This window comes from Sciurus carolinensis, chromosome 10 (assembly GCF_902686445.1).
Source record: "Sciurus carolinensis chromosome 10, mSciCar1.2, whole genome shotgun sequence".
NCBI classification, from domain to species: Eukaryota; Metazoa; Chordata; class Mammalia; order Rodentia; family Sciuridae; genus Sciurus; species Sciurus carolinensis.
This window is the reverse complement of record NC_062222.1, coordinates 53,780,836-53,925,014: the sequence shown is the minus strand read 5'-3', so window position 1 is coordinate 53,925,014 and position 144,179 is coordinate 53,780,836. Positions and strand designations below refer to the sequence as shown.

Sequence of the window (144,179 nt, the reverse complement as noted above, 5' to 3'; positions counted from 1 at the left end):
AGCAATAAGTTTTCTTCTGTGATCTCAGGCAAAATCTGCAGAAAGTACAGACAGCTCTCATTGTTGGCATTTGGCTCCACCTTTTGAGAATGAAGATTCCAGTTTTAAAAGCGGATGATGACACATAATGGGGGGTGGGAGGGTAGTGTTAGGGTTAGGGTTAGGGTCAGGATTAGGGTTAGGGAGGGGAGCAAGAATGGAGGAAGGAAGGACTGTATAGGAAAAGAGGGGTGGGAGGGGTGGGGGGAAGGGAAAAAAATAACAGAATGAATCAAACAACATTACCCTATGTAAATTTATGATTACACAAATGGTATGCCTTTACTCCATGTACAAACAGAGAAACAACATGTATCCCATTTGTTTACAATAAAAAAAATTATGAAAGGATGGCAGTTAACAGAATGATGGTCCCCTTTGGTCTGAATCAGTGATGCTGAAGTATTTTTAACATATGAATCAATCTAAATTTGGTACCACCAAGAAAAGCAAATCTTTATTTTTTTGTACTAGGAATTGAACCCTGGGGCACTTAGCCACTAAGCCACGTCCCCAACCCAGACTTTTTTTTTTTTTTTTTTTTTTTTTATTTTGAGACAGGGTCTCAAATTTGCTTAGGGTCTCCCTACGATGCTGAAATTAGCTTTGAACTTGGAATCCTCCTGCCTCAGCCTCCTGAGTCACTGGAATTATAGGAGTGTGCTACACCTGGTGAAAATCAACTCTTCACATTGCCTCCTCCCTTTCATTTTCAAAGTGACTATGATCATGTTTCTACTTAAATGAGGGGCGGGAGATTTACACATCCTCATGGTTTAAGGAAGATTCCAGGTCATGTGACACTATAAGGTAGTTACCAACCATCCAGGACACTCCGTTCCATGAAAGCAAAGAGTGGCCAGGTCCGTTCAGCTCTGTCTTCATTGCCTAAGAGCTCAGCAAATATTATTTTTATATAATAATAATAATATTAAGGATGCAAGGGAAAAGGTACACTCATACATTAAAGCTACACTAAGATATCATTTCACTTCAGTCAGAATGGCAATTATCAAGAATAGAAGCAACAATAAATGTTGGCGAGGATGTGGGAAAAATGGTACACTCATACATTGCTGGTGGGACTGCAAATTGGTGCAATCATCATGGAAAGCAGTTGGAGATTCCTCAAAAAACTTGAAACCACCATTTAACTCAGTTATCCCATTCCTCAGCATATACCCAAAGGACTTAAAATGAGCATACTATAGTAATGCCACCACATCAAAATTTATAGCAGCTTGATTCACAATAGCTAAGCTAAGGAACCAACCTAGATACCCTTCAACAGATGAATGGATAAAGAAATTGTGGTATATATTTAAAAAGGAATATTACTCAGCCTTAAAGAAGAATGAAATTATGGCATTTGCTGGTAAATGGATGGAACTAGAGAATATCATGCTAAGTTAAATAAGCCAATCCCAAAAAATCAAATGCCAAATTTTCTCTCTGATACATGATAAGGCTGGGTGGTTGGGAGAATAGAAGTTCATTGGATTAGACCAAGGAGAATGAAGGGAAGGGAGGGATGATGGGAATAGGAAAGACAGAATGAATAAGACATAAGTTTCCTATGTTTATATATGAATACATGACCAGTGTAACTCCACAGTATGTACAACCACAAGAATGGGAAGTTATACTATATGTATGTATAATATGTCAAACTACACTCTACTGTCATGTACATCTAAAAAGAACAAATTTTTAAAACTTCTTAAATATAATAATAATATTATTATTATTATTATTAAACGAATGAGAACTAACAAGAAATAAAAGCAGTCATTACATAAATATCCTTTTCCCGACCCCACCCCAATTACTACATTTTACTATTTATTATCCTTCACTGAACAATATGATTTTTGCCTACTCCAAAATAGTCACTCAATAGTGGTCATTAAATTCCCAGTTCAATATCTAGATTGATCTTTGTAATCATTTTTAACTTACCATTGTTTTGAGATTTTTCCCATTTCCTGTAATAGCTTCTGGTGACCTTACCTGTTTGTCTGTGATCTGGTATCATTTCGAACAGATCATTTTAACTATATTCAATAAATAAAACTAGGATTCTTCACAACTCCTAAGAAAGATGAATTTATCCACTTTCTGTTTTCAACAAGCTGGACACCAAAAATGTGACAAAGCAGGTCAGAAAAAAAATAATAATCATGTTGACTGAACTGTAACCCAGTAATCACACAAACCAAAGTGGCAAGATGATCACAGACCTTTGGTGACAGGACTCATTATCGTAAAGAGCAATTTAGCAGGAGAGAACAGTTCATCTTGTTTACTGAATAGAAAATGTTGGAGTTTAATAGCCATCATTTTTATAGCATCTGTAGCCCAGCATCTAGGAAAAAAAAATATATCATGAAGTTTAAATCCAGGTGACAGTTTATTTGGGGTAGGCACATTATTGTGTGAGTAAACACTTAAGACTTAAAATTGAATACGTTAGTATTCTCCTCCTGGACCGCTACCATCCCTCTTTACTTTTTGGGGAATGTGGTAAGGAGCAGCAAGGGAAGAGGCAGTTTTTTGATCACAAATTAACAACCTTGTCCTCTTCCTGCACTGATTCTAAAAAGCTCTCAGAGTCATATTGTCTCTTGAAGCCAAGGAATTTACCTTAAGAATATACACAATTATTCTTCATCTTGGTGAAAACAAGTTTAGGAGAACTAGGCTCTAAAGTAAATGAAATATCCACTCCTTGCAGCAGCCTGGAGCTATATTCCTGTCCTCCCAAATCTTCATGGAACCCCCTTAGATCAGTGAAAGACAGGTAGGTGGAAGTCCCTAGAAATAAGAGCAGAAAATCAAGAATGGTTAGATCTACATGGCAATTCAGTGTTGTTAATGTACTGACACTCAATGTTCTCATTTTCAACTAAAAAAAAACAACACTAATACTTTAGAGCAAGAATAAATAAATTAGCATGAAGAAATTAAGGGAATCCATATGGCATGAAAGAAAGCAGTACAAATTCTGGAATCACACACATCTGAGTTCAAACCCACACTACCCACCCTGTTTCTAACTCTGACAACTGAGGAAACAACTTAACTTTTCCAAGCCCATTATTACAGGTGATATGCATATCTACCTCACAACCTAAATTTAAAGATTACGTGAGATTATTTGTGTCTTCTCCAGAGTGCCTGCAATTACTAAGTGCTTGAGAAATATTATTATTTTGCTAATAAAAATAATGATCTATATTCCCATCTCACAAATAAGCAACATTAATGTTTTAGCCTGCACTGTATCATTTTGGTTTCTATATGGATTATGCAATAATGGTATCACACTATGCATAATCTCTGGCATGCTTTCTTAAATAATTAATAGTATATTGTGACCATCTTTCCATGCCATTCACTAAACCTCATTTTATAATTCACAATGGTGACATGATAGTCTCTTTCATATCTCTACAATAACTTATTTTACTGATTCCCCAATTATTGAGCATTTAAAATGTGCCCATATTTTCTCTACAAAAATAATAAATAAATAACCCTGCACATAAATACTTTGATATAATCCTCATGGAGTTACATTCCTAGAAGTGAAATCACTGGGTCAAACAAAGTATGTGTACACATTTTCAGTTTTCTTGACACATTTTGACAAATCCCCTTCCAGAAAAGATAGAATTTTTAAGATTCTCTGTTACTTTATCCACACTGAGAACTGTAATTTCACCTTTAAAGAGAAAAAATATTGCCAATATACTTGCAGTGAGAAGGTGTTTCATTGCTGTCTCTATAAAACAAAAGCACCTTAAAGCAAATTGAAATTTTCTAATTGCTGTTTCCCAACTAAAGTTTATTCTACAGCAAGGATTCACAAACCATGATCTGTTAAATTAAATTTGTAGAAGGTCATTTATTTGAACTAGGCTCCTGTACTGGGCCCATCACACTAAACCAATATGGCAAATAAAACTAAAACATTTAGAAGTATGTCCATGCTTCAAATGGCTGAGTTTCTGTTATTTACAGCAGCTGAGCTTTAGTCAACTGTGGGCAGACAGTAGATTCAAATAAGGTGAACCAATTAAGCACTATTCCTCGCTTCTGTTTCTTTACCTCACTTCCATTTTCTGTTTGTAACTACTGGCTGACATTGTTCTGATTCTGAGGGTTGCCTGATCTGGATCTTTAAATTAAATTTGTAAGATTAAAAGAAAAACTGAGAGTGGTTGAATTTATCAAGGTTGACTTGAGAAAGAAGAAAAGGTGCTGGAACAGAGCAGCAGTCTAGATCAAAGATAGTTCAGAATGCCCCCATCACCACTTCATGTAAAGGTTGTACGTATAGCCAGAGAAGAGAGAGTGACACACAGAAGCAACCTGATTGACTGCATTTTTTTGCCAACAGATATCCACACTTCAACCATTTTTATGGTTGCTTTCTTCAACCTGATTGACTGTAGAAAATGTGTACACATACTTTGTTTGCCCTGTATGTATGTGGTCTGATCAGTTGACCACCTGTGACTGGCTGAAGCTTGACCTCTATGATCCACTGAGATTCAGTTGCTTGGTTACTTTTAGGGCAAATTTTAGGTTAAGTTTGTTTATTCATCGAACTGAGTATTTGGAGGCTTCTGTGGGCCAAACTTTATCATCCAAGAACATACAGGTTTGGACTATCTTATTTCAGTTAAGTAGTAATTTTGTCTTTTGACAGGCCCATGAATCAAATCCCACCCACCATGTGTTTTTCTACATTTCACAAGCATTGTTTGTACAGATGAACATCTGCAATCAATTTGGTGATGAGGAATACTAACTTGAACCCCAATTAAGCAAAAATGTTATTTTTCAAAAATAGAATTTGATTCTTCTTATTAGCCAAGATGTAAAACTTTTACACAGCGATGATTATTATTATCATACCTTGCATTGTGTTAGAAGATGCTATGGGGATTTGGTGTCTCTCTTATTATATAATATCTATATCCTATTCTCAATTTTGTGTCTTGGCTCACAAAACCTAGAACATTTCCTACCTGAACTATTTACAGAAAAGTTGGCCAACCCTTTTTCAAAGGTATCCATTAAAATGTGAAAATTTAAACATCTTTTTAAGTGTTTCACCTAATATATTAAAGTGACAAATTTAACAAGGATATTCCTGGATTCTGTTTATCAGTGATTCTTAAACATGGAGTTCTCAAAGTTTCCCAGAGAGAATCTTGTGAGAAAAATGAGAATAAGTAAAAGCCAACAGATATCCACACTTCAACCATTTTTATGGTTGCTTTCTTCAAGTTTGGGCTCCAAAAAAGTTTTATGTAGATAAATTAGTCCTACTGTTTAAAAGAGAGGGGGAGGGAGAGAGAGAGAGAGAGAGAGACAGAGACAGAGACAGAGACAGAGAGACATAAACTGAGACTGTACAGGGCATCCCTTCAGTCAGAGGTCTCTTTTACATGTCTTCATCCAGTGGCTATTGACAATCAACAGGCCCCCAGCCCACCTGCTTTCAAATAAAACTGGCCCACTTTTTAAGAGATTACACTTCCAATTGAAAAAGCACAGCTAATGACCATTCCATATAAATGTAAATTGGTATCTGTAATTTTTCTCCTTTGGGTAGTACCTGGAATTTTTCTCCTTTCAGAAGGAAACTAACCTTGATTCATATGAACTATCTCAACATTTAAAACTGTTGAGCAAGTATTCCTGCAGTAAGGGCAGAACAATTTAAGAACAAATACACACAGAACAGAAAATGTAGGCCAAACTTTCCTTGGTTTTTTGGAGCCATTTCTTGAGGTTGTGATAGCAAACTTACACCGAAGCTAATCTTTCACTCATGGCAAGATGGAATGAAATGGTTCAGAGCAAAAATATAAAATAAAATACAGGAATAAGGACTGGGTTGTTTTGCCATTAACTGTGGCTTCCTTAATGATTGTGCATTTCCAGAAGGTTTAACATAATTGCCTCTTCTCCCTTCCTGAAGCTCGTTTAGCTACATCCTGACACATTCCCACACGCACAGCTCTTCTACCCTCAGGTTCAGTTTGGCACGGAAATTCAAATAAGCAAGAAAGAAAATAGTCTGTTCTTTATTGCGTATATGCTACTAAAAATCAACCCAAAACAATTATCAATTTCACGACAGGAACCTTAGGCACTACAATTAAAATTTCTATAAATGGTTTATATCAAAGTGATCCTCTCGTGACCATTAAGTCAAGACAATGAGACTATAACCAATAAAATTATCGAAAGAGTAACAGTGATACTAATAATAGATAATGTTTAGGTGCTTAGTGTGTAGCAGGGCCAGTAAATTCAGTTGACTCGTAACAGTAGAAGCAAACACTCACTTCTGAGCCAGGCCCTGTTCTAAATCCATGGTGTATATGCATTGCTTCAAGTCAGCAGCACCTGGGAGGCAGGCACCATTTATATTAACATTTTATGGATGCAGTTTGGTAAATTGCCTTGCTCACAGAGTTAGTTCACTATGGATCTGGGATTTGAGCCTAAGTCTCTTGGCCTGAGAATAACAAGCTTATCCACAGCTTTTTCCTTCTGCTCAAACCTGCCTGATAAAGTAAAGTGGAATGATTTTAGCAGGATAAGCTTTAGTGTCAACCATTACTAAAAGAGTGAACGAAAAGTTTTTAAAGGCAAAAATAAAAATAAAAAATAAGAGTAGAAACTGCTTAGAGGGAAAAGACAGTAATGGCTATAACAGGTGCATTTGATCCCTGTCTATTATCTTCAAACACTATTAAATTAATAAGTAGAAAAATGAACTCCATATCAATCCCAGTGCACAGACCAGTAGATAGAACAAAGGAACAGTCCTCAAATGGTGGCCAACAGGAAGTGATAACCACAGGAAGAGGAAGCTGCTAAAAACCCAGCAGTCTTAGACTCCCCAAATGGTGGCACACCTACCACCACATCAGGACGTGGTGGACGTGGTAAGAACCACATAAAATGATTTAAAGTAGTTCTCATTGTTTTAGGTGATTCTAACAACAACTTTTCATATAGGTGGGAGGATAAAAGTCTATGTGGTTTGATAAACTAAGGAGAGGTGGGTCAAAAAGAGTTACACAGGTTGCTTTCTTGCAGGACTTCTGGAGCTTTTGACATGCTACAGTGGATCTCCTTGAGAAGAATGTAATATGTGACATTTCCTAAATGTATCTGAACACAGTATTCTTTTTTCTTGGATAAAGATGTTAACATTTTGTAGATTATGCATTTCCCATGCAATACCATTTAAATGAATAGGTTAATCTTTATCATTCCTCTGTGGTGAAAACAATCAGAGTACTTTGCTGGGAGAAGAGTTTGTACTATGTGTCTTGGATGTTCACATCCAGATACACTCAACAGGCAAAGTATCATAAGCCAGAAAAACCATCCTGTACAAGTGGACTGCAAGGTGATCCATAAGAAGGATCACTAAGCTAAATTTCACTTAACTCGGTGAATTGGTCAAAGAAGAACTATAGACAAATGGATACACATTTTTTCCTGCTGTGATATAATGAGAGACAGTATTGTGTTCGTTAGAGTCAAAGAATTCCAAGACCCAAAAAAGTTTAAGAACCAACTTTATTTTATGCAGTAAAAATAATCTTGCAAACGTGGTATTAACACTGAATTCTAGAAATTCCCAGCCTTTCTGGAGTTCAGTTTCCTCACCTAAATTATAAAGACAATATTCTTAGTTGTATGTACCATACAGAGTTATTATGATTATAAAATTGTGTAATAAAGTTTTGATGAGCATAAATTTCTTTGCAAATACTAGAACTATTATTATGTAACATTAGATTATATTTCTTCCAACAAAGGCAATATAAGAAAGGAAAAAAATTGTAACATTTGGACTTTAGTAATGTGTATCTGAAAACCACTACAAAAAAATTGGAAGTCATCAAAAAAGAACTAAAGCCAAGGCAAATCTCTCTGTCAGGCAAGCTCAGGATAAGTCACTCAAGGAATCTATCTGCATCCAGGCAGAAATCCCACTGTTCATACATACCGGTGGATTAACACCAACATTTAATGTGAAAATGGCATTTAGGTATATTAGTAACATTCTTGCAATACACATATATTTGCATTAAAAGGAAGTAAATCTAGGGCAATAAAAACAGCACCATTATAAATTGTAGTTGACAAGAATCCTGTAGCCTTGTAACTACAAAATATAAATCACTCACTGTTCCTAAGTGCCAGTCACAGGATATGGGAGCTAGAGTTATAAAACAATATAAATCAAGTGCCTACCACTTACCAGGTACGCTCCATGTATGGTCACATTTAACTGTGTAAGATGGGAATTATTATTCTCATTTTACTTATAAGGAAATTGAGGTCCAGAGAGATATAATCTAGTTCACACAGCAAGTAGTCATCAGAGGTAGAATTAAAAGTCTGATCTCTGATTTCAAAATATTTTCTCCTTGAACACATCTATGGTTGTTCTAGTTTAAAGTAAACAAAACTAAAAATAAATGTAAAACATGTTTTGGGTGATATAAGATCAAATCTATAACTTTAAATATCTGAAAAGAAACTTATGGTAAAATTTTAACATGAAAATATTTCTAAAATTATCCCAGAGATTTGTTTTTATAATTACATACCTGAAAGAAATTTCAAAAGGAAGATTATTTTCAACAGATGTAATGCTTGTTTAGTGTTATTTAAAAATGATAGATGAAAGAAATATTATAACTTATAGTTTGAAATTCCAAAAGCACTTCATGGTTAATACTTATTGACTGATTGACAATAGACAGCACTAAAAAAAATACAAGTGTTACATTTAAGAAAATGTTCTCTGTTCAATATTACCTATTTTTACACTGATCTTGAAATAGCAATAGCAAGATCTGTATTTTAAAACCAGGTTGAAGGATGATCTAGTTTCTTTGTACCTTCTGAGTCCTTTTAAGAAAGTTTTTACCTCCATAAGTTCTGTAAGGATGTGTCACAAATCATTAACTTCAGCTCTGATAAAGCATTCAGGGAAGACACTTCCCATTCTTAATTCATCAGCAGAAAAGCACCATCTTCAAAAAATACATTTTTATGATTATCAATCCACCACTTCTTCAATAAACAAATAAATAAAATGAGAGCCCAGACCAGCATCCCTGGGTAAAAACTCCAAATTTTTTTCAGGAAATCCCTACACCAGTGACCCACAATACAAACAGAAGCAGGATAGACAGTTAAGAATTCTGTCTAGAAATCAGAGCTACACAGTTTATGTGAGTATAAAGAAAAATTATCTTCCTCAAAATCCTCTGCGGAAGTGTGAGTTAGTTTAGCAGGTTCAAAGACAAGGGAAGCACATGCAGAAGAGAAAGTCATAGGAATCTGAACTGTTGTATCAGCAAAAGGAAAAAGGTCTTAAGTGGACTAGTCTAAGCAAGTTCAGGAGCAACCAGCATCAGCAGCTGGGTGTTCAACAACAGAGCTCCAAAGGGTCAGGTTCAGATGCAGGACCTGGGAAATCAAAGTAGATCAGTAGATTTGATGATAGCCTAAGTGTATCTCCTTCCTCTCACTCTCTCATTCTCACTCTCTCTTCCCTTTTCTTATGCAGAAGAAATAAAACCCACTCATTCTCTTAGGGTCCTGGCTAGATCTGAGAATTCCACCAACATGAGAGATTAACAGGAGAAACGCACACATATTCATTCAATACAAGTTTTATATGGCACAGGAAACTTGTAAGAAAATTAAAAACCCCAGGAAGCAGCTAAAGTGAGTCACTTATATACTGAACTGGATAAAGAGTAGTAAGTTGTGAAAAAGGAACTAAATTATCTGGACAAACTTAAAGGATAAGAGTTCTTTAAATGGGGTCTGTACGGAACTCTCTTGATTTTAACTCTGCATCCTTGATGACAAGAACGTGTTTCCTTCTGTTATAGGGCAGACATCTCTCACATGGGAATTCAACTCCTGTTTTTATGGAGTGGAATTAAAGTCTGATTGATCTCCTTGTATCTGCTGTTGTTTTAAGTGCCTTCAATTCAAAATAGTCAACATGCCAGACCAATGAGTTTTTTTGGGGGGGGCCTGTTCTGAATTCCTTTATTCTCCTCCTTTTGGGGACTGTAGCCAACCTCCAACCTCACTGCCCCTTTTCTCCACCACAGTCTGAGTATGAAATGGCTCTCTTTCCTCAGAACTCCAGGCCCAAAAGTTAACTCCAAAATGTGAATAGCACAAGCTTGGAATGCTTCTTTCCCATTTACCCAGCAATAATTAGGTACTCCCTTAACAGCCATTAAGGGAAGGATGCATAACAGTGAAGGAACTGATGGACAGGTCTGTCTGTTTGGACTTTTCTCATAAAATGTAGCATCTAAATGCCATTCAGGAGTCATAACTGGGCGTGATTCCCACAGGTCAAGAATGAGATAACATTCTTCTGATTTTCATGAAAGTAGGGAAAGGTCTTGAGTAAAAAAAGGTCTATTCCTCTTTTCCTTTGAATTTTGACATAGAGTTTCTGGGGGTCAGTGGGGAGGGAAGTGTCCAGGGGCCAGAGCTGGGCATCAGAATTTGGATTGCAAAAGGAAACTCTGGGAAGGGCTGAACTGGTTAGCTTGCTTTAATTGCTAGTATTTGGAAAGCAACCCAAAATGGTTTTCCCAACCAGGGAAAGTGATTATTACACATACCAAAAAGTCCCAAGGTACGGAAACTCCACCAAAGAGGCTTTAAATTCACCTGCTGAAATGATCATGGACCAGCTTTCCACTTTCTTCTCTTGCATCCTCAGCACATCACTTCGTCCTCATACCATGTCCTCTTAAGGGAGCTGCACTGGTTTGCTAGGCTCCCAAAACAAAGCACCACAACCTGGGCAGCTTAAACAACAGAAACTGATTGTCTCAGATTTGGAGGCTAGACTTCCAAAATCAAGATATGCACAGGATAGGTTCCTTCCTAGGGCTAAGAGGAAGAAGATCTCATGGTATGATGACAATTGTTGCAATTTATTGACTTGTATACACTTCACCATGATATCTGCCTTCCTCTTACATAGTATTCTCCCTGTATCCAAATTTTTATTAGGAACCCACCCTACTGCAGCATGACCTCATCTTATCTAATTATATCTGCAATGACTCAATTTCCAAATAAAATTTGGGGCTTAATTTTGTCCTTCCAAAAAGATATGGTGGAGTCCTTCTAAATTGTAGTCCTAACACTCCCATATTATTTTTTTTATTCCTGGGGGACAGGGAAAATCGATTTCAAACAGTAGTAAAACAGCTATTCCTAAATCACATCCATATACAATGTACAGAGGAAGGAGAGGATATATTTTCCTTGCTCCATGTAGGTAACTCCCCAGTACATACTTAGTCATGTCTCACACGGCCTCACATGCTTCCCTAAAACTAATCACTGGGGAGAGGTTGGAATTGCAGACATTTGGAGATAGAATGTTGTAAACAATGAAGTTGCTAACTTGACTGATAAAGGGAAGGATCACAGTAAGATTTTAAGCATGGCAGTTACTGTGTTTCCCTGAATCTTTCAGACCTCCAAATAGTTAACTTTATCCTTTCCCCATTCCCTAATCATGTCTATAACCTTTTTAGAACTCATGCTCATTGGAAAATTGGAAATTATTAAAATGAGCAAATTTGGAATAATGACTGATTCAATATCCCACCAACTGAGATTTCTTCTAATTCACTGACAGGATATGTTTATTGAAAAAAAATGATAAAATGCAAAAATTTTTTAAATAATCAACTTAAAATGATTTGTAATCCCACAGAAATTTCCCCTGATAATGTATTAGAAAAGTTCTTTTTCATCTGTATATTTTATACATGTATAGCAAAAATTACCATTCTAGTGTGCATGCTGCTGAGCAGCCTGCTTTTTTTCTTTAATATTAATTTTTAATTTATTTTGTATTGGTACATTATAATTTTCCATCATAGTAGGATTCATTATGCCATATTGGTACATGAGAATTTGGATTGCAAAAGGAAACTCTGGGAAGGGCTGAATTGGTTAGTTTGCTTTACTTGCTAGTATTTGGAAAGCAACCCAAGATGATTTTTCCCAACCAGGAAAAGTGATTGTTACACATACCAAAAAATCCCAAGGAAAGGAACTTTCTTAACATTAGTAAGCGTTAATTTAATTGTTTTTACTTTCATTCTGTTTGTAGTTGCACTAGTCATCATAGAATCAGAAACAACTTATTCCCACCACATACTTATATTCTACAGTTTTCTCTTAGTATCTTTAATTGCAAGAGTTTCCCCTTGAGTTAAGTCACAAGGTAAGATTCTCTGTTCCATTGAAGAAAAGGAAAGAAGAGGGGTGATCAGAGAAGAATTAGCTATTATTCACTAAAACCAAGGTCAGAAGTGCTTCACCTCCTCTGGGAGGGTTTTTTTTGTTTTTGTTTTTTTTGTTTGTTTGTTTGTTTGTTTTTTTTGACTACCCCTCACTCCAACCTAAGGAGAATTATCCTGCTTCCTGCTTGTGCTCAGTTACAGTTTTTCTGTCTGTCTCTGTTCTCTGTTCTCTATGGTAATACCTATGAGCACCATATAGTTGGTGTTTTACATGACATAGTATCCCTGAGAATAGAGATGAGCTCTGATTCATTTTTGTACCCTCTAGGTTTAGTCTCAGTAGACCCTAAATGTACATTTTATTGAACAAATGAATTCATTCATTCATTCACATGTGACCAAGCTCAAAATTCTTTATCTCACTCCCTGCAGTTTTTTCCTGCAATGTTTTATCTTATTTTTTTAAAAGACATTTGGATGACAAATCTTTAAAATATTATTTGCAAGAAAGTGAGAATAATTATTCCAACACTAACCTGAATACTATGCTTAAATATCAGTAAGGCAGGGGCCTTAAAAACCAATCGTCTATAAAAAAAACAAGTAATAACTTAAAAATCAGGTGATTGCTGCTAAGAAACTACATTTTTCTCTGCACACAGGTGTATAAAGTGTGGCCTAGATTCATATCCTACATTACACATCTTCCTTGGATTTATCTAAAAAGTCTGATTTTGCACAGCCTGTCAAAATATATAAGTGAGTCCCTTAGTTATTCTGCACCTGCTATTAAAAACCATATGGTTCTATACATAGAATATTATTTCAACACCATTATCTGTTCTGAACCCCAGGATGTTTAGATGACAGACTGAAGCCTCCTTTAGCTCAAAAACATTTCAGTGGCATCAAGTGTGACTCCCTCCCATAGGAACCATAGAGGAACAATATCACTTCTACTTTTTATTTTTGGGGATTGAACCCAAGGGCATTAAACCACTGAATCACATTCCCAGTCCTTTTTATTTTTATTTTGAGACAGGGTCTCCCTAAGTTGCTTAGGGCCTCATTACGTTGCTGAGGCTGGCCTCAAACTTGCAATCCTCCTTCATCAGTCTCCCAAGTCTCTGGAATTAAGACTTGTGCCACCATGCCCAACTCAACCATCATAGTTCTCATGTGTCAACTATGCTAAATGCAAAAAAAAACAAAAATGTCTGCAATGTTGCTATGTACTCCAAAGTGAAATAAAAATGAATTGGAAATTCTCTGGAAATGTTGCTCACCATTTCTGGAACACAGTGACAATTTTTCTAGACTCTGTCTCAAATAGGATGTTAATTCCAGACCTTGACGGTGGGGAACTAGAAAGTGCTGAAGGACTGTTAAATTCAGGGACTAGGAATTGTGTTTGAAATAAATCTCTCAATATTTAACTGCTGCATTAGTTAGAAAATTCTTTTACTGTAAGCAAGACACCCAAATTGAATTAGCATAAAAAGAAAAAAGACTGATGAGCCATTACAATAACTTGGATAACTCACAATATTGAAGGAACTGCTGAAAAAAACCCAAAAGCACTGGGGATGTCAGGGACTAGAACCAAGGACAACTCATTCTCTCCACCCAAGTCCCCACTAACATCATCGTCTTTTCTGTGAGCATCTGTCTCAATTCCTCAAGTTTCTTCTTGTGCTGGGGATACAACCACCAGCACTCTGCCGTCAGGCATGAAAGACAAAAACGTTGGCTCTTTCCCTCCTTGAACAGTTCTGTGGACAGGCTGTGACTGGGTCTGCTTGAGGGACTTTCCTAGCTTATGGCACAGTGAAGGATTAGGTGCAGAGGTTGACCAGCCCTCCTGAGCCAACAAGTGTGGGAGCAACCAGTTACCAAGAGGAAGAGCAAAGCTGTTACAAGAAGTGGTGAAGAAGTAAAGATAAGCAAGGAAAATCCACAGAGATCAACCACTCCATGATGGACCATGATTTAATAGGACTTTCACTGGCTTTGTCACCACAAACTTATAGGACTACCCAACTCCTACCTTATACAACATCATCCCTAATACTCACTATTCTAAAATACTTTGCCATTTTTTTGTCTTAAACCAGTAAAGGATCACGAGGACAGAAGAATTGTTAGTTCTCACATGCTTCCTTTTCTAGGATACTCATACAATGAAATTCTGAGGTTTATTTTTCCCAAATTAAAATAAGACTCTTTTTTTAAAAAAAATCAAAACACAAAACATAAAAATGGAGAAAGGAGAAAGATTCCTATGAACTACCTTCCCCCATGGTTCCTAAGATTTCAAAAAGTAATGTTTTCCAATTCATTAACAAGCTCTTACCTAATTATAAGAGTAACAACATTAGGGTTAACAAATATAATGGCTCCCAAGGGGAGAACATCTATTTACAAGCTTGGGCTGTGAAAAACTGGAGCCTCTCAGTTCCATGACATAAGCTGCAGTCTCTTGCTTTCTCACTCAGCTGTGCCTCTTATCAATTCATAGTACATTTAGAGTGAGGAAATGTGACCTGCAGACACACCCACATGGGGAAATGTGCATAAGCCTCCAATCGTTTATTCAGAAAGCACTTGCAGAAATCAGTTCACTCGTCCCCTCCTAGAAATTGGTCTTTATTTTAAAATAAGTGATGCTGGTGTTTAAGGAAATGCTGATAGATAGTTGGAATCTTTTATGTCTTCAAAAGATTTTTACCTGCTAGAAGTATAAGCCCAATTTTGGCTAGCCTATCAAAAGATTCTGGCTATTCTTCTCTGTTTGAAGTTTACTCACACAAAATGTTTTTCCTTTTATTTTTTTAATTTAAATTTTTTTATTCTTTTTTAGTTCTAATTAGTTGTACATGACAGTAGAATGCATTTATACATTTTGATAGACCATACATAAAGGGAGTGTGATATCTCTTTTTTCTGATTATGCATATTGCAGGATCACATCAGTCGTGCAGTCATATATGTACATGAGGTAATAATGTCTGTTTCACTCTACTATCCTTCCTACCTCCATGCCCCTTCCCCTCTCTTCACTCTCCTGTACCTAATCTAAAGTAACTTTGTTCTTCCCTATCCCCCCACTTTGAACCTAATTCCATCTCATTAATCTAAGAAGATCTAAAGCAAGATTTCTAATCATCTTTCACTCCTATACGTTTTCATTTTGCTGTCATATGGTACCAACTCCACGCCCATGAATCCACTCTGGTGTCTTACTTTTTTCCCACCAAATTCATAGGCACCTCCTCTTTCAGGATAAGAAGACATTTACTGCTGATCAGTCATAGTCACCATGGGAAACAAATGACAACCTCAACTTAGGAGAGGAGGTTTGTTTATTCACCAAAGGGCATATTACAAATATCTAAGTGAAATGTAGGGAAACTGCAAGTGTTGCTGTATGAATGTTGGCAAAGACAGCAGAGCTTGACTATACCTAGGGCAAAGGGACAGAGACAGCCTGATCACCAGAAGCAAAGGAGAATCATCCATGAATGGGAACTAGTTCAGTTAACTGTTAGGTGTGCTAGGTTCAGAAGCTATGACCCAGGTATGAAAATTAAAAGTAACCATTTATAAATTTCAATAGCAATTTGACATAAATTATGTCTAGTGTAGCTAATAATGGAAATGGAGTTCAAATATTCTATGTCTTCATTTTTAATTTTACTACATTTTCTCTAGTAATTCCTATGCATTCTATTCACAAAGATACCAACCTGTAACAAATTGGAAATAAGAAACCCAAGCTAGGCCTTCACCACAGTAATATAAGAAGCTCTACTCTGGAAAAGGACTTATTATTTTTTTAATTGACACATAATGACATATGTACATATTTATGGGGAACAGGGTGACATTTCAATATACCTATTCAGTGCATAATAATCAGGTCAGGGTTTTTGTTACGTACATCACCTCAAACATGATCATTTCTTTGTGTTGAGAACATTCATAGCTATGTTGGTATATTCAATTAATTGTTATTCAACCATAGTTACCCTTTCCTGCTATAGAATATTATGTCTAACCCTGTCCTGTGCCCATTAACCATCCTGTCTCCATTCTCTCACCTCCGCATCCTTCCCACGTTGTGGTGATCCTTACTTTTTAATCAGCCTTTTAGCTTCCACATGTGAATGAGAATGTGCAATATTTGTCTTTCCATGCCTAACTTATTTTACTTAGCATAATATCCTCTGGTTCCATCTATGTTCCAACAATTGACAGGATTTCATTCTTTTTTATAGTGGAATAATATTCCTTTGTGTATATATGTCACATTTTCTTTATCTATTCATGCACCAATAGACATCTTGATTGAATCCATATCTTGGTTATTGTTCATAGTGCTGCAACATACATGCAAGTGCGAATTTTCTTCAACCTAGTGACTTCATTTCCTTAGTATATATACTCAGTAGTGAGTGTGCTAGATCCTATGGAGGAAAAGTCATTCTCTCTTTTTTTTTTCCCCACATTTTCTTATTGGTGTATTATAGTTGTACATAATGCTGGGATTTGTTTTTACATATTCTTACATGTGTAACAGTGATCCACTTCACCTTTTGAATATAGCTCTGAGGCTTATTTTTAAAAGGGGCAAGTTTTCCTTTTCCTTTTCTCCCTCTCCCCCTCCCTAACCTGGGGGCAGGGAACAAGATTACCTTGAGTTACCTGTGCTCCACAGGAAGGAGAGGATCTAGGAAGTGAATATCTCCCAAATTAACAAGTGAATGTTAACACACCATCAAGGTGCCCTGGGAACACACACACACACACACACACCCCTCAGGCACATCTGGAATGGAAGCTTTGAAGAGCTCCATCAAAATCCCCCTGTTCCTCCTGATGAGCAGAATCACAGTCTCTAGGACAAGAGTCCCCTGTGCTTCTCCTTTGCTAGCAAAGCAAAAAAACTTGTTTTTCCTTTTTCTCAAAACCATGTCCTCCATATTGAATTGGCATCAGGAACCAGATTTCGGTTACACATGCACACAATATAACAATATCATTTGGCCAATATCACTCCCCAGCACTTCCCCGCTCCCTCCCCACTTCCCACCCCTTGGTCCCTTTTCTCTACTGATCTGCCCCCCCCACACCTTTCTTTTCCTCTTTTCTCTCAAATCTCCTCACATGAGAGAAAACATATGCCCTTTGACCTTCTAAGTTTGACTTATTTTGCTTAACGTAATGATCTCTAGTTCCATCCATTGTTCTACAAATGACATAATTTATTTTTCTTTGTGGCTGAATAAAATAAGGAGAAGGCATTCTTAAGCAACATAGGCAGCCCAAAGAGACCTGTAGGAAGACAGTCAAAGAAACTGACCACCTGTTTTCATTCTCCATTCTTCCTCCAGTCTCCTGTTGAAGTTCCCCATTTGACTAAACCCATCGATTTTCAGGTAAATCAGCCTTGTCAGGCAAAAAACAAGATACAGAACGATAGAGAATGGAACTCTACTTAGTACAGTTGAAAAGTCTATGCCCTCCTTGTAGAAAACACACAGTCCCATCACCATAAAGTAAGATTGTTTGGGTCACACTTCCTATACCATTATTAATTCACCGCCTCTCAACTTCAGCTCAGTCGTTCCATGCAAGCTCTACCATGATGGACAGAATTCCTTTAAGCATCCATCCTTTATGGTGAGGAAGCACCATGTTGGACTTTTTTAGCCCCAGGCATTTGAGGCATATTGCTGGAGGAAGGGACCCTCCTGCTATGTGCAGCTGCTGCAAGGGGCCAGCAACATAGGTGGTAGAACTCTGAGCATGGTCTTCCCCAGCCACACACGCAGAGCATATGGTCTCTCTGTCACTTCTCAGCTCCCGTCTGGCCTAGCATTAAAAATAGAACCCCATTTCATAGGGTTATTATGAATACTAATTTTTAAAGTGCATGTATAATCAGTATATTAACATGAAGCTTTCACAGTGTGAATAAAAACAACTTTGATTTTACTCCTTGCTGTTCTTTTAAGCCTGCTTGGGGATAGGGACTAACTATCCCATACTTGGATGGAACTTGAAATGGCATAAGGAAGGACTGTTCTGACACAGGACTCTGGGGGAAGATAAAATCCTTCCATCACTTTAAGTCAATAAAAACAGTCTCAAGTCAATTATTCAAAGTGTCCATGGCATCCATCAGTACTGCAATCTTTATTCAAAAGTAAGACTTCTGTATTCCCTATTTGCTAACTGTGGCTTCTGGCCCCTCCAGGGTTACGTGTTTAGATGGAAGAGAAAAAGTTGGGGTAAGTTCTTACTTAACAGTCTCAAAATATGGCTCTAAGCTGTCACACTGATTAGCCTTCCTGTTATTGGCACTTCCAGGTTCTTCAGAGGGGCTCCTTTCCAGTGATGTATTCTAGTTTTTCAATTCTTCCATTTGACTTAGTCCTTGATTTTTTGGAAGTCACTGAACAATGCACTCTGACTTCAAGATGTTGCCCTCTTACACATGATTTTACACTGTTCCAAGTCAGATCTCTCACCCTCTGCTTGACTCATACTAGACCAAGGGAATACTTATCTGTCATTGGTCCCAACATACTGCAGGACAAGGTCCAGCCAAAAGCAACAGCAACTGAACAACTGTCCTCACTTCATCTCCATAGCCCCTGGTCAGCCCTACCCTATGCCTCTATCTCCTGGAACTGCAGGGAGCACCCATGAAGCGTCCTGTGGGGCCCACTGAAGGAGTTTGCCACAAAATAGAGGACAAGACATCTAATTAGCCTTCTCTGCTTTTTGAGAGAAGGAAGGATTTCCTATTTGAATTCTATTTTTTTAAATACATTTCAAGATATTGATAGACCTTTATTTTATTCATTTATATGTGGTGCCGAGAATAGAACCAAGTGCTTCACACATGCTAGGCAAGTGCTCCACCACCGAGCCACAACCCCAGCCCTTGAATTCTTAACTAAGAGATTTTCTTCTGTAATTCATCAATTTTCATCTTTATCCACATATTTTTCGTTTTTGTCACAATTTTACCCATCTTCTTCTTTCCCGTAAGCCATGATAAAACATTCCCTTTGGGATATAATCATGGTCACAAATCCTCCTTGTGGCCTTCCTCAGGTTTTACCACAACTTGGACTGTACAGTGTGAGGATGACACACACACTCACAATGACAGACACTATAGATCAAGACACTCGAACACTACCTATTTAAATTGTTCCTTGGTGTTCTTAGTAGGCATACGCAAAGTAAATGAACTTGAGACTTGCTGAATAGCTCAGTTAATTATCTACAAAACTATTTTTGCTTATCCAAAAAAAAATTGATCTAAAGCAAAAAAGTTATCTACAAAAATCAGATAACAAAGAACACTTCAGACCCAACCTTTCTTATACTAAATATCTGTAATAACCCACCAAGAGAAAGGGAGAGAAAATAAATAAATTTGAATATTTGTTTTTGCCAATTTCTGCAGATAGTACTTAACTTCGTAGTTCTGGATGGGAATCCAGTAATCAGAAGAGTTTTAAACACAAAGATCAAAGTCCACAGAAAAGGAGTTTTGTTTCAGTTTTCTTAGAATTTAGATCATCCTGTTAAAAACAGAATCTCCTCAAGGCAAATAAAAAAACAGGCTAAGACCAAGAAACTATAAAGACAAGTCTCTAGTCTTGTAGAAACTAGTCATCAGGTAAGACTGGTCAGATTGGCCAGTATAATTAAAACAGTCAGAGTGACAAGGGATTGCTATGAAAAAATCCAGGAGAATCCCCAAAGGCAGCAGCTCCCTGAACAGGCTATAACAGAACCATCTTGAGTAATGAGCTTCCCACGTGAAACATGCAAACTTGTCTAGACCTGAGAGACGGCCAACCACCCAAAACTCATTTTTTGCTTCCTCTTAGTAACAGAATCCTGATTTTACTGGGGAAATGTATCCAGCCAAAAGCAACAGTTCCCAGCTTCTCTTGCAGGTTGGTACATCCCTGTGACTGATTCTGGTCAGTGGATGTAAGTAGAGGTCATTGGATCCGACGTCTGTAAAAGTTCCTCACGAGGAAAAAGGAATAGATGTGAACTTTTAGCCTTTCTATCCATTCCTCCTTCCACTCTGCTGAACTTACACTTGAAGACTGGATTCCTAGCAACCATCTTAGAGTCCAAGGCAATCTTGAAAGTGGAATCACAATCTTAAGGCAACACAGCTGACGAACAGAAGGAAAGCCTGGGTTCCTGATACCACACATCTGTCATGCCAGCCCTGCACCGTCCTTCCACACTTCTTTTATAGGAAAGAAAGAAAGCTTTATATGTTGAGACACCTGTTTTTATACTCCATCAAATCCTAAACAGTGGTACTGACATTTTCCTCGCCTTAACCAGATTTCAATAAATGGTTCTCACTTTCATGCAGGTGTTAACGGCTTTCACAGTGCCACCTATCTGTCAGTGATTATAGCATGCCATTTGGAAATGTTAAAATATGAGGGAGAAGGGAAATGTGTGTCTTAGAATTAATGGAGCGGTATTTGGAATTTTCCATTTGTCCAATTGCTTAGCTTACTTCAAATTCTACCAGTAAAGTCACTGATTCTGGAGTCATACCGAAGTTAGAGGCTTCCATACAGGGACTCAAATGACCTTGACCAATGCGTGGTGCAGAAAGGAAGCAAAGAAAAAAGCAAACTAACACAAGTATTGCAACCCAAGCTGTGTGGAATGCTAAGTAAAAGTGAGAGAACAGCTGTAGTAACATCAAGGTTAGAGTAGCGACAGGGGTTAAGAATCTCTTGGTGTATAATGGAGCTTAAACAAACTCAAAGGAGTCTAGAAATCATGGCAGGCTTCTAATTTAAAAAAAAAAAAAAAAAAGACCGAAAGGAGGAGGATGCCAAGCAGAGCAAGGAGAACATGCCCCTGGCATCAGCCATCAGTAATGAGCTCTGTGGATGCACCCAGGCACCCATGCTAATTATCTCATAAACCCACAATATTGTTTGGGCTTATTTCCACTGGTTCATTTTTTTATACATTTAAGTTCCTAGCTAAAGAAGTCTTTTTTTTTTTTTTTTAATGTGGTAAATCAGAAATGCTCCATTCAATCATGCTAAGTGAAATAAGTCATTTCCAAATAGCCAAAGGTCGAATGCTTTCACTGATATGAGGAAGCTAACCCACAATAAGGGGGAGAGGGGCAGAACAGATATTCAGTAAATTAGACAAAAGGCAATGAAGGAAAATAAGAGAGGATAAGAAAAAGAAAGAGAGTGGAATAAATCCAAAATAATATTCCTATATACTTTTATGAATACACCATAGTGAATCCCACCATCATGTATGGCCATAAGAACAGGGTACTAATTAGAATAAAATATATTCCATGCTTGTATAATTATAACAAAATGGATCCTACTGTCATGTATAACTAAGAAGAACCAATAACAATTTTTAAGAAAGAAATGCTTCATTCAGTAGGGCCCTTACTAAGCACCTAGAGAACATTATAATCAAACTATTCAGAGGCTTTTCTAACACTTATCTTCAGTAAGAGTGAACCAGTGTTACATCCACGTTGTAATCTATATGGGTAAATGAACTAAAATACCAAGTCCATAAAAAGAAATTAGAGATAAGTAATAGAAAAGGGAGATGCACTAGAAGCATTCACTATATTATTATTCTTAGATATGTTCTACTATATGAAACAAAGCAGCAGACAGTTCATAGAGACTGAGACAGGTTGAACCAGTTTGTACTTCTCCACTCTCTGGAATTATGTACTTCTGCCCTTTGCCCCATGACTTTACAGCACCAGCAGTAACAGTGACCAAGCAGAGTCAGACCACAGCCCAAGGCCAAGTAGTACAGCACCCCAGATCAGCTGACCCTCTATCAGCAGACCTATAGCTTGAGTAAACTGCTGTGTGAACCTGAGATTCTCCAGGTGGTTTGCCACATTATTATGGTAACACAGGGTCTAATAAGATACTCAATAGATGCTAGCTATTGGGCATTTCTAAAAGTTTAACAATGAAAAATAAAAGTATATAACCCTGTATATGATACATTGAAACATTTCTGGTTAGTCCTGGTAGCATCTTTAAAGTCTAAAAATTATAGACTATTCAACTGGTGTATATAATGAATGCTTCAGTATAAGATATGTTGACTGACAGGTTTATGCTTGTTGAAATAAAGTTATCCAGAATAATATAAATGTAACCATGGTTTTCCATCTCTGATCTTCTCTGATAAGTAGCAATTTTGGGGGGTGGGGTAGGTCCCAGGGATTGAACTCAGGGGTACTCAACCACTGAACCACATTCCCAGCCCTATTATGTATTTTATTTAGAGATTGGGTCTCACTGAGTTGCTTAACACCTTGATTTTGTTGAGGTTGGTTTTGAACTTGAGATCTCCCTGCCTCAGCCTCCAGAGCTGCTGGGATTACAGTTGTGCGCCACCAAGCCCAGCAGCAATTTTCTTTTTGTCTTTTGAGTCTTCACTGCCCTGTTGCCTCTGTTCTCATGGTTGAGGAAAATGGCCAGGGGTTAATTAAACACATGGGAAGAATAGAAAAGCCCAAGCCAGGCATGGTGGCACATGCGTTTAATGCCAGTGTCTCAGGAGGATGAGGCAGGAGGATCGCAAGTTCAATGACAACTTCAGCAACTTAGTGAGATCCTGTCTCAAAATTTTAAAAAGGGTGTCAGTCTGGGGATGTGGCTCAGTGATAAGCATTCCTGGATTCAATCCCTAATATCAAAAAAAAAAAAAAAAAGAGCCCAGACAATCCATATACACAATCAAAGGTCATTAAAAAAATCTTGTTTTAATATAATTTTGTATATAGTTTATTAAATAATATACAACCTGTTTTAAAATGCCAAAAACCATTTATTAAGATAGAAAGTAAAATGCTGAAATGATAACAATAGATTCTGTTTCTTGAAATGGACAATGATAAATCCTTATAGTGTTTATTTGCTAAATTTTTTTTTTAAATCACCAGTTTCCTAGTTCTTTCTCCCCCCATAACCAGATACATGGTGGTCACTCAAAAAAAAGAAAGGTATTAAATGAATAATGTAAGACACAGTACATGGTTTCAAAGATGTTTACTGTTTGGTCAAACAATAATTTTTTTAAGATGTCAATCATAAAGTAAAATATACATTGGCATAACATTAAAACATTCACCAAATTTGCATTATTGCTATGTAAAAACATGTTATGATCTGTAGAAACATGCAATTCCTGAGATTATTATTGGCTTTTATCAATCATATTCCTGACAACTTGTCTTTCTTTAAGTGACTTGGGAGTGTGAATTGTGGTTGGGATGTTCAATTTTAGACCAAATTTTTATTATCTGCTAAATGAGCAAACAGACTCTGTTTTTTTATAAATGACAGAGAAAAGACCCATGATGTGCTACCTTTTTCCCCAATGTATACCATATGGAAAAACGCAGGCCGAACATAAAAGAAGTCTTTTCTAAATGATTCTCGATCGCCCATGTGGAATGTATATTTTCTAGTTAATCAGTCCTTGATGTACAGCAGTCCAGCTGTTGTTCTGCATTTATTAAAATATTCTCTGCTAAATAATTATGTTCATCTTTTAAAGTAAATTGTTTAAAATTACATTCAATTTCTTTCTCCAGACCCGCTGTCTTCACTGTCACAATGCACAGGCATGACACACTGACAGAGCCGTCACCAGCTTTACATACTCTTCTGTTGTTTCTAAGAGGTGCAACCATAACATAAGTCATAAAAAAATCTGTTCTGGTCTTTGATGGAGTCGGGTAGAGTTTACACTTAAAGATAAACTTCTAAGACCAAACATGGTAGGGCTAGCAAGCCACTGTTGAGTTCCTGATTTTTGTTTTGAAATGGTTTTCAAAACAATCCTACAAGTTTCTAACTGAAGCATAACACAGAACAAATGCTGTAAGCAATCTTTTTTTCTTGGGTTCATTAAGAAAACACTTGGAATCATGTGTTTTATGTGTTTTGATTCTCTTCCACGTTTCAAGGTACCTGCTCTTGAAAGCACTAGAACAAACTAATTGAAAGGAAACCACTCTGAAACTTTGATCCTACCAAGTCTTAAAGCCTTACATGACCTATCTTGTAAATTTATCTCTGGGCTTAATGTGTCTAAATGATTACAGAATGTATGAGTCTTGCTTCATGATGATTTTCTAATATGCACAAAACATTGAAAAATAGGTATTTACCAAAATCCCCATATACCAAACCTTTCAGACTGGAACCCAAAACCTTTTGAAGTCTTTTAACAACAAACAATGGCCTATTTCGCATACCTGAAAGCAATAATTAGTATTCTTGACCTACAGTTGAAAACAAAATTATCTTTTTAACTAAACAGGATAAACATAAAAATCCCTTTGGAGATGTTTTTTTTATTTATGCAATGCCTTCATTAACGACATCATCTTCCATTTCTTATTACTCCAATTCGATTTCTCCTGCATACAAGGTAATTAGCAGAATAGCCGTGAATCCAGTTAACATTCCAGCATTCTGAATCATGAAAAAGGTGAAATCAGTTTTTCTTCCAGTTACCTTTTCTCTCAGCATATCATTCATCTCTGGAAACTAGAAGGAAGATGTTTTGTTAGACAACGGTTGCCATCTAGTGGTCGAACATAAAACAATCACTTCCAGATTTCTATGGGGAGGAAGATGATTTATTTCAGATGATTACATGTTTTAGTATAGAGTGTATAATTGGAATATCTAGGTATTAAGAGTAAAAATGTTCAGTGGTGTCGTTCCCCAGTTGAGTCAATCAGAAGGATGGGACCTACTCATTTTATGCATTCTCTCTCTCCTCCTCCTCTCTCCCCTGTTTCCTGTGCTGCATCCACACACATCATTCTCTCAGGATCTCAGAGGCATCCTCCCTCAAAATCTGTGTACTTGCTATAACCCTGACCTGAACACTTCTCTCTCCAATTTTTCAATGGACTAGACACTTCTGATTTCACCTTAATTCATATCTTCCTGAAACACTTCCCTTAGCCATTCCTAATTTATACTAGATTCCCTCTTACCTTCTCGTCATATATACTGCTTTTCCTTTTATTTCACAGCATTTTAAAATTATCTGTGATTTATTTGTTTGCTCAATTTCTGCTTTCCCTCCTTCTAGATAAAAAAACCCCACAGATGCAGCTATTGTGCCTGTTTTGCTCACTCCAGGGTCCCCAATGCCTGACAGATTTCCAGACTTGACCTTAGAACATATCGACAGTAGTCAAATAAATAAATTTTTAGAAATAACTATAAATTTAACTTCTTATTTCTTCAATTTGTCTACTTTAGCTTGCTCTAACCTCACAAAATTATAAGGGTTTTAAATAAATTTTCCATTATTCTAGGATTGAAGACTAAAACAATCTTGTTGAAGTATAAAAACAATTAAAACCCTGAGTATTTCACTTAAAAATCTACTTTCTCCGCAATAATGTCTGCAGAAAAGTCTATATAAGGAGATGTGTAAATGTCAACTTTTCAAAACACATTTCCAAAATGATTTGCTACATATGCTGTGGTGAATTGTACCAAAGCATCTGAGAGGTCTCCAAATTCTACAGTTAATCTGTGGGCTTGACTTAAGAAAGTTCTTGCTAGGAAAAAAATGACAGTAAGATGTGAAACCACCAGGGAAAAGGCAAAAATAATGGAAGTACATATAGCACCATGTACTAGTATAATTTCTTTAAACAACTCTCATAGATTCTGTTCTTATATCAGAGAAACATGTGACCATCTAGAATAAAATAGTATGACACATTAATTTTATGAAAAAAATGCAAATGCAGTCCATTGATCTAAGAGATGAAATTCTTGCTCTTAACAGGGTCTGCAGAGAACAATGAACAGACCTAGATGGTTCTAATTAGGGAGCTAAGAATATAGATGAAGGAAATGTAATTAGTAAATTATATATGTAATATATCCTTTTCTAAACACAAAAGAAATATCACTTGATTTTTATATACTAGCACATTTTTTTTTCCAGAAAGCTATCCATGACTCACTCAAAAATGTACAGGATATTTTCTCTCTTAAACATACACACATACATAAACACTCAAGTCAGCATCCACACACACACAGATAAAGACATAGACACCCACAGGCATAAATATAGATGTAAATACCCACTGACACAAATAAATATGGTCAAATTTAATTTTACAACTTTAGTGTAGTAATTTTAGTTCAACCCAAAAGGCTTTCACTGTTTAGTGCTATTTCTTCTATCAAGTTTTCCTCTTCCAAATGTGACATCTTCATAAGAGGGGGAAAACATTCCATGTAATAGATGACAAGTTTTAGCTACCACAAGGCAAAAGAAGGCCTGCGAAAATAACCCTACTTCAGCCAAAAGAAATCATTTCAACCTCTATCAATAAGATCACAGATAAAAGAATCAATGGTAACCAGTTTCAAATTACTATTAGTGCAAGCTACTCAAGAAGTGAGATGTGTTCAAATGAGAATGTTTTAAGGTACAACAAAGGCCTTGCACACTAAGAAAAGCAGGAGGTTACTCTTAGCTCATAACCCAGATGTTCATCAGTGAATTTTAAATTACAACAAAATAAAATGTTAAATTTCTTACCATATCTGCCAGAGAAATATAGAGGAACATGCCTCCAGCAAGTGCAAATATAATATTTGGAGCAAAGTTGTTGCCCACCAAAATGCCAAACGCCAGCCCAACGTAGCAGGAACAGGCAGAAAGGAAGTTGAACAGCAAAGCCTGCTGAGTGCTCATCCCTGCATTGAGCAGGATCACAAAATCCCCTGGAAGAAGAAGAAAAACCAAGTGAAGTGAATTTTTTTTTTTTTTGGTATCAGGGATTGAACACAGGAACACTTAACCACTGAACAACATCCCCAGCCATTTTATTTTTTATTTTGAAACAGGGTCTCACAAAGTTGCTTAGGGCCTCACTAAATTGCTGAGGCTGGCTTTGAACGTGCAATCCTCCTGCCTCAGCCTCCCAAGCCTCTGGGATTACAGGTATGCACCTTCATGCCTAGCTGAATTGCCTTTTTCTATTTGGGGATGAGATCAAAGATAATCATCAATGTCCAATAAGGGCTCCTTCATTTTGGTACATCAGCAGGATTTGAAGAATGTGTCACCCGAAATGTCTCATTCCATGTAAGAGTAGAGTCCCTCACCTAACTCATGAGGAAACTCCTCACACAGGATTGCTATAGAAGTGCTGAGGCCCTGAAGCAGAGACAGGGTGCAGGAAGCCCCGATCGCCAGGCCATCGATGAAATTGTGGAGGGCATCGCTGAGCGTTATCATCCAAGCAATCGTCCCTATTTCTGACAGTTTGGGCCCCTTCAAACAGGTACATGAACTTGACTCCCTTTTTCCATCCTGTAAAATAGTAGAAAATCAATCAACCTTATAACCAACATTTCTTGAACTTCTAAGAGGTACAGAGAAGTAGAAAATGGGTTAGGTTATGTCTTGAGAGAGACAAATTGTTCAACTGAAAGCCTTTCACAGGGATGCAAAACCTTCATAATATCTAACAGAGAAAAAGAAAACACAGTAGGGAGGAAGGAAGTACATCAATTGATTCATCTTGAGTAAGCCTCTTGCAAACATTTTACATTAGTTTCCCCTTAAATCAATCCCTTTGACTATGTGAGCAAACTCTTGCAACTTCCTTCCTGCAACATAACAGATATTAACCTAAGCATCTGATTTATGCACATGTTTTAAATTAAGAAATTTACTCAAAGACCACATTTAAAATCTTCTCCATGTTACAATTTAACTGTGAAATCCACAATTAAACATGAGGACATCAAGGAATATTTATTATAGTTCCTTCTATGCCACTCTGTGAAAAAATCATCAGTTTCTTCCACTGTGAAAAGAAGTGAATGTACTAAATGATACACTTATTTTTCAACAACTTGTTGAGTTTCCACTCCATTACAGGTAACATGCCTCGTGCTTAGGTTATAAAAATGCAGTCCCTACCAGCTCTCAATTTAAATTATTCTCTTACCAAATTTCAAGAATTATTATTAGAGCAGGATTGCCTTTGCTCCAGCGTGCCCTTCCATTTTGAAATAATAATAAAAATAGAAAATGCCATGACAAAACAAAACCTTAGTGGGAATTTAGAGTTCAGAAAATTTGCAAAATGGTACAAAATCAAATGATAAATGCCAACTAAAGCATTGTACAGAAGTTGCAGGAAAAGGCAAATTCATCAAGCAGGAAAGCAGTTTGTAATTAACTGGAGAACATTTTATTTCTAACTCTCCTCCCCCCACCTCAACATAAGCAGTAAATCAAAATCTGTATTATTGAGCATCTACCATACATAAAACACTGTACTGAATGCCATGGAAAAATATGGAAGTAAAAAGCACTTCTGTCTTCATGAAGCATCTCTATGTTGAAGAAACCAGACATACAGTATATGGCTGACTGTTTTGTTAGTGGGTAACACATATTCAACAGAGAGGGGCTTCCAGAGCAATCATCTAAGAGGTTCTGCATTTACTCCAACATCCCTTCCATCGCTCAGTACACTTTGGGGACCAACACTTTCAGAAGTGACTTCAGATCTTACATCTTTTCACTGTTCACTGGAGGCCAATCTGCATCTTTGCAGGATGCTGTTTGTTTTCAGACACCACCAAAAGTCACTTGGAGCAAATAAAGTCTTAAATGAATATGGAAGGACTGGGAACACAGCTGCCATTGTCATTGTGGTTGATGTTGTAGCGCAACTCGGAACAGCAAAGGCAGATAGCATTCATTATATGCTAGGCACTGTTCTAAGCACCTCCATTCATTTAAACTAATTCAGGTAAATACAACTACTATTATCATTTTAGAGTTTAAGAAATTAAAGCACAGAAAGGTTAGCGAATTTACCCACTGATAGAAAGGAGGTAACTTATAAAGGGACAGAGGGTTCTTGTTTATAATAGGATCTAAACACAGTTCACAGGGAAAACTGCTCTTTCTCTCAAAAAACTCTTCTAAACAGTTTCCAATCTCCTCAACTTTAAGAAGCCAACATCATGTGCATGAAAAGAATTCAATGTTGTCTTTCAATGTGGTCTTTGCACCCTGTAACCACTCTTCAATGCACAGAATAATAAACAATCATGATTCAGTCCATGTCCAGTGGGTGACTTTGGTAAAAAATGTCCTGAAGTAGCCAGCAATAACCACAAAAGAAATCATAGGAAAAGCCATAGGGAAAATGATCTGGGCTTTGTAAAAATTTCCTGGCCAGATACACTTAATAAGACTGCTTTGAATTAAAACAATTATTTTCATCTTCTAATGTGGCTTACCTAATCATATATTTATAATTTCCTTATTTACTGGTGATGATTTAGGGAAGAATCTACCAGACCAAGTCATGGCTACCTGATATCACTTTCACAGTATGCTATAAACACCTTTAATCCAAAAGAGAAACTACATTAATATATCAGGCATGATTTTCTTAGCTCTAAAGCAGATTGGACTGACTTTATTTATATAACACATTATTAGTTGTATGAGCTTAGGTCCCAAATGATACTCACCAATGTTATAAAAGTCTTACATTTTTAATAAGTTCGGAACACACCAAAATAGGCAAACATTTACAAAAGAGTTCATTTGTAATTCACCTGGAGCTAAATCACTGAGCAGAAAGAACATTAAATTCGGGTTTCTCTAGTTAAATAAGTGAGGGCTCATCTCTTTCCTTTATTTTTGCTGGAAGTTGCTGCTGTAATTTGCTTCCTTGCTTGATTTTACTCTAAATATGAGGCTATTTCTATCCCCAGCCCTGATGAGGCAGTTCACTCTAGTGACAAGATGGTAAGTCTGATGTCCAAAATTGAGTTCTAGGGCAGCTCCAACAAGAATTACTGTGCCATTTCCAGCAGAGCTCTCAACACGTCTCACTCACCTTAGTTATTCATGGAAACAAAAATCAAAGCAAAGTGCAGAGGAATCCAAATTCGGAGAGGAAGCATATCATGACCAAGGGTTTCAAGAAAAAAAGAGGAGGCTCTAAGTAGAATCCCAACATCAACTGGAGAGGAGGAAGCAAAATTTAAAAAAATAAAGTACTAAGATATTAAAATGGAGGAAGCAAGTGGGCTCATTGTAGAAGAGTTTAAGCAAGGTGGAGGAAATTGAGAGGAGAGGAGGAAAAGAGAGGGTGGAGTTGCAGGAGGAGAAGAGGAGGAACACAGGTAGAAGATGGGGGGAAGAAGAGGAAAGGATGTGGAGGAGGAAGAAGGGAAATTAAAAACAAGGAGGAAAAAGAGGCAAGCAAGGATGAGAAGAAGAGGCAAGCAAGGATGAGAAAGAGCAAGAAGAAGAAGAGCAGGAAGAAGAAGAAAGGAAAGAGGAAGAGCAGGAAGAGGAAGACAGAGAAGGACAAAGACAGGGAGGACAAAAAGAAGGAAATGAAGAAGAATGGAAGGAAAGTAATGAGGAGGAGGAAGATGAGGAAAGAAAAAGAAACTCTTGGCTAAGTAGGTCAGACACTGGTCATATAAATACAGTTCACACCTGCCAGGAAATACTCTGAAGAGGAGTACAGATGAGGAATAGCTATTTTTCCACGTCTGAAACAAAATATTAAGATTTTTGAAAAAAAAAGCATAATAAAACAGCAAGCTGGTGGATACCTTTTTATAAAAATAATGTAATTCCATGATGTTCTAAGTGCAAATATGTTTGGCAACAATTTTTTTTTTTCTTATTTCCGTGCTGGGAATCAAACCCAGAATCTCAGTCATGCTAGTCAAGTGCCTTACCATTGAGCTACATCCCCAACCCTGGTGGAAATATACTTGGAAGAATACGTACAAAAATTTTTGTCCTGGTTCTCCCTGAGAGATAGCACTGTGAATGATCTTGGTAATTTTATCCTTTTATTTTTCATGAGTGTTCTGGATATGTTTAAATATTCATTATGCATTTTAGTACTCACAAAATAAAGTAAACTCAGGCTGGGAGTAGGGCATGGGGTGAGAAACACCAGGAAGGAACTGTGAATCTGTGCAGACTTGGAAGTTGCCATCCGCTAACCATGTGAAGCTGGTGAGCAGGCTACCTGCAAGGTACAGCATGCACTGGAGAGCGAGTGTAGAGCTCCACTGGGGCGAACCATGTTTTGTTTGTTTAATGGCTCAAGAGAGCAGCACCGGCATTTCTGCACTGAGGGAGGCAACAGCAGCCATGAAGAATGGGCAGGTTGTAATCGTTTATTGGCTCCATGCTTTATCGGTAGGGAAACAAAAGCAAATAACCTCTGTGTGGAAGAATTAAACTTTATATCCCATGTTACATGGTGAAATAGTTTTGCAGAGGAAGAGTTCTGATAAAAAGAAAATCAAGCCAAAAAGGAAAAGTAGCAACCCATCAGAACACACAGTGATGTTGAAGTGAAATATAAATGTCAACCAGCAGAAGATGCAAGCTGTGTGTAAAGAAACATAAAATCCATGCCTAGAAAGGAGAAATTATGGTAATACAAGTGGGAATAATAAAATGCAGTTTAACAAGACTTCAGGTAAAGGCAGGTGAGATTTAAGAAAAACAGACTAGAATCCAAGTCAGTTTATTAATTAGCAGGCACGGGTTTTGCGGTCAAGCATGGGCTTGGGAAAGAGGCCTTCTTCTCTGAGATTCAGATTCCTTATCTGCAGAATGGTGAAACTAATACTTCTGACTTCATGGAATTGTTGTGGTGATTAAGTGGGATGGTATTCATAAACCGGTGAGTGCTCCATTAATGATTATTGTGAAGTTGCAGAGTTGCACAGATGAACGTGACTTAATGACAAGGCAGGAAAACTAAAACTGCCCAAGAACATACAAGACAAAATATTTACTACTTAGGATCCTTAAAGATATTCATGTGCCTACTAAATAAAATTATTGAAAAAAAAGAAAAATTAGATCTGTGAAGAAAGCTTTATCTAAGTGAGTGGGTGCAGAGACTTGTTGAAAGGAAAGGAGGAAAAAATTAACAAGGATGCATAAGCTTGGGCATAATTATGCTCTTGAAGAAGCCTCACTACTAAAGCTCAAGGTGTATGAGTGAGTCAGGAGATTAATTAGGCAGAAAGTCAAACTCACTGCGAAAAGTATGAAATCCAAGTTAATAAGTTTATATGAATCGGACAGTTGACTGGTACAGGAGGAAAGGCCTCAGAAATGTGCAAAGTAATAATGTCTTACAAATACATAGCACTTCACAGCTTACAAAGCACTTCCAATTGCTCACTTCATCTTCTCTCGACCTTTACAATATCCTTATGAGTGAAACAGGACAGATACTGGTATCATAATTTTAGAGATACAGAACGAGATAACCTACGAATATAAATAACTTGCTCAAAGTCATATGGGAGGTATTGGAATAGAACACTTAATTATTCACTGAGCATGTATTTTATAGCAAGCAGAAACTGTGCTTAGAACTGAGGACAGAAATATAAATAAAAGAATCTTCACTTTGTTGGAATTCACAGCCCAGAAAGAAACACCCAGGATTCAAACTTCAGGCCTGTGATAAATGTCTCCCATTTCCCCTTCCAGAATGGCTCCCCACCCTCTTTCTGCTCTCTCCTAAGGTTGTGCTGAATAGACCACCTGGATATGCTTCTTTTTTCCTGGTTTCCATTTGAGATTGACCCTTGAGGAACCCTGGCAGAAGTGAACAGGAGAGGTCGGGGTATTCATTCCTCAAAGTCCCTTGAAGGGCACATCTCAGGGCACGATCCTTAAATGAAGGTCACAGCTCCTCTCAAGAAAACTCTCTTTCTAGGTTCTAGGAACTTCTTCCTCCCCTCCATCCTTTGGGCCATTATTGGCCCCTGGTTCACACTCTCGCCCTTGCTAGAGGCATGCTCCCTCCCCACTTCACACATTCCTCAAATTATCCTAATTTGAGAATGCTATCCATTTCCTATTCAAACCCTAACTGATAAGATCATTGCTGCTGGAACATAGGAAACAAATTTCAAAAATAAGACATTCTAATTGGGTTTTTCATAATTCAAAGTACAGAGGAAATGGAACAGAAGTTATGCACAAGGTGACAAATGAAGCCCAGGGTATGCATGGTCTCTGCAAAGTATGTGTTACAAATTTCTCCACCACTTGGTTCTTATGACTCCACAGAACCAATGGAATTAGAAAAATCTGTGGCATTCAGTGATTCTATAAGGAAGCCTAGACCCCCTAGAATTTTAATGTAAAATCATGTCCTTTTTTGAATTAACTATTCTTCTTTTTTTTAAGCACTTCCTTATTTGTTCATGGGTACTGACTGATCTCTGCCCATGGAACACTAAATAACAGTAGGATTGTGCCCGACATGAACTGGATTTTATCTGATTCAGCAGACCATTAAATTGGATCATCACCATTCCAATATTAAATCATACATGCAAGAATAAGCCCACACTGGTCTTGGAGGCACAAGTGAATTATAATAGCAAGTGATTCAGAATCTCATGATATCTAACCCTAATACGCCACTTCTTTTCCTACAAATAACCATTAGATTTCATGGGTAGTTCCCAATGGCCAGTGAAATGTAGTCAGATCTGTAAGTATGCCAGCACCACCCAGCTGTGCAAGCTTACTCACAATAAATCTAAAATACAGTGATAAAGGGAAATCTCTAAAGTGAGCAAAACTTTGAATGGAATATCTGATTTTCCCCTTCCTGAAGAAGAAATGGCCAGAAGTATGGAGCTAGATTAACTCAGGGTGGGTCAGAGCTTTCAAAAGATAAAAGTAGAAATTGGTAGCAAAGCTATCTGGAAGAAATATAAGGATAGTACTCTTTTAATAGGCATAGGGTATGAAGCTAACTCTATGCCACTAAATATCTTAAAAGGCTATCATAGAGAATAACTGCAATAATAAAGTAAACCAGAAGACCTGATTGTGAATGTCACTTGGTATCTTTCAATAGTCACCCTGATGTTTGCTTAATGGGCCACACTAAAAATGACATAGTGGTAGGGACGGGTATTTATGAGCTCAGCATTCCCTTTGTCTGCCATGGTTAGCTCACTCTCCAGCACTAGAAGGCCCAACCTGTCAATAGCTAAGGCAGTTCTCCTAAACCTCCATCCTCAAAGGTATCACTGCCCGAGGGCAAGAGGGTCCAGCTGGCTCTGTGTGGCCACAGGATGATTGCACTGGATCTCCCTAATCATAAGCAGGTACTCTTTGGACTCACACATGTCTGCCTGCCTTCAGTACCATCTCTTTGTGTTGTTTCTGCAAGCAAGACATGGATTTACAGCATGCCTGACATAGAGACAAGGTCTCTTTTAAAAATTATCTCAAACCATTTTTCATAGAATTCATAGATCTTGTCACTCACTCCCTCATAGAAGAAGCTAGACAGGTCTGTGGAGTGCCCTGGTGAAAGCTCAGCCAGTGTGCAAGACAAGAGATAAGAGAGGCTGCACCTTGGCTTAGATCATGAATATACACCTTCTACCTGCAGCCGAATATGTGGTGAGATTTCTGCTATAGAGAACGCACAGCTCCTGGAACAGCTACAGGTGTGCTACAGAGGGTACACACCTTTAGCTCTAAGTGTAGGTGAAAGTAGCCCATCTTATGTTTACACCCTACTCACCTTACTCACCTGAAGAATTATTGCTTCCTGTCCTCAAAACCTTAAACTTGGTGGGTTTAAAGAATATAATGTTCAAGAGAGCAATGCTCCTATTGGGAAACACAGTCATTTTCTGATCCTTTGGAAGCAGAGTCTAACCCATAGCAATTTTAGGTTCTTTATGCCATTAAGTCAACAAGTAGATGAGGAGGCCATAGTACTGACTAGGAAAATGGTACCCAGCTGTCAGGGGCAATTGATGTTCTGCTACAGAATGAGAACAAGAGTAATGCTTAGAACTCCCTCCCCGAATGTCCTAGTCAAGAAAGAACAGCAGCAACCCAATAAAAAAGCCACCAGTTCTTGAAGGACTCATTTCTTACAGGAATGAAGGTGTGGGACACCAAAACTGGAAAAGGACCCAATCAGTCAAGATGAAGCCAGACAGTGAAGTAAACACAGGATGGATATTGGAAGGATAGCTGTAATAACTAGCCCAGGCCTCATATCCAGCAATAAGAGTAAGTTAGCAGCTATAATTTATGTTCCTCAACTACATCTTTTCTTCCTCTCCTCTTCTCCCAGTACTTTATTGAAGAATACTGATGGTGGCCAATATCTTAATTTAGATTACAGTGTTACCTAAATGACCTCACATACAGGGATGATATGGTAGTTGATGGTATTTTGTGCATCCCCCATGTTGGGTACTTGAATTTTTCACCTGCATGAAGGACAAGAGTAAAGGCTCAAAGGGATAAAGAGTGGAATATTACCAATGTTGTTAATTTACTCCTCCAGATTCACTGTCTGCCTTTCTTTCCCGAATTGCCTCTCTCAGGAGATTTGTATGTACTCTACTAAAGGGTCCCCATGCCCCTGACTTCCAGTTGGTTCCATACAAAGATCTCCAACATAAAATTAGAGAGAAATAAGAGATAGCGATGAGGATATTGATTCTCCTGGCTTCCTCCTTGAGGAGTAATGTAGGCTGGCAATGTCCCCAGTTGAAGATCATGGTTCCATTTATAGTAGTTTCTGTGCAAGACCCGGTTCCAGGTTCTAGTAACTCCTTCCTTCCCCTTGGCCCGGGGCACAGGTTGCTAACAGTTCCACTATTACTAGTCTCAGATTACTGCATCTATATATTTTTTATCCTTTATTAGGAAGTGCCATCTCTTTCTGGAAAGGACAAGACTAATTTAAAGTTCAATGCTCATTCCACCAGACAACATTCACACATTCTACATATATTGTTAAATATATTTTAATGGAAAAAGTAATAAACAAGACCAAAGAGACATGAATATATATGAAGAGTGAAAGGCACTCTAACAAATGTAAATTTTTGATGAGCTTTGCTTTTATGACTAGATTTTCTAATGATTTCAGTGTTTATATTTTATAGCTGGGGGTTCATTGGTCCTTCCTTTAGCTTTAAAAAGGCAATCTCAGTTCGCTATAACCAAAATGAAATTTCAAACAAGAAAGGAAAAATAAATTTTATCTTTACTGCATATAACCAAATATAATTCAAATGTACTAAATTTCCAACCATTTGGTTTTAGGAAAATCTCAAAACTATTTCCCAAACTCTCTTTGCTAATGAAAATAACCATTAACTAGAAAACAACAATTTCCAGAAACCTTGAAAATTGTGTGCTTTCTCTCCAATCCTTCTACTGAATGCAAGTAAAGTTGTTTTGGTCTTTAAGAGTTGAAAGTAATTGTCTTTCATTTTCAGCTTGGGAGCATAGCATTTTACTGCCTTAAAAAAAATTAAAATTCAGGAGAAACCTGAGGGATTTTCAAGAGCTCTGCTACTATTTTGACAATGGAATTTAAAGTATATACTAATTAAATATTTACAGTTATCCAAATGGAGTATTTATACACTCTAGAAGGTTGTCTACTGTTGCTACAGAGAATGGCATTAATGCTCTGATACGTTTGGGAAGCAGGGTCTCATTTCTTATAAAGAAAGATTGTATAATGTACTCCCCAGTCCACACAACTCTCATTGTTACTGAGAAGTCTTAAAGGGACTTTCAAGAAATACCAGAAATTGATTAAGTTTTAATATGAACTAAAGAAATCAGTTGCTAGGATTCTGAAAAGTAGTGTTCCCAAAATACAGGAAGATCTCCACTGCTCAGCATCAAGTCTTCCAGAATAATAAAGATGAGGAAGCAGATGTAGGTGGGTGCCATGGAGGTATGACCCCACACAGCATCTTCCTATCATGAACTTACTACTTGACGTGAATTGTGTCAAGAACGGAAATATAGACTATCCCACCCAATGTAATACAAATGATTGATTGGCCCTGCAAAAAAAAAAAAAAAAAAAAAAAAGTGGAGGGAGCACTTTCTGTTGACAGAGAAGATTAGAAACACAAGCCTCTTAGGGCAAGAAGCTTGGAAGACATGATAAGAGGCAAAGAATGACAGCTGAGAAGACAGACCAGAGCCAGTGGTAACTGCAGACACTGTGACAGAACAGGCAATTAGACCCTAGTGGAGTGTTGGAAATAGGCAAGCTGCCAGTAGAGAAGATGTGAGCAACGTGGAGGAAGGAAGAAAAAACCCTTCTTTGTGACCAGCAACCAGCAACTGGTCTATACTTCAAATTCAGAAAAACAGAAGCCGTTTCTACTCTGTATTTGGAGTGTAAGGGGTGGGAGCCACAAAAGATAAGAGTACCAGGACTTCACTCTCTCTTAAATATGTCATTGCTCCCGCGTGAAGATTTGCTGACCAGTTTAAGAATAGATGATTTCTAACGATACAGGATCTACCTCTAGAGCACACAACGTGACAATGCAAGATCAATAACAACATGATCTCACAGAGCCATTCCACTTATTATGTTCCTAGTATTGTTTGATACATTTTACACATAACAAGTCACTTGCTCTTCTTACCAACACTACATAGTTATCATCCCCATTTTACAAATAAGGAAACCAAAGCATAGTGAGGATAAGGAAACTGACAAAATCATATGTCTAAACAGGAACCAGGACAGAATCTGAACCCATACACCAAACAGGCTAAACCTGTGATCTCTACAAAATGTGAGTTTCTATTTTGTGTTTTTCATCCCTCTTCTCCCAGTATCCAGTGCTATAGGTATTCAGTGAACATTTATTCACTGAATAAAGGTATAGTCATAGTAAAAGTACATTTTCTTTCATGACACGTTCACAAATCATTGTCCCATGAAGCATCTATTCAAGTCTTTCTGAAGAGCAAACACGTGGACATTTACACATTATGTGCAAAGAAAGTGCACATAATCCCATTCCATTCCATCAATACCATTTGATTCATCTACAGAATACAGGACTCAAAGTACATAGGTGTTTTGTTGTTTATCACCAATTCTTTATCACCAAAAGTGATAACAAGATTTAAAAAAACTCTTGAAGGGTAAGCATTTTTTTTTCTTATTTCAAGCCAAAGTTTTTAACATTTAGTAGGTGCTCAATAAATGTCCCTTCAAATTAAGTAGGAGGAGGATTGTTTTGCTGAGCTGAATGAAGTGGAATACCAAAATCACCTTACCTTTAACGTATTTCAGAGCCCCCACCCCCACCCCAGTGATCCAGCAGGAGACTAACTGGCAGCCATCTTGCATCTAACTTTCTAAAACTTGCAAATTTTTCAGATAGTTTTTCGGCAGGAATCAAAACAAGAATCATAGTAACAAGACAACTAACCTGTTAAATGTTTATCGTTTGCAAAGTACTCTCCCAACTGCCTGAGAGGAGAGTTACTATCTTCCTGACTACAAATGAAGTCAATTAAAAATATTTCCAGTGAGGTCTTAACCAGAACCACACAGTTAGAAAACAGGAAAGTCAGGACTTGAACCCAGACTATTTGGCTTGTAAGTCAATGCAACAAAAGGCCAATAGACTGCTCAAGAGAAATGAGTTTTCAGATAAGACATTTCTGAGTTCAGTAGTTTATTACTGTCATAATGGACTGTTTATTCCTCTTTGCTGGCCCCCATCCTGGAAAGCATTAGTGTTTCAAGTGCTTCTGGTCTCGAGTAAGGAACACTAAGCTGATCCTCAGAGGTGTTCTGAGGTTTGCTAGCACTTTAAACATACTTAAAATGATACTCCAAATCACTAAGGAGAAACAAACATCATCCTTGAGCTGTCAGCTCTACTCTGTATAATCTGTTGTTTACAGAGTGTAAGCATGGATGGAAAACTACAATTGTCTTTGTAGCTGGCTCTTCCTGAGTTTGTCACATTTAATAAAATGCAATTTTGGAACCAAAGTCTTCTTTAGATCATCATCACTATATAAATATTAGAACACAGTAATGCTTAATTTGAAGAAGAATTTCTGTCCAGAATTTTCTCCAATGTCATTTTACAGCATGCACTATGCTACACCTACTCTGACCACTTATTTCTTCCTATAATCCACCAAACGCCTTCCTGTCCCTGAGACTCTGTTGTTTCCTCAGCCATCACAAAAATAGCTTCTTCCTGTGATCCAAATTTGAGTTTAAATGTGTTATCCTTACGAAGATCATCCCTGACCACCCAAACTAATGTCGTCACCCAGACATCATCATATCCCCACATTTTAATTCTCTGCACAGCATTTGTTACCCTATCATGTCCCACTGGAATAAATCAGAATGCCAGGAAGCAGGAACACTTCCTGTCTCATTTGCCACAGAATCCCCAGAACATAGAACAGAACCTGGCACAAAGCCAGGTGATCATTAGATACGTAAGTGAATGAATGAGGGAATGAGTGACTGAATACTATGTTCCTACCCATTCATATGACTGCACCGATTTAATGTCTGAACCAGGATGTCACGCAGAACATGAACTGTTACCAGAAAAGTGACCTAATATATCTTAGAGGTTCAATTTAAGATTGCTTTTATTGTTTAACATAAAAATTTCATGACTCTGAAATTTTGGCCAAAGTCAAGAACACTATAAAAAATATAGAGAAAATATGAAGCATTTCTGCAAAAATGATGTCTACCCAATAAAGAGTTTTTATGATTCTACTTCCTAAATGCAAAACAAGCTCTAGATTTGTGGATTTGTTTTGCAGTCTAGAGAAGTATGAATGATAACTGATCCCTTACTTCAGTTTTTCCAAAGTGTTTTATAACCTAGCAATAAAGGAGGTTAAACTAGAAAGCATCAAAGCAGAGATTTGAATGGTTTACTAAACCTTCAAAGATAATCTTAGCCTTCTTCAGTACTAAATGTTTCTGACTTTATCTGCTTTCACTGAAGGTTTAAAAAAAGTCATGTTCATTAAGCTCTTTGATATTCCTAAGCAGATGGAGATTCAGTAAAATAAAGCAGATGGAGATTCAGTAAAATAAAGTCTGGGGGTTCATTTGTTTTGTTCTTTTTTGGATTTTGAGGGTTTTTTGTTTGTTTGTTTTACTTTTAATCTTCAGATACCTGCTAACAAACAAAAAGCAGTAGTATCCCAACCACTTCAAAAAGAATTGGGCTCATACAAACATGGGTCTTTCCTTCCTACAAATTAGAACTCAGAACTAACCATACTCTGAATAAATTGGGTGATTGCTAAGAATGGTGAGAAAACTTAAAGGCCAGAGAAAATCACCACTTAGTTAAAATAAATGAGACACTATTAGCTTAATTGAATTGAGATGCTCAGAAAGGAACTGAAATTTTCTATCTAAAAGCAACCATAGAGTAAAATTAAGTTTTACCACCCAATCAATGATCTAATTCCAGCCTGAAGGTACATTTATTAAGAGGGAGCACTTAAATTGGTCTTCAAACACCTTCAATTCTTTTTTATTCACCAAGGTTATCAGTAAAGTATTAATAATTATAAATATATGATTCACGATCTTAACATTTGCCTCAGACATAAAACTGAATTGATATTATAGAGACAGACAAACTTTTATGGGTCAGTGTAAGGGGGTGGGCAGTGTCTGCTAAGATTCTACTACATAACAGTGACATCAGACCCGAAATGCATTTTGGCAAGACTTCACTTCTTTTGCAGATGGTTTACATTTGTGATTCTTCTAATTTAGGATCTTTATTTTTTTTAAACCTTTATTTTATTTTTATGTGGTGCTGAGGATTGAACCCACGGCCTCACGCATGCTAGGTGAGCGCTCTACCACTGAGCCACAACCCCAGCCCCAGGATCTTTATTTTAAATATGTAGAATAAGTATAACATATAATAATTCAATGTAGAATAAATTCTGCCTCCTTAAGAACTTCTTCAAGGAATAAGGATTATATTCATTACAACCATAAAGCCCTCTTGCTTTGGCAAACTTTCCCTCATATAATCCACTGTTAAAAGTTACTCACCAGGTCTTGGTTCAGTATTCCCAAACTGCAGAATGTAGCATGTAAAGAACAGAGCACAAAATAAATATTGTTGAAAGTGCAAATAGAAGCCAAAGAAAAGAAAGTGGCCTATGTAGGAAGTCCAATAATTATGAAATAAACATTCTCAATAATGCAATCTTTAAAAAATAAAAGACCTTGAAACACTGATGTTAAAGACCCACCAGTAATATCATATGCATTTCAATATTCCTTTGCTTACACTGGTTTTCATCTGGGCCTCCTATAGAGTGGAATTAAGCAACTATTTCTGGTACCCAGCATAATTGACTTGAACCTTTTACATTTTTGTCCTTGTTTTTTAAAGGAAAAATGTGCTGGCTCTCATTCTTACATTTTTATCAACTGGCATGCATGACAGAGCAACACAGCAATTCTTCATTATACTAATGGGGAAAAAATTAACTTGACATCAAGCCTAATTGAGTAAAACCTCACTAATTTTTCTAAATAGGGATAAGTCCTGCTTGATTAGTGAAAGCAATTTAGTATAGAACATGTTTAGATAAATGCACTTATATTGCCTTCCAGAACCGATACTAACAAACTGGGCTCTGACAGAAGGCATACATGTGGTAAGGTCCCTATGAAAACCTGCCACAATGTACGGATAAGATTAATGCAGCACACTGATTGCATAATAATAATTCGGTATTTCTTTAGATCACTTAAAAATTTTAGGTACAATCTTGCCAAAAAAAAGTTTCAAATATTTACAGACTTTGCCAAGATAATTCACAGTGCAGCCTATAAGCAAAAAGGAACAAATCATAATTTATCAGCTATGGTGGACTTGTAGTCACAATTAATGAGGTTTCACTATATAGGTAATCCTCTGCTCACTCTAAGTTGTGTTCCAAAAGTTCATCTGTAACTTAATTGTTCAAACTCAACTGATTAAAGCAATGTCCCTATTAGCAAGTTAGTACTATGGATAAGGGCTAAACACAGGCTTGGGATGCAAGACCCCAGGTGGGGGTCTCATCATAATATTTTCATTTATTATCTGTGTAAACTTGAGTGAATTGCACACTTAACTGAGTCTGAATTCACTCATCTCTAGTAAATTTAATACCTGCATCTCAGGGCTCCTGTAGAAATTAAACATAATAATAACTATAAAGCACCTATCACTGCATCCTCTGTTTACCTCTAGACACTTACGTTCTTTTTTCAAATATTATCTCTTTATCACAGAGTATTAGATTTGACAGTTATAGAGTAGCTTCAATAGGTTCATGAACCCCTTTAAATCATATGCACTAGTGGGTGAGTCTATATATCCCTGCTGCAAAAGTTAATGGGCTCCGTCAGTTTCCCAAGGGAAATAATAATCATTTTTTACATGGGGACACTTTCCTAAATTTTTTAAAATTAGAAAAAAACAACCAAACGTTTCAAAATAATAATTGGAAGTATCCTCTGCATCTAAGTTAGGGTTTTGCTCAATCTTATTAATCCAGGAATCTCTTATCCTCAAGATTGGTACAGGACTCGTTTTCTCAGGAAAGCATCCATGAGCAGCCACTTCACCTGCATCGCTTCTCACCCAGTGTGTGCCACATCTTTCTCAGCACAATGACTTGGGAATATCTCTACTACAGTACTTATCACCCTACACAATAACTACTTTTTTAAATGTCTACAACCACCTTTAAGGAGTACCAACTACCTGATAGGTGATCAAAAAGTTCTTGTCACATAAATAAGAATGTTTTTCTCACAAAAAGGAATTTATACTTGTCTTTTTAAAAAAGCAGTCATTTTTCCAGGTGTGAGACTACACAGCTGTTACTCAGGAGGCCGAGGTGGAAAGAATACCTTAAATTCACGAGTTCAAGACCAACCTGGGCAACACAGCAAGACCTGATTCCATAAATGAATGAATAAGATTCTTCAGATCCATGTCCAGGCTCCCTCTCCTAGACTCAGGAATACCAGGTTGCTTACCTGTGCAAGTACTAGGAGATCTACAGGGAGAAGGCCTGGCACCCTGAAAGTCATGAAATGACTGTCAAATGAAACAAATTCAAGTCTGGATAACAACTAGATTTATTCTAAAGAAGTATTGCAGAAGGGAAGATGGCAGAGCAGATCTAGGCAGCAACCCTCAACTCCCCCATAGCCGGAAACAAAGCAATGAAAGAAGAGCTGGTTAGAGAGTCCTGCGACAGAATACACACTCTAAAACTCAATACCAGATGGCTTGAGACTTGGAATTTGGTTACTGGAACAGAAAGCAAGAACAGAATTCCTTGACTCTGAACCCTGACCAGGATGGGGTCAGCGGGAGGGGTAACAAAGAGGGAGAAAAAAGCTCCTAAACCCTCTTCCTTAACAAGAGTTAGGAAGAAAAACAGACCAAGTTAAAACAGAACAGAAGCAGCAAAGACAGTGAAGAAGACACACTTTGGTCCAAATTGTGGACTGAAAGCTGAGACAGGCAGCACAGACCTTTTATAAAGTTCATAGTCAGCCTCCCTAGAAGAAATTAAATAAACTATGTTCTGAGTATAACAAATAAAACCAGAAGGAATATCTCTGAAATGGGTTGTCCCATTAATTTATCTAGAAAGAACTTATAGAGGGATTGCCGATAGCTGAAGATTACTGAAACCCCTTCCCCTCACTTTGGACAAGGGAACTGGGATGGAGCTAACCCAAGGGTAAATCATTCCAGGGAGTGCTGAACACAACCCAGCACTCTCCACAGACTCTACAGCAATTCGGGTAACAGAGGTCAACGGACATGCTACCCTAGTGGTAGACAGTACCTGGTGATCGACATTAGCCAGGGTAGAGATTTCTAAGCCACAGACCACTCACAGAGAGCCTGCATTCACAGGTTCTACTGTTGTAGATAGCCTCCAAACAATATGTCTCTGGGAAGCAGGTGTACAGAGTCCCTCAGTGGTCAGTGACAGCCCTGGACCCTGCACCCTGCACTCCTGTGCCTGAAAGAAACAACCAGCAGATACAGCACTCTCTAAGCACACAAACTCAGACTTCCAGGCTGGACTAACAAGCATTAGTTAGGGAGAAAGTCAACCAGGGAACTAGCATCTGTGCCCAAGCATCTCTAGGAGGGTCCACAACTGCCTGTCCCAAAGTCACTGGTTAACTCAACTGTCATTCAGACTCATGGACCCTAAAAAAGCAATTCCTGAGGATGACCCCAAGCAGCTACTAAAGAATGGCTTTATACACAATGACTGTACTGTACAAGGGGTTTACAGAGAAGCAGCTCAGAAACAACAGCCACTACACAGTGTGCCCACATATAAGTCCAACAAACTGCAACATGTGCATTCCAGATGAGATATCTCTAATATACCCTCCCCACAGTGCAACATCAGACTACAATTTCTCTACCTTAGAATACCACATCCTGCATACTCTGAAATATACAGGCAGAGTCACACTGGTTTTGAAAGTACTGAATTTTTTTCTTCAGGAAGGCACACAAGACTAAATCCCCTAACAGAGAATAACCTGGCTGCTAAGTCACAAATGTTTCAGTCTGTTGCCTCTTAATCAACAGAAAGCTAGTAGGTACCTAGACACACCAAAGATTTGAAGGGGCCTCCCTGGAATTGTATCAGAGGTGAGCTGGTATGATTACCACCTCCACATTGGGGAAACAGAGCAAAGAGGAGTGATGGGCATCTTCCAAAAGTCCCAAATCCTAATGAAATCCAAATCAGGAAGACTCAATAAGAAATCTCCTCATCTTGGCATGAATTAGAACGCAGATTCTCAGGCCTCAAAGATATAGTGTATAATCTTGAAAATAAAGTTGACAATACGCAAGAGATGTTATGAGACCATGACCAGAATATTCAAGAAATCTGAGATAACATTAAGAGACCAAAATAAGAAAAATTGGCATAGAAGAAGTCACCAAAATATACACTGAGGAATGCAAAATCTTTTCAATAAAATAGTATCAAAATTTTTTCAAACCTTAGGAATGAGATAGAAATACAAGAGATATTTAGAAGCCCAAATAGAAAATATCAAAAAAAAGATCCTCTCCAAAACACATTATAATTAAAATGCCTAATATACACAATAAGGAAAGAATTTTTTAAAACAAGAGAAAAATCAATGGTTACATTTAGAGGTAAACCAATTAGAATTTCTACTGGTTTCTCAGCCTGGACCCTAGAAGTCAAAAGAGCTTGGGATAATATAAACCAAGACCCAAAAGAAAACAGATGTCAACCAAGATTCTATATCCAACAAAAATACCTTCAAAAATTGAAACTGAAATTAAAACCTTCCATGATAGGAGGAAACTAAAGGGATTCATAACCACTAAGACAGCACTACAAAACATATTCAGTGAAATATTTCATACAGAAGAAAAATAAATATCAGAGCTAGGATAGGGATGAATCTCATTAGAAGAATAGTCAATTAAGGGAGAATTATATCTGAATTAAGCATTAGAAATAAATCAAGATGGCAGGAAATAAAAATCAACCCTCTAAATAACACTAAATGAAAATGGTCTTGGGGGCTAGCATTGAGGCTCAGTGGTAGAGCACTTGCCTAGCATGGGTGAGGCACTGGGTTCAATTCTCAGCACCACATATAAGTAAATGCATAAAATAAAGATCCTTCAACAACTAAAAAAATATTTAAAAAAAAGAAAGAAAATGGTCTAAATGCTTCAATCAAAAGACATGGATCAGTAAAATGGATTAAAATAAAAGATTCAAACATATGTTGTTTTCAAGATTCTCAACTTACAAAGATATCCACAGACTGAAGATGAAAGGATGGAAAAAAGATAATCCATGCAAATGGAGACAGAAAGCAGGAGGGAATAGCTATTCTTATATCTAACAAATAGATTTTAAGCCAAAATTAATCAAAAGAGGCAAAGAAGGTCACTTCATAATGGTTAAGGGAATCATCAAACAAAAAGATACAATGATTATAAATATTTATGCCCCAAATGTCAGTACACCTACATGTATAAAAGAAACACTACTCAAAATAAAGAATCAAACAGACCTCGGTGTAATAATACTGGGTGATTTCAACATACCTCTCTCACCATTAGGTCATTCAAACATAAACTATGTAAACATTCTTCAGAACTGAAAAATACTATTAAACAAATGAACTAAATACATCTATAAAATATTTTATCCACAAACAACCAATGTCACTTTCTTCTCAGTGACTCATGGAACCTTCTAATATTTTAGGACAAAAAAAAGTCTTAGCAAATAAAAAAATACACATAGAAAGTTCCTTGTAACCTATCAGATCACAATGGAATGAAATTAGAAGTCAATAACAAGATAAAATCAGAAACCATATTGACATCTGGAGATTAAACAATGCATTTCAATGAGGAATGGATCATAGAAGAAATCAGGGGAGAAATCCAAAAAATTCTTAGAAACAAATGAGAACAGAGATATAACATATCAAAATCTCTGGGACAATATGAAGGAAGTTCTAAAAGGAACATTTAAAGCATTGAGTGCCCATATTAAAAAAAAAAAAAAAAAAAAAAAAAGAAAGATTCCAAATAAATAATCTAATGTTACTAATTCAAGACCCTGAAAAAGAAAGAACAAACTAATTGCAAAATTGTAGAATACATAAAATAATTAAAATCAAGCCTAAATTAATGAAATTGAGGATAAAAAAGCAATACAAAAGATCAATGCAACAAAGAATTAGTTCTTTGAAAAGATAAACAAGATTAATAAACTCTTAGCCAAACTAACCAAAAGAAAGAGACAAAGACTCAAATAAAATTAGAGATGAAAAAGGAGAAATCACCACAGTCACTTTTGAAATCCAAATCATTAGAAACTTTTTAAAATTTATACTCCAATAAATTTGAAAATCTAGAAGATATTGACAAATTTCTCAACACATGTGATGTACCCAAATTGAAACGTGAGAATATAGAAAACATAAACAGACCAATATCAAGCTTCAAAGCAGCAATTATACAAGAAGGAAAAGCCCAGGACCAGAAGAATTCTTAACCTAGTTCTACCAGATCTTTTAAGAAAACCTAACATTAATCATCTTTAAATTATAACATGAAATAGAAGGATATAAATATAAATATTCCCAAATTCATTCTATGGAGCCAGTATCACCCTGATACAAAAATACATTAAGAAAGTACTATACTATAATTGATTAAGTTTCATCCCAGGGATGCAAGGTTGATTTAACGTACATACACAAATCAATAAATGTGATTTACAAAATAAATAGAATTAAGTACAAGAATCACATGATCATCTCAATAGGTACAGTCTTTTCCTGTATCTGTTTACTAGACTGAGACTTTCCATTTCTTACCACCCATGCAGCATAATTCCATAATTAGAATGAAGTTCAAAGGTACTAAAAATTTATACCCAAAGGACTTAAAATCAGCATACTACAGTGACATAGCCATATCAATATTTATAGCAGCTCAATTCACAATAGCTAAACTATGGAACCAAACTAGATGCCCTTCAACTGATGAATGAATAAATAAAATGTGGTACATATACACAATGGAATATTACTCAACCTTAAAAAAGAATGAAATTATGGCATTTGCTGGTAAATGAATGGAACTAGAGAATATTACACTAAGGGAAATAAGGCAAGTCCAAAGAACCAAAGGCTGAATGTTTTCTCTGATATGCGGATGATAATTCACAATAAAGGTAGAGGTAGGAATAGAGGTATTTTAGACTAGACAGAGAGGAGTGAAGGGGGGGAGCTTGGGGGTAGGAACGACAGTAGAATGAATCAAACATTATTACCCTATGTGCATATACAATCGCCTCTTTCTTGAAAATTCTTCCAAAATTGTTCCTCATTTCCCCACACCAATTCTCTACCTTCAGATTCCTTCATTATTTTGAAAACAGAACTATTTTTGTCATCCATTACTCTGGGCCAGGGCAATGCACTGATACATCTTCCTAAGGAGAGTCCAGTTCACAGTAAGAGACCATAGGTGTGCCTCTTGTTCACAACTAGAAACATTACCTGACCCATTACCCCAGCCCCTGGCCATTTTTGTCTGTTTTTTTTCTTGCTTGTGCCCCTGAGAATGGTGTTGCCTGAGACTTTACTCATCCAAGTCTCTTCTAACCTATCTCCCACTGGGACATTTGTTCTGAAAAGGAAGTAAATCAAGATCAAAATTCAATCCATCCATCAGTAGCTAAATAGATAAGGAAAATGTGGTGTATATGTATGTGTATGTACACGTCTATGTGTGTGTATAGGTATGCATGTATATGTATACATGTGTGATACACATATGTACATGTATATATACATGTGTGTGTACATATACAATTTTTAAATCTAATTCTACACAGTATTCAAAAAGACTGAAATTTCTTAATTTACAAGGCAATAGGCATGAACCTGGAGGACCTTAAGATAGAAACAGAAAGACAAATATTGCATGATCTCACTTATATCCAGAACCTAAAGAAGTCAACCTTATAGAAACAGAGAGCAGAATGGTGGTTCCCAGAATCTGGGTGGTACCAGATCCACTGTTTGACGGAGAGGTCAGACACAGAGCAGAAGCACATGGGGTTACAGCCAAACACTGCTGGGGAAAGGAAAGATGCTGGTCAAAGGGTACAAAGTTCCAGTGAGACAGGAGGAATAAGTTTTGGAGTTCTGTTGCACAGCATTACAGCCATAGTTAATAATAACGTATTTGCTATTCTTCGAATGCTCCCAGCACAATTCATGTCGAAATTTAATCCCCATTGTGAGGCCCTAGGGGAGACTAGGTGGGACCTTTAAGAGATGATTATGTCATGAGAATAGCCCTCAGGAATGGATTAACCCTTCTATGGATTAATAGATGAATGGGTTAACAAATTGTCTCCAGAGGGTATCTGTCATAAACGCCTCTTTGGTTCTGCCCTTGTATGTTCCTTGCCATATGACACCCTGTGCCACCTCAGGACTCTGTGGTCCCCACAAGCAAGAAAGATCTCGCCTAATGTAACCCCTCAAACTTGGGCCTCCCAGCCTTTAGAACCATGAGCCAAAATTTACAAATTACCTGGTTTTAGATATTCTGTTATAAAAACAAAAAACAAACTATGACAGTATTAAATTGTTAAAAGACAATGATGGTTCGACATTGCTTAGACTTGAAATGTTCTTACCACAAAATAAGATAGATAATAGATATGTTAATTAGCTTAAATTAGTATTTCCACAATGTGTGTGCATATATGTATATATGTATACCATAAATGTATGTATATAATTAATACTTATCCACTTAATTACTTAGTTTTAAAAAAAATTCAATCCAACCACCTTCATATGCTGTGTTTGAATGTGCTGTTTAGTTTTGTTCTCTGGGAAACTGTCACGGAAGTCTTGTTCCACTTGTCTGTTCTGGAAGACTTCATCAACAGAGCTCTTGGCTATGAACTGCATGTGAACTCAGGTAATCCATCTATTTTTGAATCCTCAGAATGCACCCACCTTGCCTTCACAGGAAACACACTCTGAAGTTGACAAGTGCTTATAAACCTGACATATGATCACACAACTTTGAACCAGTCATCTACTCTTTCAAGAACTATTGAATGTTCCCCCACTGACATAGAGAGTTTCGTGGATACAAGTCCACAGGAAAGTGTCAGGAGCTATTACTTGCACTTAATCTCCGTCACTTCTCAGGAATATGACAGTAATGTGTGCTAGTATGTTAGTAGCAATAATAAGATTTAATATTTACTAAACAACCATACTTAATCAGTACTTTAAAAAAATGCCTTAATAAATCCTGATAATGATGCTGCCTGCTAGATATTATTGCCAACTCATCAAGAAAGTGAGTTTTTTAAAAAATAAAGTAACTTTTTAGTGCTCAGTCAAAATTTAAACTCAGATCTCTGTAACCAAGTTTCTTGTAACAAAGCTAAGTTGCTCTACTTTTCATGTCACCAATTAATGCTCACTGATTAATACTGTAATTCAGAAATGGTACCATATTTGTTAGAAAAATACTTATTTATGCATTTATCTTTTTACCCTGCTTTAAGCCTCCCTATTCCAAAAGTAGAAAAATTTAAAAACTATACATTACCTATACTTAATTACAGTATATAAAAATTTGACACTGAGGAAAAAATTCAGTAAAAATACTCGTAAATTCTGAGTATGAAGAAACTTTCTTAACCTAATTCAGGCTATTTTTGGAAAGAAGAAAATAACTGAAATGTTATCATCAAAGTCCAAATCAAGATGAAACACCAGCAAGCATTATCACCACTTCACTCAGCAGTGTCCTGTGAGTCCTTGTCAACGTAATGAGGCAAGAAAAATTAATTTGAATGATTGGGAAGAATGAAAAAAGATGTGCTTTTTTGTTGTTGTTGAAATATATCATTTATGATACCTGTAAAGCTACAGAGTATATCAACAGAACATTTTTAAAATACTTAAAGAATGAATTATAAAACATAGAAAACCAGAAATATCATACAGAAGTCAGCCGTCCCTCAGTTGGTCTCCAAGTTCTGCACAACATCAATAAAAATCCCCAAGATTATTGATATGGAAGAAAATGACAAAGACTTTCTCCTTGGCCAAACTGGGTTAGGCTCCTCTGAGCCCTCTTCTCAGTAAGATTTCAACTGTGGGCTCCCATGTCCCTTTTTGTAGAATCCAGTTGTAGCTGAATTAGTTCATCAAGAATTATCCCACCCTTGATATTTGATCCCCATCAAAATCTGATAACATTCTTTGTTCCCCACCATCCCACAGATGATGTCTGATCACCCTGGCTTGCCCTCGGCAAAAATTCTAAGTTGGTTTGATAAAAATGCTCCTACCCTTGACATCTCCTGTTAGTAATTTTCCAACCACTGACCGCCCACACACATACACACACAACATACACTCTGCTAACAAGTAATAAATCCACAGCTGTCTTGCTGTAATTGGAACTGAATTCAGTCTCTCTCCTCTTTCACCATAGAATTGACCCCAATTGCGCCAGTCTTAAATAAAGTCCTCCTACACAGTTTCAAAAAATGTTAGAATACGTTTTCTTTAACTCAGATTATTAAGAAAAAAGATCAACCAAAGATAAATAAAACAGAAGAACAGGAAACATAAAAGTAAACATAGCCAATTTAAGTACATGAAAAAATGCTCAACTTTGCTAAAACTCAGAAATATTCAAAAGAATACTATTTCAAACTGATTAAATTGTCAAGAAATTTTTTTAAATTGTGAAATTTCCAAATATTAATAAAGACATGGAGGAAATGTAATTTACTTTTTGCCGCTGATGAGAGGATAAATAAATATAACAGTTTGAAGAACAACTTGTTATTGCTCAGTAAAATTAAATATGTTCATAATCTGTGACCCATTTCTTACCTATCTAGCTGTATACCCAACTTTTCCCACAGATGTTCAATAAGACAATTAAGCCAAATGCCTAAGTTATTCATTATATATAACAAATTAATGTCTCATCTGGGCACACAAAGTAATCCTATATACTTAAGAGGAGAGAAAACTCAGCCATAAATGCCTAACATGGAACATTTTCACACTGAGAATTGTTCTGCCGGAAATGCTATTATCAACCCTGCCTCAGCCCTAGACAAACTTTCACACACAGGCAAAATAAGAAATGTGCAAGAATATACATTGTAGAAGTGTTTGTTAGAGAAAAACCTGGACAGACAAAAATTATTATCAGGGAAAATGGAAAAACATGTACTAGTAAAAACACGCCTTTAAAATAAATGAATTAGAAGTCAAGGGTTGAATATTTTCTCTCATGTGCAAAAGTTAGAAAGAAATAAGGAACAAAAAAAAAAGGTGATCTCATAAAAATAGAATTGGGAACAGCAGAGTAGAGGAAGAAGACCAAGGGAAGGGGGGAGGGAAGGGTTAAAGGTAGAAACATGAAATGACATTGGCCAAATTATGCTAAATGCATTTAAATATATATCACAATGAATTCCACTTTTATGTACAAGTATAATTTGCCAATTAAAAAGTAAATAATGAGAAGACCAGTAGAGAAGAGGAAGGTAATGGGGGACAAAGTATATACAAAATAAGCCAAACCCAAAAAAACCAAAGCCCAAATGTTTCCTCTGATATGCAGATACTAATTCACAATAACAGGGGTATGCTAGGGAGAGTTAGGGTTACTTTAGATTAGGTAGATGGGAGTGAAGGGAGGGGTAGGGATATGAAGGGTAGGAATGACAGTAGAGTGAAACAGACATAATTACCTCATGTACATGTATGATTGCATGACCAATGTGATCCTGCAATATGTATAATCAGAAAAATGAGAGATTATACTCCATTTATATATGGTCTGTCAAATGTAAAAATGCATTCTACTGTCATGTACAACTAATTAGAACAAATAAAAAATGTTTTTAAAAAGGAGACAGAAAGGGGAAGTACTAGGGAATGAAATGGAACAAATTATGCCACAGGCATCAATGTCACAGTGAACCCCACTACTATGTATAATTACAATGCACTCATAGGAAAGGGGAAATTTTTTTAAATGAAACAATGAATTTGAGCAATAAGTGCTAAAACAAGCAAAAGAAAAGTAAGTTGCCCAATATAGTAGACAACATCTTTTTTTACAGTATCAAAATGTAAAAGAACACAATATATTGCTTATGGCTATATAACTATATATGTAGTTTACGAAGGCATGAACACATATGGCAACAGATATGAATTTATGATAATATTAATGAAATATATGCATAATTGAAAGCTATAAAGCAATGAAAAGTCATGAACAACCATCACAGGCAGCAATAAAAATTAATTTTATAAATAGAACATTGAGCAATAAAAGGCAGATTAAAAGATTACATTCCCTATGAAAAACTCCATAATGTTAGAAGTGAGAACAGCAAGGCATAATGACAACAGAGAGGCTCAAGTTCAAGTTTGGCCTCTGAATTGCTGGTGATACTGTTTCATGCTCCAAGTGGTGGTAATACAGGCAGATTCACTTTGTAAACATTTAGAAAGCCCTGATGATGGTGTGCGAGTTTTCCTGTGAGTATACTTTGCTTCAATAAAAATATTTATCTGGAGAAAATTAACCATCTTTCCTCTTCTTCCTACCTCTTCAGGACTTTCTCCCTGCTTCTCTAATGACACCATAATTTCTTTTGTAACCCAGGCTTATATGTTCATTTTTGAACAACCCCAGTAGACCAGCTCTTGCCAAGAACAAACACTACTAACTGGAAATTGGCCAAAATTGGTCAAAGTTTGTCCAGAACAGATCCTGTTCTCTTTGCATTTCACACATCAAGTTGGAAATCAAGAATTTTTTGGAGTCTTATCCTAATAACATGTACCAAAAGTTTCTGTCCACTTGAATAATATTCTCTGAATGAAATATTAAAGATTCTTAGGCAAACAATGTGTAGAGTAGAAATTAGTGGGTTTCTCTAGCAATTTCTAGGGAAATAGAGAGGGCCTATCTGGGAATATCTTGTCTTTGAACAATTGTTCTTTCTTTTCCTTTTTATTTCAAGATATTCATTTATTCAGCAAAAATCCTGTGTGGGTGTGTGTAGTGTGTGTGCATGTGATACTATACACAGAAAGAAAAGAAAAACTTAAAAGTCTTCAAGTCGCATCCAGAACTCACATTTTTATAAATTTTCAGTTATGTTAGCATAGATCTGAATGCAAATATCAATGTATTAAATGAACCCCACAAAAATATTAACCATTGGGGGCCTGGGGTTGTGGCTCAGTGGTAGAGTGCTTGCCTAGCATGTGTGAGGCACTGGGTTCAATTCTCAGCGCCACAAATAAATAAATAAAATAAAGGTCCATTGACAACTAAAGAAATAATTTGAAAAAAAATTAACCATTTAAATGTTTATTGCATGATTAAGTAAAATGTTACCTTTTCCTAAGGTTACCAAAACAATCCTTGACTGAGACCTGTAAGCAACTTTCAAACAGACAAAACAGCACATTTCAGATTTGGAATATGCCAAAGCACCTTCATCCACATACTCTCAACTGATTATATTAGCTGGCCTGGGATTGGTGGTGCAAATGTTTTCTCTATGAACTTCACATGCATGGGCATCCTCTGTGTGAGGACAAGAATAGGGAGGTCCTAGCTGACCAAATGATTAGCTGATGCAAGGAGTCACAGCAGACAGCTTTCAATTCCTCCTGACCAAGAAATTGCTTTCTAGGTACTGAAGAAACTGATTTTGCTAAAATTAATTACCAGTTGGGAACAGTAGCTCATGCATGTAATCCCAGGGACTTGGATGAGGCAGGAGGAATGCAAGTTCAAGGCCAGACTCAGCAACATAGAGATCCTTAGCCACTTAGCAAAACCCTGTCTCAAAAAAAATTTTTTAAATAAAGGACTGGGGATGTAGCTCAGGGTTAAGTTCCCCCTGGATTCAATCCCGTGTGTGTGTCTGTGTGTGTGTGTGTGTGTGTGCGCGCACGCGTGCGTGTGTGTATGTTTAAGTATATATTCAAAATATACACATATATTTATGTATTTAAGTGTTTAGAACTTTATTTTATCTGAAAAAATGAAAGGGTTTCCCTTTCTTGGCAAGTTGCTTCAGCTAAAATTTTAAGGCTTTCCATTGAGCTCTGATTTAATTTAGATTGCATGTACTAGCTCAGGTAGTACGATTCTGTTCACTGCTACTCTATCTGATCCTTCAAACTACCATTTCTATATTTTGCACCACTAAATTCTTCATATTCACAATGAACCTATTATAACATTTCTATACCCAGATTCAAAAAATTAACACTGCCAACTATAAAACTTAATTCAATTTTAAGAGATTTGATGTGCCCCAATTATTTCAACTATGTGACAAACATCTTTCATATATAATCAAGGCATTATTATTTCACGTTCATTCAAATAAACCAAATGTGTCAGGCTGTGACAGATAGAACTAGACTTATTGGGTGCATAGTCAGACAATTCTGACAGAGAATCTGGTGCAAAGCCTGATAATATCATCATTCAAGTGGTAAATTAAATTAGACTTTAAAGTTCTGTTCCATTAAGTGAGAGTAAATGTTCCAAATTCCCTTAATCTATCTGACAGATCAATGGCAGGCTGGTAAGCATCTACATTCAGAAGGTTGTCTTTACTAAATTAACTACAAGTTTTAAAACTCACTTTACTTTCTAGGAAAAGTATTCAAATTGTAAGAAAGATAAATAATACAAATGAGAAGACATGGAATTTTGTGTATTTTACTTTTATGTTATATTGTTCTATCCTAGAGGGAAAATACACACATTCAAACATCTGTAAGGTTGAGTACCAGAAGCCATCTTCTAAAGGATAACCTGTATATATTTAACATTTAAAATAGAAGGTATTCCCAGAGGAGTGAAAGATGCATAGGACTTGATAAGATGACTATGATAAAAACTAAGGAAAGAAAAAAAGTCAGCAAATGGAAGAAGTAGGAGACATAAATTTGTCACATGTGTGCAACATGTTCACACTATGTTGCATGGTCAGCCCGTGATAAATTATTTAACTTTCACAAAAATTAAGTAGTTAAAGATTTTTCTATTCACTTAACAGATAAGCAAACAAAGGTTCAGAGGTGTTAATTATCTCCAAATCACACAATATAATTTATTGCTAAGATGTGAACACTGGGCAGTCTAATTCCAAGGCCTTGACTTCATCTCCATACCCAGCAGCTGCACAAGAGCCAGGAGATTCAGAGGAAACACCAGGACAGTGACAGCTACAACACAGTACTGGGTCACTGGGACCACCTGGTGAGACTTTCCTAATGCAACAGGGAAGGAACGGGTTCCAGTGAAAAATCTGCCTTCAGATTCCAAGCATTTAGTCAATAAGACGTGCTCCAATATTAACTATAGGAATAGCTCAGAAAAAAAGAAGATGAGGGTTAAGAATACAGTGTGCTGCCCATATGAATCACTTGTATCATTCCAAAGAGAAAGTTCGTAGAATAGGTAGTATACCTATATATATTTTTATAATATATAAAAATTATATATGATGAATCATTTGGGGAGATGAAGAGGAGGAGGAGGGAACACATAAAAACAAATCAGCAACAGACACAGAGCAGGGAGTAATGATCGGCCATACACTCAGGAAACAGGACGCCTTGGTTTAAATTAACTTTCTACCTGTATGACTTTGGGTAAGTTACTTAACTTCTCTGTATGTCAGTTTCCACACCTATACGATGGAATAGCTGTACTTGCCTTGGAGGGTTATTACTATGAGGATTAAATGAGTTAACGTATGTAAAGCACATAAATTTACAGTTAATATCTGTCATCCAGATGATCTTCTTTCAGAATTAGCCAGTCTTTCAAGAAGTTTATCAGTGTGGGGAAGGAAGTGTGAGAAATCCTGGGGAGCAGAAAGTCAAGATGGAAGAATAGGTTGAGGTAGAAAAGAGAAAGAGTGTTTGTAGACATGGGGAGAGAAGAGATTCAGGAAAAATAAATGAAAACTGGAAGGGGTCCCGAGAAAGATGAGAATGTTTGTAGGAACTGCCTTTAGAAATGAGAAAGGATGGGAGCTCTAACACTAAAGGGAAGGTGACGGTGACAAGGAGGAGAAGGGGGCACAGTGTATTTTTGGGAAGTAAGAGATGAGGGGACAGCCAAGTTGCCAGGGTTCCTCACTGAAGTAGGAACAGGGAGAATGAGAACTTTCTGGAGTATTAAAAAAAAAAGTGAGACCAGTTTTTATTGAAGATGTGGAAAGTTGTTAAGAGAGATGAATAAAAGAACAGCTGACGTCAGTGAAGTGTGCACTCAACTTGGTGGGACGTAGGCACCATTTTCATGACTTTAGCACCACTTAGGGGAGAGCTAGATTAAATGGCCTGCAGAGGGCAAAGGAGCGTTGAGGTGAACCTGGTGAGAGCAGATTCCAGCAACCCAGACCCCTCCTCATGACTGTCCAGCTGTACATCCACCTTTGCAAGCACCAAACAAGCAATACAAATCACTTCTTATGGAAATTTGTATTTTTTGTTGTTGGTTGATTTGGAAGGGGGGAGATGAAAAGAGGAGGATAAAGTCTTTTCTTCACAGATGAAAAAAATCAACAAGAAGCAAAGTGATGCTGGCCTCAGAACTGCAGAGAAAGCTCACTGATTGGAAGCACCAAGTACCACTGAAGGTCGAAGGCAAACAATGAAACTAAAACTAAGAGCATTGGTTGCAAGCCAATTTCAGGAGCAGTTTGAACCTTCAGATCTTTCCTTCCCAGACAATGAAAGCAAGGTGAGTGTTGCAAGCGATGAATGGAGATTTACCCTTTGGGGGAACTGAACCAGAATAACCTTCATGCAAAGACTCAAAGCAAGTTGAAGGCTGACATCCAGTTCAGTGCTGGAGGCAGGGGTACACAGTCAAATATTGTTAGTGTCCCAGCCCCTTCTCCTCCCCACTTCCCAACATAAGCAGCCAGAAGAAAATTCCAGCCTTCTTACCTCCAGGTAAAAACAAAGGAAAACCAAATTACTCAAAAGAATGGTAATCAAGAACCACGTGTGCACAGAGCTTCCAATCAGTTTCCAAATTCATAGTTAAACATACATTTATATACACGTGTATATACATATATGATACATTAAAAATGCACATGTATATACATATATACGTGTGTATATATATGCATTTTTTTACTTTTCTTTGCAAAATATATTATATTTCAGCTGTATTATCAAGGGCAGAAAGTTTATTGATTCCATCCCACTGATAAATATTAACGGTACTTGGTACACGGTATGTATCAGGTACTTGATAAACACTTGCTGAATGAATCACTATTTATCTAAACTCTTACACTCTCACAGAGAGCCAAACACTTCAAAAATGTTCTTTTTATATTTGAAGGGTATTGCTTAATATGAGTTATTGCCAAAGTAATTCCCCCTAGCATCACCACACTTAGCAACTAAATTCCACTTCACTGCACCTCAATTTTAAACATAAAAATCATAATAGCTTCTAAAAAAAATGGTTGGATGAATTTTTCTTTTTTTATAAAAATACTCGAATCATATTATATTCTTATTATCATCTATTCTTAGATGAAAGCACAAAAGAGTTCATAAGGAGACTGATTACAGACTTCTGGAGGAATGAGCTACACTGTCCCTCTAGTGGCCCTGAAGAGCTAAAACACCCTTCCAAAGAACATACCATTCCTGGGGAATCAGCAGCTGGTAAACAGTCCTTCAAAAGCTGTGGCACAAAGTGGGAAAACCTCACCTAACAGTACATGTACCACTGAAACGACACTTCCAGGTGGTTACATAGGAAAGTCAGAAGAAAGAAAAAAGCAATGTAACAAAGTGAGATGTGACACATTACATTGTGACAATAATTGAATAACTGGAGAAATAAAATCCTGTACTCCCCTTCTCTTTTCCCCTTATTCCCCTCACCTTTCCCCCTAAACATGCATGCCTCTGGGTACCTGCACTGCACAAACACATGCACACGCACACACACACCACACAGACTGCTATGCCTCAGATATACTGGATCTGGAGCAAGGGTACTGAAGAATCTCACGTCATTTGTCTAAACGCTTAAAAGTTATAATCAAACTAAGAAACTATTAAGTATCTTCTACTGTGATAAATATGCTTCCATGATAAAAAAATATTTTTAGTTGTGTAAAGCTATCATTTTTTTATGACTAAGCACAGACAAAATACCAAAGACAACTAAATGTAGTACTCTTGCATACGGATTCTCCTATGATGAGTCAGAACTATTTGGTTGAATAATAAAATAAAGATATCCCCAAGTCACATATTTTATTTATTCTATAACATTTCTTTTGTTCTTCTTACATTTCAGCCAAATCAAGAATCATGTTGTTAAAAATCTAGATTTGCGACATAATTCATGTTCTATTGATAGTAATACCAAATTAGACTACTTACAATTTTTAAGTAGTTTCTAACTTTATTACATTTTGAAGAAAAAAAACTTCACTCTGTTGAAATAGTAGCAACTAAAATTGTCAACAAAATTCTTAAAGTTACATTTAGACCCTAATGAACCATGAATTTTATGTATCATGGTCAATCATTTTAATGGGTCACCTAGGTTCAATTATTTTATCATACAAAATAGAAGAAACTATTCTGATTTTGTTATTAAAATCACTATCACTTATATTGCAACACCTACTGTCTCTTAAAGCAATGTCTAGAACTTTAATATACATTGTTTCTTGGATTCCATTCCTTTTCCTGTTTTATACAATCAGAAGAAAACAAAATAGCAATATGTTGCTTAATTTGTTAAATCTCGCTTCCTTTGAGACTCTTACTCCAATGAAATGTCCACAAAACAGTCTTCTTAAGATTTGGTGTCAGTCCAGGCACAATGGCACACACCTATAATCCCAGCAACTAGGGAAGCTGAGGCAGGAGAATCACAAGTTCAAGGTCATCCTCAGCAGCTTAGTGAGGCCCTAAGCAGCTTGGTGAGGCCCTGTCTCAAAATAAAAAATAAAAAGGGCTGAGGATGTGGCTCAATGGTTAACTGCCCTCTAGGCTCATTCCCAAGTATTAGGGGAAAAAAAAAAAGTAGTCTCAGTACAACTTTTGTGGCTCATCTCAAGGCTGGGTACACAGCTGCCATCTGAGCATGCACGGTGTCTGTTTTCTTCAGCTGACCTCTTATTCCTGGAAGTATATTTCCAGAATTCTAGTTTCATTTTATTCTCTCAGTAAATTGGTAGTTTATATAGATTAACAACTCCACAGTGATTTTCATTCAATATATTGAAGGAATTGTGCCAGAGGTTTCCAGTATTGATTTTGGGAAATTCAATACTATTCTGTTTTCAGTTTCCTTGTTTGTGACCTGTTTAATTTCTCCTAAAGTTTTTAGAACGTTCTATTCTCAGATATTTGTGTGACTAGTTCTTTCTCAGTATTCAATTCTCTGATGACTTCTTTAGGGACCTTTCCTGACCAGTCAATAAAAAGAAGCCCCCACATACCACTCTCAATCACCTTATTTTATTTCCATCAAAATATTTATTGTTATCTGATATTTTCTTGATTGACTCTTTGCTATATGGTCTGTTTCCACTGAATAAACTGTGAGGTCACCAGTGTTTGGGATAAGAGCAGGTACTTAAAAATGCTTATTGAATAAATGAATGAAAATCCCATTCACCACCACTACTGCCAGAAGTAGAGTAAAAATAGTCTTTTGATTCTATTTCTATACTACCTGAAGCAGGGTAATGTCTAGGACCCCATATTTGTCATAGCGCTTACATTTATTACAAACATGTTGTCAGGCATAGCTAGTCCTAAACCAGTAACCTTACAACCTTGACTACATTTGAACTTTTGAGCAGTTCAACTTATTTGTTAAAAAAATTCGTATTAACCTCTTATGAAGCTAAAGCCTTTGGAAGACATCCTTTGTGCAAATAGAAATATCCTTTCGGTTCACTCTGATTCTTGAGGCACATTTGGCAGGTAGCTCACCATGGTAAGTTCATGAGAAGGAACAGTTCTGAAATCAGATTTTCCAGAGAGGTCACACTGAGGTTCTCGATGGTTGAGGAGGTCCTCAGCCCTCCAAACATTTTAATTCCAAAGATTCAAGCTCCTTCTCCACAGAACTATAGTTCTCCCTCAGAGTAAGAATTCAAGTTGGGCTCCAAATTTCATGGCAGAGTATCACCTCTACCATCTAGTATCTGAAGGATTATTAATCATTTTTTAAACCAGCAACATATCTCATTGACACTTGAACCACTATCAGAGTTCAATCATGATTTCACTATGATCCAGTATTTGCCAAAAGTTTGCATAAAGCATAAAGAATTAAGATACATAGTGCAGGGAAGGGGTTGCGGTTTTTCTGTTTGGGTTGTTTTGTTTTGTTTTGTTCTTGTTTTTGTTTGTTTGTTTTGTTGTTGTTTGGTTTTGGTACTGGGGATTGAACCCAGGGTAACTTAACCACTGAGCCACATATCCAACCCTTTTTTATTTTTTATTGTGAGACAGGGTCTCACTAAGTTGCTTAGGACCTTACTAAGTTGTTGAGGCTTGCTTTGAAATTGAGATCCTCCTGCCTAAGCCTACTCAGCCACTAGGATTATAGGCATATGTTACCATGCTAGGCACAAGGAAGGGTTTTAATTATCATTCTCTAAGTTATCTCTGCTATGCCCTGCATTAAATTGTTTCTTCAGAAAGCAATATCCTTGGGACAAATTTTTCTCCCCCACCGAAAATAAAAACTTGGGGGGGTATGAAAAATGATGGAAGGAGACAGACATCATTACCCTATGTACATGTATGATTACACGAATGGTATGAATCCTCATTGTGTACAACCATAGAAATGAAATGATGTACCCCATTTGTGTACAATGAATCAAAATGTAGTCTGTAAAAAATTAAAAGTTAAATTTTAAAAAAAGAGTTAATGTGATCATCTTGTTTCTAGTAGAGTTACATGAGGAAGGAACTCCATAGGTTTCTCCATCAGACAGCCTCTTAATGACCCAAGATTTGACACTTAGAAGCTGAGTGTTCTTGGGTTTGTTACATAGTCTCTCTAAGCCACAGTCTTCTAATGATAACAGGACTTGTCCCCTACATAGAGGGTCAAATGAGGTAATTAACCTAATGTTCCAGACATAGTCCTTGAGCTTTTAATAACCACTGTTGCAATTATAAGAAATTTTTTGAAATCCCAGAGATTTGGGAGACTAAGGCAGGAGAATTGCAAGTTCAAAATCAGCCTCAGCAAATTAGCCCTAAGCAACTTAGCAAGACTGTCTCAAAATTTAAAAAAAAAAAAAATTAATTTTTTTAAATTAAATTTAAAACAAGGATTGGGGGTATAGCTCAGTGGCTAAAGCAACCCGGGGTTCAATCCCTGGTACTAAAAAGAGAAAAAAAGAAATTTAAACATTTTCATATTATTTGCAAAATCATGGCTTAAAGCATCATTCATTACATTGCATAAAACAATTTCCTCTTTGATTAGTGCTAACACAAAACTGCCTCTTCAAACACACTTAAGATTTTCCTTCATCAGGTAGGGAGAAGTTATGATCAACCATGTTTTCTTTCTAGAAGGAAACTCAGGTGATTTATCATAATACCTTCTTCCAGATATCTCTTTTCTGCTATTTCCCCCTTAGCTGGCTTTTCTTTTCATTTTATTTTTAAGGTACACTTTAATATTGTGTATATCTTTGTAGCTTGTAGTCTGCCCTTTACTTGCTGAGTAAACCTGGAGAGGTTATTTAACATCTTAAGATTCACTTTCTTCATCTGCCAAATGAGAATTTTCGTGGACATCAATGGTATCGTCATCCCAGCACACACACAAACACACCCTTTTTATGGTGCTGGGGTAACTGAACCCAAGGCCTTGTACATGCCAAGCAAGTGCTCTTCCATTCAACTACATCCCAGCTTTCCAAAACCCCCTTATGGTAACCTCTCTCCCACTCATCTATATTCCTTTAAAGTCAAACGAGGGACTCAACTATCAAAGCACTTAGATTAGTCTAGAAGTGACCATCTAAATCAAGATGGACCAGGAATACACCTGCAAGGAATTTTGGATTTAAAGTAATAGGGAGATCATTTCCTTCTAGTAGCTGAAATTATAAGACATAACTAGCAGTTGTTAGTGGCCACATTTCCCACTTAGAGAAGGAGGTGGTTCAAAGGGAAGGGAAAGAATGATGATAAGATGCAGACAAGAGGAGAGAGACAGTGTATGAATTCTAATCATTTCTGGGTTCTTGCTCTTCCAGTAGCTTGGTTTATCACTAGACATCCCAGTATCTTCCAAAAAAACTGAGTGTTCTTGGGTTTATACACTATTTGTTTATATATTATTTGAGTTTGACTTCCATAACTTGAAACCAAAATACCTCTAATACATATAAATAACCCTTGACTTTGAGTATTCACAATTTCTTTCTTAAATCACTTGTTCAGAGCAAATATGTAGAAGGAAAGAAGGGAAAAGATGCAGACTTACATTCTACTTACCTCATTTTTCTAGGACGAAGTCTGATATACAGTAATGTACAAAATACTGGCTCGACTGTATTCACATCGGTCTTTGCATGTGATAAAAAACATGAGATAAAGTAAAAGAAATAAATGAAATCACCATAACATACCTGGAGAGAGATTACACTGACATTATCAAAATGGATATGTCCATTGGGCTCTGTGACTGCAGGATTTGCATAGCATGTCACACCATTGATTGCAGGTAGTGTTTTAGGTTGATGCACTTTTTCTTGAGGACCAAAGTCGTCATTTCCAAAGTGAGTGTGATCATTCTACATGAATAAAAAAGATGATGAATAGATTGTAAGAAGAAAAAAAGATGGCTCACACAGACAAGAAAGTAGTTTACTGTTTTTCATCTAAAGACAACATTTTTTTTTTTAAATTTCAGGTCTACATGTAAGGCATACTTTTTAGATTTACAAACTCTCTCACTATTTAAATGTATTCCCATTTATTAGATTCTGTCACTTCTGCTTTTCATATTAGGGTACATATACTTTCCTGCTTTGGTGAATATGAATGGAATACAAGTTATATGCATATGTTACTTGACATTAAATTGTTGGTACTTATTCCAAATTCTACAATAAGAATCAAGTATTTTCTTATACTTGTCAACATATTGAGCTTTTCATTCTCCTCATATGCATGAGTCTAATAACATAATTACAAGATCAAAATTTCTGCCTATGGTTAAGGAGTTTTAGAGGGTAACCTATCACATGCTTTAAATAAAGTCCATCTACCTGACCATACGTCTTTAACAACATCTTCAGTGTTCTTTCAAAAAAGAAAAATATGTAAAATCCACCAAACACAGCAACTGCTTTCTCAATATAGTTGTCAACTTTAGGATTAAATCCAAATGCCTGAGGGAAGAAAAGAGATAAGTCAGGTAAAACTAAGTAATTTAACTTGATTTCTGGAAAATAATACCATAATTTGTCAGTATACAATTTTCATAAAAGTTCTAAGTATACCTTCACATCCAAGTAATTTCAGGAATTCACCTGCCAAAATCACAAAACAAATATTCTGAAATTTGAGTAGCCAAACCATGTGAGATGGCAGAGAAATCTGACAACCAGGTGTTGTCCCATTAAATAAAACCACCAGATGATCTCACAGTTTCTTCCCTAGAACACCTAGGGCAATAGGGTTTTGAAAAAGTAATTTTTTAGCAGTGAAGAAGGAGCATTGATTCTCATCTTTATGAGATGATATTAGATCGAGGTGATGAAGAGAAAGGAGATATTGACTACTACTCACTTTCTCTAAAAGTAATGCATTTTCCCACAATATCCAGAGTAAAGATTCTCAGTCTTAATATCTCTCTCTCTCTCTCTCTCTCTCTCTCTCTCTCTCTCTCTCTCAAGATTTTTAAAGCAATTATGACAGGCCATTTGGTTGGATTATTATTTTCCCAGAGAGAGCTATATGAACCTACAGAATACTGATAAGTTCTAGAAATCAATGACTGGGACCAAGAATAAAAAAGGAAGGCAGATTTAAGATCACTGTCAGTCAGTCAGTCTCTCTCTCTCTCTCTCTCTCTCTCTCTCTCTCTCTCTCTCTCATACACACACACACACACACACACATGAGAATGAAATCCATAGTTTAAACAAAAAGACAAGAGTTGGACTTCAAAGTCACAAAGAGTCAAGGTGCCCCAACACATGAGAAACATTAACCACTTAACATTAACATTAAGCACTTAACCACTGAGCCACATCCCAGCCTTTTTTAAAATATTTTTATTTTGAGAGAGGAACTCTCTAAGTCTTAGGGCTTCACTAAGTTGCCGAGACTGGATTTGAACTTGTGCTCCTCCTGCCTCAGCCTCCCAAGCTGCTGGGATGATAGGTGTGCACTACAATGCCCAGCCAGATTCTTTATATTAGTACATTTTCAATAAAATATAAAACCTTAAAATAATAGATGTGAAGGCTCTAGTCCACATATTGGTTTATTTAATTTGGTGTATGTGTGTGTTTCGTGCTATGGGTTGAACCCAGAGCCTCACACATGCTAGGCAAGTTACCCACCACTGAGCTACATCCCTGATCCAGTTTGTTTAATTTAATTGGACTTGCAAGTGAGATGATAAATACATGTATTATACATGTATATTAAATGTACAAAATTTATTTTTAGTCATAAAACCTGCTCTGTCAAGTTAGCTGGGTTTCTAACCAATTGTATGGTTATATCAAGTCATTTAAATTCTCCTGGATTTTAATTTTCTTCTCTATAAGTGAAGGTTTGAAGTGAATTCTCTCCTATTTTATTCCTATATCAAACAATAATAATAAAATCTATGACTCTAAGAGGTTGTACCACCATTTCCACAAAGGGCTGTGAAAACTAAATGAAGGTTTAGTTATTTTCTAAAACTTATGAGATGAGGGAGGTACTTCCTGAAATATCGTTTTGTCTCTGTTTGGGGGTTGTCATTTTCTTTGTGTGCAAATTACACGTAGGGAGATACAGTCTGTGTATGCACAGATTTCTCTAGTTCTACTTTGTGACTTCCTTTCCTCCTCTTCAACATTCCCTCTTTCCTTCCTTTTTTTTTTTTTTTTTTTTTCCAGTGCTGGGGATTGAACCCAGGGCCTTGTGCTTGGGAGGCAAGCGCTCTGCCAACTGAGCTATATCCCCAGCCCCTCACCCTTTTTCCTTTTTTCCTTCTAATTTCCTTCTTCTATTACTTTTTCTTACATGGCCATTATAAAATACACATCACTTGTTGATTATTTGAATAGTACACTGCAGTCAATATCAGACCAATAGCACATTTTATCAAAGAAAAAAATAAGTTACTATTCATTTATTGGCCCCCAATTAATTTTTTTTTTTCCTCAATCAAGAAAGAAGGAAAAGGGTTGTTAACGATGCTCTCACTTATCTTCTGGTAGTAAATATAGGAAGGAATTTTGTGGTGCATCTTCAGTATATTTGACATTGCATGCTCTTAAGGAAATAAATAAATAAATAATGAAACGGTGCCCAGAAAAATTAAATTCACCAAACGCAAGGCAGAATAAAGAGTTAAGGGCCCTCAGAGGTGTCCCAGAGCTGTCTGAGCACGTCCTGGTGGCTGGCCTCCTGGAATATTAATTTTGTCTCTGAGACTGACATCCATTGCAGCTTGAAACAAGCTTTTACATTTGCTGTGATTCAGCTTTCTCTTATCCAAAACACTATAAACCAGACCATAAAATGCTGTGAGAATTATGGAGGTTAAAGCTGTATAAAGTGCTTAAGCGTTTAAGAGAAACAATTATTCACAGAAACAAACAGTCAACGTCCTTACCTCTGGAATAAGTTGGAAAATTGCATTTGAAAAAAGGGTCCCAATAGCCAGTCCCACAAAATAGGTCAAAATTTTGGGGAAATAAGACTTCTTTATCAGCGGAGTCAAAACTAATCCAAGGAGAGATGCCAGATTAATAATTGTCACCGACAGGAATCCATATCCCCAAACTGTGGGTTAAAGGGAAAAGGAAGTAACAATTAATCAGAGCCAAGACACCAAATGAAAACCTTACTGTACATAGCTTGAAAAAAATTTCTTCTTTGAAAGCTTGGAATGGAAACCTTCTTTAAAATAAAATTTTTGCAATGAAAATTATACAGAAAACTGAAAACATATATAGAGCATAATAAACATTAAGAGAAATAGTGTCTGTGCTTTCATCTGTCCTAAATTATCATTATAGGATCAAAGAGTTTTATAAGTTTTGGGGAATTTGGAAAATTTCTGGAACAGTGACCAACAGTCAGGTCCCAGCCACTGAGTTTCATCTATGGCTCAAGGCCTACTTTGAAGCTCAGCTTTTGTAAGAAGACAGAGGAAGTGAGTTTCAGGGAAAAGGTACGGGATGACTTGTGGAGGACAGTGTTGGAGGTGAGGTGGGTGGATTAGCCTCCAGTGAATATCACTGCCAAGGCTGAGTTTGTCATAGCACTTGTCTGCAGACTCCTGAAAGCACCTCAGCCCCCCAACCTCCTAAGGCCTCCCAAGACCTAGTCCATGAGCACACAGGAAGTTAGCACTTCCTGTGGGGGTGGGAGGGTTGACTGCATTGCACAATTCACCTCACCAGAGAGAGACAGAGATGCTGGTGACAGACGGAGGTGGTGCATCTTTCATCTCTGGACACCCAGGGCCTGTTGGTCAATAGGCACTCAATAAGTGTTGCTTAGAGTGAAGTGAACAAATGCTGTTCAAAGTTCTACAGCTAATGGTATATGTGACCTATGACAGCTGGGCCTCTATTTCCCCTCTTGATCCTAGAGAAATCAGTTTAAGGACAAAATAGAAATGCAAATAAAACGTACGCAGTGCAGCTGATACAACATGCTACTGGAACCATTTAATGTGTGGCTTTGTCAATGACCCCACATACCATATACAGTACAGTTTGAAAGATGAGAAAGCTACCTCTACTGCTGCTTCTTCAAAATACCCAGAAAATGCTTTTAAATGTTGGACCAATTTTCTCATGGGCACTCTCAGAGGAATTCACTGGTGATACCTAAGGCTCAGTGGGCATTTGCCATGTGTCAGGCACTAGCAATCAACAAGTATGGATTCATTTGTTCCTCACAGAGCCCTGTGAGATGAGCACCACTATTACCTCCTTCATACACTTGAGGAACCAAAGCACAGGGGGTTCAAGTAAGTCATACAGAGAGAAAGCTGGATTTCCAACCCAGACAGTCTGGTTCCTGAGTACACACCTTTAGCACTATGTTTCATTATTCCTGTGGCAGTTATTCAACTTTTAAAAAGCCCAAAGAATTCAACAAAACTGTAAAAATGGTATCCTGAATCATGTCTCATGAATACAAGATTACTCACCATTATTCTAGTCCAGCAATTCTATCCATGGATAAAAACACTTAGCAAATATTCACTGAGTCTAGAATCTGAACCAAAGCATGGTTCCTCCCAACAAGAAGTTTTAAATTTTTTGTTTGGGGCACTGGGAAACGTGTTTGCCCACATGCATGCACACAGGGACCAATTAACAAATGAAAAGGACAGAGAATAAATGGCAGTATGTTACTACAAGAACCATCACAGCACTGACACGATGACTCTGTCTTCTCCAGACTCTCTCCTATCAGCTCCAGACCCTGATTGCGCCCTACAAAATTACACAACAACCCACCTCATTCCAATTTACCAGTTTATCACTTAAACAATACCGTGCACTCCCCTCAGCCTCTCCTCCAGTTTATCCAGTGGTCACGTCCCTTAACACAAAGGGCCTTTGATCTTATCCCCAGCCTTCACACATTTATTCAATCAACAAATACTTCTAATCTTATTGGATAGACAAGAAGTCTACATGTTGAAAACTAACATAGAAAGGCAAAGAAAATTTTTTACTACCAAATAGAAGAAAAGTCACATACTCATATTAAACTCATCAGCTTCCCCTGGGAAATCTTGTTCCAATATTCACTTAGTACCTCCATAAATAGAAGAAACACCAGAATCAATTTCGATTTGTCACTCTCCACTAGTCAATTCCATAGATAATTGGTGACCAAATCCTATCATTTCTGCTTCAGCTATCTCTCACTTTCAGTTTCTCATTCCTCATGCCTGTGGGAGTACAGGACCTGTATCTCTCATTCCTTCACTTGATGCAGTATGACAGCTTCCTCTCTGAACTCCCTCCCTCTGATTGACAAGGCCTTCAGACTATTACATCAAGACATAAAAATGATAACTCATGCCCCTATTCCAAACCACCCTTCTAATACTGACCCCCACGCAGCCTCTCCAGTGGTTATTTATCCTCTCCTCAACATGGTCTCCTCTGGAAAGCCTCAGTTTTCTGTTTTCTTCCTCCCAAGGGCAACAGTCTCTTGCTCAACAAGATTCTCACAGCTATTTGTTTGAGGTCAGTTGGTCAAAAAAAAAAAAAAAAATCAATTCATCTCCTTATCCCATCTTTCTAATCTTCCCTGCCTTTGTGAACATTTATCAGAACTATTTGGGAAACTGGAAATGTAAGTCATCACATGCTAGGCGAACTGCCTAGATTCCCCTTCTTATACTGATAAGCCATAATTTGGAAAAAATAATCTATTTTTCCACTCAACTGGGACACCAAAAAATGATTGGTATGAACATTTTCCTTGGACTTTTCCATTTACACCTCAAACTTACTCTAAGGATCTGTTTCAGAGAGGGTACTTCATGTGAACTCTGAACCATTTGAATAAACTTCGAAGGAATATCAGTAACAATAGCTAACATTTACTGAATGTCCACTATGTGTCTAAGAACTTCACTTATTTTTGACTCATCTAGTTATATCAACAGCTGTAAGAGATGGGTAGCATTATTATCCCCATTTTGCCGATTAGGAAATAAGATTTTATTATTATCCCTATTTTACAGGGTTTTTGTTGTCGTTTTTCATTAGTTGGCTGATTTTGTTTTGGGGTTTTTTTGGTTTTTGGTTTTTGGGGTTCTTTTTTGTTTTGTTTTGTATTTTTAATAGTGCTAGGGATCAAACCCAGAATCTACCATGTTCTACACAAGCACTCTAACACAAAACTACACTCCCAGTCCCCCAACTTACAGATTTATAGACAGTACAGACTTCACTTTCTACCTGGCCCCACTCAAAGGACAAGCAGCATAGATGGTGTTTAACAGTGCAAACTCTGGAGCCACAGGATTTGTACTTAAAACCCAGCTCCTTCCTTTATGGCATCATAGGCTGGTCCTTGGCTTCACTGAGCCTTTCTTATTTAAAATGCAGGTAAAAGCAACTCCTATCTCACAAAGCTTTTATAAGAATAAAATAAAACAAATGCTATTCTTGCAACATAGCAAAACTTCAGTAAATGTTGTTTATTATTTTTTTCAAAAAATGTAGTAAACATACCATCATGCAAATTTTAGTTCGTTGAGTTCATTGTTGTACAATGAGAAAATAACAACAAACTTGGAGTTAGGGGCCCTGGACTGTTTCCCATCTCTAGTTATTACACCTACAGGAAGCCACTAACCCCGGAGTGTGGGCCTAGGTCATTGGTTTGAACAGAATGATTTTGAAGTAAATTTCTACTAATCAGATTATCTATAATCTGAATTAAACAGTATTCTGTGCACTTATCACAAAATGAGGCAATTTGGGGCCATTAAATTATTGCTAAAATGTAGTTCATTTCTCTCCTAGAGAATTTACTATTACTCTCTTACACTCATCAATATGATTATATATATATATATATATATACACACATATATATATGTACATATATATATATACATATATATATACACATATATATATATACACAAAAACTTCAAAAAACTCACACAATGTGTACAATCTCTTAGAAATGAGGCTATTTTATCTTCCCACTGAAGTATCAAAATAAACACACTGAAAAAAATCTTGTATCATGACCCTTTGTATTGCTTTGAGTTTGATTTTTTATTCCCTTGGATGAACTTAGACTTGATTCTATTAAATGAACAGGGATATCAAGAATCCAATGCATTTAATTATTTTGAAAAACTTTTCTTTGTGGGAAAATAGCACTACACAGGGATGAGGGAATAGGGTGAACCTGAGAAGGCTTATATAAGAACAAAGACATAATTGTATTACTGTGGCCAGCACTGCTCTTGGCACTTAAATATGTTGACCCGTGATGCTCCCAATAATTCTACAAGAGAGATTCTATTACATCCATTTTACAGAAGAGGTGACTGAGGCATATGGGACATCAAATAAGTAGCTCAAGATCATATAACTGCACTGAAATAAAACAACTGATTATCACATCAGAAAGGAAATATATTGCCAAATTAAATAGATTAGTAGTGCCAAGTACTCTACTCTTGTTATTGGGTCCTCTGTCCAACTATTTGGTTCATTTCTGATCTTGTATTAAGAATTGTTGACTTCCCCCTTTATGACTTTGCAATGTTGACCCTAGAATTCCTGCTTCAGACTTGCCTGTTCTCACCTTTTGGTTTCTGAACTGGAGTAACCTGGGAAGTTGGGGTTAAAAACACTTTTGCATATAGGTAATTAACCTGCATAGAGTAGGAGATTTCCTTTTTCTTAAGTCTTAGTTCTTGTACCCAGAATTATGTCATGTTAGATATATTTTATTTAAAAAAAAAAACATATATTTTATTTAACAGAACTAATATAGACTTTATGTGCCAGGTAATAGTTAAGTATTTGACAAACAGTAAGTATTTGACAAACAGTAACCCTTATAACAGCTCTATGAGAGACAAAACCGTTTGAGATGAGGAAACAGGCATCGAGATTAAAGTCAAGTGCCCAATATAGCTGGTACTTACAAAGTTGGAAATTGAGCCCAGGTGGGCTGCCTTCACAGTATATTACTAGTCTATACTACTAGCAAATGTTAGAATAGTAAAGAATTTGCAAAATTTACTTTTGCATGTGAAGTGCAAACTGTATTGCTAAACAGGCTTGTTGACATATAAATGTTCTCTAGCAAAAATATTTGTTTGAATAATAGTTCAAAATTGAAATTATTTTTATTCACAAAACTGATAAAGTTGATAACTTATGCTTATCAACTTATGCTTAATGATTTATATTCTTCATACATACAAATATAGAGAAGGTAAATGGAAGATGGGTTCTGAAGCTGAGACAACCAGACTCGAATCCTGGCCCTACCAAACACAAGTTGTATAACTCTTTGAGCAAACAATTTCGATTCCCTGTACCTCAAGTTTTCTTGCCTGTAAAATGGGAAAAGCAATGCCTACATCATAAAATTGTACAAAGATCAAGTTAATTAATATATGTAAAATATTTGGTACCTTTTAAATAGAAAATACACCAAAAATTTGGTTATTTTTATTCTGTTTGTCATTATTATTGTCGTTCACATATAGAAGATTGACACATACATACAAAGCAATCCAAAACTGTTAAATGGTCGTTCTCTGTTGAGTTGCCCCTTGTCTTCCCTATCTTTACTCTCCTTATAGTCTTTGTGTAGACTCATGTTTGATGAGCTTGCTCAGACTAGCATCTTTAAATGCCACCTCTATGATAACAAATCTCCTATTTTGATCTTTCCTTTTAACTCAACTGTGTGCATGTGTTGCCTACTGGACATCTCCACTGTGGTTCTATGTCAATGCCTAAGGGTGACTGTGCCAAATATTCTTAATCCTTAATACTCTCTTTTGTCCACAATGAATGACTCCTCCGTAGTCTTCATCCCCAGAAATGGATACAACCATGTATTCCGTTTCTCTGGCTCAAACCCTGACTCATCTGTCTCTTCCCCACATCTGGCCCACAGACAAACCTTTTTATCAGAGTCTCCAAAATTCATCCTGCATCTTACCACTTCTCCCCAGTTTATCTTCCCTACCTTAATCTAAGTTTCCACCTGGCAATAGCCTCCTGACCAATGTCCTTGCTTCTTCCCTTGACCCATGACAATGCATTCTTCAAAGTCATGTAGAATTCCCCCTTACAGAGTCAAATAAAACTGTGGCACTCCAAGTTTAGAACCCCATTGTGGTTTCACAGTCTATTCACAATGAACTCCAACCAGTTGGACCACACTCTCCCTGGCCTCCCACATCTGGTGTTCTCTGCCTCCAGGACATCACTTCTTTCTGGGTTTGCCATGACCCACTCCTCCTCAGGCCGTACTCTGCTCAGATGTAATCTTACCCCTTGACCATCTAAAATCTCACCTACCCACACCACCTCTCCCTTACCTGTTTTATTTTCTTCTGAGAATGCAATGCTTTGAAAATACATTATCTGTTTATTTGTTTAAATGTGTATTATTTCTCTTCTCTACTATGCTGTAAGCCCTAAGAGAGGGCAGGGAATTATTCTTCATATTCATTAATGAATCCTTCCTGCAGAGAACAGCAGCATTCGATAAATGCTTACTAAATGAATAAGCTAATGAAAAAAATGAAATTAAAATACCCAGGTGGGGCAAGTTAACAAGTTTGGGATACTAAGAAATTGCACATAACTGGGAAATAGAACCATTGAATAATTGGTTTACTTCACTGGTGAAAGTACTCTTCCACTTGCTTAAGCATGTGAACTGTATATTAAGCAACCATTACTTCTCTAATATTTTAAAATCTGTTCACAGCAGATTATTCCTTAAAAATGGAGTGCTTATGGCAATACCATTATAGACCCTTGCAGTTATTGCTGACATTTTCTTTTATCTATGATTATTAAAAGAACAATAACTTTATCCCTTAAGGTTTAATCTAGTTCCCTTATCCCTTCACTGACAATTGCAGATAAACTGGCGAGTTTTAGAATAATGTGATAAAAAATAAAAATGAAATAACATGATAAGCAAAAGGTGATGGAAAGTAATGATATACTATTAGACAAATAATTGATATGCAATCCAATATATACAACATAGCATAAACTATATTTCGTTTAAAATCAAGGATTGAGTTTTACAAAGTTTTTAAGTGACAGTATGATTTTGAGTCCACAAGTTCAAGACCACTACTTATGAAGTTCAAAGGAATTTTAATTCTAACTACTTTCAAAATATATGTAGATTAACTAAAAGAGAAAAAAGCAGAAAAATAGGCATATTAGCATCATTTCATACTGATTCAAAGACTTCAAAAAAGGGAGAGAAAATGCGTCCAGTGTACCTTCTGAGAGGCTTGGTTTTGTTTTGTGCTTAGACCGATCCGTACAGGGGTGGAAGCTCAGCTGCTGTACAACTGCAGGACAGATGGCAGAGAAGTTTGAGCTGGTTATCTGGGTAGCATTTGAAAATCCATGAAGGGAAAAGATCTCTGCAGCCGATAAACACTGAAACCGAATAAACACAATAACACAACATGTTAATACTATAAAAGCACACAAACAAAGGTCTTTTGAAGAGACAAAATAGTCCTCAAATAGGGAAATAGTTCACACCTCTTTAAATCTAGGGAAAAAATAGCACATAGTCTTCTTAATCAACAGCCTGCCTATAGCAAATAAAAAGATTACAGATTGTTCTGGATGTGTACAAATACTTCAAAAAACAAATAGATAAAAACTGTGCTGTGTGATTTAGTGGTGCACTTGCCTAACCTACATAAGGTACTCAGTTTGATCCCCAGCACTACAAAAACATAAATTAATAAATAGAAATAAATAAAAATATATCATTGGCATGTGAACAAAGGAGACAATAGAGATAATTTCATATTCTCAATCTTCCCTCCCAGTTTGTTTGTTTGTTTATTCATTGTTTGAATGGATTTTTAAGGGAACTGTCAGAGTAGCTATCGCATTTCTTGTAGAGAAACACCTGGTTCCTCACAGTTTCACAGTACAGAAATTCATCCTTCCTCTACAGAGACAATAATAATCCTAACATATAAAACTGTCTTAAAATGTGTCTTTAATATAAACTGTTATTTCCTAAAATATGCATTCTCAGTAATAGTTTTTCTATATTATATAAAGTTTTGAAAATAGTAATTTTTAAATATATTAATTCTTAATGAGGAATAGACTTTTCCCTAGGAAAAAAAATCTCTGTAAGTATGAAGACTGCAAATTCAAAATCAGTCTGGGCAACTTAGTGAGACCTGGTCTCAAAATAAAAAATAAAAATAAAAAGGACTGGGGATGTGGCTCAGTGACAGAAAATGACTAGGTTTATAGGAAATGACTAGGTTCAATCCCCAGTACTACAAAAAAAGAAAAAAAAGAAAAAAAATCCCTGACAAAAATACTTTTTAATGTACCATTTTATTCTCAGACACATTTTAACTGTAAACTCTCTTCCACATATGTGCATTATAATAAAGAATATAAAACAAACCAAATATTAATACATACTATAAGAACTATAGCATGTGAAAATATCCATTTACTCAAGTAGAAGTGTCTATCTTTTAATAAATATAATTGGGAGGTTTTTTTGAACATGTCAGTCAGTACTGAAGCCCCACTAAATCCTTAACTATGTTCTAGGGACTAAATTGCCCCCCAAAACTCATATGTTGCATCCCTAACCCCCCCAATGTGATGATATTTGGAGATGGAGCCTTTGTTAGGTAATTAGGGTTAGATGAGCTCATGAGGGGCCTGATCTCTTTGAATCTATGTTCTTATAAGAAGGGACACCAGAGAGTTTGCTTGTTGACTTTCTCTGTCATATGAGGTCACAGGGAGAAGGGAACATTTGAGACCCAAAGAGAGAGCCCTCCCAAGACACCACCACCTCTGGCATCTTAGTCTCCTACTTCCGGTCTCTAGAACTGTGAAAAAATAAGTATATATTAATTAAACCACTAAGGCTATGGTATTATATTACGGCAATTGTGCTAATACACTAGGAACGGTTTTGAGAATTCAGAAGCTGAGTTGTTTCACATAAGGTGCTGTAATTCCCCTTCACAACAGAAATGATGAAAGTAGAAATGTCAGATTTTGGTACAAAGAGATCACTACTGCTTATAAAGGAAAAATGAAAAGCCACCAAATACACCAAGGTGCACACAATTGTCAAAAGTCAAGATTGCAATTACCTTCATATTCATATTTTTTAATGTCTGAGTATGCATCTAAAGTTTCTCCTTATTCAACCCACTCTGTCCTTTGGGTTTGTGATAATGATAGCTGACCACTGGCCCTCGAAGAGGAGACAGCACACTACTGTTCTATTAATAGTCTTCCCTGGGACTGATAATAGGGAATCCGAAGCTAATAGTTGGAGAAAATACCTGGATAGCAGTGGCAGCAGAGAAAGTGGGTATAGTTTACTCATCACCATGAAGACACCCAGGAACATAATTGCTAGGCTCAAAAATTACAGAGCCAGTATGACTCAGCTGACTGATGCACAACTCCAGGAATTAATAGGTGTGGTAGCACAAACACGAAAAAGCACCTCTCCCCACGAGGAAGTCGTAATTTACTTGGACTTCAAGTTCCTTCAACCGTAAAATAGGAGGGAAAGGAGAAATTGCTATGGATCATCTCCAAAGACTTCTCAGAATTAATATCCTAAGACTTTTAAAACTTAACGCCTGCTAATTTCTTTTCAGACTCAAACTGTGACCCATTACTGCACAAAGAAGTTCACTTGCAAAGACACACTCTCAGCATACCTTAAGTAAAAGACAAACTAAAAGAAAGTACAGACACACCTATCACACATAACAGGGTGAGTACTGCTTGGTCAAACTTTAGCTTCTGTTCCACCTTATATATATCACACACATGTACAGTGGATCAAAATGTAACATTTATTTCCTACTGTGAAAAGTAGTCAAGAGTTTGTCATAATCCTCAAGGATGCCTGAATTACCCACTGCACATCACTAAAGACACTCTTCCTATGTAGTTAGAAAAAAAGAAACTGTACAATCAAATGAACATATAATTAGTACTATAAGATAGCTTAGGATCTTCATGATCTGGGAAGTATTTGCATAGAAATTTTAGTGGGGCAGATGGTGAGGGATTACAGCACTGTGACAGCAGCAACTGTCCAACCACCAGGAAGCACACAGAGCTGTAGAGACAACAAAACTCAAGGCCTTGCGGTGTGATAAGAGAATCAGAACCAAAACCAAGAGTGACAAGATGGAACCAATGGCAAGTCATCTACCAGTAAGTAGAACGCAAATAACTTTAGACATCAGCCTACTGCAGCTTCAATCTTGATTTTTATCATACTTTGATTTACAAAGCTGAACCCAAAACAAAAGAAATCAACTGTCTGTGGAAGGGCAGTATCTCCCACAGCAAAGACAAACAGATTGAGAACCCGGTGCTTAAAGGATGAGGGCACAGCAGAATCAACCGGTTGGACCACTGACACTAACAAGGAAGTTCAGGCACCCTCTCAGCACCCCTGCCCCCAAACCAATGAATAAATAAGCTACGGAAACAGCAGCATTGCCAAGGGCTTCTCAGAAACACCTCAGGGCAATTCTAGTGAATAGGGCATGCCTTAATAAAACTCAGCTTCCGCCCTCCTTCACATTTATGTATGAAAACTTTCCTTCTTTCTGCCTATTTATTTTTATGACATGCTGCTTTCTAGAATGCCACATTTGACATTTGCTGTGGCCATCTAAGCTCTGTGCTCTTAGAGGCAAATCTATGACCAGTGAATGTTTAACCCAAAGACTTCTGCAAAGTTTTGAGGTTAAACTCCTATGTGCTAGTCTCTGCCACATTTGGATGATCTTAAATGGGCCTTATATGCATGAAACACCAAAGAAGGGCCGCCATAGAGGTAAGGATAAAATCCATACTAGACAGAAGCCCCAAATTATACTAAAAATCATTTCAGCAAATATTTCTGTTCATTTCTGCTTCTGCTTCCCTTACTCCTTCACCAGTTTTAACTTCTCAAAAGATTCTGTTTCTTTCCCAGACATGTCTTTGGGCAAAGGCTGGGGGCTAGGATGAGGAAAGACAGGGGATAGCTGAATAATTAGGCAAGTTTCACCCTCAACATTTTATACATTAAAATCTGCTTATAATAAATTTCAAGGAGTTAGGGGAGGTTTGAAATTATATAGCTTAGATGCTTACAAACACTCTCCTGACTAAATTTTAGTTAAGCTCCTCAGAGCCCAGGCTTCAACCGTGACATCCACCTTTAAGGTAACTGTTTCACATTACTTTTCCCAAAACCCTGTTAAGTCAAATTAGAGAAAACCCTGCCACCTTCAATATCTAACTGCCTTCAGCATCTGGTCCAGTTTCTCATCCCCCAGCCTCAATACCTAATCACCTTCACCTGCCTTCAACAAGAATCCTGTTAAGTCTATTTAACTAAAATCTCCCCCGTTCTTAGTAATTTTCCATCCCCTGACCCCGATCCTACTCCTTGGAGATCAATCTCCACTTGTCCACATTATATTTGGAGAGGAGCCCAGTTCTGTTCTGACTTTTTTTCCCCCTATTTGATGGTTAATGTCATGTTGGTTTGATTGGTCACTGGGTGTCCAAATTAAACATTATTTCTGGATGTGTCTGTGCAGGCATTTCCAGAAGAGACAGTGTTTGAATTAGTGGACTCAAACAGATGGCCCTCCCCAGAGTGAGTGGCACCAATCTGTTGAAGGTCTGAATAGAACAAAAAGGCAGAGATAGGTTCTTCCTACCTCACTGAATGGGCTCCAACATCTCATCTCATTTTCTCTGGGCCCCAGACTAGAATTTACACCATCAGATTCCCTGGCTCTTTCTTTGGTCTTTGGAATTAATTATGCCACTGGTTTTCCTGGGTCTCCAGTTTACAGACGGCAGACCCTGGGACTTTCAGCCTCCAACACAGTTGTGTGAGCCAGTTCCTCACAATGAAACCCTCATTAACCCTCATTCATATTCATCCCCCCCCCCCATCTCCCCCTTTCTCTCTCCACTTCTCTCCATGGTTCTCCCTGTCTCTCCCTGTCTCCATCTCTCTGAATAGATACACAGATCTATCCATATATCCTACTGGTTCTGTGTCTCTGGAGAACTTTAATACACCCCTATTGCATTAGTTTCTGACTAAAATCTGATTTCACTACTTTAAATGCTTTCAGACACTGGTTTTCTTTAACAATATCAAGTATAATGGCCATGAAATTATACTACACATTGCATTAATTATTTCCTTCTTTCTACAAGTATTTATTGAATCATTAAAGTCTGGGTATAATATTGATGGGAGAAGGAGAGGGTGGGGAAGATGGAGGATGGCAACCAGGAAAGAAAGAGTACAAATAAATAAGCAATAGCACTTTCCATCAAGAAGCCTAAATAACTGTGGCAGGAATAAATCAAATACACCAAGATCAATAAAACCAGAGTGAAGGAGATAAAACCAAGAGACACAACAATAAAGAACTGCAAGGCCTCACATGAAGGTGAAATTATACACAGAGGAAACAGTCAAAAACAACTTTGAGGACAGGACTCTGGAAAAAGGAGAAAAAGGACGTTACTCCTGGTCTGATTAAGGAACCTAGGAAGAGAAACACAAGGGACAGGAGGATGGCCAATTGAGTTTTAGACATTTGAAGTTGCAATGCCTGCAGGACATCAGCTGGAGATAATGGTAAGCTTTCTCTAACAAAAGTAGGTGCCTGAAATAGAGATGAGATATCTGAGCAGGCAAGGAAAAGATGACCAGGAGAGACAATATGTAGAAAAAAGAAATGATTTTCTTTATATAGAAAAACCCTCAGGAATACATAAGTAATTTGTACAAAAGTAGGAAAAACGAGGCAGAGAACAAGATGGAGCAAGAGAATCCCACAACACAATAATCTAGGAGAGCAAAATGTAGTGAATGCCTAGGACTTTGGCCGGCCTGGCATTCCTTACTCACCGCAGGTCAGGACAAGCCACCTGACCGCCATTCTTTCACGTCATGTAAGTGGAGCTGACCGGGAACAAATGATCAAGATTTGTCTGCTCTCTGATAGAAGTACTGATTGTACAGATAGGAATGCTATGAGTCTGAGGAAGAAGGCTGACAACTAGGAGATTTCCAGCATCATCATTATTTCCTCAGATACAGCTGCACCTGAAGCTAATGTGCCCTTGACTCCTCAGTTACCTGGGTTAATAAATCCCCTTCTTGTCTTAGGTTAAAACTAAGTTATGCTTTTTTTCTTTTGCTTTTCAAATAAAAGATTTTTGACTGATAAATTATTTAAAAGTAATTTTCTAAAGCTAGTGAAGGAATGCTACATCTGTAACCTAGGTGAAAACAAAAAGATATATTTCCACTTTTTCTCCATTTCTTCTTCCTTTTCTCAACAAATAGACCATTTTTTCTACTTGGCTGTCTTGTCAAGTGGCACCCATTAAATAATACAAACAATAAGACCATCTGATCCTATGACTGTTATGCCAAAGCCTTTGCACCAAAACCTTAAATGAAAATCATCCCATTCAAGTCAGCTCAGAACTGGTTTCAGATTTTTGTCATGAACTGGGACTTTGTGGAAAGCTAAGTAGTTCACTTTCCCAATTAAGGACACTGCTAGGTGTGGCTGTATTCTCTCTGAGTGGCTAAAGGGAGGGAGGGAGAGTAATCCGAGATGCATTTAAACTCATCAAAAAATGAAATATCAAGTCCAGGTAATTTTCCTAAGTGGTAAAGTGACTGAGACACATGAACTTCAAATTCTATTATAAATCCCCAAAGGGAGTCAGAGACAAAAGTAGAGTTAGGACCTGTTATGGTTTGGATGTGAGGTGTCTCCCAAAAGCTCACATGTGAGACAATGCAGGAAGGTTCAGAGGAGAAATGACTAGGTTGTAAGAGTCTTAACCCAATCAGTGAATTAATCCCTCATGGGATTTATTGAAGTGGTTGGGTGTGGCTGGAGGAGATTGGAATTGGGGTGTGCCTTTGGGGTATTATTTTGTATCTTCTTCTCTCTCTCTTCTTCTCTCTCTTCTCTCTCTTCTTTCTCCTCTCTCCTCTCTCCTCTCTCCTCTCTCCTCCCCCCCCCCCTCTCTCTCTCTCTCGACTAAGACCTCTGAAACCGTAAGCCCTCAAATAAACCTTTCCTCCTCTACAAATTGTACTGGTCAGATCCTTTTAGTCACAGCAGCAAAAAACCTAACACAGAATCCAAGTCTGAAAGAACCTTGCCTAATTTCTTTGTCAGCAAGCACTGCAACTGCCTTATGGAATTCACCATGTGCACAGTCGTGCTCATTCATTTACTCATTAACAAACAGGTTGATCTCACCTTCTCTGGGCCAGGAGTTGAGTAGGGACCAAGAGTAAGACATGGTTCCCAGAACATCTTCAATAAGCTCACCATTCATCAGAGAAAACAGACACATGCAAAATGTGTAAATATAATGAAGATATGAAAGAGGTATTGTGAGATAGAAGGTCAGGGAAAGAGGTCAGGGAAAACTTCCTGGAGGAGAAGAGACATGAACACAGTCTGCAGTGTTATTTTGGTGCTTCTGAGAGTTGGGGAGATAAGACATGATTCACATAAATAACAATCAGTAATGCAAAAGAGTATGCTGTTAATTGACATGTATTTTCTAAACAACAGCTATCACAGGAGTTCTGTAAGGGCTACAGTAACAGGAACTATAATATATGCTTAACATATCTGAATTCTTTCAACCCCCATATGAACTACTAATAGATTTCTAGATGAAGAAATCATGTATTCAAAAAACAAAACTGTCCAACTTTATAAATGTTAATGACAAAATTCAAACAGGTTTTCTCATTCTTCTGACTTCTCAGTCAGTACTCTGCTGCTATGTCTTGCTTCAACTCTGAGAATAACTCAAAGGGGAAATCATTTTGATAGTGTCATGGAGTGTATTTCATTGCCCCTATTAGTGACCTGAGACATAAAGTTAAATTGCCTTTCTACTATTTAGAATTCTACCCAGAGAGAAACCTCAACAACAATCCTACAATTTCAAACATCAACCAGGTTTTCTCACCATGAAAGAAACAAAAGATGGTCATGATAACTTGCCTGCCAGTAAGCCCACCTGGCTATCATTCAAACAGGAAAACTGGTCGGGGCCAAAAGCCTCAAGCAACAGATGGCCCAGCAGCCAACACAGGCATGCGATTGCTGGTAAGTGCTCCTACAGCAGGATCACCATACCTAGCACCTCTGGGTTCTTGCCACCTTGAATGCTTTGTTTCCCTATTACTATTTTAAACTCAGTACACTATTTTTGCAGCTCCAGCAGAGAAGCCGGCTTGTTGATTCATTCTCCTGGGCTACCATTACGTAACCACATGACTATGAAACCAGTACAACTGGCCACAGGTTGTCAAGAATGCATTTAGAGGAAAAGGTGAAGATCCAAGATGATTATTTAATGAGACAGAAGCCTCTAGAATCCTTGAGCTCCTATTACCTTAATATTACTAATGCTAATAAGACTAATACTATGTGCCTGCCACACGGAAGTGCTAAATAAACCCATGTTTATTGAATGAATGAATAAATGAATGAGTTCCTTATTTGGTTTCATAGTATTCTTTAGAACCAAATGCAAAAAAAAAAAAAAAAATCACAGTAGTAATGTAAATAAAATTATGAAAAAGTAAAAGAAATAAAAATCAGAAAATAACATATACTTAAAAATGTTTCATTAAGGCAACTAGCCAATATACCAAGAGAACAACTTAATATGTAAATTTAAAATGGAGTTTGAATTTAATAATCAGGAGGATATTTCTACCCTGGAAACAAGTGAACAGTTCCATTAATTTATGCCTTCAGGGGTCACTGAACAAATATCATGGAGTTGGTGATTTAAAAGCTCCACACTCAAGGTAAGAACATTCAAAGCTGGAGTGACTGAGGAAATCACTTCCAGATTTGGTATTGCTGCAATCTTGGAACAGTATTACCTCAGTTACAAGAAACTTGAGTCTCATTCCTCCTCAGTATTGCTCAATCTGTGTATAAGCTGAACCACTATCAGCACTCTCTTGAAGTTTTACCCTCTTAAATGACTATTCAAAGTTTATGCATTAGTATTTTATCAAGATAAAAGACCGGTTTTCCCAAGATTTGAACAAAGAACAGTCTAGAAAGATAATCCCTAGGTTTAAGAGATAGCTAATCAAGTGATCCCAACTCTGTTTTCCTGACATTAATTCTACCATTCCTCCCTCAGTTTTTCTTTTTTCTTTTTTTTCCCCCTAACTTAGAACCATCTCTGCTACCCCAGAAACATGGGAGAACAGAGAGAGAAGACAAGGCAGGATGAAGTGTCCCGGGGAAAAATTTCTGATGTCTCTCCCAGGTGGGGGCAGAGAGACTCCTGGTGGATCCAGATGGGCTCCTTAGAATCTGTGTGAAGTGTGAGTCAGTTTGCACACCTCACTCCTGCAGTTGTTTGAGTTCACACCTGACTGATGACCACCCTATGAGGTCAGGATGCACAGGGCTCAGTCCTCTGGCTGCCCATCAGTGTGGTCTCTCTCGGCTCTCCATTTTCACTGGAGTCACTTGTTTCTGAATCTTGTACATTTTTGCTCTCCTTTCTTTGGAGCCACACTGAAGCATGGCATGCAACAACAACACAGTTGTTGAATGCAGGTGATCCTCCTAGTCACCCCCTCCAGCCCTTGCTTTTGTCATGGGTATGGGCTGTGGGCCCACCATAGGGTTGCCCTGTGGTGGGGAGTTTTCTTCTGATCTGGACCTGGGGAGCACTTGCTGCTCTCTGATGTGTCCCCACTGATCCTCCAGGAATGAGTATGGAGAACTCCCATACTCCCAGGTCATACTGGGAAACTATGCTGGGCGTAGAGGTCCTTATGTGCAGAAAGCAAAGACCTTTCTTACCCTGGCTCAGGCATGGGTGCCCCATGATTTTCTCTATTGTTGGCTCTGCCTGGGGTACACAGTCACTATTATTTGATTGATGGGGCTTCCTACTTCAGCAGAAGCATGCAGGGGGAATGTCAAACCATGCCTGCACCATCTGTTCCTTCAGTTGCTTAGTGGTGGTCCCCTTAAATGGGGACCTTTCTGTGACCATAAAATACAGAATGACACTCATGTCCCAGACATCCATCAGGAGGCCCTCATATTGTTGCCTCTGGATGACTTCGGGGGCAAGGTACAGGAGTCTGCCCCAGAACTTGTTCAGCTCTGCCCAGCGAAGAACCTGGTGCTCAGGGCAAAGTCAAAGAGTTTGATGTTGCCTCTGGCATCCACGAGGATGTTCTACACTTTCAGGTCTGGTGCCCAGTGTCTTCCTCATTGCAACTGCAAACAGCACATGAAAACTGCCTCAACAGTCTCTGGGTCTCCTCCTCCTGCATACCACCAGCCTCCTGGACGTGAAGCCATAGCTGTCCTCCACCTGCATGCTCCATGATGACGTAAATATTTTCAATGGTCTCAATGACCTGAAAGAGCTGAATCACATTTTGGTGTTCCATGGCCATCAGCATATCCAGTTCAAATAGGATAGAGAAGTTCTCCTCTACCTTTAGCAGGACTGCCACCTCTGTCCCAGTGAGGAGAAGGCAGGTTAGTTTCACCCCCTTGCCCAATTTCCCTCAGAACATGATAATGGTCTGTGAAGGTTGTCTGCTGGCAGGAGCTGGGCGCCTGCAGAACTACACTACTCTAACTATGCTGACTATGCATCCTAAGTAGGAGGATCGACTAAAGATGCTAACTAAAATAATAACAGTAACAAATCAAAAAAAAAAACAAACAATTCAAATAAAATGATATCAAAAGACTACAATCGCCAAGCACCAACCACCAAACCAACTAAGCATCTAGGAGTCTGACAGTTCATCACCAAGAGCTTCTATACTTATAGACAAGGACACGGCTGCAGCCACAGGCTTATATAGCTGTGTTTGAAATTCACTACAATGGTTCCTTGTCAGAGTAAGGTTGAGTCATTTCTGAACATAACTGCCAGTGGTCATCTCACTTTTTGGATACCAGGACCTTTTCAACTCTCATAATAAGAAAGGACTCTGGAAGCTTTTTGCTTCTATGGGTTATGGAAATTGATATTTACTTGTTGAGAAACTAAAATTTGCAGGATACTTCAATGGTCTTTTCACTTTGAGTGTGAAAACCAGCAAGAACTTTTTTTTAATTTTTAGTACCAGAGATTGAACTCAGGGGTGCTTAACCATTGAGCTACATCCCCAACCCTTTTTATTTATTTATTTATTTTTATTTTGAAACAGGGACTCACTAAGTTGCTTAGGGCCTCACTAAGCTGCTGAGGTTGGCCTGGAACTTGGGATCCTCCTGCCTCAGCCTCCCAAATTCCTGGGTTTATAATCATGTACCACCAGGCCCAGTTATAATAACTTTCAACTTTTAAAGACCTCATTATATCTACATTCAAGGTATTCAATTCCTTTTTCTTCCAACTCAGAATGATTGATGTCAAAGGGATGGTAGCACTTCACTCATATTGCGATATTGTAACAAAATGCTCTGTTCCCTAAGATGCTGTAGAGCACAATATTAATGTCTATGGGGTTGAGAGAGAGCAAGCATTCATCAGGTAGAAACCCTGGAATGTAAAAGTCATTGATGTATTCAAAGTGACAAAGGACAAAAAGTGGAAGCCAAGAATCCTAGAACCAGCAAAAGTGTCCTTCCCATAGAGGGGGAAATGGAGGTGTTCCCAGATGCTTCTGTCATTTTGTGCTGCTATAACAAAACACCTTAGTCTGGGTAATTTATTAACAAAATAAATTGTCTTCCTGTATCCAGAGACAGGTAAGTCTAAAGTCAAGCACCTTGCTGCTATATCCTCACATGATGGAAAGGGCAAAAGCATTGGACTCATTCCCTTAAGATCTATTCTTTTTTCTTCTTTTTTGACATACTAGCAATTGAACACTGGACCTCAGGCATATTAGGTAGTGCTCCACTACTGAGGTACATCCCCAGCACTTTTTATTTTGAGACAGTGTCTTGCTAATTTGCTCAGGCTGGTTTGAACATGTGATCCTCCTACCTCAGTGTCCCAAGTGATGTGTATGTGTCACAATCACATACACACATATGCATGCATACACACTCACATAGACTCACACACTCACCTACATATACTCACATACACACATCCATACACACACACCCTTATACACTCACACACATTCACATAAATTCACACACACACATATAGACTTGCAACCCTACTCACATACGCTCACACACTCTCATTCTTAAAAATTCCTGAAGAGCAGATGAAAAGCACTATTCCTGAATATATTAAGTCAAAGAGAAAGATTCCTTGTCTCATAACACATTGTTAATGGAAAAAATAGTATTATGAAATAAATATACAGTATAACACTAGAGCTATAAATATGGTTAAATAGAATCTGCAGGTATGTGCTCCAAAATGTTAACAATGCTTATTTCTGGGGGGTGAAACTGTGTGTGGTTTTTATTTTTTCCTTTCTGCTTCTCTGTATCTGCCAAAGTTTTAAACAGTGGGCTTACATTTCCTGTTTCATTGAGAAAAAGAAAGTTAAATCAATGGGAGTTCTCTAATCTCTTTTTCTAGGTTTTCACACACATAAGATGAGCTAAAATTTTAAGATTTTACTAAAAATAAAGCGAAAAAAGAAATAGTAAAAGCTACAATATACTACATAAAAACAATTCACAAAGTTTTCTGACTTTACCGTAGCAAATGACAAGTCCTCCAACCCACGCTACATTCAGTTTCTCAAGTCCTCCTCACCCCTAAATGCCTGGTGTGGTGTCAGAACAGAAACTGGATCCAGATTTGTGCCTCTGGACGCTGACCTGCCCCAGTGGCAGGGGTCACCCTACTTCTTGTCATCTGTGAGAGGGCCACCCAGGCTTTCTCCCCTCTGCTGACAAGACCAAAAGGCCCTTTCCTCTTGCTGCTAACCAAGGGCTTCCCATTCGGTCCCTCTAGGAATAAAGAGTATAAGCCATGCTTCTTCTCCAACTCAGAGCTTGGAGAAGCCATGAGGAACGAGCTCATCCTTCAAATCCATCTCACTCTGCACACAAGGACCGGCCTTGTTCATCCCATGCCCCATCACACGACAGACCTTTAGCACCTTGGTTCTCAGAGCATGGTCCGAGGCCCCTGAGGGTTGCCGAAACCCTGTCAGAACATATGCAAGGTCAAAATTATTTTCATAATAATACTAAGTCTACATTTTTCTTTTTCACTCTCACTCTTTTATGAGTTTCCAGAGGCTACATATGTCATAACAGATCAAATGCAGAAGTTTATATGGGAATCCAATCCTCTGCTATTAAGCTAGATACTAGACATTTGCAAGACATAAAACAATGCCATTTTCTATTTTTATGGTTATGGAAAATACAGTTATTTTTCTTTTAACATGGAATGAATTCATCATTGTTATTTTTAATAAATTCAATAAATATTTCCAAGTTTTCTCAACAGTAATTTCTGTAATGGTAAATATTAATAGATATGAATTACATATATGAAGGCTCTTTGATGTCCTCCATAATTTAAGACTACAGGAGATCCTGGGACCAAGACATTTGAGAACCTAGAACATAAGAATGATGCATAGGAAGTCCCAGTGCCAAAAGAAAAAAAAAAAAGACACAGACGAAGCCTTATATGCCACTTAGCAGAGGAGTTAGGAGCTTTTAATATAATCCTATCTAATGCCCCTCTCATCCTATTCATCCTACTCCATGAGATTGGGTCTACTGAAGCATCACCATCAGGTTGCTCCTCTTCTACTCATCTCCTCCCCCCCAACACACACACACAAATACCAAAAACCATAGCAACCTTGGAAAAGTAGATATTTCCACAGGCCTTGAGTCCTAACACTTAAGGAACTCAGTTTTCTGTCTCTAATGTTCCTCTCCCTCTTCAGCATCCTCTACAAATATATGTGAACTCTCTATTCTAACCAGACAGTTGTTGTAATCCATGTATTCTACTTCCGTGTGACAGTGACCCTCATGGCCTAGAATACTGATACCCCTCCTCTCGAATATCCAACTTCAGTCTGTCCTGTGAGGACCCTTTAGGAACCCACCCCCTCTGCTGAAGGTTGCTGTGCTCAACCCTTCTTCTCCAGACTTCTACACCTATAGTATTTATTGTTTTGATTTTTTGGAACTTCCTTCTATGATTATCTGTTCATAAAAATGGGTATCTCACCAAATATGGTGGTGCACATCTATAATCCCAGCAACTCAAGAGGCTGAGGCAGGGGGATCACAGTTTTGAGGCCAGCCTCAGCAACTTAATGAGACCCCTGTCCTGTGTGAAGTCATTCATGGTTATCAGAATCAGGCTTGACTGAGCCATGGGATACATAGTTCTGACTCCCAGGAATTGGCAGTCATAAGAGACTGTTTCAGATAGTCTGGGGTGGGTGACTCTGTACAGAGGAGGCTCACCCTTGAGGAAATGCTAATTCTGGGATGACCTGCTACAGCAGATGGCTTCCCCAACTCCACCCCATCCTGTTCCTCACAGAGTAAGCTCCTCCTGGTCCCCCTTTACCTGTGCAACTATAAATAAAGGGAAGGTGGGCTTCTCATCTTGTTAGAGGTCTGACCTTGGCATGGCCCAATCTGTCAACACCCCCTTCCATTTGAAAAGATAATTGGCTCTTGTGTTTATTTGATTAAATAAGTTTCTTAGTGATTAATCGATAGCCAGCACCATCCTCTGACAGAAACCCTTTCTCTCATCCATGCTGAATGTGGCAGAATCCTCCTTACGCCTTTCTCAAAATAAAAATAATAATAATAATAAAAGTTGGGGATGTAGCTTAGTGGTAAAGCACCCTTGGGTTCACTTTCCACATATCCTCATCTCCAAAATGGGTATTCTTCAGTAAGATCATAAACATTGAGAGAAGGTACTTCTTCCTTCTTATGTCTTTCTCAAATCCTAACAAGGCTTTGGACACAAAAGATGCTCTATGTATAAAAACTCACTAATGTGATAGATTAAGCAAAGAGGGTGCATAAAAAGAGATTTAAAAATAGCACTTACTGTCTAAGTAGAATTCTTGGAAATATAGTCAATAACCTGAGAGTCATTTACCAGAACCTCTGAAGAGCTGAATTTACAGTCACAAGGTTTTCTGCTCATTCTATGAATGTCTCCAAGAATCAGTTCAGTGTGGCCCTGATACTACAAATGTAGTAATGTAAGCTAATGTTGACACCAGTGCTTCCAAGTTGACCTAGATATATAGTAATGGAGAAAATCAAGTCTAAATGAGGAGAACAAAATCTGGAAAAATTCAGAAATCAAGAGTTAAAAAAAAAAAAACTTCAATATCTTTATTATTTCCTTTTACTCAGACAAAACATGGGTAAAATTTCCACTATTTCTTTTCTACAACTTTTAAAATTTATTTGTTTGCATCGAAGAAAGGAATTTCTTGTTTACCCTTGACTTAAACAAGTTAATTTGATTAATTTAGAAAGTTGTCTTGTAATAAAAGTATTGTTTAAAAGATCAAAATTATTTATCAAGCAAATAAGTATTCAGTTATTCAGCAAATATTTCCTGAATTCCAACTATCTGCTAGACAGTATGCAGTTAGGTGAATTCAGAGGTGATAGGGTCAAATACAGTCTCTCACTTCACAGGTCTTACAGGCTATTAAAGGATTCATTTAAAAAATAATTATACCATGGTCTGCTACAAGTTACGTAGGATCCATGAGTGGGAAGAAGACCATGTAATTAACTACTCTCAGGTAATGGGATTTTCCAAGTTTTTCTAGAGAAAACAACATCTAAAATGAGATGTGCAGGAAGAAGAAATAGAAATAAGGTTGAAGACATGGGATAAGGGCAGATGCCACAAGGTCCTGTACTGGGAAGTCATGTGAAAATGGAGGCATGCTCAGCTTTGCATCTTAATGATACAAGTTGGACAGAAATGTGGTGGATAGAGAGAGCTGGAGGCAACACTGCATGTAGAGGGCAGCAGCAGCCATGTGGCGGGGACATTTGAGCATTCACAGTATGCCAGGCACTAGGGAAAATGGCTAGTTACATAATCTGATTTCATCTCCACTACAATCCCACTAAGTAGTTAAATTTTCTTCATTACATGAAAGAGAATATTAGAGTTTAGGGATTAAATAAAAGATATTTAAAAGTTAATCTAGTAAGATGTGCATTTGATAAAGGAGGAAGAGAAGAAGCAGAAGAAGATGGAGGAGGAGGAAGAGGAGGTAGAGAGAAAATGAAGGGAGGGAGGAAGGGAGGGAAGGAGGACAACATCTAGTTGTCTCAGACTAATCCATGGTGTAGATGGTGATACATATCTCTGAGGTGGGCAAAACAGCATTACCAGGTTTTCATGGAGAAAGAGATGGAGTTGCTGAGTTCTGTCTGGGACAAGTTTAGACTTGATGAGTTGGGGAAGTGGGTAGAGTCAGACATCAATCCACCCTGAATGTCCAAGGTTCAATCCAAAAGAGAAATCTGAACAAGACACCCCATGTAGAAAGCAGCCATACAGAAAACCTCAATCATAAGAGTGACTGAGGGTGTAGCAATGGCATATAAAGTCAAAAGAAGGTGGGCTTGAGATGGAACCCTGAGGAACACAAATAATTAAAGAAAGAGCAAAGGAAATCTAAACTGAAAGCCAGCAGCCACAGAGGCAATCAAAAAGCAGAGTTGCAAGCAAAAAAAGGATACTTCATACTTGAACCTAGTTGGCATCCTCAAAATTTACAGAGGTAAGGCAAGGCGTGAGAAACACTTATTATGTTTAACAATAAGAAGGTTCTGGGTGACCTTGTATAGGATAATTTCCAGGAAGTAGTGGGAGAAGCCCAATCACAATGATACAAGGAGTGACCGTGGGGTAAGGAAATAGGCATTTAAACGCAGAAAGTTAGGCACAAAGACCAGGAAATATTGTGGGGGCAGCGGGGTGGTGGAGAACTAAGGATTCAAAGTTGGAATGTCCCATATCCCAAACAAATCTGGGTACTTGGCCTGATCCTTACCTAAACAATTTACTTGTACCTCATTTTCTCAGGAAGCCGATATGTTGTAACTCTCATAAAATTGTTTTGCGTAGTAAATGTTCATAGCAGAAAATATGAAAGGTTGAAAAAATAGCTTGTAAATGAATTAATACTGGGTTTCAGAGTTAGCTGTCCATAATTATTGCAAGGAGAGCTTCAAAAGGGCAAAGAAAATATTTTTTTTCTTTTTTTTTTTTAACTCAAAAAGACAGTAACATCAGCAGACAACACCTTCCTGCCTCAAATCAGTGTACAGTTCCCAGGAGTTTCAAGAAACTGACATCAGATTCACCTTAACCTCCAGGCACTTTCAAATGAGCAAGTGAGCTAACCTCTCCAGGGGATGGTATTCTTCCCATGAGAAGCAACCCCAGAAAGACACAGGTTCTGAAGTCAGTCACGCTGGGGTGGAATCCTCGCTCTCCCACCTGTAATCTAACTTAGTTATCTAGCCTATCTGAGGCTGGGTTTCCTCCTGGGAATAAGAGTCTTTTCCCCAGGGGACTACAAGTAGTGGGATATAAAGAAGGAAGCACTAAGCACAATACCTGGCACATAAGAACCTCTCCATAAATGTTAGCTATTATTCCTTTAAGAAAAAGACCAGCTTCCTCTGCTTCAGTGAAGGCATTGCCCATGACATTTACATAAATGGCAATCATTCCAACATTAGGAACAGAGCCAGTGGTTAGCTCTTTATATTACTATGTGTAGGTGAAGTAGCCAAAGAACATACCTAAGTTCTGAGACCCTACTCCTAAAGAAAGTGCAGTGCATCATGATTCCACATACAAACTCAACTACCAGATACCATCAATAGCATGCAACCCTCAACAAAAAGGTCTTGTATTTTATAGCACATATAACCAATACCAATATAAAACGGACTGTTACCCAACTCAGAATAAACCTACTCATTTTGCTGGCCCCTCCATTTGAACTTTGGCCTAATTTTCTCTTTCCCTGCCCTTGAAGGCCACATCTGTCTTCTTTTCCCAGTTCTCCCACCTGTTTTCCCAGTTAACAAGGTTCAGCTGAATAGGGAGGGTCCTGGATTCTTTAGCTAGGAAAATCCATATCAAGATTTATATCGATTTTAAAGTGTATCTAAATTAAAACCACAATTCTATCCTTCTAGAAATATAATATGAATCTTAGTCACTCACATTTTAGTAATAATGTGAATTTTGGAAAGAAATAACAAAACAGTCAGTTCCTACATATAGTCTCAGAAGTTCTGGGAGAAAAGGAATATGTTTCAATGCATATTCAAATACTAAAATTATTTCGCTTGGGTCCACACCTAGGGTAACATTTTCAGGAATGTATTACTAGTATTTGATGAAAGAGAAGCCTTCCTCAAGGTGAGAGTCATCAAGGAAACGAAGTCACTGAATTTTTCCTGTCATTAATTCCTGCTGTTTTTTATAGCTGTACTTTTTTCTGACTCTAAGGTGCTCAGTTCTCCAATCAAAGACAATTTTGCTAAGGACATCACACCAAGTAACATAGTATTATGATGATAATAACCATATATAAAGCACATAATTTAAACCAGACATGATGGTAAGTGTTTTACATGCATTGTCTATTTTCTTATTTATTATATGAATACAGGTATTGAGGGAAAAAAACTTACACTTTTATTGTTAATTCATGTAACACACTAAATATATTAGTGCCTAAAACATAGTAAATGTTCCATGGATGTTATTATTGTTCTTTTTTCCTTCAAACAATCTTCCTATGAGTAAGGACCATTCATTTCAATTCACAGATGTGAAAACTAAGAATTAAAGAGATTAATTTGCTTGCCTGTGACTCAATAAACTAATAAGTGACAATTAAATTTCAGCCCAGGTCTGTCTGATTCTAGAGGCCAAACTGTTAACCATTATCCTGTATTCTCAATACAGTTGGACATCTAAGAAACTCATCAAATAAAGTAATGACAAATCTGGATTATTTTTGAACTAGATTCATAGAACTTTTAAGGCTTTAAAAGCTTTATCAATGCTTGCTTAATTTTTCCCCCTAACTGTTCGGTAATTTAAAAATTTTAAATAAAATTTTTTTAAAAAGATTAAAAGCCAGGGTGTTCAATATTTGAAAGGCACAATGCCACTTTTCAGGTAAATAAATACCTTTGATCTAGATTCAGATATTTTTGTTTTTGTTCTCCTTAAACTTCAGGCCAAGAAAAACAAAAGAGGAGTTTTGGAGGAGATAGGAACTGAATTAAACAAGGCTCCATTCTGAAGTTTTTCTATGCTCTCAAATCCCAACATCACAAAGGTAATTCAATGATAGCTTCACTTCTTTATAAATAAATCTCAAGACTCAGCAAACCTATTTCATTACTGAAACTGACAAGAGAAAAAGTGTGAGAATAAATTAATTTGTTTTAATTACAAGCAGGAATCTGTTAACTGGAGTTGGAAATGGGAAAACCCTCTGAAAACTACATAGTTTCTAAGATTGTCCAGAGTTTAGTAACATTTTGTTAAATGTTGCATTGTAAATGATCCCAATATTAGCTGATTGTACTTGGTGAGTGCACATCCTTTGAGGAAAATACCACACTTCATACAAGTAATTCACAAACTCATCAACCATCCAGCTGCCACACTGGGACTTGTTCCTCCCCACCCCTCTCTAAGAAGGTTGATCCTTCTCAACCTCAGGCCTCCTTTTCCACTTCTTTTCTTTTCTTTTCTTTTGGGGGTGGTGGTGGTGATGAAACTGAGGACTGAATCCAGGCCAATTTCTGATGCCACTGAGCTACATCTCTAGCCCTCTTTATTTATTCCAAGCCAGGGTGTCCCTAAGTCACCCATTCTGTCCTTGAATTTACAATCCTCTGGCCTTAGCCTCCCAAGTAGCTGGGATTACAAGTGTATACCACCACACGGATATTCCATTCCTATTTATGCTCTCAATTTTGTCCCCAACTCCTACTCCCCCAAAAGAAACTGCTAACATAGAGGATTTCAAAATGCATTAAATTTAAAGAAGATATACTAAAACTGCAGTCATAGGTTAAAAAATAGTGTGGAATTAACTAAAGGTGCCTATCAGCTCCAATACCTCTCAGGAGAGGTGAGAAATTCAATAAATGTGTCATTTAAAATCTATGCATATGGATTAAGTGTAAAAAGTATTAAATAATATTTAGGTTTATTGTGAATTTTATGCAAGTCAACTTAATGAAGCATGAGTTATTAGATTTAAAATTTTAGATAATAAATCAATCAAAATATATTTTTTAAAAAGTAATGGATTTTAGTGATGGGGAAACTAAGTGCCTGCTCCTCAATATCTCCCAGAAATCCAGAAGAAGCCGTGGAAAGTCCAACATCTACAAGTCTTCTACCTATCGCTTCTCCTTCCAACATCCCCAGAGAGAAATAAAGATCTATCCCTGTTAAGGAAAGGAGTTTACCAGGCTGGAGATATCACTCAATGGTACAGCACTTGCCTACTGTGTGAAGTCCAGGGCTCGAATGTCCAGCACTGCCAATAGTTAAGGAAAGAAACTTACCTCTCCTGATAGTGAGAGGGCTCAAACTCCCACCTGCAGCAAAGCCTCACCTGTAGGTGGAGCCACTGATTGCTACCAAGTACTGGCTCACCTGCTGCCACTCCTTGCTTGAGCTCATTTCCCCAGCACCTATGTACAACCACTTTCTCCAGGGTAGTGCCATTATCATGGGCATGATAAAGGAAGATTTCCACTGTATTCAACCAGAAACATTCCCTGGCAGAACACTTTTCAAGTCATAAAGAAGAACTATTGTTGCTCAAAATATTCTGAGAAAAAAAATTCCAAACGTGAGAAAGTATAAAAGAAAATTTCATTCTCTACAAAAAGAATTTACATAAACTCACAGGGAAATCCAGTTTGTGATTAACAGTACAGACATATTGGTATAAGCAGTTCTATTAATACATACATTTTAAAAATGAAACCAGATAAGTAGAATTGATTGAGTTGTAACTCTTCATAAGGCATTCTCAACCCAAAAGAGTCCTTTACCCTTCTAAAGTAGTGATCCATGTCAGCAGGTGTTCATTTGACAATTATGCATGGCCTTGTGATATGCCCTATGTTTGCTTTGGTGCTTACTTAGCTAATGAAGTTTGGCTATGAATACTTACTTTTCACAAGTTTCCATCTTTTATCCTGGTCCTATGAAAGGGCCTCTAGGACAGGACCAGTTGTCACCATTGTAGCCTTATAGATACAATCTGACCAAGCAATGGAGTCAGACAAGTAACTGATGTTGGCCACTTCTGTCCCTGCTTCAAAATCTGAGGTAATAATTGCTCAGGCTAGAAGAAGTATGCTCTTCTAGACTATGACCCAAAACAATACCCAGGACCTAGCGTTTAAGGTTGCCTGAGGTTCTACCTCTTACTTTGTGATACTGGATCCCTGACATAACCACTCTGTGCCACATTCTCCAAATGTGCAAATGAACATAATCATGGTACCTTTATCACAGGACTATTGTGAGTATAAAATGTAATAATACAAATAAGTTGGTTAAAAGAGTTAAGTCACATAGTAAAATGTTGATAAATCCTAACTATAATTATTTATGTTATATACAAAAGGATCCATGTGACACCCAGGACAGAGAATAAAGATGGAAGTTTAGGTGTTAGACATGAAAAGAATGAAAAGCACTTTCCTATACAGATCCCATTACACCTGGCATCAAGATAAACTAAGTTCTAGACACCACACAGTCAAATGACTCTTGAGTGTCCCTCATTTTCCCAAAGCCTTGAAACACAATCAACGCACTGTGCACAATCAACTTATGTGACAGTGATATAATAGCAGAATAGGGCCTTTGTCTTGGAGGACACTTGACAAGAGACCAAGCACAACCTCAGCCTCTGTGTCACCCTCCTGGTTTCTCACTTGGAAAAGCAGGTTGGAAGGCATTCCTAACAGGTTTTCTCCTAGTGTGTTTTGGCACATAAAGGCCAAAAAAGAAAAAATAAATAAAGACAGAATGATGTTCTTTATCTCCTCCATCCATAGTCAGTGCTGCCTGGAACCTTCCTCCATATGTCTGGCGTTGCCCCGGCCCCAGAAAAAATGTGCAACAGAGGACAATAAGCAATGCATAGAACTTGTACGTAGTGACCACACACATACACATGCACACACATACCTCTGTTTGCTTCATACCACTGTCCTCACCACCCATTGATCTGAACCAGGAGTCATCACTGTCTCTTCCCTTCTGACATTACAATGAAGAGGGATAATGAAGGAATAGATCTAACAGTAAATGCTAATTATAGACCAAAAACTGAAGATATAGCTGTGTTAGAACACTTGGTTGGCACGAACATTGCCCTGGGTTCAGTCTCAGCACCACAAAAATAAAAACAAATAAAAGATTGCAGTAGACAGTGTTTATCTTTGTTGCCTTTTGTATGTGCTTCATCCATGCCTACTACTCCAGAAGGCTCTGGAAGCAGAAGCTTTACATTACCTTCTGATTGTTTCCAACTGCAGTGGTCATTATGCCTCATGCAATCCACTGCTACTGCCTCCCTGGCTCCCATCTTAATGCACTACCTACGTTCCACACTCTCATGTCAGATTAATTTTTTGAAAACACAAGACACAAGTCTGATCCAATCAAAAGTATAATTCTATAGTACATTATAGTTACATGTGCATATGTCTTATCTCCTCCAATTATTGTAAAGTCATGTGAGAACCCAAGTTATTTTTTAAATGTTTTACTTGTTCTAATTTGTTGCACATGTCAGTAGAATGCATTTACACTTTTGACTCATCTTAAACTATCTCCATTCACTTATCAAAAAATTTCTAATGAGAACATCTTACGAACCAGTCACTACACCAACCCCTGAAGAGATGAGTCAGGATACTCCTTTCATATTTGTTCATAATCCACTGGGAGAGGAGGGAGGGGAGAGAGGAAGTATAGCTATGTAAGCAATAAAAAAAGGTAACAAAATTTATCCACATATTATAATATAATTGCAATATTTATTGTGTTATGACTGCACAGGCATCAATTAATACAGGATCACATAAAAGAGATTCCTACTAAATGCTTTAGCAGATCAAGAAAGTCTTCTCAGAAGCACTGATACCAGAGCATAAGCATGTATAAGTGAAGAACCAGGCACTATAAGCAGCCTGCTAAGATTGCAGCTGTGACTGCACACAGTGGTACACAACTGTAATCCCAGCAACTTGGGAGGCTGAGGCAGAGGATCACAAGTTCAGAGCCAGTCTCAGTAATTTAGGGAGGCCCTAAGCAACTAAGCAAGACCCTGTCTCAAAATAAAAAATAAAAAGGGTTGGGGATATAACTCAATGGTAACACTCCCTTGGGTTTAATCCCTAGTACCAAAGAAAGAGAAAGAGAAAGAGAAAGAGAGATTGCAGCTGTAGCAAAGGATAAGGCTTGAGAAATATACAGGGACCAGATTATAAAAGGGCTTTTCTTGAAATGACTGAAGTTTAGGGTTTGGGGTGGAGTTCAGCAGTAGAACACTGACCTAGCATGCATGAAGCCCAGAGGCCATAGGTTCCATCCCCAGCACTGCAAAAAAATTAAAAAGTGTTTGAAGTTTATCTTGAAAGGACTGAATTGTTTTAATAAGATGAGCGATATGATCAGATCTGTACTTCAATCATTCTAAATTAGAGTGCAGTAGTCAGTCAAAACATTTACTGACCATGTGAATAGTTAACTGACACTAGCGTAATAAAAACATTTCATGAACTCAGAAAACAGAGAAATCTGTGAATCAGTGCTGTTTGTGATGCTCCAAAAATGTTGAAAGGCAAAGTTTAACTGAACTTTTTTAAAGCATAGATTTTGATTAATTGATACAAGGAAAAGAAGAATGTTCTAGTTGAAGGCAGGAAAGGTCCAAGGAAGAAAAAGAGCTAAGAAGAGACTGAGCAAAAGTACAGGAAGTTTTAAAGGAGGGAATTGTTGAGTGGAGTGAGTGCCAGGCGTGGAAAGGTAGGCAGACACCAAAGGTGGAGGACTTTCAATGCCGGCATCAAGAACCTCCCCAGTGAAAAGACAGTTTACAGAGGGTTTTGGAAAGAAAGGATATTATATTCCTTGAGGAAGAGTTAATATAAATTCAAAGACATTAAAAGTAGGGTTCAGGCAATGGGGTGATCATAAAAATGTGAAAGAAAAAAGAATTCTTGCAGGGGGCAGCTGCAAAATACATGGCAGAAGAAGAAAGAGGACCCAGAAGACAAGTGTGAGGTGCAGGGAGGTGTGACACAAAGGTTGTCTCACACAGCAACCTGCCACCTGCTCCAGCATCCACACCTACCCTCCTGGGCACCAGATTATTTGAATGGAGTCATTCCCAGCAGCTTAGTGTGATAATTGGGAAATGGGGATCTTTCCTTTCATCAGGCTATTTAGCCAGTGTCACACAAAGGAATTTGGAGATAAGGTGTTTAAGAAAAGGAAATGAAGAAAAAGAATGATAAAAGAACTTTAAGCCCCCTGGTGGTTCAATTCCCTAGTCCAAAAAAAAAAAAAAAAAAAAAAAAAAAAACTCTGAACCAATAAAAGGCAGCGCCTAGGCAATTCTAAAAATCCCCACTTCCCCATCAATCCTTCTTGGTATTCTGACACTGGGTCTTCCCCCTGTATTCCAGACACTTCCCTAGACATCCAGACACTTCCCTAGACAACCCAGACCTATGCTGGTGGTCATGGGGGCCCCAGAGACACACTTGGCTAAAAAGGGTTCAGTCCTTTCTCTCTGTTGTTTGGGCTGCCTCTTATACCTCTTTGTGCCCTAAGTAACATAAGAAGCAAAATAATAAACTGGATTGTTCTACTAGCTCCAGTTTGAACTGAAGTCACTTTGGTTTCCCAAGGTGACAACTTAATAGTAGTTAGGAATACTGGAAAAAAAGAATCAGAAAAATTTGAAAACTATTTAATAAATCTCCAGAATTCAGTGGTCTATTACTTGACAGAAGTTAATCTAATGCCACGACCCTCATCCAGAAGAACACTGTCTTTTGAAGATAGATCTTGTAGAAGATGCAATAAATTTCTGGCCCATGGCAACAATTCTATTTTCTCAGGCTTTTTTAAAGTCAAAAAATAAATTTTTCACAATACAGTACAGTGTTCCCTATGGCAGGTGAGGAAACTAAAGCTGAATTCTTTGAAATACAAAAATGTTAAAAGGCCTTAAAGTGTTATTCTGAATTAGATGGTTTCATGCTAGAGTCCATAAGAAAATGCACTGGCTAAACTCCATCAGTTACCAGCAAATTAATGGATTCTTCAGGATTAACATTTCATTTGTCCTCCTTTAAACACTGAATTGTTGTTTTCATTAGGACTTCTTAGAACTTCAAATAGATGTTCCTTAGGCCTGATTAAGTGGTGAATTTTCCTTGGCTTCCCTTTGTGTACAAGTTAATTATGGGCTTTTTCCTGTCTCTTTTGGAGCCCACAGAAGTCATAATGAGAGTAGTTAAATAGGCAAACTTGAGAATGAGAAATACAGTGTTAATGTACATATAATTTATTTACTAAAACATCCTACCTGTTAATACAACGAGAAACATATCACTAGTACACTAAATAATTGAGACATATTTTCCAGTATCTTGGCAAGAGTGATTGGGGGTCTTTGACCCCCTTAAAATTCACCTCCAGCCACTGCAAGATAAGGATATCATTTAAGTTGAAACAGTGTGTAGGCCACAGATATGCAATTTCAAGTCCAGTCTCTAAGTTTCTTTCCAAGCATATGACTACACCTACTTAGAAATGCTGGAGTCCAGTTTCCCCTACTTGAAAAAGAACTCAGAAAATACTTCAGACCTTATTTGTTTTATTTTCTAAAATATCACATAGTATGTGAGCATTTCAGTCTTTCCAACACATCATTTCTCAGATATTAAACCAAATATAATGACATGCAAGAACTGGAATAATAAACAGGGTACTAAAAACATGCATAAGCAACCACAAAATCCTTCTGGATCAAAGACAGACTGCCTCTGAAATCCCTTGGCATCAGAAAATTCTATTTTTTGAGTATTATATATTTTAATTGGTGTAAAAAATAACAAAAAGAATACCAACCTATCTATAATGTTATTATCAAGGAATTTATCTGATAAAAGTTTCACTGTAATATAAGGTCTGATTCATTGGGAAATGTTATATTTCCAAGAATGGAGTATAGTATGCAGAATTTCCCAAACATCTTGAAAAATGTAAACTTTTCTAACAAACTATCATTGCCCTAAGTGACAAAAAAAAATGGAAAATACTACACTCTGCTACTAAAAAAAAATAAAATAAAAAAACCCAAAGCATTGATTTAACTGCATCTGTCCCCTTTCCCCGTAGAACCCAGGGTCTCCTACATGTTATGCAAGGGCTCTATCCCTCAGCTATACACACAGCCCCGCCAATGAATGAATTTTAATTGCTTCTAGGTCGTTGGAGGCTGCCCTTAATCTCAAGATTTCATCACATAACTACATAATATTATGTTTATGTACACAGAAATATGTTTTTTATTTTGAATGAATTTTAGAATCACTTATCCTAACACGACAAGAAAAAACCCCCTTCAAATCCAGTCTGACATAAACTAAACCACCAACTATGATCTTGGTTTCTTGGCATCCTCAGTTTCCTCAACTGTGCAACAGACTCTTCAGCTCTGAATACTTCATGTAATGTACACAGGACTCGGAACTACATCGTTTTTAAATGGGAGTGGTTACCCACCAACTGTTAATGCCACCCGGCAACTGTTAATGAGGGTGGCATGTGACATATTTTTTCTGCTGACTTTATGGAAAATTAAGAAAGCCGCTTTCTGGGAAGATTTAAGTACACCATTGAGATCTTAAGGAGAAGGAGAAGAAGAAGGATTTCTTCAGGTGTCTTCCCGCCCTCAACTACTTCATAAACTTTTCTATAACATGTTAAAAGCACAAGCCTCTGATCTCTCAGCTCATCAGACACAGAACTGCAACTTCTGGCTGTACTAGCCCTTTAAACCTGATTAACCAGCCAGATGTAGTGAAAATCAAGTGCCACCAATCAGTTACCGTCTCATACTTGAAAAACCTAAGTCCCTTCTCCTGCACTTTCCCCGCTAAAAAAAAAACAAAAAAAAAAAACAAAAAAAAAAAAAAAAAAAAAAAAAAAAAAAAAAACGGTTCGTAGACAAATGGAAATCTACGGACACCCACAGGACATTAGGGCAGCTCTGGGCCCGCGGTCGTACCTGGTTGAAGTGCAGCTGGCCCAGCTCCAGGACGCCCTTGCCGGGGGCAGCTCCCAGCTGCTCCAGCAAGAGCTCGAGCTGCGCCGCCGACAAACTCCGATTCGCGCCGAACAAGCTCAGCACATCCTCGCTGAAGGCGAACCCGGGCCCTTCTGCCGCCCCTCCGAGACCGGTGGCCGCCAGCAGCAGAAGACCGGCCACTGCCCTGCCCGGAGCCATCCTGGCCCAAGCTGCCCTTCGAGACGCGCGGGTGAACTGGTGTCGCCAAGAGTGGCCAAGAGTAGCCAAGAATGAGCCAGTCAGGCGTCTCCGCCCGTCAGAGTTAGCGTGGCGCGCGGCGCTCCTGCTCCTCCGCCGCCTTCGAAAGAGTAGCAGTACACGACCTTCGGGACATTGAAGTGGCAGCTCAGCCGGGGGGAAGCGATAGACCGAGTGGGCCCCCCGGGCCTCCTGGAGAGCCTGAGATAAAAGGGACAAAGGAGGACAGAGATAAAGGCCACCGAGCCACCGGCAGGCCAGCCCCAGGAGCTCTGTGTGGCCAGAGCCTCGAACGCCCGGCTGGGCATGGAGCCAGCTGCCCGGGAGCCCGGTTTGTAGAGGCCCCAGGATTTGCGCACAGTGTGGTGACACACGCTCCTCCCGGATATAAAGCCCCAAACCGCGTCACTCCTAGGAAGAAGTAAAACCACACCGACTGTAGAACACCATCTGTTCTTCCTGTCTTTATGCTTTATCCCCTCCGCAGCAAAGTTAGAAAGGTTGGGACGTGTAGTCAGTCCCCAAGGAGCTGCAGAAAACGGACCCTTCGGAGTCCCGGGGTTTGAGCGTCTGTCTACAGGACCCTCCCTCTCCTGGACTCTTTGGACTTGGCAAGTTAACAGAAAGGACTCTAGCCTCTCACCTCTCCTATCTGTCTCTTTCTGTCTGTGCGTCTTTCTCTTTGTGTGACTAGATCGGTGTCTTGAGTCTCACTCTCAGTTTCTTTCTCTCTCTCTCTCTCTCTCTCTCTCTCTCTCTCTCTCTCTCTCTCTCTCTCTCTCTCTCTCTCTCTCTCTCTTTCTCCTCTTTCCTTTTTCTCTTGTCCACTGGGAAACTCTGGGATTGGGTCCTACGCCCTTTACAGATAAGAGGAGGAGAGTCTAGTCCCCGCCTCTGTAGCTGTAGCACGTGGTGACACACTCCCCCAGGCTGAACTCCCCTGCGTGTCCACTCCGGGGCGCAGATCCGGTGCTCTTCGCTCTTCCTCCGCGCACTTCGGTCCAGCTCAGCTGTGCCCGCTCCCCTCCCTCGCCTCTGAGGGCTACCTGGATGCCATCTACATGCGGGAGTCACTAGCCCTCTTTCTGTTCTCAGTGACCCACCTCTTTGTTACCTTGATGAAAACAGCTTCCTGGAATGGAGTCTAGAGTCCTTACATTGTCTAAGAGATTAACAGGAATTGCTTTTTTGTCTCACTTCTTAAAATCAGAGGAGAAAGAGGAAACCCAATCTGTACAACCGTGGCGGGCTAGCTGAGCCAGCACTGCCCAAGCCGGCCCTTCCTGACGCCGTGAGGGATATCCGCCGATCAGAAGGAATGTTTATTTGTTCAGATGAGGTTCAAGAAAAACTGACTTGGGTGTGAGGTCAACAAGTTTGTGTAAAGTGTATGTGGTGTTTGAGGACAAAGGTTGTGTCTGGTGGATACAACTGTCCGGAAATAAAGTGAAACCACGCTTCGCTCTTAGACGGCTAAAAAGGAATTCAAAGTGCTATTCTTGCCTTTCATCAGGGGCGTGCATAGCAGTCTAACACAGTACATTTTAAATAGAGACACTAAGTCCAGACAAGGACAAAGAAAAGGGAAGGGAAAAGTTCTCCTATAAGGCATCCATAAACATAACCATGGAAGGAATAGATCAGGGAGAGAAAGAAATTCCAGGAGGTTGGGGATCTAGGTGGACACAACCCATGGGCTGTTATATGGAAGGGCTTGACTTTTTTAACCAACGCCAGAGGGCAAAGGCAGCAGTGACAGGGCAGGGTTATCAAGTGGAATGTTTCTGCAGAAGCAATCACAGCCTTAATGCAGAGATGGTGATTCCTCCATGACTAAAAGTGATTCAAATCAACAGATCCGGAGTCCTGCCTTGAAAGGAGATGAACTAAATGGTCTGGAGGACGTGTTCCTTTAGTTATAAAAGCTGTACGTTTTTTCACATTAATTTACAGAATTAAGCTGATGCTCAAAGGGCAAATATTTCACCTATGAGCCCGAATAAGTTGACCTCACAGTTGAGCTCTTAAATCTTGAAGGCTTTCATTGGATTTTAAAACAGAATTAGTGGCCTATTTTTCCTTTTGACCCCCATGACCTAAGGTGACTTTTGGAAATTAATCAATGTCTTAAATAGCTCATCTATACCCAGCAAGTTGTTCATTTCCTGCTTCTCCACAACTGTTGAAGTGTTGGATTTTTCAGTAGATGTACTGGGCTTCCAATAATAGAAATTTCACATTGTAGATTTCTAAAAATTAGAATTTATCTGTCAGTCATTCATATCCACATGCATACATTTTACTAACTCATCAAACCTATAAGACAATAAAAAGCAAAATAAATAATTAAAATGGCTGGCAATTTTTAAAAGTACAGTTAACATAATGTAAACATGCAATTAAGAGAAAGCATTTAGAAAGAGAGAGAGAAAGCATTTAGAAAATTACAAGTTACTAACTACCAAATAAGTAAATCTAATTTCTGTTTCTTTCACCCTAATAAACTACAACACAAACTACTACTTAGTTAATGTTTTAAGGCCCCAAAATGGTATTTTATCATTAATATCATAACCAAACAAAAAGACTTCCAATTTAAAATACAAAGTATAGTGCAGAAAACATACTTTTCTTGTAAATTTGACTCAAAGTCCAAATACTTCTGAATGATAACAATGAGAATAGCAAGCCAAGAACACTGGCCAGGGTTTTGAAAGATGTCTTTTCTGTTTCTGACTCGGCCACCTGGGAGACCTGGAAAAGTCATTTAACCTAACCAGGATTTCAATTCCCTCATCTATAAAATAAGGTAATTGGGTTAGGAATGTCAAGAATCTTTCCCAGTCTTTTTATTTCTAAATGTCTAATTTAGAAGTCATCTATCAGAACAAAATATGAAGCACTTAGAAGAGAAATAAAAGTTTAATTCTCCAGTTGAAAGGGTAGTTAACTTCAAATGGTACTTTTTGTAATAGCTTCAAATTTTTCTCAGCCTGAATCTTTTGTTACTATGCCAAACAAAGCAAATTTACTTCTTTTAAACTTTTTCACATCTGCATTTCCTTGTGGAAGGACTAATAAGAAAATCTTCAAAAAGGCACATTCTTTCTCTTCTTTCCCTTCTCTTTCTTTGCCTTCTTGTCCTAGAACCCTTAGGCGGTACATAGCACAATAGTATCTGCATGGAGGAAACCCTCAGTGGCCCAAAGAGGGGTGCTGGAGCTCCAGTAAGAGGAGAAGGTATCAATAGGAGGGAAATTTACAGTGAACAGTTAGAGCCCAGACAGGGTCATGAAGATATCCAGACAGGGGAAGGGACATGGCAAATCAGAGATGCATCCCTAATAGGGTAAGGGCCTACACATGCACCCCAGCACAGACTACTGCAATTCAAGTGTGATGAGGGGAACACCCTTTTCAGCATCGTTTGTCAGAGCCCATCTGGAAGAGGAGGCTGTGCAGCAGAGCAGTGGCCAGGCATGGGCTACCAGAGCCTAAATAGTGTAGAGGGCATCCATAGGTCAGGAATAAGAGAGAAAGGCAACCATCATGGAAAGTCAGAGCCCGAGTAGGTAATGAAGGTATCTATGCTTAATGGTGGCTGTGCACAGAATGTCAGTGTTGGACAAGGGAGAGCAGGATGACCCTGAAAAGCAAGAGCATGAGATATCGGAGTCTGCACAGTGAGGAAGGGCAGTCTGGCTGAGGCATCAGAACCCAGGGAGGATAAGGAAGGAATCAGGTGGAGGAAGAAGAACGCTACAGAAAGAGATGAAATATACACAAGGAATTGGTTAAATAAGTAAGCATATTGTAGGTTATAGAAGCAAACTTTCTCACTATCAGAGAAGGGGATTATAAATATGGAAAGGAAGAAAGCTAGAATGAATCTTATAGTCTTGTGTTGAAATTGGAGATACCAATGTCAATTAATGGTTTCTAGTATAGAAACAGAAACATAAATATGGTTGTAAATAATTCCTAGCCTTGTCGACTGAGAGGCCTGGAAACAATACCTAATAGCAATGAACTTAACTAGGGCACTGAGCTTGGCTTCTAACTTCTGTCCTCCATGAAACGGAATCAGGGCTCCTGAGAATAAAAGGCTGATTCCAGGAACAGGCAGGCAAAGAACAAATGAACCTGGAATATCTTTTTGCGCTTGAAAGCAAGGAAATAGACTTGGTTAAAAAGAACGTAGGAAATGAGAAAAGGGAAAATTTCCTGCAACAAATTACATTGAAAGTAAAACTAAAATTTTGCTAAGACTTTGATTCCAGTGAAATTAATTACCTCATTAATAAATTATTTTTATCATTTGCATCATGATCCATGATGCTTGGATATACAAGAGTGAAAAGACACCCCTTGTTTTATCTTGAAGAAGTTTGGGTTACAGATTAGAGAAATGAGATAACAGAGATTCTAAAAGTTTCAGTGGAGCTCAACATGGGAAGCCCTGAGTTCAATCCCCAGCACAGAAAATAAACAAGGTTGCAGCACAAAGAGATAGAGGCACCTATGTCTGCAGATGATAGTGAGCAAATAATTCACAGAGCAGGTAACCCTTGAGCTTAAAAGGTAGGTAAAACTTTGACAGAAAGACAAGAAGTGGATACACATTCTGGAAGGAAGAAATGGTAAATAAAAAGCCTGGATAAGCTATGAACCTAAAAAAAGCAAGAAGTGCAAGAAATGTCTTGATTCTAGAGAGACCGGGGCATTAAGTAAGATCTGGCAGAATCAGAAAATACCTCAAAGTTCCACTGGAGCAAAGATATCTAGGAATGCACCAAAAGATGCCTGATGATCATCTTCAAACAAAAATAAAAATAAAAATCCCCTAATGAGGTTAAAACTTCCTTTTCCCTGCATTATCAGTACCAAATAATATGCATTTCTTATTATTATAAGTATACCACATCTAAAACTCTCAAATAAGAGCAAGATAATGAGTCTAGCTAGATCATATATGTCTATTTCACCATCAGTGCTAGAAACAGTGTAAGAATCGGATTTCTACAATGCCTCTCTGAATTTCCTAACCTATAAAATGGGGATTAAAGTAATATCTGCTCAATTCACATCAGTGAATAACTATGAAAACCATATGTGATAAGATATGCAAAAAACCTTACCAAATGTACGATAGATGCAGGCATTCTCATGAGTCATAATGGCAGGGTAATGCGACCTGGGTAATAGACCTAGCAAATTGTCAATGGGAAAGAGCAAGAACCACCAGGAATATCTTAGAACAAAGACTGCTTTATACCTACCAGAATTCTTGAGGTTTTCCCCCCTAGGAAATTAAAGCATTAATCAGAAATAGTTAAGAACTATAGATAACATCAAGCCTTATCCAGTAGTTCCTTGGGTAAGGAAAAGAAGACTCAGGAAAGTTAAATGACATGGTAAAGGAACACATTTAGGCTGGAACACAACACCCAACCTGTCTTTATCCATTTTGCCACCACAAAATAAATGCCAGTCCACATTTCAAGGATAATACAGGTTGCGTATCCCTTTTCTGAAATGCTCAGGATCAGAAATGTTTCAGATTTCAGATTTTTTCAGATCTTGGAATATTCGCATGCACATAATGAGATATCTTGGAGCTAGGACTCAAGTCTGAACACAGAATTCAGTTATGTTTCATATATAACTTAAACACATAACCAGAAGTAATTTTTACAATGTTCATAATATTTTTGTGATTGAAACAAAGTCCCATGATATGGAATTTTCCACGTGTGGTATCATGCTGGCCCTCAAAACATTGTTAGGTTTGGGAGCATTTTGCATCTCAGTTTATTGAATTAGGAGGGACACTCAACCTGTACAGTTGTGATACAATCGTGAGTCAATTTGATGTTTTTTTTTTTTTTTTTTTTTTTTTTTTGAGATAGGGTCTCACTAAAATTTCCAGGTTGACCTTGAAATTGTGATCTTCCTGCCTCAGCCTCCCAAGTAGCTGGGATTACAGGCATGTACTATATACCTGGCCTCCAATTTAATTTTATTGAGTAAATGAAAGTGGAAATTATACTAATCTCTGTTTTTCTTAGTTCTTATTTATCCTGTTTTCTTTCATTTTTTTACTAATGAACCAATAGCTTTGGTGCTTTTTCTCCCATTCAGCTCAGTTTGCTAGTGTTACCTCACTGTGGTTTCTTTGCTTTATAATTCTATAAATTAAGCTATTCTTGGCATTTGTAGAAAATTTGTATGAACAAATATGGAAAGATATTTGGATTAATTAATGAAAAAGTAAGAGGCAGGAATGTTGTAAAACAATATAAGCAACTGCACACACACACACACACACACACACACACGCACACACACACATATGCATGCACTTTCTCTTACCTTAACAAAAATCTGGGAGAATATGCACCAAGCTGTTGGCAATGTTTCCCTCTAAGGTGTAGGTTCAAGGACGGAGGATCCAAAGGGAAGGATAACTCTTTTCTCTGAAACATGCCCTTTTTCTTTATACCTTATATAATATTTTCTATACTATAGAAAAAGTACGTCTTTTTCAAAAAGTTTGTCTTGACCCCTGATGTAGCTCAGTGGCAGAGCACTGACCAGCATGGGCAAGGCCCTGGGTTCTATTCCCAGCATCATCAAAAAAATAATAATAATATATATGTCTTACTCTTACAATTAAAGGAATAAAAAGTTATTTCAATGTAGATGGTGTTTAAGTGTGAGTTGTCTCTAAATGGGGACAGGAAAATAAGAATCAATCAGTGGCTGTGTTTATGTGTCTTTGTGTGCTCAATGAGGAGACTCCTGAGCAGTAGATAGAAGTCCTCATGTCGTGTGGCTGACATGCTTCATTATCACAAAAAGTCAACAAAAATAGTATAGATTAACTTTTTTTAAGTCCTAAAAGGCATCCAACTCCTTTCACTCTATGAACCCTGAATAGTCCCAGGTCTTTGATGGAGAATAAGGTAAACTGAATAGTTGGTATGAATAATTCTCCATGGAAGAGGTACTTCCCATATCTCAATCTTCCAGGATCAGAATCCTAAAGCTTGATTGAAATTGGGCTACTGGAAGATGTAAACAGATGAGAATAACTTAAAATTTTTGTTTTCAACGTAGAACTTAGTACAAAGCCTAGCATTAGAGTCTATCATTTAGGAAATGAAAAATCAACATAAAACAACTCTATTTTAAAGGAAATTTAAATATAGTTTATTCTGAGCCAAATATGAGTGACCATGGCACAGGAACACAGATTCAAATTATCCCAAATGATGTGTTCTGTCATAGAGGAGATTACATGAACTTTTATAGCCACAGAACAAAGGTCATAAATCAATACATTTACCAAATACATAGGTAGGGGTATTGGGTAGGAGGGTTAAAGCAGAGAAGTGAAATCTTTTCTATAAGTTTCTAGTGTTATCTTGCAGCATTCTTGGCTTTAGGATTGGTAGATGTTAGAATGTGGCTAAGCTTGCCATATATTTGGAGTTTCACCTCACATCCTGAGGCTGTTAAGTCAAATACAGAGATTAAAAATAAATGGCTATTAAAGGGACCAAGACAGCCCAAGATAATTTTGGTCCTCGACCTGCAACGTTCCATTTCTCCACAATCACAATGTTCTAGCTTGGTCAAGGTCAAATAGTTTGCAGGATCTTTAATACAGATGTGGCTTCTTCAAAGAGCTGCAGCTCCACAGTTCCCCCTGTTGGCCAAGCACTGTGCTCTAGGCAAGCAGAGGCCAAATGTTTCAATGTCCCATTGCGCTAGGAAAGTTCATTACTAGGATGTGATAAAGAAGTCCCTGGGCCGATCGCAGTGCTGCACACCTGTCATCACAGTAACTAGCCAGGCTGAGACAGGAAGATGGAAGTTCAAGGCTTGCCTGGGCAATTTAGCAAGACCCTGTCTCAAAATAAAATAAAAATTTAGGGGATACAGCTCCACAGTAGAGTGCCCTGGACTCAATCACGAGTACCACAAAAATAAATAAATAATTTTAAAATTTCTGGGTCAAATTAGTGTTATTAGCTATCCTATCAGGTCTGGGTTTTCCTTTTGCTGTCCTTTGCACCTGACATAACATTTATATGTAATGTGCAGTAGGAGTAGTATATCTAAAGTTACAATAACCAAGAACATAGTATGGTCTAAAGTAGAGAAAGTAGATGATGAGGGAAATAGGCATCCCAACCAATTAAAAAATCCTCTGCATGTATCATCATACCATCATACTCTTCTTCAGACTGACGTTGTTTTTCCCTGTATCTAAGGTCTTATCTGTGCTTTACGAAATATTTTATTTGACATTGGGATTATTTTAAATTGTTCATTATCTTCCAATTCTAACTTTTCTCCTGACCAGTTTGATTCCATAGCTATAACCTTGTATGGAGAAGCTAGACCTAATTCTAAGACAGCTCAGTCTTCGGCATCCAAATCATTGTAACTCTTGTTCATTGCTAATAATTAGATTTGTCCTATAACTGTGGTACAACAGATTCCACTTTGGGAAAATAAATGGTTAGGGACATTATAGAAGTCAGACAATTATACAGTATCACTTTAAATTTCTTCCCAACCAAACCATCCTTTCCCATGTACCAAATATTATTAGTAATAGGAGTAGAAACAAAAGACCAGACTTGTGACAAATTAAGATTTCACAGATTTTTGTGAACATAACCAAATCAAAGGCCTTAGTTTGCAGTCAGAAAGGGAAATGGAACTCCAATAGATGTTTTGCTAGTATCACTCATCTATTTCCCATTAGCATATTATAAATGCCATATTTTTCCAATCCAAGCTAACTATACTACAGGATATCTTAGTCTCATTTAATCAGGGAATATGACAAAGTACTGGCATAGTTTCTAACTGTATGTATGGGATTTCTTTCTTTTTTTCCTTCTGTACTGGGGATTGAACCTAGGGCCTCATATATGCTAGGCAAGCATTCTACCACTGAGCTATACCTCCAACCCATCATGGGATATCTGAAAGACACATTTATTTAAGGAACATGGCTACTTAAAGTAGTGTCTTAAGTTACGAGGGCTATCTATTATTTTCTATAATTGATGTTTCCCTTAAAATAACCATAGATCACTAACCCCAGATTCTGTAATAAGAAGTGCTGGTCATTATCCTATAGCAACTTTAGATTTCAACTTTTTTTTTTTTTTTTTTTTTTTTTTGGTACCAGGGATTGAACCAGAGGCACTTAACTACTGAGCTACATCTCCAACCCTTTTTAGTATTTAATTTAGAGACAAGGTCTCACTGAGTTGTGTAGGGCCTCACTAAGTTCCTGCGACTGACTTTAAACTCTTGATCCTCCTGCCTCAACCTCCTGATCCAGGGGGATTACAGGTGAGTGACACCAGGCCTGACTGGATTCCAGTTTTTTCACAGTGTTAGTATCCTTGTTGAGTTAAAGTGCAAACTCATTGTCACCTTTGAATTCCAGAGTAGTCCTGTGTGGTTTGCCTTGCATTTTTTATTTATTCTCTTTCAAAACTGTTTACAGTTTTGAAAATTTCACAACTTGTCCTAACTCTTAATTCTGTACTCCACTTCTCTTCCCTATTTTGGTACCATAGTCATTTTTAGGGCAAAAATTTACTTCCTTTGTGCCTCAAGACATTCTCATATTCCATAACTTTCTTTATAAAACATTTTTCATTTTCCTCACATACAGATTGTCTCCCTTCTGTTTTTGGTTTTGATTGTCCATCCTAAGCAATTAGGTAGACTAACAATTTTTAGGATAATATGCTTACTCAGGGCTAGAGATATGGTTCAGTGGTAGAGTACTTATGTAGTATGCGCAAGGACCTAGGTTCTAGCTCCAGTACTGAAATGAGAAAGAAAAAGAAAGATGTGCTTTCTCAAAATGAAATTTTTATCTGGGGTTTTGCTGTATTTCCCAGGCTGGTGAGGAACTCCTGGGCTCAAACAATCCTCCAGCCTCAGCCTCCAGAGTGCTAGGACTACAGGCACACTCTACCATGCCTGGTTTATAATGCAACTTTTAAGTATGGAAATGGATCTATTGTCAATTTTTAACCCCAAAAGCTGGATCCTTTTTCCTTCTCAGAATTGTAGAACCAATAACAAGACCAATCACTGATTGAGCAAGTGAAGGAGACATTTTCTTTTCTTTCTTTTTTTTTTTTTTTTGTATGTTAAAAAAGAAAAAAAAAGTATTTTATGGGCTTTTTAAACAACCTTATTGAGATATAATTCATATACCATACAATTTAGCAATTCCACATGCACAATTAAATGAATTTCAGTATACTCACAGAATTCTGCAACCTTCATTACTACCTATTTTAGGACATTTTCATCATTCCAGAAAGGAACTTTGTACCTATTAGTGGTCACTCCCAGTCTTTTCTCCTCTAACCACCCCCTACCCTCAAAATCATGAATCTGCTTTTGGTGTCTATTGATTTGACTAATTAGCATATTTCACATGAATAGAATCACAAATGACCTTCTGTGACTTGCTACTTTCCCTCAGCATATTGTTTTTAAGGTTTATTCCTATTGTAGTATGGGCTAGTATTTCTTTTCTTTTATTACTGAGTACTGTTTCATTGTCTGGATATATGACATTTTATCCTTTTATGGACATTTGGGTTATTGAAGGAGACATTTTCTTGGTCAGAAATAGAAGTGGTAGATAAGCTCCCAAATTGATTCTCATCTCATGGGGGCTGAGTGGTTATAGATATAGGGTAAAAAAATGAGGGGGAAGCTAATAAGAGGGAGGAATGTTCATGTGCTTTACTATAATTTAGTTGGAGCATGTCCAGAGATCATAGTGGCAGCATCTTATATACAACCAATTTTAGCTCACCCACCAAGGAGGAGCCTCTGACCTTCAGGTATCTTGTCCTCAAAGACCAGCAAGATTCCAGCAGGTTAACAGATCCAAATGTATTTAGCCTTTTTTCACTTTTATATCATATAAGCATAATAGTCAAAGTATAGACTTTATACTTATATATAAGACTTTAAACTTATACTGAATAATTGATGTTTTAGTATTTTGTCTTACTTAAGTAATGACATCTAATGAATATAATGTCATTTAGCGTAACATAACCTTAAGATTTCAGGTTACTGAAAAAGCTTTTTGAAGCTATAAGGAATTCACTTATAAATGTTTATCCACTTACATTTACCTACTTCACCTGTTCTCAAAAATTATCCAGATTCCTCATGGAAATTTTGAGTCACTAAACAGAGTGGGCTATTCATCAGTGGACCATTTTTACAGCATGCAGATGTTAGGCAGTCTTCACCAAATCAAGAGCTCTATAACGTTAAATGCACGTTTGTTGATCAGAAGATATAGCTCTTTTTTTATTAAACCAGCAATATTAAACAAGTCTTATCTACTTAAGATTTTTTCATAAGTCACACAAACTTTGAAAGGCATTTGGTTTTATGTTATTTATAAGTGTTTATTTATTTTTAAGTCAGTTTGGTACCATGCAGAAAATACAGAAACATCTTACATGTAGACATAACATACCATACACTCATGCACACGTACCTACATAAAAATATAGACAGAAAGCACAGATTTTATAGTTTTCATTTAGATTCATCATTTGTCAGTTTCCAAAAGGTATTTTTTTTAGGACTATATATTTCCTGATCACCTCCTCCATCATCCTAAGCAATCCTTAACCCTAACTTTGCACTTTCACTCTTAAATGAAACAAGGTAGAAATTTACATCTCAAAGACACAAAACTACATCTAAACACCATTAAAAGAGGGCATAAGTAAAAGGTCAGCAGACAAAAAAGTCCAACAATGAGGTCTGTTATGCAAATTTAAGTTAATATCGTTCCCTATTTTCAGAGTTAGCAGAGAATGGAGAATATCTGGTATGCACAAGACCCTTGGTTTGATCTCTAGTACTTTACACAAACAAACAAACAAACAAACAAAACACAGTTCAACTGAAATGTCAGAAGTTCCCCCCCAAAAGTTCATGTGTTGAAGATTTGGTCTCCAACTGAATATTGGGAGGTGGCACTGTTGGGAGGTGGTAGAAATTTTAGGAGGTGCGGCCTCGTTGAAAGAAATAGAACAATGGAGGCATATCCTTGAAGGGTATATATTGTTCTTTGCCCCTTGCTTTTCCACCATACTTATCCCACCCTGCCTCTCTCAAGGTCCAACCTGATGGGGTCAACTGACATGGACAAAAACCTCTGAAACCATGAGCCAAAATAAATCTCTCCTCCATTAAGTTGATTTTCTCAGATACTTTGCCACAACAATGAGTCTAACACACCATCCAACCTGATAGAGTACCTGAGAAAGTCTCCTTTGAGCTTTCTAAAGCTTTCCCTTCCTGTTTTAATTTACCACAGGTTTCAGTCATTTTAGAAAGAACTTGCATAGATTTCAAAACATTTATCCCTTTAGAGAGAAGGAAATGTGTGCATTGAGCTCCTGAGAAATTCCTACCAAGAAGATGTATCAGTGTAGATGGGACAAGCAGAAAAGAGTGAGAGTAGAAGATGCCCCACAGGGAACACTGTGGGTGGGAACTCGTAAACAGTCATAGGACAACTAGAAATTCTATTAGGAAGGTTTTAATAAGCCAAGTAAGGAAATTATGGTATATGCAAGTACAAGTATGGCATAATAAATCCCACTATCATGAACAAGTATAATGTACCAATAAAAGAAAAAATAATAAGAAGATAGAATCTAAAGGGGTGGAGTTGAGAACAGAGTGACTCTAGCCAGTGTCTGTTCGAGCCTGTATTTGTTTTCCATTAACGGGCATTTCAAATTCTCATAAAATGTTACTGAGAAGAAAAGAAAAGACCTCCTGTGACTCCTCAGAGCACCCCATGGGAGCTTATAGGGGTTATCTTGATGAAATTAAAAGAAAGGACATGATGATGCACACCTGTAATCCCAGGGGCTTGGGAGACTGAAGCAAGAGGATCACAAGTTCAAAGTCAGCCTCAGCATCTTAGCAAGGCCTTCAGCAATTTAGTGAGACTCCATCTCTAAATAAAATATTAAAAGAGCTGGGGATGTGGCTCAGTGGTTGAACAGCCCAGGATTTAATCCCCAGTACCAAAAAAGTAAATAAAAGGGAGGCCATAAAGTGGAGGCCACAGATTCCCATTTGGGTTACCAAAAGTTGTCATAGTTTCCTGACTAGGAATTGAACCCAGACCGTAGCAACAGGAGTGCCAAATCCTAGCCACCAGACAACCAGGGGAGATGCAGTGGCAGAAGAAGTTTAAAATTTTTAAAGAAACCTCTATCTTTATTTTAACAACAATTGTATGAGACAGAACAATATAGTAATATAAATTTACCAAGTTGTAAAAAGAAAGTTGAATTCATATTATATTTGTTACAAAATGGGACAAGTTACAATCATCTGTTCATATGGCCAAACTTTAAGATTTTTATTTGCAAATCTTACGTAGGCTGTACACCAGGTTTTTCAGATGAAGCAATCCCATAACAGCTTGGGGTTTGTTTTGTTTGTTTTGTTTTGTTTTGTTTTCATTGTTGTTTTAAGTCTCTTTTACTTTTTTTTTTTTCCTTTGTCAAGGAGTCTAGGAGTTAATTATTAGATATTTACATTTTAGCTAGGACTGGCTGGAAATAGCAAACTTCCAATATGCAAACATTGTAATAACTGCAATTTAAGAATTATCCTAAAGATTTCTCAGAAATTTAATTAGGCCAGCTGATCAAACAAAATATTTAACTAAGTATGCAGACCAAAACTGAATTCACCAGAAAAGGTGATACCACGGGTTCAATTATATTAAAGAGCGCAGCGCAGGATAAATCCCTGCCAAATAAGAGTCAAGTGGCCACAGAAACCCCCCCCCCAATTATTTCTATGAATTAAAGTTTTCCTTAATGGATTTGAGTTAAATTCTGTTTAATAATATCTCCAGGACCCATTTCAGGCCATTTATTTCTTGATTCCAAAGAATACTGAAGCCAGACAGCGTCACAAAAGAAAATCAACTTTTCTATGCAAGTTCTTTCCTAGCTTAAAGTCAACCTGTTTTAGAGAATACAACCCAGAAGGCTGCATGTGTTTCCATTGCTTCAAAATTTTATACATACTGGTCAGAAGTATATATTTATTTTATTTATGCTACAGCTAGAACAACCCTCAGGACACTAAGATTGAAAGCCCAAGTAGATCAGACATTTTTCCCCCCCTGTCATTGTGTTATTGCCCGAGGCTTCTAATTCAGCATGCAAGAAAACCAGTTCAGGAATATCAATGTTCCTCAGGAGGGAATTGTAAAGCCCAGTCGCCCTTAGAATCTCCCACTTTTCCAAATACTTGCAAACTGAGGTATCATTACTATCTAATCTAAAATCCACCGAAGTACTGAATAGGAGCCTCTCCCCAAATTATTCTTTCTTCCTTGAATTTCTGCTCCCCGTTTTAGTGAAAGTGCCCCTGATCCCCCAAATTGCAACTTTCTGTAATAGCTGATGGGATTTGTGTTTTGGATTGGTTTACATGTAACTTCTGGGAGTAGCTTCCCTTGTCTCACTCTGAGGTCTGTTCCTCCCATTGTGTGTTGGGTTTATCCCTCAGCCTTTATGGAAGGTGAGGGAGCTCCAGACACTGAATGACAGGCTCTTATGTGAGAGTTCCTGACTGAGTCAATGAAGTTCCTTCTAACCCAGGAATGAGGGATGTTATTTTGGGACTTTCCCTATGAGGTCTTGCACATTCTTGGGAATTTCCTCTGGTACCTTCAGGAGACAATTAGTTACCTAATTGTAGACTTTTGGGCTGGAGGGAAGGAATATCTCATTATCTTCAATGCCTTTCGGATCAGGTGCTCATAAAATTTCTATACTAAAAGGTTGTGATAAACAGGAGAAACATACAAAAAAAAAAAAAAAAGACAAATTTAGAAAATGGAGGGATGGTGGGAGAAAAAGACCAATTCCAGCAAAAAAAAAAAAAAAAAAAAAAAAGAAAAGAAAAAGTTCTGGCAAATGATCTGAAACAACAGGAAATGCAAATACCAATGCTCAATAAATTCTTTCAAAAGAATTGTCAACCAAAACAAAGAGAGGCCCAGATCCCAGGAATGATTTGCCAGTGTCCACCTGAGGAGGAACGTAGGTCTGTGCATAAAGGGCACAAGCCAGTACCTGGTACCAAACCAGGCAACTCCTCCAGAGAAACCGAATCAATTCTGGGGCCCCACATTGAGTACCAAAATTTGTGACATAAAATAACAACTCTACTTTAAAGGAAATAGTAAAATTGTTTATTTTGAGGCAAATATGATTGACCACATCATTGAATCCATGTTCCCATGGTCACTCATATCAGTTCAGAATAAACTAGTTTCTTATTATCATTAAATCGGAGTTGTTATTTTATGTCAACAGAAAGTAGGACAGGGACCTCTTTTCTCCCCTGGGTTCTTAGTCCCTTAGTACCTTTGACCTACACCCTCTTCTCCTCTTCTCTTGCCTTCTCTCCTAACAAGTCTCCTAATCCCAATATCTCTTCACATTAAAATATAAAAGATTAAAAATTAAAAGTGATAGTTGAAAATGGACCTAGGCATTTTTCATGTTTTTCCCCCAATGGTACCGGCTTATCTGATTTGCAGAGTACTTTTAACTTAAGAATTTAAGTGAGGCTCTTTAAAAATTTCAAAGCAATGAGCAAGTATTCTCTCGCAGGCACTACTAGGAGCTTGAGCCTATGGGAGAACCTTCTTGACCAGTATAATCACTTATAGTCTTTTCAGGAGACTTATTCACAGCACTCTTTTTTATTCTTTTTGTATTAGGGATTGAACCAACTACCCTAAAGGTATCTACCACTGAGCCACACCCCCAGCCCTTTTTATTTTATTTTAAGACAGGGTCTCAACAAGTTGCAGAGGTTAGTATTGAATTGCAGTCTTTCTGCCTCAGACTCCTCACTCACTGGAATTACAAACATGCTCCACCGTTCCTGGCTCACACAACATTTTTGTTCTCCAAAGAAAACATCAAAGACCCCTCTCACCCTCCTCCTACACACTATAGGGGGAAAACCAATGAAATTAGAATTGGAAGACCACTTCTCATTCTAGCTGATACTATGTGGACAAATATGTGGCCTTTGTAGTTTGCCTGCTTTAGGTATTCTGTGTATCTCAGGAATTTGTTATGAGAGTTAACTGAGCTAGAACAAAGCCTTTTATCACCTACATAGCCAAGGAAAACTAAAAATTCAAACAGGCTAAACCAGATCAAGAAATCATTTTGAACACAATTCACAGCAATGGATGCTACTTGTCTATTTGTACACACATAACATCAAACAAACTAGAAAGTGTGTCTTCTCTAGACTGGAAAATTATTTGCTCTTCAGATCCAGAAACCTCACTTCAGATATCTCTACTCTTTATTTCTTTAAGCGTTTGTTGAATTTGCCATTTTATCATAGAAATTTCAATGGTTTCAAGTTCTATTTCTTGTTCTGATGGCTCTGTTTGGTATGCTTCAGGAGAAACAAATTATTTCTGGCAACACAAATGAAAAGTCAAAATGTGGTACCTGGAATTTTACAATTAAATGTAACCCATTATTATACGGAAATCTTAATGTAGATAAATGTACTGGAATATACTGATTTACACAAAAATAAAGTAAATCAGGATATATATTAAAGAGAAAGATAATGGTTTGCATACATAGGAAACACAGTCCAAAGGTATCTTTCATATCCTAAAATCTATGAACTATAGGGAAGTATTCAGTTTGTATTTGGGACTGAAGAAATAGCACTTGGACATACAGTCTGATGCATGGAGAAATGATGATTTACTAATACCCAATGTTTTGTGTTCCAGGAACCATTTCCAGAAAGGCCTGCTCTGCTGCACAGGTACCTCACCCTGCGTGACTGGGATCTAACCCAGGGCCTCACATGCCCAGTAAGCATGTACCACTGGGCCACATCTACAATCCTACATGCATATTTTTTCAAGTCTGTATACAACTGACACTTTTGCATGTCTCCTAGGGACCTTATAGTCCATTTCTTAATTCAAGTATCCTAAATTCTGAGATACACAGAACACTAAGGAAGGCAAACAACAAAGGTCACGTAATTGTCCATGTTTATTCTCTTTCTCAAAGTAAAAAAATATGCTTTTCACTTCATTTGGGAACTAAATTAGATAGGAAAAAATTGTTCATGTTAAAAGAAGTCCAAATAGTCAATCAGACAAAACCACCATAATTCTTTGTAGGGTTACTGACAAGCAGGAACAAGTAGGTGCTTTGTTCCAAGGTCCCATTTGTCTGTGCCTTAGTTTTCTCTCACCTAAAAGAAAAATGAATTACTTTTGTGAAGTTAATTCCAGGAAAATATGGAGTTAATATGAACTCTTTTTGCAATTTTCTATCATTTGTGAATTTGTGGGGAGGAGGAAGGAAGAAGCAAGGAGGGTGGTGTGTATTTGCTAATGTGTTTCATTTACTTTATTAAGTTCTTATTTCCTTTGACACATCCCAATTTTTTTAAATTAAAAATGAGATCACATATCCAAATGGTAACTTCAAACTTGTACTTTCAAATTAACTTGAGGTTTTATTATATATCTGAACTCACCTTAGCACTGTAAGAATAAAAACTGAATCTGTAAGCCCTATATTTACCCAGAGTAGGGAGAGGGGATCCTCTAAGGCCAGAATTCTTATGCTCCATAAAACTTTTCAACTGCAATTGCACCCTCCCATGTATAAAGGGACAATTTAGACTAAAACTTTAGAATCCAAATTAGTAAGATCTAATAAATAGCTCAAAATATGTTGAACAGCTCTACTTTCTAGAATTTTTGTCTAAGGTATTATATAAGAATAATAAATAATTTAGGGAGTTCTAATATAAAATATTACTAAGTACTAAAATAGCTAAGTAGAATCTAAATATTTAACCTAAAATAAAATCATTCAAAATATTTCATCTTAAATATCTAAAGTAGAAATTTCTCCAAGATGTTTCTTCCTGTCTAACCCACTGAAAATCAGTACAAAACACACTTTTGCCAACATTATGCTAAAATTTCTCAGTCTTTAGAATGTAAAATTGTACCTTTCTGGTTCTTCAATGAATTCGTAATGCTAGGATTTGAATTTTTTAAGAAAGACTCAGAAAAATCTTGGAACTAACTTGAAGCTAGAAAAAACATTGTCATCCAGAGAATTCAGCATAGAAATGAGAAACTGATAAGCTTTCAGTCATTGGTGATCTTTTTATCTGGAGAGAGGTTTAGAAGGTCTCTGTCTTGGCCAAGGTAGGAGACTAACATCAGAAAAATGAGTGAAATTAGACAGGAAGAAGTGTGTGTAGTGTTATAATCTGCATACACTGTACCTGGCCCCTGAAGTAGGTATAGAACCAAAGAATAGGGTTGGGAGTCTCTGTAGACCAAATCTGGATTTTAGGATAATAAGAGAACATTTATACCACTGTTGTTTTTTTACTCATCTGTGTCTCTGCTGACACTTAAGAATTCAATGTTTATGACTATAAAACCAATGCCATCAACAAAAATAATATCTATAATTATTCTCTTTAACCCACAGTATGATGACATAACCACCCTGGGGCAATTCACTCTATGGGGCAGGTCTAGTCGAAGCCTATGGTGAACAGTGTTCTCCCTATATCATCCAGATTAGGGTGTAGCTAGTTAAATACCGTCACTTGCTAACAGATGTTATTTTCCTTAAATAACCTTTGCTTGAATTGTTATCTAGCATGTCAATTCTAGTGTGTGAATGTTGGAAAACTGAATTATTCCCTTAACACCCTTTGGTCTATATTCTTAAATATTAGGAGTGAACTTAAATCCAAGATAGAGCTAATACAGGAAAGAGAATTTTTTAAAAAAACATTGAATCACTTAAAGGGCAAAATTGAAAATCATAAGCAATGCATATTTCAAATTTGTAGTCTTTTTTGATATAAATATTGAGATAGTAGCAAATTGATCTACATTTAGATCAAATTGATCTATTTTAGAAACAAATAAACATTTAAAAATATGCCTGCTAACTGGGCTTCTGGCCAAGCCCAGGTTAAAGTACAAAGGGGTTGCAGTGTTTGATCAGTCCATGAAGTTTGTTATGATGAACCTTAGTGTGCTTGTTCACAGTGTATTTTTACCTTTGATTATTTAAGAACATTTAAACTAATTGTGCTTTTTGTCTTTTAATTGGTCTTAAATCCATATCTCAAATAATTCAATTTTTTTTGTTGTTGTTGTTGCAGAAATGAACCCCAGGGTCTCTTCACACATGCAAAGTTCTTGCCCTACTGTTGAACAACAGCCCCAGCCAACCCCCTGAAGAATTGAAACTCCATTCTTCTCAACTTTGTACTGGCTACATAAGTACCTTCAAAGGACCTGTATGTTTTCAGTCTCTGGACTACTGTGTGAACATATTTAATTCTTACATATTATATTTAGACAAAGACGTTCTTTACCAGGAAATACCATTGTCGAATGCTAGGAGGATTAAAATAGATAATATATATAAAATGTCTAGCATAAAGGCACATAGTAGACATTGAGTAAATAATGTACAAAAGTGTGTGTGTGTATATACCTTAAGTGTTGTGCTGACTTTCAGATAGTTCTTTCTTTTCCAAAACATACCACAATTCCCTAAAATGGTAGTAATGATGATTATGACATTGGTCTGAGTTTCAAATGAGAAACTTGGTTTCCTTTTCACTGAGAAAATAGTTTCTTATTGACATGCATTGTGTGAGCATCATAGAATGTACTTGCACAAACTGCCTCTGTGTCATTAGGTGATACACTCTTCTGGGACCACATTCATATAAGCAACCCATCATTGATTGAAATGTAGTTTTGCAACCCATAACTATGTAAATACTCAGAAAAGAAATTTCCCTTCTTGTCATTAAATCTATAGCTCACCTTTATCTGAAATCTTAAGCTCTGACTTCTCACCTACTATAATAAATGAATTTTCTAAGTGTTTTTTTCCTCTAAGACCAGCCCTCCACTGGTAAAACGAATACCTTCTTCTCTTGCCTGTTCAACGTCTTTTTCCTACAATGATTCCTTTGCTCTCTTACTATATCATCAGTTTTCACCTATGTACAGGATCATTCCCAAGCAGAAAATGTTATCTCTTACCTTTAGAAGTTCCTTTCATTCTTTATCCCTATCAAGCCGCTGCTCTATTTGTTATGGGTTAAATTGTACCCCCTCAAGAAGATATGCTGAAGTTATAACCTATAGTAACTCAGAATGGGACTTGGTTTGGAAATAGGATCATTGTGGATGGAATTAGTCAAGATGAGGTCATACTGAAGTAGGGTGGACCTCGATCCAGTATGACTGATGTCATATAAAGAGACCCAGTTGGAGACATACAGAGACGCACAGGGAGAATAATGTGACAATGAACATAGAAATTTGAGTAATGCAACTTCAAACCAAGGAATCCAAAAATTGCCAGCAAATCACTAGATGCTAAGAAGAGACAAGTCAGGACTCCCTTGAGAGTTCAGAGGAAGTATGGTCTTGCCAAGAGTTTGATTCCAGGCTTCTAGCCTCCAAAACTGTGTGTAAGATAGAAATTTTCTGTTGTCCTAAGCTACCCAGTTTATGGCACTTTGTTGTACCAACCCCAGGAAACAGTTTTCCACTCCATACAAGATTATTTCCATGAGCAGAAAATACATTTCCTCTTCTCTCTTGAAAGTTCCCTTGACCTGACATCTCTCTTAAGCTACTACCCTGTTTCTTTGCTTCCTTTTCCTTTGCTTCCTTTTAAGAGCAAAATTTTCCCCCCAGTACTGGGAATCAAACCCAGGACCTCCACACACTGAGTGACAACCTGGCCCTTTTTATTTTTATTTCGAGTCAGGGTCTTGCCAAGTTGCCCAGGCAGGCCTCAAACTTACAATCCTCCTGCTTCAGCCTCCTGAGGAGCTAAGATCACAGGCAGCACCAGAATTCCCAGTCTTGAGAACAGATTTCTTGAAAGAGTTGTGTACAATTGCCCCCATCATTCCCCAGTGCTTCTCACTTTGGCCGAGGTCCCCACCCTACTCTCCACTCCTCAGAAGAAACTACTTTTGTCAAAGTAATTTACTGTATTTTATTTTTCTTCATAACAAAACATTGTATGTTTGTTTTTAATGTAGCCTTTGCTTTTCTCCCTTGCTAGAAGCTAAGTTCCAGAAAGACAGAAAAATGATGATTTTTTTCTACCAAACTCCAGGCCTGGCAGTCAGAGTTCCTCAATGAAAATGGATGAAATGCTTTTGTTTTTAGATTTATAACTATAAGTAGTATATAAAATTTCCATTTGGATTTAAGCATTCTTTGCTTATGTATGCTGAAAGTCTTTCAAGGATTTTGGTATGATTTTTCAAGAATTTGAAGGCTACTAATATTTCCACACTTGGCAAACATACATTATCTTTAATATTTTATCTTAAGTAAGCCATAATGTCTTTAAACTTTGTTATATTATACCTTCTGTAGCTACTAGCAGATATTCATCTTCATATTCATCCTATGTACTGGGGAAAGGAGTTATTTAACATCTATCCTACAGATTTGGAAATTAAGAGTCCTAAGAGCCAAAGGGCCTTCTGGTCACATCTGAGTGGGTAAATGACAACTGGAATAAAAAGCTTCTGACTATCCTATCAACTTAATTTCCACTGAAGTCTTCTATCACTAACCCTACCTTATAATTTCATTGACATTCAAGATTATTATCTTAAGATTATTATATTAAATGAGAAAAAACATCCTGGATATTAATGTGATTTTAAAATGCAAAATGGGAAATTAGAGATGTCATGTAAATAATTGCAATAAATGTTTGCTCAGTTCATGCTCTGAAGGGCAGCAGAAATTAAGTACAATAAACTGAGCAAAAAGAGAAAACTAAGGAGCACTGTTAAATGAATTCATAAAATCTATGCTCTATAATATGAATGGGACTATATTCATATTAATCTACGATGTGATAGTTCACATCTGTATCCACATAAGTTTGTCTTTTCCACCTTCTCATTGCTTTCTTTATCAGTAGTGAACAGTAGCTTAATAGCAAGATAAGACAGTATATTATAGATACTGAAACCTTGCTAACTCCAGATATCAGAGATGAATTGTTCCACTTGCTAGCAAGGCCTCCATAGAAGAACTCTATATGCTTTCTTAAAGCTATTTTTTGGAAATGAAGTAATAGAACAACAACACTGTAGTTCATCTGTGTATGTACACAATAACTATGAATTTTTTTTCATATTTCCACTAATTCATCTTTGAAAAAAATCTTAATTTTGTGAACAAAACAGATTCAAAAAATGTCAATGACCAAGTGATACTGGATTTAACAATATAAAAATTATTTATTATCCACTTGTTTTTGAGACGGAGTCTTGTTATGTTGCCCAGTTTATTCTTGAACTCTGAGGTTCACCCTATACTCTTACCTCAGCCTCACAAGTAGCTGGAACTACGGGTATGCACCTCCATACCCAGCTAGAAATTATTTTAAATATACATCTGCATGCTTCTTTAAATGAAATTATACTTCAGCCCTTAGCTTCATTCACAATGACTTCTCTCTGCCCCCAAACTCTACCCTCACTAGTGCCACTCCTCACATTCCAATCATATTTTCCCATCATTTCCTCCTTTGAACCTAGTCAAACAGATGAGGTATCTACACACCTGAGGCAAATTCTGAGTCTCAGCTATGGACCTTTTCTCTTCCTGCACCTCCAGCAATGTTCTCCTCTCCTTCCTGCACCCTTAACCCTTTTTTATTTTACTTTATTTTTATTTTTTACAGACTGCATTTTGATTCATTGTACACAAATGGGGTACATCATTTTGTTTCTGTGGTTGTACACGATGTAGATTCATACCATTCGTGTAATCACACATGTAAGTAGGGTAATGATGTCTGTCTCATTTTTTTCATACCCCTCTCCTCCCTCTCATTTCCCTCTATGTAATCTAAAGTTCCTCCTTTCTTCTCTCACCCCCCAGCCCCCAATCCCCATTATACATCATCATCCACCCATCAGGGAAAACATTTGGTCTTTGTTTTTTTGGGATTGGCTTATTTCACTTAGCATGATACTCTCCAATTCCATCCATTTATTTGAAAATGCCATAATATTATTATTCTTTATGGTTGAATCCTCAGAAAACTTGGAATGGACCAATCTTTTGACCCAGTTATCCCATTCCTCGGATTATACCCAAAGGAATTAAAATCAGCATACTACAGTAATGCAGCCACATCAATGTTTATAGCAGCTCAATTCACAAGAGCTAGATTGTGGAACCAAAATAGATGCCCTTAAACAGGTGAATGGATAAAGAAACTCACAACCCTTTTCTCACCCATTGGTGGCTTCACCCAAACCCACACACCACTTCACCCTGCCCTGGAGTCACTGATCTAATTCCCACTTCTCAGCCCAAGTGTCTACCTTTTTTTCAAAGACCAATCTTGGGCCACCAATCTCCTGGTTGTGTCCTCTACTAGGTCTGTTGGCAGAATCTGACCTTGGCTGACCATCTGTCCTTGCTGGGGATTGAACCCAGCCTCACACATGCTAGGCAAGTGCTCTCCCTGAGCTACTTCCCAGCCCCCACTACATTCTTGAAACAGCCCTGCCCTTGTCCTCACAAAGCTACATTTTCCCAGTTCTATTTTTTTTTTTTTTTTTTTTTTTTTGCATTTCTGATTAGTTAAATAATAGTCCTGTTAAGTGTTTGAGTCCTTCCAAGACCTATTTTTGGTCCTTTTTTCCTGACTGTACACATACTTCTTGACTTCCCTGATCTAATCCCTTTGTGTCAATTATTTCCTATGATGGGCTCTGTTGCACCCCCGCCCCTGAAATTCATATGCTTAAGTCCTTAGCCTGAGTCCTCAGAATGGGATTGCATTTGGAGATATCATCGTTAAAAGATAATCAAGGTAAAATTAGATCATTTGAGTGATCTGTGTCCTTATAAAAGGAGGAGATTGGTACACAGACACAGAGGAAAGACCATGCAAAGATACAAGAAGATGACCCTCTGAAGAGAAGGAGAAAGATCTGAGAAGAAATCCATCTTGTTTATAGCCTCCAGACTGTTAGACAAGAAATTCGTGTTGCTTAAGACACCCAGTCAGTGATACTGTTAAGGCAGCCCTAGCAAACGAATACATTGCCTATGATTAGGCCATGGCTCCTTAACTCAATCCTGTAATGTCAGCTCTGATGCCAGATTGTATCCCACCTGAACCTCACCAACTGGATGTCTCAAAAACATTTCAAGATTTCAAGATTTCAGCTTATGCTGGCTCAACTTAAGACCTGCGCCAGAAACCTGATCGTTTTAATAGACCTTACACGTGTCCCATGTGGCATCCTCTTAGCCCACCTCTGACTCCAGTTTCACTTTAAGAAGTGCTCAGATTTTCTCTCAGGTTTTCTCCAAGGTTCTAAGAACTTACTTAGCCATGTCCCAGTTTAAAAGCACTCATGTGCCCGGAAGGAATCCTGAACCAAAAAGAAACAAGAACAGGGAATAAAGGCCCAGACTGACAGGTCTAAGGAGCTTTTAACAGGGCTTCTCCAGAGATTCCCCCACCCCACCAAGATCTTTCCCCAGTGCTGTGCAGCAATGAATGTTTTAGTAATGTACCCTTTATTGACTTTGTCCCTCCCCTGACTCACTCTCCCCATTACCTCACTCTTACTTCCTGAGATCACAATCTGCAACCCGGTTCTTGACTGACTCACTCTTAGGGGGAGCCTCCATGAATTCTGTCAATGGTGTTACTTCATCTTTCTTCTGAATATGGCCATATCTTCAATGGCCATAAATTATCAGATACTGGTAATTCTACCGTGGCTTTTAAATTGGTCTGTTCTCTTCGAATGGTCTGTCTTCATCCCTGACTTTGCCATGATTATACTCTTACCTGGATCATTTACTATCTTCAAGCCGTTCTCCCTACCTTGCAAATTGCCCCTCACCAAATTGTTCTCCTCAGAGAAATCGATGTGTACTTTCTAAATGAACTGTCTGATCTTACTTACTCACTCATAAAAACCTTCAATTATTCCCCATTATCTTTTGTATGATGTCCTTAGGATTATTTTCAAGATTTTTCCTAGTTAAAAACTTGTCTCACTATCCCAGCCTCATGGGTCATCTTTCCCATCTCTTATTTGCTATACTAGTCATGTTGAGTTACTTTCAGGTCCCTGACCCACTATGAAGCCTCTCAGTTCGGGGCCTGTGCACATGCTTCTGCCTTCTCTTGAAATGCTCCTTTGCTCACTCATCACCATTCCTACTTATCTATTTCTAGCTTAAATGTCAATGACTCTTGAAAACCCTCTCTGATGTTAATTTTTGATTAAGTGCTTCTCTTACCTATTCTTATGACATATTGTACTGTATTTTAATTATCTGTTTTTATGTGTTTATGTCATCCACTTGATTATAAATTTTAAGGGTCCTATCTCCCATTATGTCTACAATACTTCATTTATCTTAGATATATGTGTATAACATATATGTACTTCATATATCTTAGGTAATCCATAAACATTAGTAGGATAATAAATTAATGAATAAAAGAAAAATTATCAAGGCTGGGGTTGTGGCTCAGTGGTAGAGCACTTGCCTAGCATGTGTGAGGTGCTGAGTTCAATCCTCAGCACCACATTAAAATAAATACATAAAGGTATTGTATCCATCTACAACTAAAAATATTTTTTAAAAAAAGAAAAGAAAAATTATTAAATAATGCTACAAAATATGTTTGACCAAAACAAACAAGCAACTTTTCAGATCATACAGAAAGAGTTAAAGCAAAACAAAAACAACTTCAATAAATAGAAACTCTACAAAAATCTAGGACATAACTACCATCTCTGGGAATCTTTGCTACTATTACCATCATAACCATGGATATACACACCTACTCAGATTTTTAAAACTTTATTACTTAGAATGCAATTCTAAAAGTTTATGGTACAAAACAGGCATTACCAAATGGGAAAAATTAAGTCAACTCCACAAATTAATATTCAATGACTTTTTAGTGATATTGCTTTAATTTGTGACCTCACTCCTGGAACAACTGGGCATAAGCAGGACTAGCACCAAGAGAGCCGAGAAGTAACACCTTCCTAGGACTCTGACTTGATGACTTCTCACTCTGACAGTGCTTTCTCCTCTGTCTATTTCCACTCCAGGTCCTCACTCTAAAATCTGAAGGCTTTTATTTTTTGTTTTTGGTACTGGGGTTTGAACCCAGAGGTGCTTAAGCACTAATTCACACCCCGAACCCTTTTTACTTGTTATTTTGAGTCAGAGTCTAAGTTGAGTAGGACTTTGTTAAGTTGTTGAGGCTGATCTTGAACTCTTGATCTTCCTCCCTGAGCCTCCCAAGCAGCTGGAATTACAGGCATGTACCACCATGCTGACTGAAGGCTCTCAAGTCTTCCTTCAGCCCTGACCTTTACTAAATCTGAGATTCTCACTGGAATTTCCTGGTGAGCTTCCCTTCCCACCTGTCGCCTCTATAACAGCGTTTTGTCACTGCCACTCCTCTCCTTTCCACTTTGATGAACATAAACCAGTGCCAGTACTGGAGTGCAGTTTTGGGAACTTCAGGTCTGCTAAAGTCAAGAGGGTGGTTTCCTAAGATATTAGGAAATACAGGAAATACAGGGAGGGTAAGGCACAGCCAGAAGAACATCAGCTGCTTTCTGTGAATGGTTCTTGCAAGATTTCTTAGGACAGTATGTTCTAGCTGGGATCCTACAATAGGGCATTGCTGCCACCAACTTGGAGTTGTTTTCAGCCTAAGCCAGAGAGTTTTGCCTGGCACAAGAGCATGCTGAACTCACACAGCCTCCTAGCAACAGTGTGGCATTACTGAAAAACTCTCAGTTTGCCACTGTATTAGTTTATCTTCTGTTACTATAATGACATACTTGAAGCTGGGTACTTTATAAAAGAAATAAGCTTATTTAACTCAGATTTTGGAGGGTGGACGTCCAAACAGTGAAGTTCTGACTCTTAACAAGGGCCCCACTTGGCTGTGTCACATCATGGTGGATGACATCATAGAAGGATCATATGCAAAAGGAAGAGATCACACAGCAAGACAGGAAGCCAGATAACTGGAAGGGGTCAGACCTGCCCTTTCATAGTAACTTTTCCAAGAGCTACCCAGGGTCCCACAAAAACTACATCAGCCTTCCAGGGGAAGTACCTCAAATGATCCAATTACTTCCCAGTACTTGGAGTCTTAAGAGGTTCCGACCTCCTCTCACACTGATACTCTGAAGGCCAAGCTTCCAACACATAACCCTTGGGGTGGTGGAAACCCTCCACCATATCTGAACCACAGCACATGCCCTGTGAGGATAGGTTGGTAGAGATATGTCATCACGTACTGTAGGAGAAAGCCAAAATGTAGGAATCAGTTGCTTAAACGTGTGTCTAAGACTGCCCGGTTATTTGGATCCTCTAGTTAGCGGGCAACAACTTTCATCATAAGTAAATTTTGGTTTGATTCTAAAAAGTAGCTAATGAAATCATACAAATTCCACAAACACAATACTTTCTTTTACTTAACAAATATTTTTGGAGTGTCTGTCAGACTCCTTCATACATACTAAGGGATTGTTGATGAATAAAACTTGCTAAAATCCTTGCCTTCCTAGAGTTCATAGTTTAGTAGGAGTAGAACAAAATAATATGCACAACTCATTTTCAAAACAGTTACATAATGATTCACTGTGTAGTTATTAACTATCATGTTCTCAAAAAAACATTTAAATATGTGGAAATAGGTACATATAATGTTAAATGGGGGAAAACTAGGATAAAAACTATATATACAGTATGGTACTGAAGTTCATAAAAAAAATAGAGGCACACAGAGACATAATTATAGCTTCCAGGTATAGATATGAATTTGGGTGGATAAAAGAGTATAGATATATACTGATAGTTTCTGGTGTTATTTTTGGGGTAAGATTACCAATAATATTTATTTTGTATCTTGTATTTCCTGAGCTTTCTAAAATTTCATAATGGATACACTACTAGTAGCTGTTATAGTTCGGATATGAGGTGTCCCCCAAAACCTCGTGTGTGAGACAATGCAAGAAGGTTTAGAGGAGAAATGATTGTGTTATGAGAGCCTTAATCCCCTGATGGAATTAACTGAGTGGAGACTGAAGGCAGGTAGAATGTGGTGGAGGAGGTGGGTCACTGGTGGCGTGCCTTTGGGGTATATATTTTGTATTTGGCAAGTGGAGTCTCTCTCATTACTTCCTGATCATCATGTGAGCTATTTTCCTCTGCCACACTCTTCCACCATGATGTTCAGCCTCACCTTGAGCCCCGAGGAATGGAGCAAGCCCCCTATGGACTAAGACCTCTGAAACCATGTGATCCTGAATAAACTTTTTCTCATCTAAAATTGTTTTTGTCAGATCTTTTAATTACAGCAGTGAAAAAACTGACTAAAACAGTAGCAGACAGATATTATTTTTATGTATTCTTCAGTGTAAAAAAAATAGGCTAAGATGCAGCTTTATTCATAATTGCCAAACCTTGGAGGCAACCAAGATGTCCTTCCATAGATGAATGGAAAAACAATTATATGGTCATACCATGTAATATTATTCAGTGATTAAAATAAATGAGCTACCATGTCATAAACAGGCATGGAAGAACCTTAGATACACATTCATGAATGAAAGATGTCAGTCTGAAAGGTATGTACTATCTGATTTTAACTACTCTATAGGACAGGTGCCAGAGAAAGATCAGGGGACTAAGGAGGCCAAAAGGCAGGAGGAAGGAATCAGAAGAACAAAGAGGATTTTAGATCAGTGAGATTACACAATGTGACACTGTAGTGACTGATACCTGTCATTTTACTATTAAGACCCTAAGTAGAACACAGAGTGATCCCTAATGTAAACACTCACTTTAGTTCATCATAATGTATCAATATTGGCTCCTCAATTATAGCAAATGTATCCCACTAATGCAAAATAATAATAGTAGGGAAAATTTGGGGTTAGGGTATAAAGAAGTTTATGGGAATGCTATACTTTCCACCCATTTTTTTTGATCAACCTAAAACTTTTTAAAAATAAAATGTATTAATTTTTAAATGTATATTTTAACAAATAGGCTAAGATGAGCTCTACTGCTTTGGTCTTCCAGTGATATGAGTCAAATGCTGTACAAAACAGTGGTTCACACTTCAGAAAAACTGAAATTTCCCATAAAGAGTCCAAGAGAAAAGACAAACTTTTCCCCTTCTTCTTGGCTAAGTGAGCACATGAATATGCACGCACAAGTACACACACACACACACACACACACACACTTGGTCTCCGTCTGTCTATAATATTTCACACAGGACTCAGTTTTTCTTCAATAAGGAAAATTCCTTTTAATATGATAAACTTGGTCTTCTAGAACTCTCCATCTTGTGAATTTTCTCATTTCACATGCCCTTAGAACCTGACACCTGTACCACACAAGCTGAGAACAACTGATATATTATGGCCCAGAGTTTTCCCCAACAAAGCCCAGGATGGAGGAGGCTGTGCTGTACAAGCCAACCCTGTCCAGCAGGTCTTCCAGAGGATGGAGAGTCAATTTCCTAAGTCAGCTATGCTCAGACACTCAGAGCAGTTGGCTGGTTGCATGTTTTATATTATTATTTGTCATTCATCATGATTGTGAGGTCATATGAAATGCACAAATGCTAAATTAGTGCAAACAATGAGTTAGTTTTCCAAGGTGCATCTGATATGTTTATTGCCTAAAAAGTCTCCAACCTGTTCCCATGAGGTGGATCTAGGAGTGTATGTTCACAGAACAGATGACCCAGTAAGGCCTTCAGGATATGGTTCACTGCAGAATCAATGAAGGGATGATGGAGTGCTGCCAGAGAAGACAGGTGTTGCTACTCACAAAAAATCCCAAATAGGTACTCGCCACTCTTCCATGAGAAGAGGCTCAGAACTTCTAGGTCTGGCACTGTGTTCTACTGCTTCCTCTCCAGATGTACATCTCTGCCCCAGGCCCACAGTATCTCTAGGTCTGGATTAAATAGAATTTATCTCTACCTCTGAGAGGAAGTAGAAAATAAAGGACATTTCTTCTGAGGGCCAGGGTTAAGACCCATCTGGCGGTTGTGGGTTATTTTACATGATTACCAGAAACAGCCAGTGTCCTAAGCACATAACCTTCAGGGAAGATTCCTGATCCTTCCACCCAGTTAAATTCTCCACAGTGCAAAGAAGTGGAGACTCTTGGGATAAGGTAAGACTTGAAAGTGAGAGGAGGAGTCACACACATCCTTCCCTTCCTCTCTCAAGCAGGGAAGGACAGATCCTGATGCTTCCTCTCAAACTCTTGCCAGTGAGTAGAAGTATGTATAGACTTTGAGCAGTGATTTGGGCTTCTCCTCTAGCTTTGAGCAGCTGTTATTCTGAGAAGAAAGTACATGGCCACATCCTGTTATCTGACTCCTCTAAATTGAGGAAGAGAAAATGAGTGAACTTCCTGGTAAATTCCAAACAGGACAGTTTTCAGTACAAATTTCGAAGATCAAAGTTGAAAACATTTAAGCTAAATACTTCTATTGATTGAATAAGAGACAACTGACCTTTCTTCTAAGGGTATCATCTTTCGAGAGCAAGATAATCTTACAAAAATGATAACATATGTGCATGTATTAATACGTAACAATGAACCCCACTATTATGAACAATTATAGTGCACCAATAAAAAATATGGGAAAAGAAACTGATAACACAGGTCAGAACTGGGTCAAATTCAAGGCACCCATTGTGTTCCACATAAGTTATTCACTTCAGTCACTGACTGCCTTTGGTGCTCAATTGACATCTCAGAGCTGAAAATGAAATTGCTGTTTTCTGCATAGCAGCAAAATGGCATCCTGCAAAATAACCCTGCAGTGCTGTTAGGAGGCCCCTCAGGTCAGGCAATCAGGGAACTGTGAAACGACAGGACAACACAACAAAAGTGATGTTGTGGATGGGAGCAACTTCGGAGCATCATAACAAACAAGCAAGTGCCCTTCTCCATTCTCAAAGACAGGCATGTGCCCTTGCCGTCCTTACCAAAGTGATTTCCCACTCCTCCCGAGTCTGTAGAGCCAAGGAGAACACCAACTGTGGGGCTCTCCTGTTCTCCCAAAAATACCATTCATGACTTTAGAACTGGTTTTCCTAATTTTCCATACATTGGTTTATTTGAATAGGCTACTCAGATCAAGTCTTGGCATCAAAAGACAAGCACCTACAACAACGAGCTTGGTGATCTGAGGACCAGAGTCACTTTCGTTGTAGCCTATTGATGCCTCTCACTTAAGAGTGGAGTGCTGCCTTCTCCATCCTTTCCCACTCCTGGTAATTTCCAGTCCATTCCCTACCATCCCCCATCCTCCAGCTGCATCTTCTCCACACAGTCAAGAAATGTTGCGCTACTGTCCAGGTTGCCAGTCCCTGTTTCGCCTCCTCCGCCCCCGTGTCTTTCTTAGTCATTCAGAGCATGGACTGCTGAGGTCTTAGCTTGGCAGTAATATTAATTTTGTTTTGTACTTATTGAATATCCCTAGGCAATATGGTAAAGGGGACATTTCTCCTTCATGGTTCTTGCCTGTGACCCAACAAGTGCTCATTTTAGTCTGCCACGTTTTTTTCTACTATCCTCTCTAATACGACTTTCCAAAAACATAGTAAATCACTCACTCTGAAGTAAAAGGTTGCCAAGTTTATCCTCTTCCCAACTTATTTGCTTTAGTAGAGCACAGAGATTTCAATTTCCAATGCAATATCAGTAAAAGGTCTTGGGAAGGGATGACTCTATAATGTCCTTTAAATTACACCTCTAGACATTGTAGTCAAATTGGGGGTAACAACCCACTTATAGTTCATAAAATCACTTTAGTTGATTAACATCAATTAGTTTTAATAAAATAAAATTGAAGGAAACAGATATGTAAAGGTAGACCACTTACAATAAAATTAAACATTGTTTCTTCAAATTTTCATTTGTTTTCCCCTTAACCACATATGTATGTATTAATATATAAAATAAATAAATTTATTTCTTTTTTATTGGTTCTTTTTAGTTATACAAGACAATATAATTCATTTTGGCATGATTTTAAAAGCATGGAATATATCTTATTCCAGTGAGGACCCCATTCTTATCTATGTATATGTTGGCAGGATTCATGGTAGTGTATTCTTGTAAGTAGATCAGAATATTATTTCAGATTCATTTCCTTTTCCTATCCCCCTCCCTTCCCTTCATTCCCCTTTGTCAAATCTACTGAATATCTATTCTTCCCTTCCCTAACCCCAGCTTTCACATATCAGTGAAAACATTTGATCCTTGGCTTTTGGGGACTGACTTATTTCGCTTAGCCTGATAGTCTCCACGTCCATCCCTTTACTTGCAAATGTTATAAAGTTACTCTTCTTTATGGCTTAGCAATACTTCATTGTGTATATATACCACAGTTTTTTTTATCCATTCACCTATTGAAGGGCACCTAAGTTGGCTCCTATAGCTTAGTTATTGTGAATTGAGCTGCTATAAACATTGATGTGTTTGCGTTACTGTAGTATGCTGATTTTAAGTACTTTGGGTATGTACCAAGGAGTGGGATAATCAGATCAACTGGTTGTTCCATTTGTAGTTTTCTGAGGAATCGCCATACTGCTTTCCAGACTGGTTGCACCAGTTTGCAGTTTCACCAGCAATGTGTAAATGTACCTTTTCCCCCATATCCTTGCCAACATTTATTGTAACTTGTATTCTTCATAATTGCCATTCTGACTGGAATGAGGTGAAATCTCAGTGTAATTTTAATTTGCATTTCTCTAATTACTAGAGATAGTGAACATTTTTTCATATATTTGTTGATCAATTAATGCATCTCTTATAATGACAATCATCAAAAAGTTTGAGTTTCTTTATCCATTCATCTGTTGAAGGGCATCTAGGTTGGCTCCACAATCTAGTTATTGTGAACTAGTTATTGTGAGCTGCTATAAACATTGATGTGGCTGTGTTACTGTAGTTTGTTGATTTTAGGTCCTTTGGGTATAAACGGAGGAGTGGGATAACTGGGTCAAAAGGTGAGTCCATTCCAAGTTTTCTTAGGATTCTCCATACTGCTTTCCAGAGTGGTTGCACCAATTTGCAACTCCACCAGCAATGTAAAAGTGTGCCTTTTCCCCCACATCCACGCCAACATCTATTATTGTTTGTGTTCTTGATAATAGTCATTCTAATTGGAGTAAGATGAAATCTTAGAGTTGTTTTAATTTGCATTTCTCTAATTACTAGAGATGTTGAACACTTTTTCATATATTTATTAATTGCCTGTGTGTATTCTTCTGTAAAGTGTCTGTCCAGTTCCTTGGCCCATTGATTGGGTTCTTTGTATTTTTGGTGTAAAGTTTTGTAAGTTCTTTCTAAATTTTGGAAGTAAGTGCTCTATGGAATTGGAGAATATCATGCTAAGTGAAATAAGCCAAGCCCAAAAAACCAAAGGCCAAATGTTTTCCCTGATAAGTGGAGAATGATATATAATGGGGAAAGGAGTGGGGAATGAGAGATAATGGGGGAACTTTAGAGTATGTAGAAGGAAATGAGGGGGGGGTATGAAAAATGGTGGAATGAGACAGACATCATTACCCTATGTACATGTATGATTACACAAATGGTGTGAATCTACATCATGCACAACCATAGAAACGAAATGATGTACCCCATTTGTGTACAGTGAATCAAAATGCAGTCTGTAAAAAATTAAGAGCTAAATAAAATTTAAAAATTAAAAAATTAAAAAAGAAGTTTGAGAGTTACCTGGCCCTGGCCGCCAGGTCAAGTTGCTAAAGCTTTTGACTTCTCCTGTGTAACTTTCTTAATATCCGGGCCTACGTTTCCATCTTCAGCACTGTCAACTCAGGTCGGACTCTTCCTTTTCATTATGAAATTTACAATAATCAGAGTCCATGTAACTGTGGTCCCTTTCATTACTCTGAGTATTTGCGGTTTCTAAAGCACAGTACTTCCTTAGTCAAACTGATTCTTTAACTCTCAAACCTTTGCAAGACAAATCCTGACTTCTTCATTCTGGCCCTCACGATCTGGCCCAGCCTACTTTGTCCCCCTCATTAACCAGTTGACCTCTAGGCACAGTGACCATTTGGCCTCCAGGCCCTCCTCCACTTTCTGTGTCAGGAGACTGTCATACCCTCCTCTTCCCACCCTTCTGTCTGAAAGAGCCTCCTGGTCGCCATGTCCCTGGCATCCCAGCAGGGACTTCCCATGTCCTCCATGCCACACCCCACCCCAGGCGACACGTTCATTCCCCATCTGCCCTCTTTCATGGGAATCCCTAAGTCTAACTACTTTTAAACCCGCCATAGGACCATAATTGTTGGTGCCCTCATATACTCATATTTTATTTTCCATATTTTATCTTGCGTCTTCAAGGAGATGATAAGCCATTTACAAGGAAATACTTGTTCAGTTTCTCACTCCTCCCTCAGAACCAACAATGAAGATTCTCAATAAACTATTTATTTAATTTTTTTTCACTTTATTTGTTTTTGTTGTTGTTGTTGTTGTTATGTGGTTCTGAGGATGGGACCCAGTGCCTCACACATGCTAGGCAAAACACTCTACCACTGAGCCACATCCTCAGCCCCAATAAACAGTTTTTGTTTTATTTTGATTCATTGTACAAAAATGGGGTACAACTCTCCTTTCTCTGGTTGTACAGGAAGTAGAGTCACAGTTTGGGTAATCGTACATGTACATAGGGCAATGATGTGTGTCTCATTCTGTTATCCTTCCTTCTCCTTGCCCCCTCCCCACCCCTCATTTCCCTCTACACAATCCATCCTTCTTCCATTCTTCCTCCCACCCCTTCGTGTATCATCATCCACTTATCAGGAAATCATTTGGCTTTTGGGTTTTGGGGATTAGCTTATTTCACTTAGCATGATATTCTTCAACCCCATCCATTTACTTACAAATGCCATCATTTTATCTTCTTTATGATAGAATATTATTCCATTGTGTATATATACCACAGTTTCTTTATCCATTCATCTATTGAAGGGCATCTAGGTTGGTTCCACAATCTAGCTATTCCAATAAACTGTTTTAATGATGGATTTTCCCATGTATTACATAGGATGCTAAGACCATGCTGATCTAATAATTGAAAAACTGCTGATTAATTTGAAGAAATAACACTCAATCTATTTTTTTATTTTTCCATCAAATTTCATTTTCTATATTTATGACATAAATTAATATTCTTTTTATATTTTTTAATTTTTAATTGACATCCTATTCCATGTGATGCTGATGGAAATCAAAAGTTCAGCCTTTGTCCCTGATGCAGATACAATAATGAAGACATAGTTTTGAGAAAAAGGAAAAAGAGCCAGGCCCATGGCACACGCCTGAAATCCCAGCAACTCCAGAGGCTGAGGCAGGAGTATCACAAGTCCAAGACCAGCCTCAGCAACTTAGTGAGGCTCTAAGCAACTCAGGAAGATCCTGAATCAAAAATTAAAAATTAAAAAAAAAGAAGGGCTGGGGATGTGACTTCATAACTAAGCGCTTCTGGGTTGGGTTTAATCCCTAGTACAAAAAAAAAAAAGATTTTATGACTGTTCTCACAAAGGAGAAAGGCAATGGAGTCATCACAAAGGCGCCATTTTAAATGGTGGGGAAACAGAGGGCTTTGAAAAGGGAGATAAAAGGATTGTTTTTAAGGTATCATTATCAGTAGATCTAATTAATGTTTAACTTATATCTGAAAGAACTGTTGTTTCAGTTTCCAGGTCTGGAGTTTCTTTACTCTCGTGGAGAGTGAGCAGAAGGGCAGATAACTTGGCTTAGGACTTGAAGAATGTTAATCTTACTTCCCCGACAGTTGGAGAGGGGACAAGGGAGAAGAGGAAAGGAAGGAACAAGCATGTCAGCTTCAAAACACACCATCAGTGGTTGAGCAGCAAGGTTTATATTCAAAGCATAAAGTGGACCCATGTTACACAATCACTCTGACCTTATAGTTGAAAGATTGACCAATAATTGAAAAAAATAACCATTCAATTTATTTTTTATTTTCCATCAAATTCCATTTTCTCAATTAAAAGTTAATAGTTATTGTTTTATATATATATATATATTTTTTTTTTGGGGGGGGGGGTGCTGGGGATCGAACCCAGGGCCTTGTGCTTGCAAGGCAAGCACTGTACCGACTGAGCTATCTCCCCAGCCCCTGTTTTATATTTTTAATTAACACATAATACTTGTATCTATTTATAGGGTTCAGTATGCATTTTAATACATGTATACTAGTATATGATCTGATCAGACTAATTGGCATATCCATGACCTCAAATATTTATCATTTTTTGTTTGGAGAACATTCAAACTCTTCTCTACTTGCTCTTTTGAGATATATGACTAATTGTTGCCAACCATAGTTATTTTACTGTTTTATAATATTAGAATTATCTCTCCCATCCAACTGAATTTAGATTTTAAGATATATGAGCTATAGCTCAATTTAAAAATATTAAGAGAAAAAAATGAAAAAACTTATCATGATGTTAAGAAAATATTTAAATCAGAGATTAATTTCAACATCAAGGAACCTAGTGATCAGTTAAGTACTCATGGCTCTTGATTCAAACTTTTAATCTAGTTACCTGTATTTATTTGTGTACACATCTGACTTGTCTTTAACCAGTGCTTCTCAAACTTTCAGTGGCATAGAGCCATCTATTTTGAATTTCCTGTCATTCTCAGATTAATGCTTTTAAAAACTGCAATAAAAATAAATCACTAATCCAAAGTTCCTCCATTTTTCCCTAGCCCTGCTCCCTTGTGGCTCAACATCTGCTTATTAAGAGAAAATGTTTGGCCTTTGGTGTTTTGGGATTGTCTTATTTTGTTTAGTATGATATTCTCCAACTCCATCCATTTACCTCAAATACAATAATTTCATTCTTCTTTAAGGTTGAGTAGTATTCCATCATGAATATATACCACATGTTCTTTATCCACTCATCTATTGAAGGGCATCTAGGTTGGTTCCATAGTTTAGCTATTGTTAATTGAACTGCTATAAACATTGATGTGGCTGTGTCACAGTAGTATGCTGATTTTAAGTACTTTGGGTAAAAACTGAAGAATGGGATAGCTGGGTCAAATGATGCTTCCATTCCAAGTTTTCTGAGGAATCTCCATACTACTTTCCAGAGACAGACATTATTACCCTATGTACATGTATAATTGTGTGAACAGTGTGACTCTACATCGTGTATGGCCAGAGACAAGAGAAGTCTTGCTCCATTTGTGTACAATGAGTTGAAAAGCATTCTGCTGTCACATATAACTAATTAGAATGAATTTTAAAATTTTTTTTAAAATAAATAAATCACTAGCAGAATGAAATGAACACACTTAAAACTGCTCTGTTCAACTGCTATAATCTTTCTTAAAAGTTTGTTCTCAATTACATACATTTCCTGTCTTTCCTGTCCTTCTCAAACCAATGCTTTTAAAAACTGCAATAAAAATAAATCACTAATCCAAAGTTCCTCCATTCTTATTTAATTATGGGCTAAGAAACAGTTTGTGGACTGGCATGGGTCCATGGTCCACACTTTGAATTGCACTATTTCCAACTCTATGTTCCTCAAGGATGGAGACACAAGACAAATTGCCTAACATTTTATCTTCTCAGGTAGCACAGAGTGGCTCAGCTAACTCGGACGGTTGCTGGTTAAGTTGGATCAATCGACCTAGTCGCTAAAGACAGCTTCAGCAATAAATAATTTGATGGGTTCAAAATTCAAGCATTAGAAACTGCTTAGATCAGCTCAACTCCTCATCAGTCATCTACAGGGGCTCCAAGTTCACAATGCAGCATTAATTCTTCTTCTAGATTAAATGCCAGTTGTGCCCTTTCCATTTCACATGCTTATATATTAATTCCATTAAGTAGTGGACATCACTTAGGAAATAAACATAATTGAAACAAAGCCAACAATAAAGAAAAAAATAGTTCTAAAATTACGAAGAATTTTAGTGTTGAACTTTGATACACAATTCAGATTATTTACAGAAAGTGCTCCCTAAAATTGCTAAGAATGTCCCTAGTGTTTTGGTTGAAGGTAAGGATTAGGGAGGAATTTGAAAAATATTTTGTATAACTCCCTTACCTGACATGCTAGTAATTATGCAAGTAGCTACTCGATGTCTTATGACCAAGAGAATCAGAGGTGTTTGAGAAATGAAGTTAGAAACTGGGCTAGGCACCATCACAGATTCCCTAATACCCTTTTATCATTATTGCAAAAGACACGGAAAACAATTATTTCAAATCTCTACAAATCTCATCAGTAGTCTAAAGAGAGGACTTTAGTCGAAAAGGCCCTGGGGACAGTATTTTTAGGCTTAGGGATTTCCCTGATCTATCAGAGGTCTGACAAATATGCTCCATTTACTTGATCCTTGTGAAAAGCAGGGGTGCCTAGCCCTAGTCACTCCCTTTTATAAAGCTGTAGTTTGCCATAAGCCACTCCATTTTTAATACAAGTGCCAAGATAGAAAGACTCTGTGCCTCGTTTGTACACATAAACAATTACCATCTACCTAGCACAACCATTGGCACAAATGAATAAATAATTTATTTGCACCAACACTTCATGTTAAATCAAGAGCACCTGAACACTTGGGCATATCAAATCCTGTCGGAAACACCAGACACAGGAACTCATCATCTCACTAAATATAAAGCCCTCACCCAAGACCCATGAAAGAAGGAGCCTCCCAAGACTAGACAGAGCAACACACAGACTCCATCAGCTGTCACTCATCATGAGCCTTGCTCAGGAAATTGCCACAACAGTGAACCTCCAACTCTCTGTCCCTGGACTTTAACTCAGGGAGTTTTCTCCTGTCCTTGAGGATGCACAGACCACTTCAAGCTGACACCTCATGCTGATACTTTGAAACTGTTAACCATCTGGACCCTCACCTCCACTCTCTAGAACTGGTTTGTTAAGACCTCTATCTGACCACCTACTCTTGCATTCTATTTGCTCTCCGTCTTTGCTTTTGGCACAGCATCCTGAAACCCCGTGGCTACCTTAATTCTTTCTTAGTCTTTCTGTAACACACACACACACACACACACACACAAACATCAATCATTGTGTGCAGTGTAATGTGTGACTTGAATGTTACAGACTCTAGTAATTAAGATTGGAATAGAATAAAAGATCTTGTGATCATCTCAGTCACAAGTGAGCCAGGGGTATTGTTGGTGAATTAAATCCAAGGAAATGGATATAGCTTTTGAATTTATTATTGTTCAGTTAATTCTCATGTGGAAAGATACATGAGGATTATGTTAGTGGCTTGCTGGTTACAAAGAGGTCACCCAGCCTGGGTAGAAACCCTAGCCATGGAATCGAGATTAGAGCTGATTCCAGATCCCAAGTGCATGTCCACCCAAGGACAGGTTTTGATGAAGTATGCTGCCTAGCTTTTACTTGTTGGAAGTGAAGTTACTCTATTTCCTGAATGGAAGAAAGTAAGATTATGTAGGTCTGATCAACTTAAGATCCTCACATATTAACTCTTTTTTTTTTTTTATTATAAAATTGTAGACAAATGGGATACATGTTGTTTCTCTGTCTGTACATGGCGTAAAGGCATACCATTTGTGTAATCATAAATCTACATAGGGTAATGTTGTTTGATTCATTCTGCCATTTTTTCCCCTTCCCCCCCTCCCCTCCCACCCTTCCCCTCCATCTATACAGTCCTTCCTTCCTCCATTCCTGCACCCCTCCCTAAACCCAACTCCAACCCCAACACTAACCCTTCCCACCCCCCATTATGTGTCATCATCCACTTATTAGCGATATCATTCTTCCTTTGGTTTTTTGAGATTGGCTTATCTCACTTAGCATGATATTCTCCAGTTTCATCCATTTGCCTGCAAATGCCATAATTTTATCGTTCTTCATGGCTGAGTAATATTCCATTGTATATATATACCACATTTTCTTTATCCATTCATCAATTGAAGGACATCTAGGTTGGTTCCACAATCTGGCTATTGTGAACTGAGCAGCTATGAACATTGATGTGGCTGTATCTCTGTAATATGCTGATTTTAAGTCCTTTGGGTATAGGCCAAGGAGTGGGATAGCTGGGTCAAATGGTGTTTCCATTCCAAGTTTTCTAAGGAATCTCCACACTGCTTTCCAGAGTGGCTGCACTAATTTGCAGCCCCACCAGCAATGTAAGAGTGTACCTTTCTCCCCACATCCTCGCCAACACCTGTTGTTGGTTGTATTCTTGATAATTGCCATTCTAATTGGGGTGAGATGGAATCTTAGGGTGGTTTTGATTTGCATTTCTCTTATTACTAGAGATGTTGAACATTTTTCCATATGTTTGTTGATTGCTTGTATATCTTCTTCTGTGAAGTGTGTATTCATTTCGTTAGCCCATTTGTCGATTGGATTATTTACATTCTTGGTGTAGAGTTTTTTGAGTTCTTTATAGATTCTGGAGATTAGCGCTCTATCTGAAGTATGATTGGCAAAGATTTTCTCCCACTCTGTAGGCTCTTTCTTTGCATTGCTGATAGTTTCCTTTGCTGAGAGAAAGCTTTTTAGTTTGAATCTATCCCAGTTATTAATTCTTGCTTTTATTTCTTGTGCTATGGGAGTCCTGTTGAGGAAGTCTGGTCCTAAGCCGACATGTTGAAGCTCTGGACCTACTTTTTCTTCTATAAGATGCAAGGTCTCTGGTCTGATTCCGAGATCCTTAATCCATTTTGAGTTTAGTTTCGTGCATGGTGAGAGATATGGGTTTAGTTTCATTCTGTTGCATATGGATTTCCAATTCTCCCAGCACCATTTGTTGAAGAGGCTATCTTTTCTCCATTGCATATTTTTGGCCCCTTTGTCTAGTATGAGAAAATTGTATTTATTTGGGTTTGTGTCCGTGTCCTCTATTCTGTACCATTGATCCACCTGTCTATTTTGGTCCCAATACCATGCCGTTTTTGTTACTATTGCTTTGTAGTAGAGTTGAAGATCTGGTATTGCGATACCCCCTGCTTCACTCTTTCTGCCAAGGATTGCTTTAGCTATTCTGGGTTTTTTATTCTTCCAGATGAATTTCATAATTGCTTGCTCTATTTCTGTAAGGTACATCATTGGGATTTTAATTGGAATTGCATTGAATCTGTATAGCACTTTTGGTAGTATGGCCATTTTGACAATATTAATTCTTCCTATCCAAGAACATGGGAGATCTTTCCATCTTCTAAGGTTTTCTTGAATTTCTTTCTTTAGTGTTCTGTAGTTCTCATTGTAGAGGTCTTTCACCTCTTTTGTGAGATTGATTCCCAAATACTTTATTTTTTTCGAAGCTATTGTGAATGGGGTAGTTTTCCTAATTTCTCTTTCTGAAGATTCATCGCTTATATATAAAAATGCCTTCGATTTATGTGCATTGATCTTATATCCCGCTACTTTACTGAATTCACTTATGAGATCTAAAAGTTTTCTGGTGGAATTTCCTGGTTCCTCTAAGTATACCATCATATCATCAGCAAATAGGGATAGTTTGAGTTCTTCTTTTCCTATTCGTATCCCTTTAATTTCTTTGGTCTGTCTAATTGCTCTGGCTAGAGTTTCAAGGACGATATTGAATAGAAGTGGTGAAAGAGGGCATCCCTGCCTTGTTCCAGTTTTTAGAGGGAATGCTTTCAGTTTTTCACCATTTAGAATGATATTAGCAATGGGTTTAGCGTAGATGGCCTTTACAATGTTAAGGAATGTTCCCACTATCCCTATTTTTTCTAGTGTTTTGAGCATGAAGGGGTGCTGTATTTTATCAAATGCTTTTTCTGCATCTATTGAAATAATCATGTGATTCTTGACTTTAAGTCTATTGATATGGTGAATGACATTTATTGATTTTCTGATGTTGAACCAACCTTGCATCCCTGGGATAAAACCCACTTGATCATGGTGCACTATCTTTTTAATATGTTTTTGTATGCGATTTGCTAAAATTTTGTTTAGAATTTTTGCGTCGATGTTCATTAAGGATATTGGTCTGAAATTTTCTTTCCTCAATGTGTCTCTGTCTGGTTTAGGAATCAGGGTAATATTGGCTTCATAGAATGAGT

The 144,179-nt window shown here is 37.6% G+C and overlaps 1 protein-coding gene across 2 annotated transcripts; it reads right to left on the bottom strand.

Moving 5' to 3' along the window:
- Nucleotides 1-23,215: 23,215 nt before the first annotated feature.
- Nucleotides 23,216-102,561, bottom strand: Slc39a8 (solute carrier family 39 member 8). 2 transcript variants are annotated; one of them, XM_047567053.1, is made up of 9 exons: nt 102,404-102,561; nt 101,503-101,961; nt 74,339-74,501; nt 66,959-67,128; nt 64,389-64,511; nt 63,747-63,911; nt 27,635-27,842; nt 27,066-27,250; nt 23,216-25,030 (listed from the first exon to the last, which is right to left on the bottom strand). In XM_047567053.1, the coding sequence occupies exons 2-9, from the start codon at nt 101,719-101,721 to the stop codon at nt 24,881-24,883; spliced, it is 1,383 nt and encodes a 460-aa protein (XP_047423009.1). In that variant the 5' UTR covers nt 101,722-101,961; nt 102,404-102,561; the 3' UTR covers nt 23,216-24,880. The 2 variants fall into 2 exon arrangements, with proteins under 2 accessions (XP_047423009.1, XP_047423010.1); XM_047567054.1 differs by lacking the exon at nt 102,404-102,561 and having other exon boundaries at nt 101,503-102,133.
- Nucleotides 102,562-144,179: the final 41,618 nt, after the last annotated feature.

Excerpts from the sequence above, each read along its gene's own strand:
- Slc39a8 (XM_047567053.1), bottom strand. The coding sequence starts at position 101,721 with ATGGCTCCGGGCAGGGCAGTGGCCGGTCTTCTGCTGCTGGCGGCCACC. Across the intron at positions 64,512-66,958 it reads TTTTCCAACTTATTCCAGAG|GCATTTGGATTTAATCCTAA; the intron begins GTAAGGACGTTG and ends TTCTTCCCTCAG. Across the intron at positions 63,912-64,388 it reads TGTTAAAGACGTATGGTCAG|AATGATCACACTCACTTTGG; the intron begins GTAGATGGACTT and ends TTATTCATGTAG.